Below are 116187 nucleotides of genomic sequence, written 5' to 3' on the forward strand. Positions count from 1 at the left end.
GTTGAGAAGGTTAAATTGCACCGTAAATCCAGACCAATGTCAGTAGGGCTGCACAGGTTTAACCCGAAGCTAATACAATTGTAGATACTTCAACAAAATCGAACGTGAAATAAGGACGGTGTCGATTTTTATTGCAGTTTCACACAGTTTTCATAAAACAGTGATATTAGTGACAAGGAAATCTTTGTTTTGCAAATCGAATGACACTGAATGAGGTTCAGATATAGTCTACATTACAAGTCATTGATTTCCCTACTCATACATTTTGCTTACTATTTTGACGTGAATTGTTATTTATGTTATTACTAATATTATCAAATAAAAGATAAGCTTAAATCTCTTGAATCCGATCTTTTTTCTTTTTTTTGTATCAGCAATAATAACTTTAAGGGGCATAAGGGTTGTACGCTTGCCAAATTATTGTTTACCCAAAAACACTTTTAAAAAATTGTTTTGCGCAGAAGCTGGTGTGAGTTGATGACATCCGGTCAGCTAATTCGCATTTGTTGTCGAGTCCAATATGGCTATTCGGTGAAAACAGGTAAAACCAATTAAAGATGCGATTTTTATACGAAATATTCAATTTTGTTTGTTAGCTCCGATCATTCTGCATACCGTCAACTTGAACATGATAGTTGCTCTTTCATAGGAGTGGAACCATGGCATTTTTAGAGGTAGTTTACGAGAAAAAAATGCTTCTCCACGAGGAACCCTAATGCAGAAAAAAAAAAACAATCGGAAATTTCATATTGTCTTTTCAAATGCAGACGTGGATTGTCATTTGGGGGGAGGTGCAAAGATACGCTATGTCTGGTTTGGTGTGTACGGAGATCTCTTTAGGACCTACGTAATTTAGATCTCTTAGAGACCAAAAGAGATTTTCGAAAGACAAACATAAGATCTTTGAAAGGCTAACAGATATCACTGAAAGACCTTAGGAGACCTCTTAGAGACCAAGACGGATTTTTTGAAAGACCAGTGGAGATCTCGGAAAGACCAAGAGAAATCTTTGAAAGACGTACGAAAAGCTTTGAAAGACTAAGAAAAATGTTTAGAAGACAAAGATCTTTGAAAGACCTATCCGAGAAACCAAGAGAGATGTTTGTAAGACGAATAAAGATCTTGAAAGACCTATCTGAGAAACCAGGAGAAATGTTTAGAAGACAAATAAAGATCTTTGCAAGATCAACTGAGATCTCTGAAAGACCAAGAGAGATTTTCGAAAGACAAGCAAAGAACTTTGAATGGCTAACAGAAATCTCAGAGAAACCTTTGGAGACCTCTTATTGACCAAGACGGATTTTTTGAAAGACCAGTGGAGATCTCGGAAATACCAAGAGAAATCTTTGAAAGACGTACGAAGATCTTTCAAAAACTTAAAGAAAAGTTTGGAAGACAGAGATCTTTGAAAGACTTATGAGAGAAACCAAGATAGATGTTTAGAAGACGAATCAAGATCTCTCCAAGACCAACTGAGATCTCTGAGAGACCAAGAGAGATTAAAAAAAACAAAAAAAACAAAAACAAAGATCTTTGACAGACCAGCAGATCGCTGAGAAATCTTTGGAGACCTCTTATAGAAACCAAAACGGATTATTAGGAGAAGAGTGGAGATCTCTCTAAAAGAAAAAGAGAAATCTGTGAAAGACCTACGGAGAGACCAAGGAAAATCTTTGAAAGACAAAGATCTTTGAGAGGCCAACGGAGATTTAAAGAACCATTATAGAGATCCCTGAGAGACGCAGATTTCTGAGACCAGAGTTAGCAAGCTGAGCAGCAGGAGCAAAGGCAAGGGCATCATCAGTGTTAGACCTGGTTCTCAGAGGACTAGGACCAGGACATGTGGTGCAGTGGCAGGGACATTCGTATGACCAGGATTTGGGAGTTGTAGCCAGTGGAGTGGAGGAATTCTGGCGTTTTGTAAGGTTTTTCCACATTTGGTTGCAATTGTTAGAAGGCATTGTTAATTCGGATGATTTTCAACTGGTTTCGTGCAGCAATCGCCACTGAAGGCAGGACATCAGGGATGAAACTTCACAGAAATGCTAATGTTTGTTTAGAGATCGATGAGAGTTTGATGATAAACCAGTGAGACCGCCGAGGAATCGATTCGAACTAGATTAGAACTTGATGGAGACAAGGGAGGCCATGTCACGATCATGGCCACCTCTGAGAGATCGCTGGAAAGACTGCTTAAAGACCGTGGAGATGTTGCTCTCAACCTAAATTTCACGAGTTAGCTCAGTCGGTGGTATAGCGCGTCTGCCCACGAGCCAAAGGACCTGGGTTCGATTCCCGAGTCCCACTGAGCAATGTTGTATGTAATCATACCGTATCCTCTATCTCGTTAGAGGCAAAACACTCCAGTCTGTCCCTCGGATGGGACATAAAAACGGATATCCCGTGTGTGACAGAGTCACAACTCATGCACGTAAAAGATCCCGCTTCATTATCATCGCAAAGAGCACGGTGTTTCAACCCGGTGAAGTGGTCCCGCCTTACACCCAACTGGACCCCGTGGAAGACTAACTATTGCAGCTGAATATGGGCTAGCTGCATTTAGGCTTCTCAGACGTAAATGAAACAAACAAACAAACAAACAAACAAACAAAACCTCTGGTCTTTCAGTAGTACATGTACTACGTGTGTGTGTAGAAACGTGGTTTTATGATTTATCAAGTCGTGCACCCATCTCAACATGGCAGAACTCCTCGATCGCAGTGGTGCACAAATAGAGTCATACCACGGAATGGTACGTCTAGATTGGACCAGACAATACTACATGTACTTCAAAAGCGGACCAGACAATACTACATGTACGAATGTCTTCAAAAGCGGACCAGATAATAGTACATGTACTTCAAAAGCTCTATGTTCTCCTCATCAAGTTTTCAAGATCTCTCGGCATTTAATGGCATGTATCATCGTGGTCATATCTACAAGTCAAGTGAATATTCTATACGACATTTGTCGATACTCCTATTGACGGATTACAAACACCTGTTGAAGAGCTAAGAGTCGAAAATGTCAGCAACTTTTCATAGCTGCCGGGATTTCAGAGAATGTGGATTTAGCAGAGAAGAAAGAAGAAAGAAAGTAGCAAGATGTAGGGAAAATGAAATTTGTTTCATCTACTCGACGTTGGTAAATTCCATGCAAAAGGTTAATGAGCAAAGAGGTCACTTTTTGCCTCTCTTCTGCTCTTCATAAGAATACCAGGAGTGGTTAGATGCTGTGATAACTATCAGGAAAGTTAATGATGTAAAAAACTTCGGTGAAATGTCACGTCTCTCTTAAAGCGTGAATGGAAGAAAGCGTAGCGGATTCCAACTTGCATTTTTTTCTCTTTTATCCCAAGTTTAAACAACTGGAATCAAAATAAAAAGGAACAAGTGTTTTATTATGATCATTATATGGGTGCGTGTGTGTTTTGTGAAATGTTAGAGGATTTTTTTATTAAAATATATATATCAGTCTGTTTGGAATTAATTTCACACCCACTTCCCACTTCTAGGCCTACACAATGAGACAAACGCCAGAATCACCAATCCTTAGGACTGTATTTCATTTGAGGAATGTTGTATTTTTCTCTATTACGTCTGTGCATTACACTTGTAGCCGAACACCAGACCTGTTGTCCCCCTGATACCCAATGGCGGTTGCTTAAACGCTTTTTTTCTTTTGGTTTGTCTCTCTTTAGTGATTGTATTGATTTTAAAAGCGTCACTCTCAGAACTCTCCTGGATCTTACATCTGACTTTGCATTGTTTTTAAAGATAGCCCTTCCCTTTTGCATTCCTTCCCAAATAATACAGAACATGATATATTCTACCAGAATGACAAGACTATTGTAAATCTATAACATTTATGTGATATTAGAAGGTTGTTAGCCGTTAAAATTCAAATAATGCACCAAACGCTCACCGTAACGTATTCTGTGTACTAGGCACAGCTGCATACATTAATCCTCCTGTGGTTGTAATAATTATATACTTATACTTCATCCAAAAGATATGCGTGTTAAAGCTGTCAGCTAGAAATGAAGAATTCACTAGCTTCTCTTACTTTGTTGTCGATAGCAAATAACAACACACCACTTACATGAACTACACGTGCAACTAAGTGCATCACACAGGTCTGTAAAACTAGACTATAGTAGTTTAGATTTGTAATTTTTTTTTGTAGTACGAAAAAAATATTCAATTCTTAACGGTCAATTTACTAAACAAATAAAGACCCTCTTGAGTTGAAAATTTACAGGAGGTTTCCAAATAATGTTTTCTTCAATATACCTAAGTGTTCTCACCAAGTTTTCAAAAATTTGCATGTAAAAGGGATTGGCTGTCTTTAAGTGTTGTCTACCTGTGTACCCATATTGTTCACACATACAATATTAAGAGGAATCGTGAGAATTTAACCCATTCCTTACGGGAATCTGGTGGCCCGTGTATTAAGTCTAGGGGGATTTCAGTATGGAACAGGTTAACAATAACATTATGAGGTATAAAGAATTAAGCAAAAATACATATCGTTCAGTCAAGAGTAAACAAACTTAGTTGATGCCTGTGAAAATATACGATCAATAATATATGACCAAGCATTTTGTCTGTTTGTGTCCGTCCTGAATTTGAACATTCCAAGAGGGAATGAAACATGCCTTGGTTATTTCCGCTACAGGAGGGAGCTGGGAGTGGGTGGGAGGTCCAAGCATTGACTTCCCTGTATAAAGCACCCCGTGAAATGTCGAATGACAAGTCTTCTTTCTTTCTTTCTTTCTTTCTTTCTTCTTCTTCTTCTGTACCTCTGACGTCGAATACTTTCCAATAAGAGAACATATTGAGAACAGAACAGAAAAAAAAAAAAACTTTACTGAGTTGTACGGCGTTGTTCCGGACGTTTTGACTTGTTACGCTCAGCACCATGATATACTTGGTCACGTGGCAAGCGGAGGGATAATTATCGCAGCGTAAACGTCCCCAGTCTGTTGTTCTGTCATCGTCTGCTTAATTCGAGCGATCGCCCGCTGAATCTGAGCTCTGATCGCCAATCGACACCACCCTTCGGTCACCAGACCTTCCAGCTTTCTGCACCCTGACCTCCGCTAATCAAGCCCAATCACAACCTTCTCAGCCTCCTTCGCTTAATTTCGCTGATTTGAAACACCCTCTATTATCATCGTTTTCAATTATAATCGCCAATTTTTCAGCGCGCCATATTGGTTGTGATTTGCTGCAGCAAAGACAGACCTCCGCAGGTTGTTTTTAGTTTTCCTTCGCACGTGCGTGATTGTGCACATGATATCACTTTTCGTTTATCGTACATTGCTTGGACTGAACATGCGCCCTCATATCATAGGCTTTCGTCATAAGGCCCCCGTTTTGTTATTTCATACTTCTCCATCCTTTTTCTTGACTCTTTTCGCGCTCAGTCGGAGTCGCGTCAGAAAATAAACAGGGAGAAATAGGTAGAAGAAGTATAGCGGAAAAAAAGGAGTTGCACGACAGTTAACTAAGAGGTGCTGACGTATTCGCGCGCGGTAGATCGGGTGCGGGATTACCACAGTCCATGACGGGCAGAAGACGAGAATACGTGCTGCTGATTGAAGTGTTTCATTCATAGTGACTGATTCGATATTGGGCGTGTCACTCACGGGCATCTAGCTTTACGCTCTGCTCTCTCCCAAAATGAATTTAAAATTTACCACAGCCCCCTCCCCCCCCCCCCCCCCCAAAAAAAAAAAAAACAAAAAAAAACCAAAAACACACACACAGAGAAAAAGATAGAAATATAGGATGGGGAAGACGTCATCGGAAGCCATGTTAGAATTATTGATTCGAGTTTACAACTTTAACTTTCTTGATAAAGTTGCCTTTAACTGCGAGCGTAGAAAAAAGAACATATGTACAGGAGAAATTGACATTTCCAATCATTTGTCCCCTTCTTGGCAAAACAACATCGCTGAACTTCGGACGATAACTGCTATACCTCTTGTTGAGTTTTATTCGCTTATCCTTGTCATCTTAGGATCAGTTGTCTGACGACGGTTCATTGTGTACTAATATTTGAATGGCACAAGTTGTTAGTTTGAAGTGAATAGAAATGAACTGTTTTATGTCATATAAATCGTTGTGAAATGTTGATCTAGTTCCAATAAGAATGCTTGTTTTGGTTTGACCAACGTTATTTAGCTTTTATTTCATCACTGTTCATAGAAGCGGAAAACACTCCGGAAACCCTAGAGATTATTTCTACATCAACAAACATAATACTTTCAATGGAATGCCAGTGTAGGAGTTTTTCTTCACAAAACGTCGAAAAATCGTTTAAATGTTTCCATCGAAGTAGTCTTGCTATGGTATTTTCAATGAGTTATGGATCTGCAAAGTTGTACACTCTGTGATAGAATAATTGATCTTAGGTCATATGTTTATCCGATGCGAATAGCATAAAAAAGAAACGATTTGTGATCTGAAAGGGAATAAGAATGGAGAAGTAACAACCTGTGAGGAGGAGCGATGAAACGGAGATAAATCAAAGTTATGCAAAATCAGACTAATCAAACTAATCAAACTAATCTCGATCGGCCCACTGGAAGAATGGTGTGCGTGAGCGAACGCGATGGTCCCTCGCGATCGGCACCGCTCCAGGACCTCTTGCACCCTCTCAGAGGAGACAGAGAGGCCAGTTACGGGCGTTGGAAGAGGTATTGGGGGTCGCCAGCTGAGCGGAGAGCTTGAATAGCGTTGACCAGGACGACGACAGCGGCCGATGCGGCGATGCCCGACGAAGTCGCGTCAATTTTTGGTCTCGTACAGAAAGCTCTCGTTCTCTATCGATCAGTAATGACAGACGTCTGTAGGCAAACGTTACTTTGAATGGTCCAAATCGAACGCATAAAGGCGTCGCCGTCATAAGTCTGATATTGAATAAAATTTTGATAGCCAGATAGAAAAAAGAAATGAGGGAAAAATGAATTTCGTCAGAGTCTCGTCAGCACGAAGTCAAGTGATGGTTATATGTCACTTCTTGAAAAGGACGATTCGATTACTGACATGTCATTGAAAACAATTAAAATAGGAGTTTTATAGCAGGATGCCTACATGTTTCGATGCCGAGAGTCTTGCCCGGTGTCATCACCCTTTGGTCAAGGTGTTCCACTCGATGTCTTTCTTGAGCAAGGTGTGGAAATGTTTAGGTGAAACAGAAAAATGATACTGCCCCTTGAGAAAACTATGGATTATCGATTAAGAAGAACTACGTTGTTTAAGTTTTATTGAAGTGATACATGTGCTAATGACTTTCTCTTGATCACATTTTTGTAAAATGAAAATGACATACTCCTTTCTTGTATTCCGTACTTCTGTGCAGGTTCTACGATCGACACGCACGAGACCAACAAAGACTTGTACTGGTTCTAATCCACGCTGACGGGACCCGCCCCAACCACCTCCCGCTGTCGCCAGATTGCGCAGAGCTACGACTATTCTGTTCAGGCATCCGGGGGAGTCCCCAGCGAACGTGCAAGACGGCCACGCCCAGGTGCTTTAAACGAACGCCAATGTTGCCACGTTCAAGGCTACAAGGCTCCCACTCTCACACTACCATGCCGAACGTGGACAAAACTGTTTTGACATCACTGAATAAAAACGAGATGGCTTATGTAAGGTACTGCGTTGCTTATTGACGCACTCGTGTTTGGTTCTGTGAAGGAGGCGAGGACATTAATTTTGTTTTTGGAGGCAGAACTGGAAGAGTTATTGAGTACAGAGTGGCACATGCATGAAAATGATTTTTCTTCTATGAGAAATGGGATGCTGAGCATTGTGTAGTGCGGAGATGTACAATTCAAAATTTTACGTTCAAAATGTTTTGAGTTGCTTTCTCTTTCCGCGATCACGGAGACAAGCTCGGAGATGTCGTGTGGCCAGGCAAGATGACGGGTATCGCAGACGATGCGTGGGCCGAATCAAGGTCTATGACAAACAAACTTCATAGATGCCGGTCAGTTGCGGGCGTCATTTACTTGAGGGAGGTTCTGTCGACGACAAGAACTCTTCAACATGTATACCTAATAATGTGTAGCGCTCCCGAAAAACACGTCGAGGTGTCTTTGCACGTGAATCAGCTTCAACGTGAACTCAGAAAGGACTTAGTTTACGCGGAGCCTGCCCAGGCACCTTGGGACTGTTCTGGTTATCCTCGTTGCCAGGCAACGAAGTGATGATGCATACCGCTGAAGTTTTCGCCTCCACCTCTCTCTCTCTCTCTCTCTCTCTCGATGAAGATTGTGACGACTGTGAAGTTTTCTAAATATGTTGAGCCAGTTTTATTGGAAATCTACTTCATTCATATCGCTGCCTGACGCTCTTGTGTAAATGGTTGAATTATCCGACTCGAAGGTTCTTTTTTTTCAGGACTTAAAAAACAAAAAACAACACATCGCTTTCAACTAGTCATAACAAAGCGTTTCAAGACATTTGAATCGCCATTTTCTCATCAAATCTGATTTGTTATTCGGTTTTGTGAAGATACAATACAAGCGGTATGAAAAGAGTTACTCTTTCACGTCTGTGTCGTTTATCATACTTTGTTTTTGTCTTGCCTTTTTTCATCCTTTCCCAATTTCTAAGATTCTTGCCAGGTGAGAAAATATCACCGTGTTTAACATTTACGTCCCCATCGCTTATATATTTTACGTCTCGGTCAGGACATTACCCCATTCCTCTTTCCGTCTAGCTGTTGTGCCACGACGACATTTGCGAACATCAAAACTCTTAGTGTAATTGTAGTAACCATAATTATTAGCAGAGGAAATACTCGCAGCTTATATTGGTTCTTGTTCAGTATGCCACCTTGGGAACTGTAATTATTGTAAGCCGCTTTATGAAATGATACACTGTTAAGTAGATTGACTATTCAAAATGTGTCAAAACGTACACATCTTACTTCCGTCGCAAATTTATTTCTTATGACGCCTCTAATCGAAGCACTGCTCGTGTCTTCGTGGATCTGTAAAGTTGTTACAACCAATCGAACAAGAATACACCTGCAAGCTTCTACAGAGATATTGCTTTCATGCTGAAGTTTAAATTTCCCTTGATACATTTTTGTTGTAGTGCTGCGATAGTATGCTTGAAGACAAAAGTTTTCATGGAGAAATTGGAAAATGGATTGGTTTGGGACCTACTAAATCAATTCGATATAGGTTTCTTTTCGGCAAAGAAAATGACTTCTTTTGATCTAAATGCAAGTTGGTTTTTATTGTTTTAAAGACAAACCCACTTTACACAATCATGTTTTAGTTTATGAGGTTTTTTTTTTTATTGTGATCAGTTTGGACAAAATCATGGTTTAGACTTGAATACTTGCCTTAAAATTCCTCAGTTTTCCTGCTAATGCAGGCGCTAATAAAATTCGAATGAAAACGGTCCTGATATCGCACAGTTCTTTCGGATACACTTTATTCTGTGGGAAAAAGTAATGCTTTCTCAAATCTTGAAGATTAGTCACGCGTAAGATCATGCCAAGTTTTCAGGAAGATATTCATGAAAACAATTTATGACCTATGTGGTTTTAAAGTTCAAATGAAAGGGAAATTCCTGACCAGTTATTTTTTTTTCTGAAAAAAAAGAGTGAAATGTTACGAGCAGAATATTCAACGTTTTATCAAAATCGGACAAACATTAGGGAAGTCAGGAAATTGTTATGTTTCGATGATTCTTACAAAACAATTCTTGAACATTCAATATGAATATACAAATAGTGAGGTGATAATGTCATCGCCTCTAAACGTGCCTTTATAGTTTGTGCATAAGCTCTTGAAATCGACAGTTTGCTTTATCTTTGTTTTTGTTTTTTAACGCAATTTTGCCCCAGTCTCCAATCCTAATACGATGAATATATGACTGATCACTATATTGAAGTTATTTGATACTTAGTGAGGTCAATGCATGTCTATGCAGCGGGGATTACAACAATTATAATTATGGAGCGATAATGCAGAGGGCCGCCATTGTAAGCATAGCTTGAAAAGAGGTTAGTCCTTCTTGCGATATACAGCGAAGCTATACAGGGATGAACTTCAAATCAAGCAAAATGTGTTTTGGGAGTTGTCATAGTGATGATCTCTCTCTTAATTAAAAAAAAAATGTGCGAGTAAAATTTGGATTCATCTTTCTTTTGAGAATGAGAGATTTGGGCGGTAGAAGGCTTAACGGTGCACCACGTATTCTTTCTTGGGTATGTATGTCGCCTGAAAAGGGCCTACCCACATACATACCCAAGAAAGAATACGTGGTGCACCTTTAAGCCTTCTACCACCCAACGTTCTATGCCACGGAAGCCTTCAAATATTTCAGAATGAGAGATCTTGTATAAAAGGCTGCAACATTTTGATACAATGTATTGGGGGAGAGCAGCCCCTTTGAATGTTGTCATGGTGGTGTCTTTTAATTTTAGGTTTATCTTTCTTTATTGTAATCCTGTTTCGTAATTATTCACGTGATTGACGGCTTACATACCCACAGTATGTTTTCCTTTTTACGAGTCCTGCAAATTGAAGAGGATTACAAAACCACAATTCCGTCGCCATTTACAACTTATATTCCTCTTTTTTATCTTTTCTGCGAAAAAAAAAGTGCTCAAGTGACATTTCGTACGCTATAAAATTATTCCTTTTATGCTAAATTTTGCTCCTCTTTTCTTTATCTTATGGGATTTAAGATGTGCATCTTTACGTGAAAATGGTATGCGTCTTTAAAGAAGGTCGCATTTCAGTGGCTTATCGCTGAACTCTTCCGTGTCAAAATATACGCGATGTCTTGTTTTGAACATATCTTGTTTTGTAAATGAGTGCATATTATTTTTTGATTTGTATGTGTTCAGAGCAAACCATTTTTGTCTGTGATCTGTTTAACGTGTTTATGTGATGTCTGCAACCCTTCTTACTCTATAGGTCCTTTGCCAATAGCAAGAGGAATATGAAGAGTTGAGAGGCTGACATAACGCACTCGCATTCTGTGAAAGTCAAAAGAGAAATAAGATTCATCGCACTCTATGAAAGCGTGCATGGATCGTTGCTCGGTGCCTGTGTTGTATATTATGTGAAACACAGTACGGTGTAATAAAACGTTTTGAAGCAAAAACAATGACACTGTTTTCGTGTTGTCGTGGTTGTTGTTGTTGTTGATGATGATGATTTAAAGTTTTACTTTCTTTAAAGAGACGATTAGTAGGTGCTGAAAAGGATGTTGAGAGGCGCTTTCAATAGCATCTTCTAGTCCATTGATTAATCAAAACACGGAAGTATGACCTCAGTTTCTGTCGCCATTTAACGTTTTTTTTTTTTTTCGTTCTTTTCACTCTGCAAAGGGATGGTATAATGATTTTGGTTGAGATGGGGATTCAGGTTTAACTTTTTGCGAGGTAATTAGAAACCACTAATATGAAATATTAAAGAGCATATAACGATTCAAAGAGGAATCAAAAGTTTATTTGATGAAAATCCCTGAAAATTGGTTAAGAAATGGCTGAGATATCCAAAAACAAAGAGGTCCTAATAAAAGTCGATGGGTCCCACCTTTTATTAAGGACCGCTTTGTTTTTCCTTGTTTTTCGATCTCCCTCTAAAAAACTGCTCATCTGCTCATCAATATTCTTACTATTATCAGTATATATATATATATATATATATGCACATTTATTCTAATGTGACGTCACAAGAAAGCCCGATTATGCTTTAAGAAAAAAACAATGACAACTCACTTGTTTGCATTATGCATTCTGGGAATACAGAGTACACCTTTGAGGAAAGGCCAACGTGAAATGTTGGAAAATGAAGAAAAAATAAATGCGTTATGTCAAACGGTATAGTCCATGTTTTGTCTTTTCAGAGAAGGCATGTGCTGGAAAGGAATACATTGTTAGATTATCACTGCATTCCAGGCTTTATCCATGAATTAAAAACTGCAGTAGTATCTGCTGATTAGATCTAACATAAAGGCTGACCAAACAATCATCTGATGTTTAGGCAATGAGACTTTTTGAAAGTGCTCACATTTCAACATTATTGCTGTGGCCTTTTTCACCGAAACAGTACATTATCAATAGCAGAATTCTTGCGACTTTTTACTTTAGATTTGACACTAAACTCAGCTGTTTTGCTCATTCCAGGAACAACCAATCATAGCAAGTGAGGTGTATTGTAAAGATAATTTATTAGGCTTTCTTATGATGTCATATTATTTGATGATTTTATGACGGTATAAGAAAAACAGGATATATCACACTTTGATTAATTAATTTTTTTGAAGATATATATATATATATATATATATATATATATATATAGCATTCCCATTAAAGCGAACACGGTTATTACGAAATTTCGATTTTAAAAAAATGAAACCGGTATGAATACCATAGATCGAACGAATATTTCCTTTTCAGTTGTTCAGTTGTTATCATCAGTAAAAATCCACACGTCGACGTGTCCCTGTACTAGTGGCGACGTTAAATTACAAAGAAAAGGGATCGCATAGCTCGTTTAGATTTTTTTTTTCCACGAAATGAAAAACGGCAACAAAGAAAGAACGTCCTCGACAAAAGAAGAAGTCAAAATTGCGTATGACGACGCAAACACAGTTTTCGTCAGCGCGAGGCCGTTCTACTTGTTAATTGCCCCGCTCAAACGGAGAAGTTTGATTTTGCTGCTAGTTTCGCTGTAATTGCTTCTTATAAGAGTGAAAAAGTCCAGGTATACGAGAAGGAAAAAGAAAGAAAGGATGTGTGTGTGTGTGTGTGTGTGTGTGTGTGTGTGTGTGTGTGTTTGTGTGTGTGTGTGTGTGTGTGTTTGAGGGAGGAGAGAGAGGGAGAGAGTAACTACAGCCAACATGACAGAGAGATAGAAAGAATATAAACAAAGAACGAGAAAAAAAAAACTGATTAATATACTCCTGAAAAAAAAATGCAGAGTCCCAAACAAACCAAAAATGAGTCCCCTACAATCTAGTAGATGAGCGCATTCCATACATAGATTGGGGTAACACAGTATGAGCGGAGAAAACGCGCAAATTAAGAGGAAGTCATTGCTATACACAATGGTTGCCCATGCAGGCGGTTTCTCCGAGTGAGAGAGGGCTGAGTGTACCGCATACCGGCGCCATTCCTTAGAATCCTTTCGTTATGGATGTGTTTGTGCATCGGCAGGGTTGACGAGCTCCGTCAGTCAGCAAATCGAGTCGAAGTCGACATGAGGGTGTTTTTTTTTCTTTCTTTAAGCTTCTGAAGATAGAAAGGAGTTGGTGGTTGGTAGTTTGGTAAGCAAGGAGATGCCATAACTTGATGACACAACTCTTGGTATCTGGCTACATCACGGTTTCGTCACAAGTGACGAGTTAAGAGTGTTTGTCTGTATGTCGAACGTCATGATCGAGTGTTTGCTACTTCGCCGCTATCATGAGAGTTTTCAGCGTATTCTGTATGAGCTGCCATTGACTATTTTTCCCAGGGAAGAAACAATTTCCTTCGGGAGTTGCTTCAGGCTTTCCATTTGCAAATTCAATCGTTTCGGTGAGAATTTTGAAAGAGATCAAGTCCGTATTGTTTCACAACATCAAAACGTCATATTATGTCAAGATGTCCTTTTGAACAAGTGGTAGTGACGACACCTGATCCCAAGTGCGGTATCGAGATCATAATCGAGGCGTACAAAAATTGTAGCTGCTAGAGATTTCTAGAGATATCTCTAAGATTTTATGTACATGGTTGTATTGTTACTGATGGTTCCTGCTCCTTTTTTTTTCGGGGGGGGGGGGGTATTTTGCATTTCATATTTGCATGCATTATTGCAATTACTGATGATATTTATAAGAAATGTACTGGGCAACAATAAGTGCTGCGTCATAAGTGCTGCGATGACTACAGCCGTCAGGCCGAGAAAATGGTGATGACGATGATGCTGATAGAAAGGATATGAATGATGGTAATGCTGCTGCCGATGTTTGTGTTTGTGTTTTGTTTTGTTTTGTTTTGTTTTGTGTTTTGCTGAACAACCATAAAAGGATACGTACACGGTACTTCTAGCTGCTTTGTTTCGTTTAATTTGTAACAACTCGCGAGCGTTTGATAAGTTAAGTATAGCTCCGTCAATTTTGCTCGTTGGATGTCAGTTTTGCACGGCAGTCGCCGGTGAAAACGGTTGAGCAGCAATGATGCTTGATGTAATAGTCCTTCCAGCTCACGAAGACTGATGCCCCCATGTCGCCGGGAAGGATGAAGGTAAGGGATCGCTGGTTGTTACTACGGCATTGTAGGTGTCGCAAGCTGTCTCGGCCGGCAATGCGTTTGTCTGATTTAGAGTCCAGGGTCACCGGTTCGAGACCCATTGAGCCGAACTGAGCAATGTTGTTTGCTATCGTGTCGTCTCACCGATAGGGATAAAACCCAAATAATGTTAAACACATTTACGTACGTTTCAGGACAATTACACCCCTCCCCCTCCTCCCACTAAATACCGGTTAGTGATAGGGTTAGAGTAAAAATTAGGTTCAGGTTTAGGGTTATAGGGTTAGGGTTAAGGTTAGGGTCATGATTCGGTTCAGGATTAGGATTAGGGTTAGAGTCAAGGGAAGGGTCTGGGGTAATTGTCAAGGGGTGATTGCAATATACACTCAGCAAAAAAAAAAAAGAAGAAAGAAAGTAAACACTTTTTTTAGGTCATATTTTTCGTAGAAGATTTTGATGAAAATCAATGTATTATATACCATATTAAAGGTAATCTAATTGGCTGTTAAGCTAATTGGCTATTAAGCTAATAGGTTAATCAAAAAGAAAAATTTACGCGTGAGTGAGCATATTCGTTTTTGTCCTCCAAGGCACAAAACTAAAAATGTCAAAAATTGACATATTAAATTTCATTTGCAAATGCCCTTCACGATAACATTGGCAACAAAAGACCAATTTAACGCAATAAGAGACATGAATGAAATAGCAAAAATAAGTTTTCGTTCTCTTTATCTCTGTATAACCTCTAAAAAAAGCAAAGTGGGAAACTAAAGGGGGGAAATAAGAATTTTCTGTCATGTCAAACTTCACATGACATAGGAAATAATAAGCATAAAGATGATGAAATGAGCAGAATTTCTTTATTTATTCCTGTTAACCTAGTGATTTAAAAATTCATGAGAGAAATTCAACAGGCAAACATTATTTAGAATTTCCTAATTTGAAAAAAGTTCAAATTTCTATCAATTTATGTTAATTATTACTTCTTCTCTTATTTCATTTGAAGTTAGATTTGACAAAAGGTTCTTTATTTTCCTCCATTATTTGTAGCCTTCATTGATCATTTTGGCTTTAAAGATATCATAGAGATCAATGGTTTATTTTTGCAACTTGATTCATATTTCGTTTTGTGTGAAATTTGTTGTTTGTTCTTATTGTTCTATGGGATAGCACATACGCATGAATGACAACTTGCTCAGTTTTGCAATTTTTACTTTTGTGCCCTGGAAGAGAAAAACAAAGGTGTTCCCTCATGCGTAAAATTTCCCTTTTTGTTGACCTACCAGGTTGATAGCCAATTAGATTACCTTTGATATGGTATATGATATATTAGCTTTCAGCCAAATTTTCTATGAGAAATCTAAATTTGAAAAAGCGTTTACTTTCTTTTTTTGCTGAGTGTAGATTCTGTTAATCAATCTCAACTGAAGGCAAGTCAAAAGTCTCGCTGAAATGTCTTCGCGAAGAGAAATGTGCAAACGCGGTGATTTTTTATTTTATTAATACCGACATGTGGTTTGCCCCAGGTGATCTGAAATATTGGATTTTATCTTTGATTTGCTTCCTCATTTCAGGTAGGACTTGTTATTTCTGCGCTTTCAGTAAATGATATACCGAAATTGATATGCACATCATTTTACACATAAAGTTGATTAATTGCATAAGGAGATAAATGGTGTAAGGTATATACGAAAATGGCAAACGATAGCTTAAAACTAAAATACATAAATAGACTTAAGCTGATCTTGCAGTACAGAGAAGGGAATGAGATATATATAATGACCAATGTGAAATATGCAGCATACCAGCATTAATCAGGTCCATCGTGTCAATTTAGTGTAGGAGTCTGCCATCTTTAGCAAATGCTAAATATTGGCAGCCTCAGAAAAAAAAAAGAAAACAGACGAAAAGAACCACACACAGATATGGCCAATTTGCCTTTTAAACTTGCATTGTTTACTAACTTAATGAATTCAACGATTTGAAGCTCGCGGGGAAAGAGGGAGGGGAAATATAAGAAGCAACATGAAAGACTAAGTGGGGTGAATTAGGCGCAATTCAAAGTATCATTTGTATAATTTCATTTTTAATGTATATGTGGGACGTATCAGGTAATTTTAGTACGTCCATTAGAGATAAAACAAAAAGAGCAAACCCCTAAGCAATACAAAAACGGAAACTAAAAAACTTACTGAAACTATTTCTGATCAACATTCAATAATTCCTTTCTCTTCGTTTTCATTAAGGAATAATATGTGATACATGTATTTTCACATCAGTTGAAACAAATGTTGCCATTAAACTTTCTGCAAGTACGATCTAGACGCTTTCCGACTTCACTTCCAATGTTTGGTAGTTTGACCAGGAAAAAAAAATCTTGATTCAGCACATTAGTTTCATTACGGCAGTATACTTTGAAGGAGAAATAATTGGCAAAGTAAAATGTTGAGTAAAATGTTCAGTATCTGAATATTTTGCGTTCTTGCTTTTGCCTCATTTTCATCAGACATGCTTTGTTTTTACTTTCCGCGTCTAGAAGGATTCTTGACAAGTTTACGAATGGGGAAAACGTTACATAATCTCAGAATCGTTCGTGAGTGTTTAACGGCTTGATTACAGATGTGTACGCTAAGTCTTGCTAGCTTCATGTCTTGATAATGATAACTCACGCATCATATGATGATAGGTGTATATTTCAATTTCAATTTCAATTTTTTTTTCACATTTCTCGATTAAAAAAAATAGATAAAATATAACAAAATTAAATGAAATACATGATATCCAGCTCGGAAACTTACATAGAATATTGCAAATATATAAAACATATAGTGGTCGATCCATGAAAGTTGGAATCTGAGAATGAAAGCTAACGAAATATGAAGGAACCTACTTAAAAGCGAGCTTGTTGAGCGTAGGTCCCAGATATATTATATCCATCACTTTTCCTTGCTTTCTTTCTTGATGATGGTCCCTCGTTCTACTAAATGGGAAACTAAATAACTCTCACTGATGGACGAGAATGGCTTGTTTGGTTTAATGGTACAAGTATAGACACTATTTCCCCTAACATAGGGATCATACATAAAGGAGAACACTTCGGGAGATACGGCCACCTTAATAAGACATTTCGAACATGGCGTGAGGTTGCGCCGTAAGTTCTGCCTCATCGAATTGCATTCGTGGAGTTATTACGAACATGCACCCTCTCGAGATAAGATGCCCAGAATTCTCGTCCTAATTGGAGATTCGCGAGGGGATGCTCGCGTGTGCCCCACCGCGGCCGCCCCAAGTACCACGTCCATCGCCAGGATCCGGCAGAGGTGGGCTTAGCCCGGCCTCAAAATCCCTACCAACAATAAACGTAGGATTTCACCGGGGTCCTCCCTAAAACACCTCGCAAATCCCAAATCAACCGCGACTAGCTAGTCTCTTTTTATCTCTCCACCTCTCCGTCTATCTCACCAAACTTTTCCGAATGAGAGAGAAAGAGAGAGAGAGAAAAAAAGTCTTCATCGGAGGGAGCCTAGACACTGCTTGTAGCTACAAGAAATAATCACGAGTAATCTGCAGTAATTCAAGATATTAAATGTTGAGAGAGACGCGAAGCGCAGAGCCCCCCTTTCCCTGACGGAATTAATCAGGCGACTCATTGGCGGTCTCGCCCGCCCAACCTTACCCGCTGCTATAAGGCTGAGGACACCCTGTCGCCTGCGTGGTAGCGCGAGAACAGAGTTTTCAATCGGGGTGGATTTACCCGGATTTGTCGAGCAAATCTCCGAGGAGAATAGGAAAACTTTGGTCGTGACCTTGAGACAAGCACGAGGTCATCTGACTACATTAGGGATGATCCTACATGTTTGTCAGTTCTGTGCTAAATGTGGCGTTTTCGTAATTATTTCGATCAGATCTTGGTGTCGCGCGCGTTTCGTGGATAAACAAGACCAAAAAAAAAAAAAAGCATAACGTGCAAACTTCGGCGCTATCACGTGCAGCCAACGCTATCCGTCAAGATTAAAGCTCGCAATTTATGATTACGGGTAGGTTTTGTATACTATACCGCTTTCAGCTTGTCACATAATATCACTTCCATTACTTCTGCGTCGTGAAAACTTATACTTCGACTTACAGCGGCAGATATAACAGGTTAATACCACAAGTTTAGATATTAGTGGCCTTAATTCAAGGATTTGTAACAGCTGCCCATGGGTTTTTTTCCTCCTTATTTATGTGACGTGTGTGTGTGTGTGTGTGTGTGTGTGTGTGTGTGTGTGTGTGTGTGTGTATGTGTGTGTGTATGTTTTCATATTGCACATATTTTGCATTAATTCAGTTATGTATCCCTTGTGGAACATAAACCACCTTAAGTGGCCTCTTTGACCAAGCAAGAAATCTGTTGTGTCTATTTACGAAATCACGTCAAGTTATATTATGCACGTTTTTATCATTAAGGTGTTTATAGTTAAGATCTATTACTTGTATATTTGTTGTTGTCATTATTCTTGCTTATGTCCTTATTAAAGATGTGATAACAACATTAAAAATATTAATCACAGCTTGGGGAGAGAATTCGCATTTACACGACTGCCAAACGACTTACGGTGCCATCCTACAAAGTGTTTGTTGCCATGTTTAAAGGGAATGTACAGTACTGGTTGAGGTGTGGATTTAGCTTTTAACGTTTTGCAAGATATTGAGAAACCACTCTCTATGTGATGTCAAAGAGCATTTTATTCTAAGGGAAATTGAAAGTTTATTTGATGAAAATCGGTTTTGAAATGACTGAGGTATCCAAAAACAAGGTGAAATAAAGAGATCCTAATAAAAGTCGTGCCTGTCGCATTTATTATTATCACTTTTTTTTTATATTTCAGCCATTTAAAAACCAATTTTCATCAAATAAACGTTCAATCCTTCTTGAAAGTACATGCTCTTTCAGATTTCATATTAGAGGTTTCTCATTATCTCACCCAAAAATGTTATAAACCTGAATCCTCATCTTAACCAGTACTGTACAGTCCCTTTAAAGTTGTTGCTGTTGTTGTTGTTGCTTTCTTACCTGTTCGGAGGTCAGGTGCCGCTCCCCCCCCCCCCCCCCCTGCCACCCCCCTCCCCCTTCCCCAACTTGACTTCATGTGCAAGATGAAGAGTTATGGGGAGGCGACAAAAGTTTGTTTCGAAACCTCCGCACGGATGACTTGGCGCATACCTGGTGGCAGTCGAGGTGTGACGCGCACAAGGAGGTCCGAAGTGCGAAACAAAGAGATAGGGGCTGGCTCTACATGGGCGCCGTCTCCATGGAAACGGAGGATTCGGATCATGGGGTAAGTGAAGAGAAAGATGAGGAGGGGGGAGATGGGGAGGGGTGATAGAAGATAAGATGTTGTGAAACGAGTCAGAGAAATGATAAACAGTATGCTTGCCAGAGGAGGGAATGGATCACATTATTAGTCTCATGTCTTCTATTATAGAATGAAACTGAATAACGGATGATAATATGACAAAAATACATTGTAATATCTACTGGAAATGGGAATATGCAGGGAAGATGTATTGAGACAGAATATGATGAGGAAATGCTTCACGTTCAGTGGAAAGATAGAAAGAAATGACACTAAAGATGTACAAGAGAAAATTCGAGATTCCAGAGTACTGTCAAAAACAAAAACAAAGACAAAACAACAACAACAACAACAACAACAACAACAACAACAACACAACAACAGAATAAATTTACAACAGGTTTGAACGAATGATCAAGAAAATGAGTCAGAATTCAGTTAAGATATAATTGGCGATAGACAATGAACAAGCAAATTTAAAGTAAGGAAGTCAGAATTAAGAGCTTTGCAAAAAGCCTTAAAAGAGCAAGAATAGAAAAAAAAATGTGATAATTAACTGTGAAATAGCTGTCAGCTGAAATATTGTGATTTGATAAACTCTGACCGGAAATGAATATGTGATGATTTATCGTTCTATGTATGTGTAAGTTTTCATGTGAAATGAATGGAAATGGAATCGGAAAAAGGGGAAAAAATTGTCTGAGATAGAAATGTTACACAAGATGGAAATTACGCTGATATCAACGGATTATTGGACTTCCAAAAAAAAAGAAGGAAATCGTAAAAGTGGACGTGATGAATGCTACCTCCTTCTGCCTGCTGTTAACAAAGAAAATCTTTTAACGACGGGCACTGACGGGTATATAGACACTGCCTCGATCTGCAACGTGGCAATTTTGGATATTGTGTACTATGCTAGGGGTTTTCTTAGCTAATCGGCACTCAAAACACGCAAGGGGATATCAAGTATTATATTTTGGATTAAAAAAAAAAGTCTTCATCTAGTGATTGGTTGAAAGAGCTTCACGTGATTCTAGGTATTTTCAGATATTTCAGAGTGTTAGCATGTTTGACATTCCATGAAGTACTATTTGCAAAATGACGTCACTCCTCTGACGACATTTTGCAAATAGTATACTATTTGCAAAATGATGTCACAAAGCAATCCGAAAATTGTGCACAGGTATGTACCGTCACTCTGTGAAATTTAACATTTTCTTTAAAAAAAAAATGTGACGCCCAAAAGCAGTTCTTACATTGCGCACTGCTTCGTACCGCCACCCTGTGAAATTAAATAGTTTCTTACAAAACAATTGTGACGTCATAAAGCAGTTCTGACATCGTGCGCTGGGTCCCTTCCAAAGAGATTAAAATCTCTTTGTTCCCTACACAACATAGCATTCATCACACGACTTCTCGCCTCGCATTTTTTCCCATTTCCCCTCCTTTTATTTAAATTTTTAATCCAAAATATAAAACAAATATACTTTGCCTAATTTCGAGTTTCTGGTTAAACATACTACAGGCCTCGGTGCCTCCAAAAGAACTGTTTTTCACTTCGAGGCTGCGCCCTTCAGAGAATAGTTCTTTTGGAGTCACCTCTGGCCATAGTTTTCACCAGAAATTCTCTAGACAAAATATATGCATAATATATAAGTAATGAAGAAACACATAATCATTCCAATGAGGATCATCCACGGACATTTTCAATCTACACTCACATTGATAGTGTGTGCTGTTTCCTCTCAAGAAACAAGATTCTTATTTATATATATAATCTCAATTTGCAAGAAAACGCGTAATCGACGTCATCCAGAAAGAAAAGGGAAGGTCGATCATCCCTCTGATAAGATGCCTATATAATATGCACCTGATGTAACGAAAACTCACACATTTCCAAATGGACAACTACAGAGGCATTCTGGAATTGAGAAAAAAAATGAGTAATAGGGAAATCCTGGAAGAATCTAGGGGGCACTAAACCTGGAGGTGCTTAGACTGTTAGATATGCGGCGTGGTGGGATAAGTCGATTTACGTTCAGTTGAATCCTTACTATGATTACTCCAGCCATTCATGAGGGCTTTAAATGCTTACGCCATAAGTGCCACGGTTCGGTGCTGCGATTTCCTGCTCTCGAATGTTACTAAACTCAATGACGTTTGTTTTTAATTCTTCGGTTTAGTTTTTGTTTTTGTCTAAGTGGCTGATCAAGCATCGGAATTTCTGTGAAAATCTCTAGCGAAGGGCCGGTAACACTGGCAGCCGTCCCTCTTGACGATTGAATGATTGACAGAGAACTGAAAATAACAAGGTCACTTTTTCGATATAGCATATATTCGGTGGAATGGCATTAATGGAAATAGGTTATATTAGCTAGAAAAAAAAAAGAAATACGTATACTTGGTATATTGACAAGTGTAGGAAAATGTTGGAAAGCGTTAAAAATTATAATGTCTGTGATGCTGTTAAGTGCAGTCCTTGTGGAGATATGAATCTAAAAATGAAACATAGGCCTTTGAATCCATGTCTAACATGACGTCACATCGCAAGTATGATATAAGTCGTGAAGGGGCATAGAGATGGGGGGGGGGGGGGGGGATGATCTTGAAAGAGGTACCGTGTTAGGCCAAGCCGGCATAGAACTGTTTCAAGCGCGGGATATCTGTGATGCAATCTACGGCATTTGCAGATTCTGTATAGATTTATAACATTTCTTTTCCTCCCGTAACTGCTACTCTTTTCCCCTCATGGAATAAAACTACAAGGCATAACTATTACATTTGTTTATGGCTTTATTCATTTATCCACATGGTGAACGGACTCCTTGAACACAAGTAAGACTCCAAAATATCATTTACAGATATCGAAATGATCCCTTTTCGTTCTATCTTTTGTCAGATCCTACATCAATTTGTTTCAAACTTTCAACATGTCTCTAATAATTGATTGTATTTATTTATTTATTTATTTATTATTTATTTATTTATTTATTTACTTATTTACTTATTTATTTATTTATTTATTTATTTACTTATTTATTTATTTCACATCTTTAAAAAGGGTGGCCCAAGTCAGCATTGGCTGGTTTTCATCGGGGCCCTTTAAAACACAACACATAAAACATTGCAGAGTTACAGTTACTAGCAAAAAAATAACAACAACAAAAGAAATAGATACATTTCATACAATCACTCTCTGCTGATGGACTTCATGCAGTGAAAATCTGGCGAAGATGGAGAAGTTGGCAAATTTACGTAAGCACTTTTTAAAAAGGCTCGGCTATTAATCCATTAATCAGCGCCATCAACCGTCTGTCACCACAAGCACTGGCTCACGCTAAACAAACTGTTGCAGCCTTCAAACAGATTTGTGTACACCGTGTTAAAGGGATGATACAGTTTTTGGTTGAGATGCGGATTCAGGTGCTAACTTTTGACAAGATAATTAGGAACTATACCTATACGAAATATTAAAGAATAACCAATTCTAGGAGGAATTAAAAATTCATTTGATGAAAATTGAGATATCCAAAATCAAAGCAAAACAAAGGAGACCTAATAAAAGGTGTGCCCCTCCTGTTATTAGAACTCTTTGTTTTTTGGATATCTCAGCCATTTCAAAATCGATTTTCTTGGTGATGGTCCTCGGCCGCTGATCGCCTTTATGATACTAACTCAAAACTGTGAATAATCGTTAATATAATCTACTTCGACGAAAGGCAATTTGCCAGTCGATTGCAATAAAAACAGCGCTAGACGTAAGTTTTCCAGGCAGCGACACTACCACCAGGCACATTAAACTTTCCCGGAAAGCAGTAGATGACAGGTTCGAGTCCCATGGTCCCTTTTTCAGACATGTTTGTGAAAATAACATAGACCAGCAGTTGCGATCTTACAAATTCCATTTGTAGAGGGAGAAAAATTGAAGTAAAATCACACCTCAACGAAGATGACATTTTATCAAATGCTTTGGAGAATACATACATGCGAAATATAACAAAATTTGAATAAAAAATGCGATGCTTAATTCATGTTACAAAATATGTATTTTTCAGCCTTTCAGAAATGAACTAAGTGGAAAGAATTACAGTGATGTTTATTCGAGCCACATCTTCATAATGTTGACAGTTATTTGTCACTGAAGGTGGGTGACATGATCTTTTCTCACTTTACTTTTAACCAGAAGCGTTAGATGATTCAATATTCTAATTCGAGGATACTGTACTATTTTGTTTGGTCCATTCTAAAGGTTTTTTAGTTCTCTCTCTCTCTTTCTTTCCTCACAACTCAAATCTATGTGTGAATGTGTCTAGGACGTGTGCACACAAATACACACACATACTATTGGTTGAAACATACTCATACAATGGTGATATATGAACAGAATTTGTATATACACCGTATATATTTATAATATATATATATATATATATACATATATATATATATATATATATATATACACACACACACACACACACACACATATATATATATATATATATATATATATATATATATATATATATATATATATATATATATATATGGGTGAGAGAAAGGATGAGACGATAGAGGTAGCTTGAATCCTTACAGTTTGATTTTTATTCTCAAGCTTGCGGGCCCTGCCCTTTATCAAGAGATGTGATGTATAATTTACATTTCGGCTGGTTGTAGGCCGGTAATCAGCTGGTAACCGGTTGCGGGGAAACATTTAGTGACGATGGGTGGAGGTAGGCGTGCTGAAGTTAGGTGTGCATGTGCTTAGATAGCAGCTCAGTAAGGCTGTGAGGCTGAAAGCTTGAGGGCCCGAAAGCTTGAGAATAATTAAAGATCAAACTGTGAGGATTCAAGCTACGTCTATCGTCTCATCCTTTCTCTCACCTACACACTACTAAGAGGCGACGGCCCAGGGGTGTAACAACTGAAAACACACCTTTCGCACTCACTATATATATATATATATATATACGCTTGATATCTGTTTATTACACACCGACGCAGAAGATGTAGTATTGGTCAAGTGTTTTTCTGATGTTTGCATTTTTTCCTTAATAAACCATTCTAATAATAATAATGATAAACACAAACAACATACACGTATACACACACAAACAACACATACACATACATAGGCACCTACACAGTATATGCAAGTGATATGTCTTAACAAGTACATTCGTGATTGCCCTTTCTGCATCATAACGTTCTCTTCTGAATCATTTCATTTTTCTTGCTATCACAAAATGGCAACCACAATCACAATTTCGCATGAAAATTCTCATTTGATAAGCTGGACAATGGGTTATGCAAACCAAAGTGCTTCATATGCATATAAGTAGATCATCTTTCAATGGTCTTCCTCCGTGATTTACCTGCGGCAATGTATATAGCATCCGGCAACTCATCCCAATTTCCTTATTTACTCTTTCCTCGAAGTTTACTTCCCGAAGCATCTAATAACATGGTTTCGCTTCAGCTGAGAAGTTTTCATGATTATAAGATTGTGCCATAATACTTTACATACAGCGCTATCACAAACTGAAACGTTTGTTTTCTTTAATGCCATAACACCAGTGAGCATAATGTTCGATTTGCGTCACTCGTTCGGACAAAACGCTTTACAAAACTCTTACAAAGCCTTGTGCAAGACTTGTAGCGAGGTCGTAAATATACTTGTATGGACGTCAATAAGAGTTGCTCATCATGACTTATTATGGTGTTCTTATCAGGGTATAACCTCGTATTGAAGTGTTGACACTCCTCTGAGTGCACAAACAATGTCATTGTACTCCAACATTGTCAGGTACGTCCGTTAGAAGTTTTATCCACTGTCTGTTCGGTTTTAAAACACGGTAACTTAGGTTAACCATGAATACAATCATGAAATAATAACAATAACGACCATAATAATAATGATAATAACAATAATGATAATGATAATAATAATAATGATAATGATAGTAGTAGCAGTAGTAGTAGTAGTAATAATAATAATAATAATGATAATAATAACGATCATCATCATCATCATCATCATCATCATCATCATCATCATCATCATCATCATCATCATCATTATCATCATCATCATCTTCATCCAAGGTAGCCTCTTCAGTGCTGCCACCGCTCTACAAGAGGGCTCTGCCATTATTATTACCCTAGCTTTGCCAGGTGCCCATTTATACACCTGGGTCGAGAGGGACGCCGCAAGTCCAAGGACGTAAGCATTGGGCTGGCTTCGAACTCGGGTCATCCGATTGGGAGTCTTTTATGTCTTATCCACTATTCCACGGCGCCCCCACGAAACTCTTTTATATCTCTTCAAACTCTTTTTGTATATGGGGCTTCCAAAATAAAAATAAAAGCGTGATTCAATGGGTTATGCATTGAGTCAGGTGCGTTGCTATCTCAATATATGTAACTTGATTATTGCTAGACATTCTGAAGCCCCCCCCCCCCCCCGTGAATTAAAAAGAAAAAATGGTGAAGGGGCGTGCGCGAGTCTCCGTTTGAAGTTTTATCCACTGTACCACACAGTGCCCAAAAACTAAGTCTTGTGCGCAAACTTGCTACCACTCCGGGTTCGACTAGGTCAGCGTGAAGGTACGTCTTCAAAGTGATTACTGTCGTCAAGTTTTTGTTTTTCGCCTTAGTTGCATTACTAGAATTGAATGTTCTCGGTCATCAAGACTTGAGCTGTTTATCACATCCGTGATGCTTTGCTTACGAAATGCACGCACGACAATCGCGTTCTATTTCTCTTGACTTGAGATCTGCGTCATTACATGAAGATGTAATCAGAAAAACTTTACTTACATCGTTCAACGCTTATGGGTCTATTTCTCCTTGTTTCTATTTGTCCACTAGCTAGTACTTTGCAGTAAAGGTGGTATGATTGTTAAAGTGGTAAACAGGCTACTCGAAGATGTCTGTCAATCTATCGAAATGTATACTTCACACATCGAACATGTAACGATACTTCTGTTGTTTTTTTTATACCGTCGCGTCGTATTGAAGGTCTCTAGGTCTACTCTCATCTGATAGAACACTAGATTTCTATAATACTTCACCTTATACAGACCTACAGATGACATGTGTACAAGAGTTACATACAAATCTGGTTCCTATATAATCCTGACTATTAGATTTCTAAGAAATCATTTTTTATGAAATGTATATATTTCTTCAACTATTTTTTTAAATAATACTGATACACATTCAGGGCAACATTATATCATTTCCCCGACTTTCTGAAAGAGGTAAGTCAGGTGCTCTTCCAACTATGCTAGAAAAAAAAATATCTTGAATTCTCTATATGATGTTCTTTATATCGTTGACATGCTATGACGTCATGAATTGCTGTACAAGTAGTATTCTTTTCCATCGATGTGGGACATGGGTCTTACCAAAACTGTGAAAAAAAATCACAACTTTAGAACAAATTATCTGACTTTCCTCAAACTTTCACTGTTGTGTACGATTGATATTTTTGTATTTACTCAATCCACTTGAAATTAAATGTTTGGGGGTAAATTTCCCTTTAATGGCTTTCCTTTCGCTCGTTTAAAGGGAAAACCCCTCACCCCCAAAAAAAAAAGAAATAAAAAAGGAAGAAAAGAAAGAAACATCCACAAATTTTCATATAGAACTGGTGATGTATATAAAAGAAATGAGGAGTCGAAGACAATGCACATTGCTTCTTGTCGAAAGGTAAATGACCTTGCGGTTACACAAGAGGTGAAAACTTCCAACGGGCAATAACACGGGCGAGAGGGGAAAGACGAATTGGGGCGGGAAATGATGAACCGTTGTCCCGCAACAAAAATACCGTCGCACCGTCTGCGCTGCGCCCAAGGCGCAGGTACAGCACTTTGGATGTTTAGGGAGGAACTGGAGCGTAGTGGCGGGAAAACACGGGATGTTACGGTGGTGTTAGTCCGATGAAAGTATCTGTTTGACGTAGAGCTATACCCCCCCCCCCTTTTTTTTGTGTGTGTGTGTTCACGTTTTGTACGATACTGTATCGGCAATTCTCCATAGTCGTCAGGGATGCAGAATCTAACGATTTGATAATATTGGTATATCGTTCATAATATAATGCATGGAGTGTGTATATTATATCATGAAGCTTTTTATCATGTTGTTTTTATTTTTATGCCTCCGCCAAGAAGTGTCGCCGGAGGCATTATGTTTTCGGGTTGTCCGTCCGTCCGTCCGTCCTTCCGTGCGTCCGTCCTTCCGTCCGTGCTTCCTTCCGTAATCAATTTTGTGGACAGCGTATCTAAACAAACCATTAGAGGTATCATAATGAAACTTGGCATGTATATGTTTGAGTGGGCGAAATTGTACTAGATCAACTTTTGAGCGCACCTGCTCAAGGTCGAAGATCAAAAGGTCAAGGTCAAATGCTCAAAATTTCACTATTTTCCCTATATCTATGCAATATGCCTGGAGGTATTTTCTTGAAACTTGGTGTATACATGGACTACCAAATGAAGATTCCCGAGAGAGAGTTTTCGGTCATGAAGTCAAAGGTCAAGATTCAAAGGTCAAGTGAAAATGTTAAAATTTCACTTTTTTTCTCCATATCTCACAAATATTTCAAGGTATCTTCATGGAACTTAATATGCATGTACTGATTGGCAGTGATCATGTAGGGAATTTAGGGGGCATGGGTCAAAGGTCAGGGGGTCAAAGGTCAAGGTCAACTCATCAAAATGTCATTATTTCCCTCTTATCTATGCAATGCTTGCAGGATTTTTTTCTTGAAACTTAGTGTATGCATGTATTACTCAATGCAGTTTCTCTTGGAAGTTTCTTGCCAAAAGGTCAAAAGTCAAGTGAAAGTGCTAAATTTCACTTCTTCTTTAAATTTATAAAAGGGTCAAAAGTTGGGTACAAGTCCTCAAATCCCCAAATACCTGCACTCTTTGACAGTATGGCCATATTCATCCAATTAAACCTAGTTCAAGGAAAGTGAACATTCAATGCATTTGTGACAAACCTGTCATTTTAATATTTTGCCAGTTATGTGAAACTGTCATCACACATTGTCAAGACATTGTGCTATAGACCTATTCGGAGAACCATGGATTATGACGGAGGCATACCAGTCGCCAAAGCGACATTTCTAGTTTCTTCAAACTTCTCTTACTACAATCCTGGTCCCTTCCTAACCCATTAACAAGCTATTCATTATTTTTGAGCCGTTACAGACTGATCACAGCTTCAAAAATCACATCTGCACTCATTAGATGTCTCTGCGTTGTACGAAGCTCAGGTGAGCTGTCCAGTTTCAATAACAAATTGAATGTGGGTGGAAAAAACTTGCTAGGGTAGAATTTAAATATGATCGACCGATCGAGTGCCAGCCATTCTGTTCAATATGTGACAATAATTTGCAGTGCGCCACCACGTAATAGTTTCGAAGTCCACTGATTTTGTAATCAGTGATATTCTTTTTGGGTACTAGTAGCTCTTACAAGAGCTGAACTATCTTGGCCAACGTTTGAGAAACTGGGTTCTTGGAACTTAACTGATATGTTTAAAGGGATGGTACAACTTGTATAGTTTCGTTTGAGATGGGGCTGCAGTTTCCAACTTCTTTTTATGGTACATGTATTTTTTTTTAAGATAATGAGAAACCTCTAATGAAATATGAAAGAGCATGTGATTCTAAGAGGAATTCAAAGTTGTTTGATGAAAATTTATAAAATGGCTAAAATATCCAAAACAAAGCGATCCTAATAAAAAGGTGGGACCCACCTTTTTTTACGATTGCTTTGTTTTATTTTGTTTTTGGATATCTAATAAACCATTTTGAAACCAATTTTCATCAGATAAACTTTTAATTTTCTCTTAGAATTGTGTGCTCTCTTTCATTTCATAGAGTGGTTTCCAAGTATCTCACAAAAAGTTAAAAGCTGTATTCTCACCTCAACAAAAATACCAAACCATTTTTATGCCTCCGCCACGAAGTGGTGCCGGAGGCATTATGTTTTCGGGTTGTCCGTCTGTCCGTCCGCATTCGTTTGCGCGATAACTTGAGTAATATTGACTGGACTACTGGAATATTGAACTTGGTCCATGTATAAAGTATGATAGGGCAATTACTTGATTAGATTTTGGGTGAAATCGGCTTGAGGCCAAAGGTCAAAGGTCAAGGTCAAATCATGAAATGTATCTGTTTACGTGATAACTCAAAACTGGATGAAGCAGCTTTCACTAAACTTGGTCCAAGGATGATGTATGATGGGGCAATTAGTTGAGTAGATTTTAGTGACATTGGTACGAGGTCAAAGGTCAAAAGGTCAAGGTCAAATGCTACAAATGTTATTTCCCCCATATCTATGTAATGCCCAAATTCATTTTCTTGAAACTTAGAGCAAACATGTATTCCTGCGTAAAGATTCTCCAGAGAGTTTCATGTCACAAGGTCAAAGGTCAAAAGGTCAAAGGTTGGGTGAAACTGTTATAATCACTTTTCTTGCTAATGGTTCAATGTATCTTCATTGAACTTGGTACATATGCATGTACTGACTGGCAGTAATTATCTAGGGAATTTAGGGTCATGGGTCAATAGTCATGGGTCAAAGGTCAAGGTCAACTCCTCAAAATTTTACTATTTCCCTCACATATACTAGTATATGTAATGCTTGCATTATTAGTTTTAAAACTTAATATATACATGTATTACCTAATGGAGATTCTCCAGGAAATTTCCAGCCAGAAGGTCAAAGGTTAAGGGTCAAAGGCCAGGTTTAAATTTAAAAAAAAAAATCTATTTTGTACTGTAATTACACTCTTTCTTCATACAGCTGTACCTTGAAAATTACTCAATGCATAAACTTATAAAAGGGTTGGTCAGAAGTCAAGTAAAAATCCTCAATTCCCCAATATACGTGTACCTGCACTCTTAGACAATTATAGCAAACCCAGTTCAAGGAAAGTGAAAATTCAAGATATTTCTGACAAACCTGTCATTTCAATATTTTGCCAGTTATGTGAAACTGTCATCACACATTGTGAAGACATTGTACTATACACCTATTGGGAGAATCATGCATTATGGTGGAGGCATCAGTCGCCATAGCGACATTTCTAGTTTTTTTTTTCTAATATATGTATTTCTTCATTCATTGAAACCACATAGAGGGCAACCTCGTTATAACAAGGACCTAAAACCCAAGACAGGTACTTCAAAAAAAGAAAGAAAGAAAAAAAAAAAGGTTTCTTACTATATCAGGGAACGTATAAAGAGTTGTGACCGGCAAAATCACCTTGTTATACGAGAATTCGTTACATAATATTACCTCTCTATCACAAGGCTCTACAAAATAGTAATGATAATAATAATGTTGTTACTGCTACCACCACTACTACTACTACTACTACTATTACTAATTAAATAATAATAGTACTAGTACATAGTAGTAGTAGTAGTAGTGGTGGTGGTAGCAGTTACAACATTATTATCATTACTATTTTAGTAATAATAATATTATCATCATTATTATTATCATTCTTATTCTTATTCTTATTATTATTTTTATTATCATTTTTTTAATTATCATTATTATTATTATCATCATCATCATCATTCTTGGAAACTTCTTCCATCTAAGTGATACTCACGGCACTTTTACGCTATAAGGTTAAGAAAAGAAAGATAGTAAATGTACTCTATCAATGTACTCGGAGGTGATTTCTCCTAAAAGTAATTCCCTGTAGTCGGTATGTGACACACGCTAGTCGGATACCTGCATTCATGCAGACACGTCCATTCAGTATAATAATAGAATGATACACCAGTTTAAATGTTATTCATGTATATATTTTTATTGATATAAACATATTCATCATCTGCATACCAAGTAAATGCACATCTCAACACTGAAAATGAATGCTTGAAGGAATGTTGTGTGTTGTTTCAAAAACAAACAAACAAAAGACTAAATATTCGGCACAAAGCTAGTATAGTAGATGAAACAGCCTCGAATAAGATTTATATTGACATGCACACACACACAAACAACTTATGGGTTCCGGCTTGTGTATTTTCTCACAATCCCACATCCACACCCACACACACACGACTTTGACGGAGGTTTTAGTGTGTTGAAGACAAAATGTGATGGTGTAGCCCAACGTAAAGAAGTGTAGCGTGTGTGTGTGTGTGTGTGTGTGTATGTCAGAAGAATTTACCTTACTCACTTCTGTGATCAACAGTATAGATCATTCAATTTCTAAAAGATATAAGTTCCTTTACAGAGACTGGGTTAGAATGGAAAATTGTGTCACCTACATTTCACAGACACACAGACGCACACACACACAGACACACGCACGCACGCACACAGACACACACACAAACTGATAGGTATCAAGATGTGAATGATATTACACTCTATAGATGGCAAACACAGTTACGGATAGTGTACATGACAATGATCACCTACTAGTATCCAAAGTGGTTCTGAACAGCTCTTCAAACTACAAGTGGAAATGCACTGCGTACTTTAACTTTGTCCTACCGGACTTTCATTTGCAATTACTTACACGCTTTGTTCTTGGGAGTACATGATTAACATAACATAAAAATACATTGACGAGTGGGTGCTACATGAGAAATTACAACATCATAATCCTTGAAAAGATATTACATGCCACCTTTTAAAAATTTCATAGCTACAAAAGACCATGACAAATTAATTACCCTATTAGAACAGACATAGAATATGCATAAGGTGGGGAGGTCGCCTCTACACTCACACATTCCAGCCACTCAAACCTCATAAATAACCTTAGTGTGGGACCTAGTAAGTTTCAGCCGATGACTAATATCTGCCCACAAAGACATTGAATCAAGATTTCACGATATTAGCCAATTAACCCACTACTGCAGGCAATCAGAACTGCCGCATATTCCTCTGTGGAATTACTGATCAAGACACTCTATATGTTACCTCACGACTCACATTCTTTCTTTGTTAGTTCTTCTCATTTCATTGGAGGGAACTTCAAGCCGTCTATACCATGATAGCCATCTCCTAGTCATTGAAGTCCTCCCTTTGTGGTCAAGTAAAATAAATCAAAACAAACAGGTGTACTCATGTAAAGAGAAATAAACGTTGCAATTTGTACACCAGAACGAGAGGAACACACACCCAACATTACTGTCATATCTGAAGAGTTTTATAGCAAAACGAGCTAAATCCATTCTTGTTAAGTTGAGATATACAGTTGTGTATGTGATTAAAGCGGCCAAAAAATACAAAGAAAATTATAAGAAAATCTGGATATTTTCAATCATAACTTCCAGAATATTCCTTGTTATGTTACAAGTGAGGTATTACTGGAAAGGTTTAATTTTGCTCTATCTGATGATGGACTTACTTTATACAGAAATGTTTGAAAATGGCACTTAGACCATTTTGCAATAAAACTCTTCATCTCTATCTGCACCTGAACATAGAATGATACTGAATTTCACAGACATCTTGGGGAAACCATGTCCTTCTGTTCTTGACAATCCACACATCCTGCGCTTCAGTTCGAATATCACAACATTTTCTTCTGTCTTTTGACTGAACGCTTTACGCCGTGTACACAGATCTAAAAGACGAATACACATCATTGGTCAGCAACATAAGCTAAAACACATTTCACTGGCAATGCAGTGGGGAGAAATTTCAGGAATATGAATTAACAATTGCTTGAATTTAACCATGAATATTTGAGATTGAGTAGCACAGGCTTATCATAAATATCATGTCAGAATAATATAAAAAAAAATCAATAGAATAATTCTAACACTAAAGATTGGTATAAACCTCACAATCGATGAAATAACAGATTCTGAACTGTAGATATTTTTCCATCCGGTCCTCTGCAGTGGATGGAATACACTTGCAAAAGGGCTACGCAAACAGACTATTTCACAACAAAAATATATTTCTAAGCATAGAATTGCGTGCACAGCTAAAAATGAGATTAATTGCAAAATCTAAAAACATGCAAATTCACATGCTCATTATGGAATTTCGTTTTATACAGGACACTTCTGTCCCCTTTTTGGTTTCATAAAACAAATATTCACAAACAACACCATGTGATGTTTGAAAAAAAAAATAGAACAAAATTGACAAATTGACATAAAAACAAATACACTGAAACTTTTTCATAGTCACATCATAGTCACATCATATCTTTCGACGCACTCTAATAATTATAAGGTACAATATAATTCTTCTATATCATAAATATATAATCCATATACCTGTAGCTATCATATCCATGTACACATATGTACAAGTTTGAACATAAAACATGTAAAACACAAAGCAACTGACAGTGAATTAATCCTTAATGCTGTGCATGGCTGGGGAAGGGGGGGGGGTGCTTCCCTTAAAATACACATATTTTCCACACCTTGGTTTCTTCTAAAAATTCATTCTTCGATCTTTCTGCAATGTCCAGTCCTCCCCACCATGCCTCGCCCCACCCCAAATTTTATCTACATCACCCACAGGCCTGAGTGTGTGGTCACTCTCCTTAAAAGTAGTACCACATGCTACATAATTTTCATTATAATTACTTTTCTTTTTGCATGTGATAACCATAAGCAAATAGTACTTACACGAACAAAAACAGTCTGTTTGATGAATCACATGCAATGAATAAACACCAATTGCCTAGAATATGATCTATTCATACACTTAATAACGATGCAAATCAATGACTGACGCCTCAAACAACGGATTATACTATTAACACAATCAATTTATGTCACAATGCAAGCAAATTTACCATGCAAAATGGCTACAGCGCCACCTTTTCATCATGATATTTCTCTTTTTATTATTCGACAGACTCTCTGGAATGACTTGCAACATATACAGTAGATAAAACTGCAGCTAATAATGTCTACCTGGGTAGTAATTGACTAATTTTAAATCATAATCATTAAGCCCCAAATGGGCACATATATATATTGAAAAATGGCTACATAGTGGAGACAAATATTACATTGCTAGTACTGGAAAGAGAACTTCATGCTACAGGCATGCTAATCCCTCGGCCATTGCAAGACTGCATTTATACCTAGTGGGTTGGAAATTGTATGACAGTTTTGTGAGTGGTTCAATGCCCGACTGAGAACCCCAGGAATGGAATGATCATGAGAACTAAAGTACTGTTTCTTTTTAAGAAGCAAAATTGGCAATATTCCATCTTGGAGGTAATATGAATTGTAGTTATATTCGTGGGGAGGACAAGTATTTTTTGTTGGTGTACTGTCAAGCTCACAGATACCAGTTGACTTCTGAAATTTGCGAGAATAAAATCAATAAAAGGTATAAGGTGTATGCAGCAGTTGGTGGGAAAAGGGGAATTTCCCCCATACCTCAGTCGTAACAGCACAGTAGGGTTAGTTACCAGCAAGGGTTACTTAATTAATGGAATAAAAGCACATCAGGGGACAATAAAGTTATAAGCTTCTGTAAAAAAAAAAAGGAAAAAAAAGTCATTTCTGTGAGTTTAAGTTTGGTTATTTTTGCCTCTTACTCTATCTTACTCTAAGAGCTGGGCAAATATCAATTGTACAATTCACACAACAAATTTTTAGATCTGCATAAACAAGTGTTACAGGTTTGTAATATATATACAAAATTAACTGACAGTAATTGAATGAAAGTGAGTAGAAAGAATATGAAAGTCATAAAATGTCATTAAACCTGATTACAAATGTACACACTACTTTAGCTACCAAACAAAAGAATGAGACTGTCACCACATCCAAAAAGAAATTGTTAGGATGCTCTTCAGAAACTTTCACAAACTTTGTGTAAACAACACAGGAGGATGAAGGCTCGAAGTGAGGAGTTGTAAATTCACAAGCACTTTAACCTTCGCAGCTTGATTTTTATTAAGCCTAACAATGCATCATGACACTGATTACTCTGCATGAAAATGCTCCTCACCGCTTTACACCTCAAACAAGTACAAATAGATCAGATAAAATATGTCCTTGCATTACAGAATGAGCACATCTGCACAATGCAAAACTCACTATAAAATTTGAATGGCACACAACTTCATGAGACATTTCTCCATTTTTCAGCATCAAATACATAAATATCTAAAGTCATCCCAAAATGCTACCCCCCCCCCCAAAAAAAAAAAAAAAAAAAAAAAAAGAAAGTAGGTTGCTCAAGAAGCAAATGCCCAAAGGACTGGTGGTTGGTGCACTTCATAAGTTGCAGGTCAAAGGTTCCAATCCAGTTCAGCATTCCAATTCCTTGATTCACTATTATAGCATTCATACAAATGCACTTCTCTTTCTAAAGGCTTCTCTAACAAAACATTTCTCTCTTTCAAGTCATATCAGTGATTTCCACTTAAGTCAAAATAGTACACTTCTTGCACACATGCAAACCAAAGTCCACAGTACAAAGAATCTATCAAATGCATTTTATAGTCCTTCAGACAATTCCACACTTCTACACGAGTATGAAGAAAAAAAAAAGTCATTAATACTGAATGTAAACTTGACACATGGCTCAAACATAGATATTACTGCATTTTTAGATATTACTGTTCATGCACAACTATTCAACTTTACAATCAGACTTTCACTAAAAAAAAATCCAAGCTATCAAAATTAACAGTTTTGGCATAGAATAGAAAAAATAAATAAACAAACAACAGCATGCTACTGATTAAATGAAACTGCTATAATAGGCAAGTAGTGTCTGTGAAACAGATTTTGGCAGCCGCAGCTCACACTTTGATGCTTTCGATTTGTCAAAAATGGAATGACACTGAAAAGTACTTTGAACTTTCTGAGACATCACAACATTCTTGAATATGGTTATAGGAGAGAGGAAAAAACAACAACAACCCAACAACCATGAACAAATTGCTCAGCTTTCACAAAGAATATTGCACACCAGGACAGAAAGCATATTGAATTATCATAAATGAATTAGCCTCTAAAACATATCTTGGCAGCTGTATGAAGGCAGGAGTTTTTTTCAGCGAATGTTGACTCCCCTCAGTTGCTTCTATCAACAAAAAGCAAAACAACAGCAGCAGTACAAATCAATCATTTTTCCTGGACAATCAAACATTAATTTTTTTTTGACCAGCTGATGCTGTAAAGAATACAATCGAATAATTTCTTCCAAATTAATAAATGTAAATTTGTTAGAGTTAATGAGGAACTCTAAAGATGGCAAGTATTCTTTAAATCCCGTAGCAGAGAGTTTGCATGGTCCACACAGCAAATCCATACTCTAAAATTTATTCACACAGGAGATAAAAGTGTTGTACGCCATCCTCAATCAACCTGGGGATTAGAGGAAGAGGGATAATCTGATCTAGTACAGAATCACCCACTGTTCCTTTGACTCAAGGATTTTGATTGAAAATGTTTCATACTAGAACTTCAAAGTTAAACTTTTTGATTGGCCTAAAAGCTAGTGATGAAAATTACATAGTGGTTTGACAGTGCAGAAAGAAATAAACAGGCATTGAGCCCGACTTTTTATTTGGCAGATGAAAACATCCTTTCCGAATACATAAAATTGAATATATAAAATCATGATTCTGGCAGCAAATTGAGAAATAAAACTGCCACACACGACAGTGAGCTGAATGCCATAGTCCAAAGAAAGCAAAGTAGTCACACATTCTTCAGAATATAAAAACCCATGAACATTCTTTTTTCCTTACAGCACATACTTATGCGTGAATAAAATGGTTAGATTTCAACATTTCTTCAGCATGGTTCATCTCAAATTGGATCCAAGTCTTCCCTTTACGTTGTTTTTCTTTTCCCCTTCTTAAGAAATTGTATCTAAACAACTAGGCAAAAATCTCTGCACATCATGACTTCCATTGCAACTGGAATACATTTGTACGTCAAACCTGGAGACCTCACAAGTGCAGCTGTTCCACCAAACGCTCAAACTAGCATACACCCGAGTTTCACTGTCTGTATGCGTTATACCGCAGGTACACATCGTCGCTAGGGCGACAAGACCTCGTATCTACAAAATGTAAAATGTTCAGCGGAGCAAAAAAACATGGCGGCCAAAGCACTGTGGCGAATGGGATAGCCTTTCCTTCGACATGCCTTGATGGCTTTATTTTTGGAGTAAGACAGTTGGGATTTGGACGGGACATCACTTAACCCATTATTTGACCATTTATCAAAAAAAGTCATTTTCACCAAAATTGCAGATACAAGGTCTTGTCACCCCAGCGACAATATGTACCTCTCATTTTTTTTTCTTTCCTACATGCCAAGCTATACAGAGGTACTGTTTTCTTTCTCAAGATACTGCTCTTACTGCCTTCTTACAGTTGAGAGCGGGGAGAAAGGGAAGAAAACACCTACAAGACTCGCCTCCTTGAAGGGAGCAGTGACAGCCCCTCTGATAATGAATGATGAGTAACACTGGCTCGATTAGCCCATACTAAAATCTAACATAATGTAAAGTTTTACTTCATGTAACAGATGCGCAATAAAGGGACAAAAATCACACATATTGTATAGTGGCTGCATAACGATGTGATTGGCATAATATATCATTTCTAATAATTCATGCATACAATTGCACATACATGTACATATACATACAGCAGTATCTACACTCTGCCAGTTACACAAGGAGATTTACGCTGTACATTTCATCACCCTTTCATTCCACAGTCTACCTCAATGTGGCACAGGATTACTCTGGGTATGAACATTTTCTATATTCCGTGCTTTTTTCTTTCCACAGTCTGCCACACATTAATGAGCAAATCACTTACAGCTGAATAATTATAACATTTCTTCTTTAATATATCTCTCTCTCTCTAACAAAAACACACAGACACAAACACAGACAGACAGACAGACAGACAAACAGACACACACACACACACATTCACACACTCCACCTTTTTCGTTGTCTCCAATATGTATCTACAAGTGTCTACCTAATATATTTGTCTATTCATATCTTTTTCTTTCTCTCTCTCTCTCCTCATTCTCATTGTTAGCTACATAAAAATGTTGTTGCCACGCTTCATTGTCTCCAAGCACACTGCATCTCTGTGTAGTCCCATACGATGTACGAAAAATATACCGGTACACCGCAAACATCGATGTGCACCTATACAATTGATATCAAATGTCTTTAACTTGTTCACCGCCGAGGACCTTAGTTGTTTCCACTGCTGGGCATGCACAGAAAATTTCCTGGAAGAGTAAGACATGTCTTTATCAGTATATCACGATGTTCCATTTCGCAGAATTTTCCTGTGTACTTTCTCATTCTCTAGCGGTTCTCCCTCTTCCCGTCTCGTCAGACCACCAAATTCCGGCTTTCTTCGCGCTGGAAGTTTAGCAGGGCTTCGTGGAATCTGTCCAGCACCAACTGAGTTTAAAAAAATGGAAGACAGAAGGGTCGATGAAATGTTTGAGCCACCTATGATATTTGTCACTGTATTACCTTAGTGCTCTCTATTATCCCTCTTAACTTTTGGGGACAGCCAGATGAACACTACAAGTAACCACATTGCCTAATAAAGATTTCTGACAAACAGTACATGCATACATACCCTCACAAATATTTCAATGATCTTAAATTTCATCTGTAACATCTCCACAGATTAACTTTTTTTTTTCTACTGCATCTAATTTTAAAAGGAACATTCCAAGAGATATTTTGAAGATATAAAGAAATGATGATAAGACTGCTGAGTGAAAATACTGAGTGCTTTGATGATTGCTATTAACAGGCCACTTAATTTTCGAAACATGATGAAACTTTAGCAAACTCATGTGGTTTTCCATGATGCAAGTTTTTGAAATCCTTTGCACCACTATGTAACCATAACTCTGCTCCCAGGTAACTAAATTCAATCTACTTGTACTATGCTACAAAACTTCATTCTGTCATGTTATTCACTTTGCAGATTTAACTTATTCAAAACTAATCCCCCCCCCAAAAAAAGGCAGCGACTGTGTACAGTGGACATATGAATAAACCAGTGCTTATGTGAAATGGTTAAATTACTACTGTAAAAGTGGAAATTTTTGAGGGAGTAATTTTTTGCGCTCAGCCCAATAAGATGAATTCCACATTTTTATTTTAATTCTGCAAGATCAAAATATGAAAGAGTATACAACCATTCAATGTTTATGAGCGTGATGGTTCCAAACATTCCTGAGCGTGCAAGTTTAACCATTCTATTCAATGACGCAAAGCGGAGTTGAATAGAAGAGTTAAAATTGCACCGAATGTAATATTTGAGCCATCGCACGAATTAAATATAACAAGCAAAATATTTGCATTCTTTTTATTTTTGCATCAGTTTCATGTTGCATGAAATGTGCGGAAATTTCCACTCAGCGAAAATTTCCACTTCAACAGTACTCCATATGTCTCATGTAACCGGGTGTGCTTTCAACCTTACTAATCGCCATGACTACTACCATGATTTTGTGGGATGATTCCAAACATTCTACACTACACAACAACAGGGTCCCTCCCTCTCTGGGAAGATGACAACGAACCAAGCCTTTGCTTACTGTACGCGAGATCTTAAAAATAAAAACAAAATGTTGTGAACGTGATTTATCACTTGGTCTACTCCCACTTCATCTAATAGTCACTGAGTCTCAACACACATGGCCTAATCCTGTTTTGTCTACAACCAATTCGCCTATTGACCATTTAGTCCAACTGCCACTTAGCCTCATTACCAGTTGGTCCACTTCCAGATGGGCTATGCCCATTTCGTCAGATACCCACAGCTTATGAGACAAAATGGAAAAAAATCAAAGGAGTCAAAATTGCAATCAGACCATCTGGTCATTAGACGAAATAATTATTAGCCAAACTGGACATTTGACCAAGTGAGGATTAGACCAAATGGGCATTAGACGAAATTGATAGTAGACCAAATGAGTTTAGCCGTAGTGGTGTTTGTATAAACGAATTGGGAATTACACCATTTGATAGTAGACCAAGTGGCAATAAACCGTTGTGAATACTGATAGCTCACCTTGGCTAATTCTCCGTTCTCACACACCAGCTCTCTCTGCAGCTGTTTGCCGTCGATCTAGGGAACCAGGGACAAAAGATGATTGCAGAGGTATCCGATATTTAAAACTCTTGAATAGATTGATGTTAAATTTCTGGTCTACAACATTTTTCATTTTGCCTCCTAGAATCATGTGAATCACTACTGTAACAATGCGACGGCCGCCAACATTCGTAGTTCAAAATGAGGGAGGTACAATTTGCCCCTATGCGCAAATTAGAGAGTTACATGTACTTGTGTGTGTAACAAGCATCTCAGTTGCCCAAAGTACTTCCCAAATCAGACAGGGTTTCATATTCTCTTGTATGGACATGAAGGGATATTAAAGATTTTTTTTTTTTTGGGGGGGGGGGGGTGGGGGTGGTCCTGTAGAATCAACTAGTTTTGGCAGCTCTGAAATACATATCTTTTCCTTTGTCATTACAACACCTGCATCATTTGAAAGCCTTTAAGATAATTCACCAATTCAAGCTCTTCCTTACAACAGGCTGCTGCATGGAACGAAGTAGCAGAGACACATTTTAGCTACTAATAAAACTTTTAATTCAAACTACTAGTCTCTAGACAGTGAGCCTCATTTTGCATTTGCTGAAAACTATTACACAATGAAAATCTGATCAAGCAGCTATGAGTAAAGAGACAAAATAATATCACAGCTTAAAAGCTGAAATATACTATCTCTCTGTCTTTCCATTTGTATAAAGAAAAATGAGATGTATAGTTATTTTAAGTGCCTCTGGAAACTACTCATGTATGTGTTATCTGTCTGTGTAAACATGCACATTTGTATGAATGTGTGTGACAGTGGCAATAACCTTGATTTTGTCAGAGACCCTTGATCAAAAGTTTTGCAATCAAAGAGAAAATTTTCTCTACAAGACGCTGTGCACCAGCTTCTACTTACCACAGAAGTGAAGATGACCTTGTTCTCTGCCTGCTGGGGTGAGGTTAGGATGTTGATGAAGAGATCCCCCTGCTCCAGGTCCCAACCACCGGACCAGCGACACTTCTCCAGGACTAGTACTCTCCTGTTTGCGCAGGTCAGAAAAAAAAATGGTGAAAATGAATGAGATTTACATGGACGTACTGCAATTTGTCAATCAGTTGCAATAAAAAAAAAAAAAACTTTATGGACGAATTTCATGAATTTGAAGAATGAGATGTGCTTTCAGATCGTCTAGAATAACATTTTGCATTGGTTACCAAAAATATACTGTGTACTGTATACGCCATATATTTCGCGAGTCTAAATTTTTGTGAATCGGGACTTCCCGACAATTTCGCGAGTGGTTAAATTCGCGATCGTGGACTCCTGTACTGAATGGAGAAATGTATACACGTATGTCGCATTCATATCGACATTAGAGTCAATATTTTCGCATGTTTTTGACTTTCGCGAAGAGCAGCTGACTCGCGAAATTCGCGAAAATAAAAACCTTGCGAAATATTTGGCATATACAGTATCTCTCTCTCCTCTTTCTAGTCTTTCTCTCACCCTCTACTGTATACCCCATATATCTAGTGAGCCTAATTTTTCACGAATCAGGACTTCTGGACAATGTCGCGAGTGGTTTAATTCGCGATTGTTGAGTACAGTAGTGAACTGAGAAATGTATGCGTGCATGTCACATAATCATGTCGGGAACAGAGTTAATATTTTTATGTGTTTTTAAATTCACGAAAAGAACCCCACTTGCAAAAATAAAAAACCTTGCGAAATGTTGGGTGTTGACAAAACCAAGGCGAGAAGAAAGGGAGGGCTCACCTCGTGGTTACCATGACGACATCGGGGGTGCTATCCGAGGAGACGGTGACGTGTGCATAGTAGATGTCCGTGTTGTAGATCTCTCTCTTGCGGATGTTGTGGAGGATGCAGTTGCCGACGGACTTGTAAGGGGAGTAGGGGGTCAGTCCCTGCAAGCCAGATGGAGGAACCAACAAATGTGGCAAAAATTCTATCACAGCTTTTCCCCAAAAATACATTGACAGGGAAATCCCCTTTGAAACATACCTAATTTAAGCAGTTCAGACAGCCTTTAGCACACTTTTTGCTGGGGACCTGCCCTTTGGTCAGCTCCACAAACTGAGCTCCTTTTGCTTGCAATTACTACAGGGAGAAGGTCTTGACAGAGGCCATACTTCCTCCCTCTATTTCTTTGCTGTTATGCTGATTGCTGTTTGCACGGACTGTTCGACTATTCTTGGGAGGAGTGAGGAGCTAGTGTGGACACTCAGCTAAACAAAGAAATATTCTCCAGATTGTCTCTTATGCCCAGAGACTAGAGTGGACATGGGGATATCAACAATCTACACAATGAATTCAAAGGATCTTATTAAAGAGTTTTCATTCCTGATCACAGAGTGAAAGGAAGTGAACCCCCCTCCCATCCCCCAGATTTTATCAAAATCTGTACAGCATTGATGTTTTCCTGCAAGTGCCTGCAACAGGCTCCTTTTGCTCCATTTATACTGAACAAAGCTTCCATTTATTCTTCTTGGAGAAGATAGGTCAACACAGTTTACTATCTTCATTAGATAGTAACATATCAACTTATCAGATGTAAGAGACACACATACATGGTGTATGTGGTGTATATATGGTGTACAGCTATTAAAGAAGAGATTGTCTGGCTATGTCTAACAAGACCCACTGATACATACATGTATGTATATTGTAAACTCCTTTGATTGGAACCAGTTATCTGGGTGTAGTTTCGAATCAATGATCTCTACAGGAGGTATCTGGATATCTCATTGCCCTATTCATGCTTAACAAACAAGTGAAGCTGCTGCAACGCAATCCATGGAGATTTGCCCATAGAAACTGTCACCTAGATCATGTCGCAGGCCGAGAACCAGAAGGGCTTTATTGCGGTTTTGGGGTATTGAGATATTGGTATCACATTGTAGAGCTTGATCTCATCTATATTATGGTGTCAATTTTAAATTGTAATTTTCAGTGAAATGTTAAAAATTAAAACCACAAGGGCGCTATTTTACCCTATATCCAGAATAATGCTTATAAATCTACCAACTTTTGATTGAATAAACTTTTAATTTCATGAAAATTGATTGTTTCCTTTTTATTTATGCTCAAATCTTAGAAGGTGATAGTGCCCTTCTGGTCTCTCAGCTGAAGATGTGATGTTGTGAGCTCCATACACAAATATATAATATGATTGAATAAACTTTTAATTTCATGAAAATTGATTGTTTCCTTTTTATTTATGCTCAAATCTTTGAATGTGATAGCGCCCTTCTGGTTTTCAGCAGACGATGTGATGAGGTGAGCTCCGTACACAAATGTATGGGTGATGTGTGTGGTAAGATGGTGGCACAGTGGCTTCAATGAGATTAGCCTATGAGCTATCCAGATACCTCCTACAGAGATCAGTGGTTCACATGCATTTTTTACCTCTTTGGGGTTGATGAATCGCGGGATCCTGAGCCTCCCTACGATGTTCTCCCCGGCGTCGGCTGCCCTCTCGATGCCCTCCAGAACCAGCGTGATGGCGTCCACGGTGCCCCCCAGGGGCTTGGTGACCAGGCCCAGGAGCCCCTTGCCGATGCCCTTGAAGAAACCCTTGACGCCCTCCTCCTGGGCTCCCAGGATGGGGGAGGTGATCACACCCGACAAACCAAGGACGATGCCCTGTGAAATGAGGATAGCATTATCTTTATTTACCCCAGGGTATTCAATTTGGATTTTGAGTCAGGCACTGTCCTTCCCATAGATGCCCTGTCATCATCATCATCATCATTATCATCACTGAATCACTGTCAGGTGCCCTATTCAACCTCTACATTTTAAAATTCTCATTATCATTTCATTCATTTTGTTGATACCTGTTGATACCAAAACAATATCAACAATAATAATTCAATGAATACTATTACTTTCCTTAATACCCAAATAAGGCTGCCCCACCACTATGTGGGGTACTAAGTACATCATGATTATTCACATACATGTACTTGTAAGACTTTCACAAATACACGCCATGCTATGCCTATAGAAATGTCCCCTCCATGGGTTAGCCCATTGTGTGCTGAAGTGCCTAATGACACAGAAAACCTCATAGCATTTTATACAATGTTCTAAAGTCCCTGGCACAGAAAGGGTTAAAGGTCAAGAAAACCTCTGATTAACCCTTGACCTACCATGACAAATCCCTGGCCAGCAGACAGGATGTGAAGAGGGAAGCTGTCCTGGTGACGACTCATCCGTCTCTCACGACTCTGCAAAGGAAGGAGGAGGTGTTTCCGGGTCAAGAGGTCATTCACGGGAGCGAGTGCTGATGGGAATCTCATTTGCTACTAACCATGGGTTTATTGAAGCCTTCATTATAATTTCTTATTCAATCAAGGACTCTTGTAAGATTTACGATAATGCACATTATGATACCAATTACTAACTTATGAATTAGACATGTATACCAATGAACACTTGCCCTCACACAAATCTCAGATATATTCAACAATTTGGCTATGCTATAAACAAAACCACAATAAACACATAAAGTTGAGCAAAACAAAACAAAGACAGTCAGGTACAAATATGCAGAAACTAAAACAATAAAAACAAGGAAAAGTAGAAATTACGCGGTGCGTAATATATGTCCCCGCCGGAAGTAGCATTTTGTAGCAAAATGTGCAATATAGGTCAAAAATCAAGGTCAAAGGTCAAAGAAGTCAAAGGTCAAAATTCTGTGTAAAAGTTTTGAAGCCCTCACCTAGTGCCATCACATAAAGCAAACGGAATCGAAATCGGGTTAGAAATGGCGAAGGAGTAGCATTTTATAGCCAATGTACAATACAGGTCAAAAATCAAGGTCAAAGGTCAAAGAAGTCAAAGGTCAAAATTCTGTGTAAAGTTTTGAAGCCCTCACCTAGTGCCATCACATAAAGCAAACGGAATCGAAATCGGGTTAGAAATGGCGAAGGAGTAGCATTTTGTAGCCAATGTACAATACAGGTCAAAAATCAAGGTCAAAGGTCAAAGAAGTCAAAGGTCAAAATTCTGTGTAGAAGTTTTGAAGCCCTCACCTAGTGCCATCACATAAAGCAAACGGAATCGAAATCGGGTTAGAAATGGCGAAGGAGTAGCATTTTGTAGCAAAATGTACAATATAGGTCAAAAATCAAGGTCAAAGGTCAAAGAAGTCAAAGGTCAAAATTCTGTGTAGAAGTTTTGAAGCCCTCACCTAGTGCCATCACATAAAGCAAACGGAATCGAAATCGGGTTAGAAATGGCGAAGGAGTAGCATTTTGTAGCAAAATGTACAATATAGGTCAAAAATCAAGGTCAAAGGTCAAAGAAGGCAAGCATCAAAATTCTGTGTAGAAGTTTTGAAGCCCTCACCTAGTGCCATCACATAAAGCAAACGGAATCGAAATTGGGTTAGAAATGGCGAAGGAGTAGCATTTTGTAGCAAAATGTACAATATAGGTAAAAAATCAAGGTCAAAGGTCAAAGAAGTCAAAGGTCAAAATTCTGTGTAGAAGTTTTGAAGCCCTCACCTAGTGCCATCATATAAAGCAAACGGAATCGAAATCGGGTTAGAAATGGCGAAGGAGTAGCATTTTGTAGCAAAATGTACAATATAGGTCAAAGGTCAAGGTCAAAGGTCACGACTGAAATTCTGTGTAGAAGTTTCAAAGCTCCCATGTAGTGCTATCATATAAAGCAAACAGAATCAAAATTGGCTCATAAATGACAGAGAAGTAGCAAATTGAAGATTTTGATCACACACGGACGCACACACGGACACACAGACGGACGGACGGACGGACGGACGGACGGACACACACACGTACGGAGCCCGTTTCATAGTCCCCTGCTCGAACTCGTTCGGCGGGGACAAAAATTACAGCTATACAGTAAGTATGGATTTAAAGTCAGGTAGACAAAGGGGGTCAGGGTGGGGTATAATCTACCTTCTGGTATGCCTGGTCAAAGGAGAGCACAGCAAGGGCCTTCCCAAGGGTACCAGAGAAGCTACCAAAAGCATCGGCAACTCCACCTGAAATTTCAAGAAAGTTTGGACTCACAGGTAAAGTAAGGTTTATAAGGCTGTAGGTTGCTTAACACTTTAACAGCTGAACAGTTTAATTGACTGGTAAATCCATCCATCAATGTCATTTTTGTCTTACTCTTCATCATTATTATTCTCAATCTTCATCATTTCCATATTCACTATGATCATCATCATCATCAACAATCATCTTATCATCATCATCATCATCACCATCACCATCACCATCACCATCCCCATCCCCATCAAGATAACCATCACCATCACCATCACTATCACCATCCCCATCAAGATAACCATCACCACTACCATCACCATCACCATCAAGATAACCATCATCATCACCATCACCATCCCCATCAAGATAACCATCATCATCACCATCACCATCCCCATCAAGATAACCATCATCATCATCATCACCATCACCATCACCATCACCATCCCCATCACCATCCCCATCCCCATCAAGATAACCATCACCATCACCATCACTATCACCATCCCCATCAAGATAACCATCACCACTACCATCACCATCACCATCAAGATAACCATCATCATCACCATCACCATCCCCATCAAGATAACCATCACCATCACCATCACCATCACCATCACCATCACCATCACCATCACCATCACCATCATCATCATTACCATCATTATCATCATCACCATCATCATCATTACCATCATTATCATCATCATCATTACATACATGAACATCCCAAACATCAGCCTGTTTCTTTTCTAAGAATGAAAAGGTTACCTATAGTGTGCCCTAGAAGACTCTGGACACCTTTAGCTAGACCCTCAGCAAACTCCCCTGGTCCTTGGATGAGGCCCTGAAATTAAGACAAAAAAGAAGAAAATACAATTCTTCTTTAAAAAAAGAAGATGAATATGTTGAGGAATACAGTGACAAACTGATCTTAATCACAAGACATTCTTTCTATACCTCCTTTATCCTATTTAATAGTTAACACAATCTAAAGCCTGCAAAAATTATAAGCCTGCAACTGTTAGCTTGCACAAGCACATCACTATCCAGAATATATGTGCAGATAATGTCCAGCACTAGTAGCCTTCATTTCTTTATTTTTTCTCACAATGAAAAAACAAACACACATCATGTATATGCGCATGAGATATAGAGACAATCTCAATCGTCAGCACATTTTACACTTTCCTCTCTTGTAAAAACCACTCAAAACGTCAGCAAATCTATGGGTTAGTTGTTGAGAAGTGTTTTAACTATCGGCTGGTCTGAATTACACTGGCACAGTGCAATCTGTGAAAAAAAACAAACCTACGTATACAGTTGAATATCTTTTATAGAAAGATGTAAAATTGGCCAGAAGTGGCTGCTACTACAAATTTTCAGGTATCCACCACCCACCAGATAGGGCTCGTAGAAGAAGTCACTGATGCCCTCCTTGACGTCCCGGTAGAGCCCGTAGGGGTTCCCCAGCACGTCCAGGCCCAGGATGAAGACGTAGGCCTGTTTGATGCCCTGGGAGATGTAGTGGGCTTGGACCTCTGAGATCAGCTGGGCGGTGGTCAGCAGGGCATTTTTCCTCTCAAAGTATGCGAGCCTGAAACAAGATTTTAATTGGGAGCAGTGGAGAAAACATACGAAGATGAAATGGAGAATTGACATTACCCTGTTGAGGATGGGTTGATTTTGCTCTTAGAACATGCATTTCCCATACACACTTGCCCGAGTATGCTTTGGATTAGTCTTCAAAAGGCTAAAGCACATAACAGAAGCCGTGTTGTCATGAATGCCACCACATAATATATGAAATAGGATGAGAACTACTGTATACGCCATGTATTTTAGCGAGTCTAATTTTCCGCAAATCGGGACTTCCCAACAATTTCGCGAGTGGTTAAATTTGCGATTGTGCAGTAGAGTACTGAACGGAGAATGTATGCATGCATGTCACATTCATGACGGGATCACAGTTGATATTTTTGCGTGTTATTAAATTTGCAAATAGCACCCAACTTGCGAAATTCATGAAAATAAAGGCCTCATAAATATTTAGCATAAGGACATCGACATCAGCAATTTTCTCACAGTGATGACAGGCAAAGAAGCAGCCAAGTGCAACAGTGACGACCCAGACTATGAACAAGGCAATCGCCAAATTGTGTCTCGCCCATTCGCGTACAAGGAATTAATATTTTTTATAACTCCCAGAAGTTAATTGACCTGCTTATGACCTTTAACCTTGTGGTGACCTTCAACACCCTAAGGGACATTTACCATCCAAGTTTGGTCACAAACGGACAAAGGGATCAAAAGTAATGAGCCATAATCGAAATGCGCCATAAAAACTTAACATTGGGCCCTAAAAATTTGTTGACCCCTTTCTGTGACCTTTGACCTTGTGATGACCTTTAACTCCCCAAGGGACATCTACCGTCCAAGTTTGGTCACAAACGGACATAGGGATCAAAAGTTATGAGCCACAATCAAAACGCGCCCTAAAAACATAACATTGGGCCCTCAAAGTTTGTTGACCCCTGTCTGTGACCTTTGACCTTGTGACGACCTTCACCTCCCCAAAGGACATCTTCCATCCAAGTTTGGTCACAAACGGACAAAGGGATCAAAAGTTATGAGCCATAAACGAAATGCGCCCTAAAAACTTAACATTGGGCCCTAAAAGTTCATTGACCCCCGTCTGTAACCTTTGACCTTGTGGTTACCTTCAACTTCCCAAGAGACATCTACCATCACCAAAGTTTGATTGCCATTGTAGCAACATGTGCGGAGTTACGTGTGATAAGAGAGTCTTTGGAAGTAAACTTTAATGTATGACCTCAAATGACCTTTGACCTTATCATGTGACCTCTTACGGCACCATAACATGAAGGTACCCCCAGCGCGTCAATCACCCAAGTTTGATTGCCATTGTAGCAACATGTGTTGAGTTACGTGCGATAAGAGAGTCTTGCAAGTAAACTTTAATGCATGACCTCAAATGACCTTTGACCTTATCCTGTGACCTCCAACGGCACCATAACATGAAGGTACCCCCAGTGCATCTATGACCCAAGTTAGGTTGTAATCCAAGCAACTTATGTGAAGTTATTTGTCAAAAGAGAGTCTTGCAGGTAAACTTTAACATAGAAAAGAGAGTCTTGCACATACTCTTTAATATATGACCTCAAATGACCTTTGACATCATCACATGACCTCTGACAACACCATAACATGAAGATACCCCTAGTGCTTCTATCACCCAAGTGTGGCTGCCATTGCTGTAACAGTTGCCAAGTTATGCATCATAAGAGAGTCTTGCAGGTAAACTTTAACATTTGTGACGGACGACGGACGGACGACGGACGGACGACGGATGACGGACGGACGCCATTTGGATCCCTTAGTCTCGCCTTCACCTCCGGTGGGTGAGACAAAAATGAATCATGCTACTTTTACTATCTTCACATGAAGACAAAAAAATCTTACTTGCCCTCCCCACAGTAAATTCCTCCTTGAGTTTATTGTGATAGACAAGGATGTGTGTGTTAAATCAACAAAAGAATGCAGGATTGACTCTCTATCTCATCAGTGGTATATCAATCTGAGAAGGAATGACAAATGGAGCATATAAGAGAAACTCATCCATAAGAAATGTTGCCATGGTGATGGGATGTTGTCGTGGCAAAAGGATGCACTCACTTGAGCTCGACCTCGGTGACCTCCGTGAAGGTGGAGCCGATGCTCTCCACCAGGAGACGGCCGATATCCTGCTGGAATGATGCTGGTTTCTCACTGGCGATGTGAGGCACTCCACTCAGTGACAGGCTCACTATCAACTGCGAGAGAAAGGATCAAGGTACCACTCTTTACCATACGCAAGAACACAGTTCACATACTACTCTGTAAACACAATCATTCACACCGAGACACATCACTACAAAATTCTTGATCAAAGACCAAGTTACCAAGTATGGGGACGATATTGAGGTTTGTTCTATTTTCCTTTAAAAAAAAAGCAAATCAAAATTTTGCGGTGATTTTAATGGATGGAAATCACAAGATGTGTTGAGACTTGAGTAAGAAAGAAAAAATAGGAAATCAGATTTAAATCTACAGAAAATCATGCCTGCAAGTTGTTATCAAAATCTGGAACAAGTATTTTACAATCTAATTCCACTTCACTGATTTCATGCTAGAATGGTATATATTAAGCTCCATTATCTCTGCAAATATCTTGAAATGCCTTTCTGGCATAACCAAAACATCGGTTGTTGCAGCACGTCAATTCATATGAATACCCGTGTAGTGGAATACAAGATGAATAACCTTTGTGACAATATCAAATCTAAGGCAGTTGCATTGGTGTAAGTGTAGCATCCATTATTTTTGTTTCTTTTATGACTGGCAATCTGCATTCCACTATACACAACACTGCTATCCACTGCTCACTGCTAATAAGTAAGTGCTACAGGTATAAATTTTAAATTCACTAATTTTACTTAATATCATAAATATTGTAAAAGCTGTATTTCATGTACCTATATTTTCGTGAAGGAGGAGGTCACAGATATTTTCGCAAGATGTCGTTTTCGTGATTTGGCATTGAGGCTTTTTTAAGTGCACTGATGCCTGTCCATTTATGATATTTTTCGCGTGATGTTAAATTTGCGACCCAACAGTGATTCAATAAGGAAATTCACAAATATAAAACCATAGTTAAAAAAAAAAGAAGCTTTTACAGTATCACAATCAACTTGTATTCACTAGACGCTGACTGCTATAAAGCAATATGGTACAGGGTCTTGGTTTCAGGACTAGATATAGTGTATCACCTAGCCCCATACAGCCATGCACATGCCTGGCATATTTATATCTCTACTGCACACAGGTGGCATATAAAGAGCAGAGATTGTCACTTCTCCTCCACTCCTTCTACCATCCGTCTCTCCCAGAGAGACGCGCTCACCTTGAGTGGTGACAGGTGGAAGTACTCAAAGAAGACTGGGTTGGCGGTGCTGCTCGAGATTGTGTTTGACGTCTCCTTCAGCGAGCTCTGGATGTAGTCCAGGTCCGCCTGCAGAGACACGACCTGCGGTGTGAGAAGAAAGCCATCACTGGTGATGTTACAATTGTAAGTTTCACATACAAATTGGTGCAGTCTTTTGTGAAGCAACAACAGCTATATTACGAAAAGAAATCTATTATCACTGATGATGCTAAGTTTCACACATAACTTTCTAGCGCAAGTTTGACTGCTGTAACACCACCTATGGTGGAAAAGGAAACAGCATAGATGATGTCAATTTGACACATACATATTTTGTTTATAAACATACGGTGGAGGAGGAAATACAACTAATAGCATATTTTTTACACTGAAAGATCGATATTTCATACCAAAGATAGGTGTTGACAGCAGGTATGATATCAAGAGATCTTTTTGTCGCCTTCAAGAACATTCTATTACACTCAAAAGGGACTCTAGCAGGCCTATTATCAACATACATGCTGCAGCTGTGTACTGACACAAAACATTCATAATCCTACCACTCCTTTCTTTGAAGACACCATTTGAGTTTAATATCACATCCTGTCTTCTTCACAGATACCAATGTGTCTATTCTCACAACTTGTCAATTAACCCGTTGAGGATGGACTGATTTTGCTACAACATGCATTTCCCATTGACACACACCTGAGTACACTCGGGACTCGTCCTCAACAAGTTAAGTGGATTACAAAACCTGTACGCATCACCTTATTACAGATACAATGCACGACTTTTCTTGAGAAGAAATATTCCCATTCTGAAGCTTTGTTACCTCATCCTCCTGTTTCCACATGTCGGAGAAGACATCCAGCACCGACATGACGAAGCCGTTGTCGATGTTGACGCTAGCCTCCTGCACCAGGACCTTGAAGTATCTGAAGATAAAGACGAACGAAAGAAGATAATTTAATGTTAATTAATCTTTTTTTAATTAAATATCAATTTAATAATGTCTGTGCTATGGACAGCATTGTGAGTAGCAGGGCATCGTCTGAATGGCCTGTCTGGAAGTATATTTTCATTTTCTTCACTTTGTCAATTTGCTCAATTACAATGCATAAGAGTTAATTGACAAATGGAACCACACCAAAGAGAATAGCCTTTGTTATCTGTAAGCCACATGGCACAAGAAGAAGATTTCACGATTGCGCTTGTGCAGTGTTATCAAACACTATCTCCTATAATTACACTTGACATATCTTTCTTACAGAGCACAGCAAGCTCCTTAACCTGTTGAGGACGAGTCCCGAGTATACTCGGGCAGGTGTCTATGGGAAATGCGTGTTGTAGCAAAATCAGTCCGTCCTCAACGGGTTAAAGTCTGGACAGTAAGTTAAACTATGTATCTACAATACCTGCAATCAGCATTATATTGTTAGATGACATTACAAGAGTAACATCTACATGTACTACCTACGGTAATTGATACATGATTTTAAATGACTTGAATCCATGCTGAGTCTGTATTAGTTCAAGCCAATGAGAGCGGCCAGTGTGCATGGAATGTTGCCATTTCTTGGACTTACTTGATGGTGTCCGTGCCATACTCTGGCATGTGTCTCCTGAGTATGGACATCTCAATAAATGGTCTCGGTCCTGTCTTCTTGAGAACATCCTTGGGCAGAGCATTGACATGGAGGACATTTGCAAAGTAGGCATCAAAGAGCTGGTTGTCAATCTAATGGGGAAAAGAAAACCAGGAGGGCATTTTAAAAAAAATAACCTGCTGAGGACGAGTCCTGAGTATACCCGGGCAAATGTCCATGGGAAACGCGTGTTGAAGGAAAATCAGTCCATCCTCAACGGGTTAAGAATCATGCCAACATGTGCATTCAGTAAATATTTCATAAACTCAAAGTAATTATGAGATGTCCTTAAAGTGGCAAATAAAAAACGAAACAAATCTGCTCTGTTTAAGGGAGTCTTTTATCACTTCATCCAATATCAACAGTGCACTGCACAACTTAATATGAAGATCTCTGCTGCAAAGGTCATTGACTTCGTACAGCATTAGGTCTACAACTGTGCTGTAATCAATGTTTCTTCGATCCCATTCCCCCATCTCTTCCTCTCCTCTCCTCCCTTCATCATCACCATTTCTATGGTAACAGTTACCATGAGCAACCCAACAATGGCATATCCATCATCATTCATCAACCCTGATGATCTCATTACAAATTTCATAATGACCATTAATACAACACTTTTTATCAACCTCAACCAAGATGTCAAATGTATTTGCCATTACTAGAATATGCCTCAAAGAATCATTCCCAACATCACTTTGCTCTAACTGGTCCCCCTAGCATGCACCATCATTGCAACTTTTAATGTAACATCTATCATACACAATCCATCTCATCATTGCCTAGTAGCATCTCAGGTTCAGCATCGCCATGGCGACCCACCTGAATCTTCTGGATCTTGAGATGCACTCCTTGGTGGTGGTCTGACTGCCGGTAGTGGAGCCAGAGGCCCGGGTTGTGGATCCTCCTCAGGGCTCCCTGGACCGGCTTCACAATCGTCTGGGCCGTCAGATCAGCCTGCAATGGTAGACAAACAATCCACACTCCCGATACCAAATTCTGTCAGATAAATTGATCTTTCATAATGCACAATCAACAGGTCTGTACTAAAAGATATTAGCCCAATAAATCAGCTGTCACTGCATGGGCAGGGCAGGACAGCAGCAAACTACAAACACATACACAAGGTAGCAGTTGACCTTTCTGGAGGAAGAAGTATGATGCACATACAATATGTAACAGCTACATGTATGACTTCAGTTTGATGATGACGTCTTCTTGTATAGCACTAGTACACGCCTTGAAAGGGTGCTCATAGTACTTGATCTAGAATGTCTCAACTTCAACTGTTCAGTCACTATAATGTTTGCATCTAACATGAGAATACAGAAGGGAAACTTTTTTTGGACCTTAAATTAACATTGGAGTTTTGTACTGCACTAACCTGAACAGTGCCGTTTTCATCCATGATGACGTCCTCTCCATGTTTCCAGGCATTCTCCAGCACTCCCGTCAGCTCCATGCTAAGAGCCTTCCAACGGTTGGCCTTAGACTCCACCTCCCAGCGGGCCGGGGAGCTGAAGAGACTCACGTAGGCCACCTCCTCATAGGCAGCGTTGACCAGCGACACGTAGATGCCTTGGAGGGAGGCTATGAACTCAAGGCTTGCTGGCTCTGAAACATTTGCCTGTGGTGGATATAGGATAAGAAAAGGAGGATTTACATGAAAATGTGCAATTAAAAAAAAAACCATACACCTGTCTGCTGAATAACTCCAAGTTTCTTCTTGACAATGTGACAACCTTTATTTCCCCAATCGATTTACTCATCACAAAACAACATTAACCCGTTGAGGTTTCATTTTGCTACAACATGGATTTCCCACAGACGCTTGCCCGAGTATACCCGGGACTCGTCCTCAAAGGGTTAATTATTCAAATTCATGCCCAGATGACACAATCATAACAACTGTCACCATCACCACCATCCAAAATACATGGTGACACCATCTAGACATCTGCCATGAGCACCACCACACTACACTGTACATGGTAACAACATCATGACACTTGTCACCACAACCGCCACTACAGGGTGACGCCATGAAGACACCCGTCTGTGTCATCATCACTGTAGGGTGACAGCATTGGGATACCTGTCATTTGACACCATCATGACTTCTGTCATTTGACACCATCACTTTAGAGTGACAACAGCATGGCATCTGCTACTGACACCATAACTACAGGGTAACACCATCATGACACCTGACACCTCTCACTGACACCATCACTATACAGTAACACCATCACTACAGGGTACACCATCATAACACCATCATTACAGGGTGACTAAATATTATAACACCTGTCATTTGACACTATCACTACAGTGTGACACCGTCATGACACCTTTCACTACCATCACCACCACTACCACAAAGCGACACCATGACATCCATTGCCACCACTGCCAACCACAATACGGGTAAGGTTGCCCCCACCTGAGTAGCTGCCCTGGCTATCCGCGAGCTCTGCGTGAAGAGCAGCACCCTCTGGAGTCCTTCCATGAAGGAGACCCAGTAGATGGTCGTCCGCTGCTTCTTGTTCATCAAGGGGTGCTCCAGGATACCATCCGTCTCTGTCACCTCCTCTGAAAGGTCGTCGTCAAAGGGTCGCAAAGGATTGGGATGTTGGAAGGAGGGAAAATGATAATGACAAAAGTTATGTTAGTCTCTCCACTATGCCCAAAAGGTACTGTTTACCACTGGGAGCAGTGGTATAAAACAAGAGACCCGTGGGTCTAGCGCTCACCTGAATATCGCAAGTTCACCTTTCATGCAGTCAGTAATCTAAATTATAAACAGCTCTACCAAAATTTGACCAGGCATTCTCAAGTAGAAGATGAACATGTACAATTAGGGCCCAAATTCGGACCACCCCCCCCCCCCCCCACCCACCCATAGTATCAATTTTAGCTCTATCACTTCTGGTTCTAAAGAAGAACACTTTTTTAAGATTTCTTAATTTGGGGGGGGGGGAGGGGGGGGGGGGGCAGGAGCATGGTGCCCATTTTAACCCATTGAAGACGGTTTGATTTTGCTACAACAGGCATTTCCCATAGACGCTTGCCCGAGTATACTCGGGACTCGTCCTCAACGGGTGAACAAATTGAGATCCTAACCCCCTAGGGATGCTTCATGTACCTACCAAGTTTGGTGAACATCCATCATTTAGGCCCCAATTTGGACCTCCCCACCCCTCCCCCTGCCCACAAGAAGGGCACCCCTGGATCTGCTATCAAACAAACTTGAAACTACAGTCATTAATGTAGTAGCTCATTGACTTACATTGCAGCTCTATCACTTCTGATTCTAGAGAAGATTCTTAAAGATTCCTTAATTTTGGGAGGTTGGGGTCCCTTGGGGCATTCCAGGTGGGACACGGTGCCCATTTGAACAAATTGAGATCCTACACCCCTAGGGATGCTACCTGTCAAGTTTGGTGAAAATGGGTCATGGAGTTCTCAAGAAGAAGATGAAAATGTACAATTAAGGCCCCCATTAAGACCCCTCCCCACCCCCCTCCCCTGGGTCCCAAGGGGTGGGGGTGGCACCCCTGATTCCGCCATGAACAAACTTGAAACTACAGTCATTATTGTACTAACTCACAGTATTAACTTAGCTCTATCACTTTTGGTTCTAGAGAAGAAGATTTTTAAACATACCTTAATTTTGGGGGTTTGGGCCCCCTGGGTGGGGCATGGTGCCCATTTTAACAAATTGAGATCCTAACCCCCTAAGGATGCTACCTGCCAAGTTTGGTGAAAATCGGTCTTGGGGTTTTCAAGAAGAAGATGAAAATGTAAAAAGTTTACGCACGACGCAAGCCGGACGCCGGACGAAGAGCGATCGCAATAGCTCACTTGAGCCTTCGGCTCAGGTGAGCTAAAAATGGTAAATATATTGTTATATTTTCTTTTGGTAGAAGACAGATCCACCCTACTCCACTGAAGTACTGTATACGCTATAATTTTCGCGTACATAAATTTTCGCGAATTGCCGCTGTCACACATTTTCGCGAGTGGTTAAATTTGCGATTGGGGGACCAGAGAAAATATGAAGTGGCAAAGAAAGTGTGAATTTTCAACTTACTAGCAAATAAGAATGATACTAGTTATACACTGCATGAAAAAAACTTACCAAACTCTGCGAACTAGTAAGTTAGGATTCAACATTTTTGAAGTGGTGAAGTCCATCGCGCTAGATTTCTGACGAGTGGTCCCCTTGCGATAATGGATTGGCTCTCTACAGTATTCGTAAGTAGACGTGGACGTGCGTAAACAAGCTTAGCCAGTATGGTCTGTTCGGTAAGCCGTGACATGGTATACCAGTACTGAAATGTTCGTATCATCAAGGCAAGGGATTCATTTTGGAAGGTAATATTTTCGCGTGTTGTTAATTTCGCGAATAGCTCCCGACTCGTGAAATTCGCGAAAATAAAACCTACGCGAAATATATAGCGTATACAGTACCTTGGCAAGATACCGCAAAAACCTGGGCATAATTAAAGGCACTGTGCTCACTTGCATCCTTACCGTCGTCAGTACTGTAGACACTAGCATCATCTCCTTCCACATACAGGCCGTCTCCGGGTAGCGTGCTCCGATGGGCACTCTCACAACTCACTGTCACTTTACCCCAACCATCCTACAACAGACGTAATAAACGGTGTGTGAATAAAGGGTAGGGTGTGCAAATGAGATAGATTTTCCTGAGTCTGGACTTGAGCCTCAAACAGATATTTTTTTTAAAAATTCTTTTTCATGATTTATTAGTCAGTAAAGTTGGCAAGGCTGTCTACATCATTTCAACTATTAGACCATTCTCACACCTTGATAGAAAGAGACAAAGGACAGCAATACAACTTCGGTAGATTTCCTTCATATTCAAATACAGAATACAGCCCTTAAATCAAATTATCAAACAGTAATGATGATAGAGAAATGGTGATTGTCAAAATGGGCTTAAATTTGTAAGATTACCGACTAAAATAGATTTCAATTTAAAGCTTTATGGATTCCATCCGTGCAGAAGATGTAGAGCAATGCCTCATCTACATGTACACTGTACATGATTATGTCCAATTTTCTTGCTTAGTGAAAGTACACGAAAGTTAACATTCCCTTTCTTCTAGTCTGGCTCGAAGGTCACTCTCATAGTTCCAGCTGTTTGATATAACTCTGTTTAATAAAGGGATCACACAATTTTGGTTGAGACCTAATTTCAGGTTTCTAACATTTTTTTGTGAGATAATGAGAAATCTCTTATGAAATATGAAAGAGCATGTACAATGTAATTCAATGAGGAATTGAATGTTTATTTGATAAAAATTGGTTTTTGAAATGGCTGAGATATCCACAAAAGAGCGACTCTAGTAAAGTGTGGGACCCACATTTTACTACGATCGCTTAGTTTTACTTTGTTTTTGGATGTTTCAGTCATTCCAAACCTGATTTTCATCAAATAAACTTTGAATTCCTCTTAAAATGGTATGTTCTGTACTATATCATAAGTGTTTTCTTGGTATCTCGCAAAAAGTTAAATGCCCCATTCTCATCTCCACCAATACTGTACCATCCCTTTAAAGTCAACTGATATCATGGAGGTATACATGTGATTTCCTCTTTAAATGCTGCATGCCACAGAAAAGATCTAGCCTACAAAAAGTAGCAGTAATAGAATATATGAGGAGGAACGATGCCCGGTTGCCCTCACCTGGTCCAGGATGCAATCAAAGCTCTTCTTGTTCCTGTTGTACAGGTTCCACATGAGGCAGCGCTCCGCCGTGGGGTCTTCCCACGTGTACAGCAGGGTCTGGTGGGGCATGAGCAGTAGTCTCCCACCATGGTTTCTATGGAAACGGGAGACGGGGGATGGGCTCAACGATGTATCTCAAACTTAACATAGATAAAACTCCAGGTCATCATTACTGGCAACTTAACTGCGGACAAAATTAACAAACTTTAGGGATGAAGTTTAATGTACAGGTATTACAGGAGCCTCAAGATGACTGTGCAAGAGTTTTTGATTTATTTTCACTCTCGATCTCCTCTAATATATGAATATTATTAAAGACAAATTCATCTTCACGCTGGATTGTTCCCAGCTGTTCATTTGCCAGATATAACACCATTACCAAGATATGTTTTAAATCGGTTGACATTTCATCCCCTTAATGAAGGGAAGGAACATCAGACAAAACATGCCCCTTCTAACCGCTCAACAAACAAACGTTAGTAAGGGCAATACTTAGAGAGGAACTAGTAGACAATGCTAAATGCCATCTTTAGATGATGTCCTTGAAATCTGGCAAATTCCAGTCACAAATCTATTCTGGCCAAAATGGATTTTTTTAAATCAACTTTGTTTGAATTGTGCTGATGTCTTCTTTATCGCTGATATCCACTTACTTTTGGTTGAACCTGAGGTTGACGGTGTCACACAGGTTGTCTAACCTGACTGGTGCATGGCCAGAGGCATACGGTAGGAATGTGACAGTGGTTGGTTCCTGGACTCCGCCTTCCACTTGAACTGTGATACCAGTCTGTCGAGGAATACACATCAAACATGACAGACTTCAATCAAAGCGCAGTACTATATCTACTTCATGATTCCAAAGCTCTTATTGCTATATGCTCCTGACACATTCCAGAAGAAACTCGTCACCATATTCTGAATGGAGTACATGGTTTGCAAACAGATTGTAATGAAAATTTTTTGGTTCCTTTGTATCTAGTCATTCTGAAGTTAGAGAGATTTAGGGAATAAAAAAAAAATGTGTAGTAGACAGGTATTACAAATTTTTAGTTGCTTAATCTTTGACAAAAAACAAGCTAACTATGTTCTCGTTACTATTTTTGAAGTGCACACCGTTTAATGAATCTTAGTGAAATAAAATATAAATATCAACAAAGGCAGCCCACAATAAAAACAGGGAAAAAAGGAATGAGAACACTTTTTTTTAAAAATACACAAAATATGTCAGCTTTAAACTCCAAAGTTCACTGACCCCTCTCTCCATCCTCAGGACTGTGGTATTTGGGGTGTCAATCAGAAAAGGTCGTGAACTCAAATTGTCAGGGGTCGTTGACCTCCTCAGGATCAGTTTCATGGACTCGGATCCAGGCCAGAATGGAAGCAACTGTGTTGGATGATAAGAAAAATAGATGCAAAAGAAGAAAACATTATGATTATCAGTTCATAATTCATCCATATATTTGTATATATTCAAGAGCAATGAACATTAGATCATTACAGTGTATGTGTAACATGAGGAGGTCTGTATATAAAGCAATACTTAGGGAAATGGGCCCCCAGTATACAACATTTACATATAAAGGGATTAGTACTGACAGTTGAGAAGGCACAATAATGTAATATATGAGTTAAAGTGGTAACTGAATTATAGGAAGAAGGTATCAAGAGAACAAGGAAGTTAATCGAACAGCAAAATTGAACATGATTACAGGAGACCTCCGCATGATTTTCAGACTTCTACATTCGAACAACTATAAATTAGTTATACTGAGTACAGAGTTTCAGAGTTTATAGTGATTGGGTTGAGGAATAAGAATGTTTTCAAAATTTACAACAAATTGCAATGGACAAGGATGATAACATGGCAGCCTCACCATAAGAATGCATGAGTTGGGGCTCAAGGAAGCAGAACAAAAGAAGATGGCATGTACATTCTACACAGGTGAACTTGTTATTAAGCAAGTGGCATTGTAATGGAATTACACTGCTACATTTCTGAAACATGTGAGGCTCCTATGTCATCAACACTGTTCAGTGTAATTTGTTTAAGATTTTTCAGAGTACTGTTTCTCTGCTCAAGGACTACAATAAATTCCACAAATCTGTACATGGAACTGTCGATTAATGTACTACATGATGTGAAATTATGAAAATCGTCTAAAATGCCCCTTTAAGGTATATGTGGGCAAATATGAGGTATGTAGTGGCAGACTCGCACCTCTGATGGTTTGATCTGGACCCACACCCCTGCCTTGACCCCGTCCTCTGTGTAGCTCAGGTCCTGGTCAGTCTTGTTGTGGATCAGGAAGTACGGAGTGAGGGTCACCAGCTTGGTGAAGGGTAGGTGGGACATTCGGATGTCCAGCCAGAACTGAAAAAAAAAAGAAAAAAAAAAAGGATTGGAATGCAGTGCGAAGAGGTTGGAGAGGACCAGCATATTTGTAAGTTTACAGTTTGAATACAACAGATAGGAAGGTTATCAGTACCACATGTGTACAAATTAACTTTTAGCTTGTTTCCTGGAATCTTCTAGTAACAGTCAGGCAATTGTGATCAACAACAGGTTTTCTTTGGGAAAGTATTCTCAAAAGCTATGTTTGGAATAAAATAGATTTTAAAAATCTTGAGCAAGACTATCATACTGATGCGGGACTATCATACCCCTGTGAAAGCTGAGAAGCCTGTTCACATACCAAACAGGGCTGGCCGGAAAATACATTTTAAAAAAGGTGCATGACATGTGATAACAATCTGTTCAGAATCTCAAAAATTTGTGGCAATAATGCAGCATTGAATTTTTCTTATTCATTTGAAAAATTTCTTTCAAGATTGATGTAAACAAGATAGGATGTATTAGGCGTGAATATTCACAACTGAATGATATGTGCCTTAAATTTCAAAATAACAACAACAACGAATCATATTTTAATCCCTCCCCTCTGACTTTGGCCAGTCTCTCACCTGGTATGTCCTGTCGTGGTCTTCGTCCTTACAGGTGACCACCCCTGAACTGCCCACTGTGTCCAGAGAGAAGGAGGCTGACCACACTGAGTCAAAGACTCTCAGCTTGGCCTGGACAAGAACGAATCAAATGCACAAAAAAAAGCAATAGAAATAGTCTGAGATTACTCCCAGGCATTCCACTGTCAGGCAACCATTTCCAATCTTTTATCATGTCATGTAATATGATTGTCATCTTTTATCTGTTATCAGAAGTGAATAGTCTCAATACTATTCATCTTCTTAAATAGATCTCCATTGTTTATAACATCTACTTTCTGTTCTCGGACATAAGTTTTGTATCAGCCAGTCATATTGGAAGCTGTTGAGTCATTGGACATTACATATTGTATAATGTCATCATTTGTCATATATATAATTGTTTCTGTATCTTTCAGTTATTTACAGTATCTTTCCATCATCTTTTCTGTGTCATAGATCAAATATCAAGCAATCGTGGAAATCACAACGTTGAAAAGCACAGTGCAACAGATGAAATAGACAATGTTCCTCGAAAACTTATTGCTCTTTTTCTGGCCCAAAGGGACACACCCACCTTTTTCCGTTTGGAGTTGGAGAAAGTGAAGAGAACGGGGTCTCTGAGGGAGTGGGTGCTGAAGATCTTTCTGGAGCGGGATGCCTGAAAAGGGTAAAGGGAACATTTCATTGTCTCTCAAACCATGAGAAAAATATGATGATATGATCTCGCATGCCATTGTAGTCTATTCAGTATTTGAATACCACTATTCTTCCAGAGTACATGTATGCCCTGCCAGGTTTATCACCCCAGCTTGGCAAGAATTCCCATTTTCACATCTGTGTCATGATATGAGGAGGACATTATGGGGAACATATCTGGCCTGAAGGCTTGTGTGCCGGATAGAATTTGGATTTGACATTTTCTCCTTTAAGAGTTTTTGTCCAGCAAACCAAAGTGCTCCCATTCATATCTGGCACCTTTCAACACTAACACAAATGTACAACAAGGACTAATGCTTGTATTTAAACAACTGAATATTTCAAAGTTTATGTGACATCATGATAATCACTTTTGTTGTCCCCCTGAAAGTTGACATGCTAGTTTCTGGGCAAATCCTGGACATGATTTTTCACATTTTTGCAACCTGGTGGCTAAGATGTGAATATTTTGAGAATTAAAACAAAGACAATATAACTTCCAGTTTACGTTCACATGCTCCTCCTCCAGAATGCAAAGAAAATTCACAAAAATAGCAGCAATACACGAAATAAAAACTGTACACACATGTATGTCAAATTTTATGCAAACATTTTCTACAGTCATCTAATTCCTTCCTTGCAGGATGCAAAATTGGTGTCTACATCAACTTTTAGGGTAGAAGAAAACTGACTGGAGGAAATGCATCAACGCAATTTGACAGAAAATGATTACAGACAAAGAATGAATGCGCTCCCTTGTACACTGTACTCACTCTGATTTCAACAGGCAGCTCAGACTTGTTGACAAACCAGTACGGGGAGTAGAGGAAGATGTCCCAGGAGCCCCCCTCGCTGGAGCTGTGGGCCCACAGGGTCAGGTACTTGCGCTGGTCCGAGTGGACCTGCTTGGTCGCCATGACGATGGACTCGGTCGTCTTCATCTCCCTGGAGACCGGGAGATGCCCCTCCCAGTTTGCAGAGAGATACTGCTTGACCTGGAGGCATGGATACACACACACATTTTAACATCGCAACATGATAATTGTCAAAAGACATAAGAAACAACAAAATCCACAAACTTGCAAAGTGCTATTCAACTATAGTGTAGTTCCAAGCATACATGGTTGTACATCTGTTCATTACACAGATATACAATCTCTGCAAAGTAATATTAGATTTAGCAATTACATCTCACAATGAGCTAGCAGAAGACATGAATATCACATTCTTCCTATTGGTTTATGCGTAACTTTTGGCTTACCCCTACAGTATATATCACACATGTAGTTTTGATTTATCAACACAAATTCTGTGCAACTGGTTGACATATTGCCCTACATCGACGTAAGATGTCGATGTAGAGCAATTTGTCAACCAGATGCAACGAAAACATCTTGATGGAAGACTTTCATGAATTTGGATACAAATTCTTGTAATTCTTGTAACTATTTGACCTCTTATTTTTCAAAAAAAAAAAAAAAGGAGGTGAATATTACTTATTACAAACTTTGTATAACAAGATTATCAGGTACATACATTTAGAAGTTTTTTTAAATATATCTGTTTTAAAAAAAATCATTTGAAATGCTTTGTCACTGATAATGAGTCAAATGTTTATTATCATTAGTCCCATTACTGAAGTGAATGATAATAAGTAACATTTACTGGTGGGAAAATACCACTGAAGATTTTCCAGAAGTAATGTTGTTTTAAACATATGACACAAAAACGACCTGTCTCCGTGGAATAAGAAACCATCATTCAGGACATATGATGGTACAAAGTGTGTATGTAAAACCGAAAGAGTTGTAACATATTAGACTTTCTACTAGCTTTAACCTGACCAGAATTCAGCGTTTAGGCTTTACTGGTATCATACTAACAGCAGATTTCAAATACAACTTGGCTTTCCAATGCATAAAGAACTTCATGGTGAACATACAATGTATAGTATATACTGATAATAGAAATATATCTCTTTGTCATCCGCTGGTTCACCATACCTGGATCTTCATACTCTGAGGTTCTGACAAGTCGGTGGAGTAGATAGCCATCTTGTCTCCTTGCAATAGAAACTTGAGTCCCGTTTCCTGTAGGGGGTCAAAGCCACATCATCACACTTTCAGAATTCATAGATATATTGCTGCCTAGTTTGCAGCCCAAATGTAAAGCTTCTTCTACTTCAGGTTTATCTGCACAAGTACAAATATATAATTTCATTTTATCATTTTATTATTTCATATCATTTCATTTCATCCTTACATATGCATATATGGTATAAGACAATCATAGTATTCACATAAGAAAAAAATGCACACACACATACAGGTACAAAATTCAGACCAAATCAACAGTCTGGTTCAAGGGTGCTAATTGGAATGTGAGACTTTCCTGACAGACATATTATTTGTCAGTGAATGAATTCTGAAATGGGTGGTGGGATTTCATAATCATCATTGAGAGAGAGAACACAAATTCACACAGAACTATTTCTTACAATTTCAAGTTCCCCTCAAAAGGCAGAAGCATGATCATCAAACTTTGGTGGCAAACGAGTCGTCTAGTCAATGAATTGAATCATGAAATGGATAACACAATTAATAATTGCTAGAGATCAAGCATGGCACCAAACTTACAATAGATTCAAATGTGTCCTGTTCAACCCGTCAAAGGCAAACTGATTTTGCTATAACATGCATTTTCCCAGAAACACCTGCCTGAGCATACTCGGGACTAGTCTTTAATGGGTTTGGCTTACCTCAAGGGTGTAGACGAGATCATAAGGCAGGTAGTTGTGGAGGGTAACGGGAGGGTAGATGTCCAGAGTGAAGCAGGGGGCGTCCTCCAGTCCTTGGGGTCTTGGAATCTTCTGCTCTTTCCTCTTCACCTAGTGTATTATCAATTTTACAGTGTGATGAGGGGGAGAGAGTATGAAATATTAACATTTTAACCCTTTGGAATTGGGTGCTTTGAGTGCAGATTAGCACAGAAACCCTATAGCATTACGTTGTACACACATCACTGTCCAATGTCCCTGGCATGGAAAGGGTTAACATTCAGTCAGTATACATTACTTCTCTGATGTCACAGCTACATGTATTACCAGCACATAAACCTCAATCATTACTGTGTGCTACTTAATCCGTTGAGGACAGACTGATTTTGCTACAACACGCATTTCCCATAGACACCTACCCGAGTATACTCGGGACTCGTCTTCAACGGGTTAATTTAGTATACAAGTTTACTCGGTTCATATCCCAACTACTTGATAATGTCTATTACCACAATTATTTCTGTATGTAACATTTTTTTAAATTGATATCTCCAATGGTAATTCTGTTTTTTTTTTTGTGTGTGTCACTGTCATTAACATTCTCATAACAATGAACACGAGAGCTCCTTTTGTCAAACAGTGCTCACATAATCATTTACACATGTATGTCTGCACCTTTGAATGTTTCTATAACAGATATATGGCGCTATACAAATGCTGTGGGTCATCATCATCATCATCATCATCATAGCTCTACAAGTCTTCTCATTCTTATGCATTGATGTGTATCTTTTTCACCATTCACACTGATATATTGTGCAGAAAAGTACCAAACAAACATATCAACATGTTCGTGGCAGTTATGGGTGTTTTGGGCGTTTTGGGTACCTTGATGTAGAAAGGTGGGAGGGCGCCCTTCTTATTGGGCGGACAGAGATAGGACATCTCGGCTGGCTCCTGGAGGTCCCTCCACAGGATGGGTTTCTCACTGACTCCATACCTGTGTATGACGGGGTGAAGTCTGAGATCACTTTATTGGTGTGAAGTGGGCATGCAGGCATTGCGTAATGGGCATGACACATGTACAGAGTTGTAACATGGACGCCTTCAGAAGGTGTAGAGGGTATTCGCACCCAAAAATTAACAAGATGAAAAGGTTAAAAGAAGAGTCCCGAGCTGTTTTTGAGCGTACTGAAGGACATTTCTTCCAAATGCAGGCAAGCAACAATATCCGAAGACTGCATCACTTTACTAGGTACAGTAGAAGAAGGATTAAGCGATAATCATAACTTTATTCACATGCTGCTATCCATCGAGTTGAGATTTACACCATCACTTGACAACTTTTTATGATGCTGTGTATACAAGACGATTAACATAACTGAGCATTTAATAAGCAAAAGAAATTTAAACTAAGATATTCATCAAAATTCCAAAATCTAAAAATTTGCTCATGAGAATTTCTGCATAAAGAAATAATAATCAATAACAATTCAGAAAAATCATAGTTAACTGTATGAAATACAGTGGCAACAGCTTTCAGCATTTACAGGACCCATACAACTGTAATTATCACAAACATGCAACCACACATTGACGGTAAGTTTGCTTAAGGAAATTAAAAGCTGAATGGACTGCTGCCACAAAACCAATCAAAACACGTCTCACAGAGATAATTTCAATACAAAGTTTACCTTTCTGGCAGTAGATACAGGACGGCTCATCATGACTGGCACAATCACAGATAATTCCATTACATTACACAAAGACAGTAGTTATCCTCTTAACACTACATGTACCTCCATGCTTCCTTTAACCATAATCTACACTGACATGTCCATCCATAAAAAAGACAAAAAAAAAACAAACCCAACAACAACAACAAAACAACAAACAAACGAAACAGCATAATATTCACACATTAAAATTTTGTACTTGTTTAACAAAAATACAAACAGGAGGGACATACTTGAAAAAAAAAATGTGGTGAGCAGAGATCATGTGTGCCTGACATCTTTGCAAACTCGTGTAACTTACCCCTGGTCCACGGGGCAAGCGTAGATGCCGGCGTGGTAGGCGACGATGACGGGGATGTCCATGACGTCGTCGGGCTGAACCACGCCCAGGCTGGTGAACTCCTCCTCGTCCAGGCCAGGGATGATGGCTCCGTGGAGGGTCTGCAGGTCAAGCTTCTTGTAGAAGAGCTGCAGCGCCACCGGGCAGTGGTTGCTGACCTGCGCCAACCACGGAAGCAACACAAACAACATGTGGTAAGCAACACATACAATGTGCAGTAAGCGACACAAGAGGTGTATGGTAGGCAATACACGAAGCACATCTCAAGCATCACTCTGGATGGCTAAGCACCGCAAGTCAACTTTGAGACTTGAGCTGCGGCTTTTTTTTTTTCAATCTGTTATTACAGATCGATCAGCAGATGCCATCTTACAAATTTCATTTGCTAGAGGGAGACAAATTGAAGAAAATTCACAGCTCAACCTTCATCTCTCTTTGTTTAATATTCTCTAACTTTGAGACTTGTTGTGGCATCACCTTGCCAGTCATATTGTAGCTTTCAGGTTCAAGGGCATGTATCACAATCTAAGTTCAATTTTGTACACTTGCTTTCTCTTTTTACATTATGCTGCACAAAAGGAAAAGGTCACACTGGCAAAACTTCTTGAAGTTTAAAAGTTCTTAAAGTTTTGCCGGCATGACCGCAAACTTCCTGAAGGCTTCTTGTGAAACTTAATACCACTCACATTAGTGGAAATTTCCTGAATCCCTGCAAATCTTCTTAAAGTTTGTGCAGTGGGAACACTTGCAGCTGAAAGTTTACAAAGTTTGTCATGTGACCAGTTCATTTCCTGTTTGCAGTGCCTCCAAAGCATGTGCTCATTGGAATGTACGTGTGTGCATTGTGTACGCAACAATCATTAGCTGTGAGATGGTGCATGGCTACTTTCTTCTTTGTTAGGAATGAGCACCAGTGACCAAAACTTTGAGAACTTAGTGAGAACTAAAACTTCAAGAGGTTTGGCTGGCAGTGTGAACGGACAAATACAATTTTCAAAGAGTTCTCAAAGTTAAACTTTGAGAAGTTCTACCAGTGTGACCGCTGTTACAATGTTGCCCAGCTCACAAAATTACCGCAACACACACAGTCTGATGGACTTTTCCAATTACTGTACCTTCTCAGAAGACTTTAGATATTTGAAAGTATAATACAAGCAAATGAAATATGCTTGGAGTAAGCTGGTAAGCTCTGACATGCAAAAAGTGCACCTCACAGCTCTGTTCTTTAAACAAGTATGTGAATACAATAAACATGCTCAAATGAACTAGCAATGCGCCCCATTATTCTTGTGCCAGTAAAAAAAAATACGCTGAAAAGATATACTGTGTTGAAATATCCATTACTTTGATTGCTTGTTTACAAAGTCATGTACTTCCTGTGGACATTACTAGAAAGCATTACAATGTTAATGAACATGCAACCATAGGAGTGATGTCTGTAGGCCATTCCAAAGGACTTTAATACTAAAAAACAATCACGGTAACAAAGCACATTTCAAGGACTGATCAATAGGCCTACTGATTTCAACTGTTATAAAATATTTATATATTAAAACAAAAAGGGGTAGTATAGTTTTGGTTGACATGGGGATTCAGATTTTAACTTCTTGCAAGCTGATTAGAAACCACTCGTGAAATATTAAAAGCATACAATTCTGACAGGAATTTAAAGTTTATTTGATGAAAATTGGTTTTGAAATGGCTGATATAAAAAAACCCAAAGTAAAACGAAGTGGTCCTAATCAAAGGTGGGTTCCACCTTCTATTAGAACCTCTTTGTTTTTCGATATCACAGCCATTTCAAAACCAATCTTCATCAAATAAACTTTACATTCCTCTTTAATAGAATTGTATGCCCTTTTTTATTTCCTAAAAGGTTTCGCATCATCTCACAAAAAGATTGAAACCTGAAGCCCTATCTCAACCAAACCAGACCATCCCTTTAAATTCCTTTCAGAATTCAAGCTCCTGCACATAATTCAGGAGAGGCCGGGACGTGTTTGGGTACCTGCAGCGGTGACCTCAGCTTGACCTTTTCCATGCCGTGGCTGATGTGAACCTCCCGCACGATGCCGTAAGTCTTGTCCGACTGAAATTTCACAGCAATTACAAACAGTTGTTTATGCACGCGGGGATAGATTTTTCCAACGCAATGCATGGCACATAGATGAAAGCACAGTCAGGAACAAAGTTCTCACACATTTGTAGTTTAGCAAATCTCATCGTTCAAACTGCTTTCCTGAGCATCTGAAGTATTTCTCATAAAAGATATAGCAAAAATAAGTAGACAAAATGTCATATTTCCATATATCCAGAGCAAGGGTATATCTTTATCTCTATCAATCTGTATTTCTTTCTATCTATGTGCAAGTATGTGTGTGATAAACTCATTGATAGCCATTAACATTTTGAGCACACAGTTTCAAAAAGTTAATTTTATCACCTACAGTTAATGTTTTCTTTATGTCACACATGGTTAGCTGGCATATTATCTTTTTTTTTTCCAACTTATTTCCATTTGCGAAATTAGTTCAGTATATTAGCTGTTTAAACACATGTCTTTCTTTATGTCACACATGGTTAGCTGGATTGTTATTTTTATTTTTTTTTCAACTTATTTTCATTTATGAAATTAGTGCTTTGTTTAAACATATGTTTTATACCACAATTGCACACAGAGAATTAGTGGGTGAGAATAATAAACAAATTATTTGTACTCAGTCTGTGTAAATACAATGGACACTTACGTGTTATGAATGTGCATTTCTTAAAGGAAGAATCTACAATGTACTTTTCTAGCTTTACTTCTGAAACCATAATACAATTCAAAACTGTCAAAACAGCATGTCTTCATATGATGGCAATAAACATGAATAATGGATCATATCACTGAGTGTAAAATAGAATACTGACTTATTCCCGAAATAAAATGTTCGAATTGTTATATTAATACCATAATACAGACGGGTTTGATGATAATCGTTATACAAGTACAGAATGTTGTAGTACACATTTGAGTGATGAAATGCTTCCTTTCCACATTTCTTTTACATAAAAAACAAACAAACAGCACCTGTATTTAATAAGACTACTCTTTGCAAAGAAAAAATGGAAAACTAAGCTCTTTTTTCTTCTTTGCTATGCATTGGCAGAAAGTGAAAATCAGAATAGTAGAAATTCTTTTTATCACTATATACTACATGTACACATGTACAAGTGTATGCACAGATTTAGCATCACTATATAAATTGTTATATAATATGACAAGACCACTACTGCTAATTGCAAGTTTCTTCTACATAGAGGTGAAGAACAATGTACTTTAATAGTGCAATATACTCCATGGAATACAAATCCACCAATTCAAGTTATAAACTACAAAAGGAAGAGCAAAGTCAATAATTGAAATGGTAGAAGTTTCATTCCAGTCAGACAATATTTTGAATTTACAGAATTTTGAAGTTTGATGTGTCCTTTTTTGAAAAACAGCTATATCTGTCACAATCATCAATGCAAATTAGACTATGTGCAAATTTCTCTGCACAGTCAATATTCACACAAACAAGTGAATCCTGGACAGTCGCAAAATTTCTTCAATAGGGCCCTAATGCTTCAAACCCTACAATATCCACTTATGGTATAAACGTCAGTTGCCATGGGAACATTTGTACAAATTGCTACTGCCAAACATGTATATTGCAGTTGAAACAAGAGATACTCATAGAAGATTGCATGCATTTTGGAGACTTGCAGGTCAATCAGAATCAGCTCCACAAAAGTGGGCCTCACCTTGATAATAATAGATATACTTCACTTTCAACCATTCTTTACATACTAGTAGGTCTTACATTTTGTGCACAAATGAGTGGCTGAGAAGTTAATTCTTTGTTTCTGTTCTTTTTACATGCTTCATGCTTTCATGCTTTCATGTATCTATCTCTTTCACTTTTTTTCTTGCCTAAAAAACTTGCCTGGGAAGAAGAAGGTGTGAGTGGATAAAGGGAATTCCCCGCAAGAGCCGGGATCAAGTTGGTCAAAGAGCGAAAGCCGTCGACCTACATGTATTTCACATCAGTTCAAACACACAGAAACACAGAGAAAGAGAAAGAGCAATTGCAAAATACATGCATGAAATGATAAAAGGAACAAAATTATTTTATGAATTGTGACATTGTCATAGATAGGTGACTAAATTTCAAAAAAGAAAGTAAGAAAAGAAACAAGTTCTGCCTACTGACAGTTTTAAGGTAATTACAGTTGTATCGAGTGTGTGAACATTTTCATAAATAGGCAAAACAAATATATAACATCAGGCAAACACAATAATGATGTAACTCGTGTAGGTGACAATGTGACAAAGTAGCTGTGACAGAGTAGCTATGTGATGAAATGGTATTATTTTCTCTTTTATCCATACAGCGAATGATGCACATTAAATGATATGGTGCAAAGCGTATTAAGTGTAAGTTAATTCACAATTAATTCATCCTCTATCATTCTGAAACTGCAGCAATGATTGTGATATGTGGTTTGAAGTTACGTATGAATGAAAAGTCAGTCACTAAACATGGAATATAAATAATCCGTAAACACGAGTCACACACAAAAGAGGGTAATCTTTCAGTTATCATGGCCAGTCCTGTGAGTATACTACAGTGATAGTTAGCAATATTTAATTTTCAATTGTAGAAAATTGAACTCATAAGGAAGCGGTGATTGGCAAGGCATTGCGCCATGGGAAAACTGAATGGCATACATGTAATATTACATGATGAATTATCCATCAAACCAGTGCAATTACTTTCAATTGGTGTTGACTCTATTCAGAACATGCACATATCATAAGTTATGCCACCTTTAATGTACAGCTTTATGATAATAGCTGTTGATCATTTTGCAAAAGAAAAATTTAAAAAGAAATTAAAGCTACACAATTATACGTGGCAGCCCTTTTTGAAAGTCTCCCCAGTCCTGCACATTTATATTCATAGAGGCAAATTATAAATAGGAGTATGTTGCTTTTCTTGGCATTGATGATGCAAATTGAAAAACGAAACCAGGAAAAAAAAAAATCACATGTATCCATTTTATAATTGCCATGAGCCAGCAAAGCACATTTTCTTCTATAAACCAAACATTACCTTAGAACCTGAAAATCTGATAATTCAACTAGATGGGTTATCAACAACCACAAAAAAAAGTAGTCATATCATCTAAGACTAAACGGTAATAAATTGTAGTGATGGTTGATGCACTGCTTTCTATTGAATGTTACAGTGGTACTTCGCAACACTACCGTAATAACTTTGTAACAATGGGTGCTATATTGTCTTGTATTCTATTTGAAAATTTTACTTTGTAACCTAGACTGTGAGAAGAAGTTAGAAAGCTGTATAAACTCTGGTGAAGCATGCACAAAACCGTGTGGAAAACAAAAACCTGCAATCCAATCTGACCTCTAGGGTCACCCCATTCTGGTTGATGTCCTGGGCATCAGTCTCCGTCTCAATGCTGGACATGCAAGACACGTGGGACTTGGTCCGGCAGTACTTGGACGGCTTGACCACATCCTCCAGGTCATCCAGACTGGACATACAGGAGACAACGTGAGACAATATTTCAAAAGATTTGTGGCATATTTCTGTTGCAATAAAAACAACTCAACACAAGAATCATTCACTTGGAATGCGTACATTTGTATATATGCAGTGCCTGCTGCCATGTTGAAGGGATCAGAACAATCACAAGCTGTCAGGCAGGAACTTGGTAGTCTAGAGGATATGATGTAATTCTAGTAATCACGTGGTCATGGGTTTGAATCCCACCTGAGTTTGTACGCCTCTGATTTTCATCATGGCTACTGTTGTATTTGCCATCGGTACTCAAAGCATTGAATAATCAGTGTGTATTTTAACCCGTTGAGGACGGACTGATTTTGCTATAACACGCACTTCCCGCAGACACCTGCCCGAGTATTCTTGGGACTCGTCTTCAACGGGTTTAATACATTGATGAAGGACAATTTAAAATTGATGAAATTCTTGTTTTTTAATTGCAACTGATTGACACATTGCCCTACATCGATGTAATTAATTATATCAATGTAGAACAATTTGCCAATCAGTTGCAATGAAGGGCAATTTGTCAATCAGTTGCAGAGTTGGAAATTATTTGAATCATAGATTTTAGGTCAATGCCACCCAATGTTTGCAGTTGACTGTTGAATGAAAATAAAATTCAAATTGGTAGACGTTTCACTAAAAAAGGACATAGAGTATTAAAGCTGAGGGGTTTTAAAGGTTGACATTTTGAAACTTTGATGCTATACTGTCTAACCAGAAATTGTGCGCATGAAACTTCCATGAATTTCAAGAGAGCCAAGATTCGCGAAATGAAAGGGCACGCAATAGTTTTTGTCTACGTAATATATTGAATGCAAGTACAGTGCTGTACACCGTTCAAGTAACACATTCGTCAAGTAACTTGCCTTGTACTGCTGCTGGAACAGTTGGACCTAGCACACGATCAAATATGATTGCTAATGCACGATCAAATATGATTGCTAATGCACTTCCAAATCTAACGTAACTGTAGCAGGCATCAATTTAAAGCAAATGCTCTCTGATACTGTCATATTTCATCTACTCAGTCAAAATGAGTGAGATCAACAGAAATGCATGCAACTGAAATAAAGTTTATACATATTCATGGTCAGAAATTCATGAAAGCTTCAAGCCGCGAAAAAGGCCATCAGCTCCAATTAGCAAGAGTTTCATGCTGCCAATGTTCCTGGTTTTACAGTAACAGTCTCAGGACAGCTTGCTCACCCTTCTGCCTCGTCACAGTCCTCAGTCCCCATGCCGTCAGGAGTGTCCCGACCTTGGGCTTCGGACTTCTCGCCCAGGGGGAGGGGCGGGATGGCCCGACTGGGGGCCACCATTCCACCGTTAATGGGCACCAGACTCAGGCCGACGGCTTCGGCCGTTTCCTGGACATAGAGAAGACAGGTGACAAAATAACTGAATATGATAGTCAAAGGTTCTCCCTTTTGTTGTAGGGTGTGTCATGCCCTATACGGCCACATACAATGTATGTACATACTGTATCTCTTTTCTACAGGCTTCATTCCCTCATTTTAAAGAATTCAACCAAAGAAACCAATTTGATATCTCAATGGGCTCTTCATCTGGCATTCCACCCTCTAAAATGTACATGGCAGGAATCTTCTTTTCTACCACCATCCACTCATTGTCTGGAATTCTAACACACAAACCATACCATTAACATAAAAGTTGGTTCCTGCCCCATTGTGCCACACCCTACACAGATGCAATGTGCTCAAAAGGCATCTGCTTCAATCTACACATTAATCTTTAATGTTCACGCAAAACAGCCCATCACTCACGCTAGGCACATATACTGTACCAACTTCAATCTTATTATGATTCATTTGGGTCATTGATTATGCAATATCCTTCCTTCTTCTTATCCATTTTTTCTCTGTACAGTTAGACCATGGAACAACTCATGTCCAACTTCATAATTTGCACATTAAACAACTACCATCTATCTAATTCCATATGCAAGCAAAATAATGATAATAATAACAAGGAGAAGTAGAAATTACGCGGGGCGTAATATATGTCCCCGCCGGAAGTAGCATTTTGTAGCAAAACGTACAATATAGGTCAAAAATCAAGGTCAAAGGGCAAAGAAATCAAAGGTCAAAATTCTGTGTGGGAGTTTTGAAGCCCTCACCTAGTGCCATCACATAAAGCAAACTGAATCGAAATCGGGTTAGAAATGGCGAAGGAGTAGCATTTTGTAGCCAATGTACAATACAGGTCAAGAATCAAGGTCAAAGGTCAAAGAAGTCAAAGGTCAAAATTCTGTGTAGAAGTTTTAAAGCCCTCACCTAGTGCCATCACATAAAGCAAACGGAATCGAAATCGGGTTAGAAATGGCGAAGGAGTAGCATTTTGTAGCAAAATGTACAATATAGGTCAAAGGTCAAGGTCAAAGATCACAACTGAAATTCTGTGTAGAAGTTTCAAAGCTCCCATGTAGTGCTATCATATAAAGCAAACAGAATCAAAATTGGCTCATAAATGACAGAGAAGTAGCAAATTGAACATTTTGATCACACACGGATGCACACACACACACACATACACACGGACACACACACGTACGGAGCCCGTTTCATAGTCCCCTGCTCGAACTCGTTCGGCGGGGACAAAAATCAAATCAGAGAAATACCAATAAAAGTGTGGTATAATGTGAAAGTGCTCAAAAACTGATAACGCGAATAACATCCTCTCTGACTCTTCAAAGTGAGGGAGGGAATTAAAGACCCAGCATAGATTACTTTGCAGAAGATTTCTTGGCTACTTACAATAAAGGCTGCTGGCACAAGTAGTCTTGCGTTCAGCCCAGTCGTGTTTACGATCTTGGTGGGAGCTTCTTGGACATTCCTCATTATCTGAGAAAGATGCATTGAGAATGATACTCACAAATAAATTAGCTGCAACACGTTTTATACATTTTAATACACAGTGCTATAACCATTAATGCTACGATAGCAAATTCACTGCAGAAACTCAACTACAGCGGATATATCACACATTGAATAAATAACTTCGCAAGAAAGCCTCTTCATTTCTCGGTCAAGCCGTTTAACAAATCAGACCATCTTGCGCTTGCACTACTAATGAAAGTGTCTCCACTTGCGTGCAACTCGTCTACGATTGACTATAATATCACAGGTAAATCATGGCTGTTTTTTTTTTTTTTGTATTTCAGCTGGAAACAAATCTGATTTCCAGGGTATTGGTACACTTTATCATCTTGATATCCATCATCAGTGGAAGACCATGAAGCAGTTAGTGACGGTATTCATCTTTGTTTCAGAAGTCACGCTTGGCATAAAGGGGCCTAAATTCACAATGGTGGTTTTTAACCAAATTCACAGTTTAAATCCAGTCCATGGACTAAAACAAACGAAAAATAAACCAGCGCAATCATATATTCTAGCGCAATCTTACATCGTATCTAGCGCAATCATACAGTGGCGTGCACTCATTTTTTGATGTCTGCTGGCGTACACGATGAGTCACTTGCATTGACGCAATCGAGATTTGCACACATTCACAAAGGACTAGATTTAAACTGCCTTTGTAAATTGTGGCTTAGGTGTTTTATGGAGGCTGATCCTCACCTGCAGCTGGGGTTGTGGGACAGTGCTGAATGCGTCGGTAAGGTCCTTGACCACGCCCAGCGACACTGGGGTCACCGATAACTGCAGCTTGTCCTGTGAACTGATGATGATGTAGTTGGCCATCGTCTCCACGTCCGTGACCTCTGTGTCACTGTCAAGGTCATCTGGGCAAAGGTCACAGGGAAAATAATACTCAGTGTCAAATGACACTCGTACCTGACGCCACTCGACTAATGTGCATGCGCATTCAACTCAAGTTTTTACTCTCACTGACGACATGTGCAAATTCATTTATCACCCTGGTTAGGCTTCCAGGGTAAGGTGTTGGGATTATTCATCAATGATTTAAGGTTTTAGAGACCTGACATGCTGCTCTGGAGCACAAAAAAACCCAAACTCACAGAAAAACAGCCTTTGAGCTCTACAACACATTTGTGCTGCAGAGAACATACGATTCTCAGTAACTTTTCGGTTACTGCCATTTGTCCCGTCTACTGTCCTTTGTTCCATCAAGGCTGAGAGTTGTCATGTCTATTAAACAACATTTTCCGCCTTTTCTTTGAAAAAAATGAAAAAGCCAGTAAAACAATAAATCAGAAGTGTCACTGAACAGATCTCTTGCAAGCTACTTTTGTTTTGTTTTGTTGTTTTTCTTTAACTAATGATCCTTGTGTCAGGTTGTTTTTATTGCAATTGATTGACAAATTATTAACATTAATCTACACAACTGTGAAGTACACGCTGCTATATAGGGGATCATAACCATCATTGAGTGGAAGCTCAGTAGTCTGGTGGATATGACACCTGTCTAGCAATCTGAGACCAGAGGTCTCGAGGTTTGAGTCATACAACCTGAGTACATACAGGCCCACGATTTTATCATGGCCATTAATCAGACATTGAATAATTGGTGTTTATTCATGTCGATGAGGGGCAATTTGTCAAGTCAAGTTGCAATACTTTTCTTTTCTTTGCACCATGCACTGTACTGAATCCTGTTCTACTGCCCTCTACAGTTGACCCACTGCCAGTGGAAGGGGTGTCCTCACCTCTTGGTTCGGAGCTCCCTGCTGAGTATGAATTCCTGGCTGACGATGATATGCCACTGTCTGAGTGACCAGCATTCAACCTGTTCCCCAGTGGTAGCTCCATCCTGCCTCCTCCGTCGCACTCTGTCCGCCCTTTTTGTTCACAAAAACAAAATAAGGAAGTATGACCATCAATGATGACGTCATGCTTAGGAGAAATATACGCCAGTGTATATATTTTGCACACACACAATTCCGCATAATAAAATTTTTCATTTTTGTATCTAAATTTTCTGTTACTTAAAGAACCTGCATTGTATGTTTTTGTGTCAGTAGTGAAATTTTATGTCTTGTACTCTGTGTGAAAACACGTATCATGCTCTTGAATATTCACCTTTTGTGAATAATTGATGAAATTAAAGGAGTACAAAAAAGCAATCTCTGTGTCTTGTAAGTACATTTTCAAGATGTAGCCACTTTTAATATGCAAAATTGATTACTGTAGTACCACTGCAGCAATTCTTTTGAAAATTTTCTTCTCAATTTTCATATTCTATATTTCCAAAAGTTTATAACAATTCATGCAGCGATGCCCTGAGAAAAATTAGAAAGTTGTTAAAGTTTCATGTACGCAAGAAGTTTCTGGTTTTAATAGTATCACACAATTCCTTCTCGGTCCATCTGGTATACATGATGTCATTCCGCCTTTTCCTATTAAAGATTTGGGACCATCTTACCTGCCGCTGCCTCCTCCTCCTCCTCCGAGTCGCTGGTGAAGATGTCCCTGAAGACGTGCTCCACCCTGTCAAAGAATCCACCCTCCGTCTCCTCCTCCTCATTCTCTGACTTGCTCTCCTGAGGAGGGTGCCTCTCCTCGTCCTGAGGGCTGGCGATATCTGGCGATGAATGATTGATTGAAAATTATGTTGCATTCAACAACGGATGCATTTAATGAGACACATGTACCTGTCAGCAGGTGAGGAGAGTACCCTAATACTTCAAGCTTTGCATTTCGTTCCTGGACAAACTTTGCAGCAATGGTATATTACTCAACTGTGAGGTGAAAATATATTGCTGTAGCAGACACAGAATGAAACTGTGTCATGTGAAAGCAGGAAAGTATGACATACACGAAATCAGGAAAGAGAAACAGAAAAATTGTGCTGTGGATCTGAGGAGAAATGGATATCTGTAAAACAGGATAACAACAATGTTGAAAGGAAAGCAGACAGAGGTAAAGTAAATCAGAATAAAAACGAGGGAAATTGTACAAGAACAAAATGAGAGGATATATTTGTTGACATACATCATAAACAATACTTCTCCTCCTCCTCCTCATCATCATCATAATTATCATCATCACTCATCTATCATTACTGTCATCACTGTCATAACCACCACCACCACCATCAACATCCTTTTCATCATCATCATCATCATCATCATCATCATCATCATCATCATTGCCACCATCATCACCATCACCATCACCACCATCATCATCCTTGGTTCACATTGTATGTGATCCCCTGCCTACCACTGCTCAGGAAGCTGCTGCTGTAGTGACCATCCCACTCCAGCTCAGTCTCGCTGTTGGTGTCGCTGTCTGAGTCAGTCTCCGTCACGGGGTAGGACCCTGGGCTGTGGACCAGCTGTATGCCTCCATCCACACTGTCCCTGGGTCCCTCTGGGTTTCTGTCTCCCATGCTGAAGCACTTGATGGGGTGGCTCTCTGCTCTCGTTAACTGTACAGGAAGGGGAAAATGTTACCAAACAAATGAAAAAATGATACAAGTTGATAGTAGATATGACATTTACACCCATACAGCTACGTGCACATTGGTCACATTCTGCTCATCCAAGTCCTCCCCCTAAAAAAAAAACACACACACACACACACACACACACACACACAAAATTAAACTATACTAAAAACCACATCTCACACTACATGTATGTGCAGCATCTTCACACCCATCTTGAAAACAGCAGTTCAATTGTAAGTGTAAGATCCTGCATCTTAGCCCCACATTGTCCTGTCTGTGTACAATGGGTACTATATTGTATATTATCTTAACCCGTTGAAGATGAGTCCCGAGTATACTTGGGCAGGTGTCTATGGGAAATATGTGTTACAGCAAGATCAGTCCGTCCTCAACGGGTTAGCATTTCCAGCTTCCACATCGTGTAAGTCAGACCAACACATAGTTTCTGGGTTAGAAGGGCATTTCAATGCATGTTTTCTTTTCTATAATTGCATCCCACACCTATCTACACAGCTATAAAATGTACAACACCCATATCTTGGATCCAAGCCCTACACAGACATTTCCACGTTAGATGAGTGCCATCATTCACTTCCAGGGTGTCAATGACAACATCACTCAAGGATTGCAACAGGGACTCAAAGAACCACACATTAAGTAGACTTGACTCACCCTGGCTGTGAGTTCCCACAGGCGGTAGTCGCCCTCCTTCTCCATGACTGGTTCCACGACTGGCTCCCATACTGACAGCTTCTCGTTGTAGGAGGACACCCCAAGCTGAAGCTCTGCCTCTGATCGCAACTACCCCCATCACAAGAGCAAGCAAAACACATCAATGCAGATAGAATAACATTCAGAAGGTGTTCTTCTGGAGGCACAGAGTTTTCACTTGGTGGTGACATGTCATTTCAAATTCAGTATAATTAAAGCTTTTTAATACACAACTGCTTTTCGGTCAGAGATGTATATCACTGGATTTCCACCTCTTTCTGTGATAATAGTCATGATCATCATGCCTTTAATTTTGAGTATTCACTTGGAGAAGCAAGATAAAAAGCCAACGCATTGCAGTCTGAGGAACTCAGAGAGTTTAAAAAGTGAAAGTGTAGTTCGTAGACAAGAACTTTCACGTACATTTTCAATTTCAGAAATCTTGGCTCTTGCAAAATTCTCGAAATTAAAATGCATGTGAACATTCCATTCCAGAGTATGTCATTGGAGTCTTCCATTTTAAACTTTAGTGCATTCCTCAGAGGAATCTGATCTTGTCTGATGCACAACACCAATACCACAGGAAGTAAAAAAGAAGAGGAGAGAGAAAAAAAAGAGAGAGTGAGAAAGAGAGAGTGAAAAAAGATACAGTGAGAGAGAGAGAGAAAAAAAAAAGGGCAAAGAACAAGAGCAAAAGATAGATAGGTAGACAGACAGATAGACAGATACAACCTGTAGATAGATAGATAAACAGATAGATACAGTGTAGATAGATAGATAGATAGATAAATAGATAGATAGATAGATAGATAGATAGATAGATAGATAGATAGATAGATAGATACACTTGTAGATAGATACAGTGTAGATAAATAAAAAAAGACAGAAAGAGAGGACACGTCTGACAACACAGCACAAAATATGAAAGTGTTTAAAATCAGAATTCTAACATCCCATTGTTCATGCCTGTATATCAAAGTATGCTAAAAAATGGATTCCAACATGCAGCAAGATATCTGCCAACAGAGTTTCACTGGGTACACGCCGAGTTCCATGATAGACCAGTGTGGCTGACGCAAGAGGTATACTCACGTTGTAGGACCAGTCTATGACGGAGCCCTGGAACCCACAGGTGAGTCTCAGCAGGGCCACGTGGTCCAAGTTCTCCTCCAGCTCCAGGTGGACCTCCAGGCGCGGGACCTGGACCTGGATCTTCTGACGGGGCACTGTGGACGGCTCCGGGGGAGGGGCGAAGTCCACCATGTTCTTCATGCTTCCTGCAGGGTGGTGGTGGGTTGGGGAGGGGGAGTAGGGAAGAGAGAGAGGAGGGGTGTCAGCACTTGTTTTGAGTACTGGTACCATTTTGATTACTACAAGGATCATGCTTCATTCAAGACTACTGTATACGCCATATATTTACATAGTGAGTCTAAATTTTCACGAATTGGGACTTCCCGACAAGTTCGCGAGTGGGTAAATTCACGATTGTGGAGTAGTCCTGAACAGAGAAATGTATGCGTGCACGAGTCAATTGCCAACATGTTGTCACTGTCTTGATTACTGAATACATTTTTTACCTTTCCTCTTGTGGAATCCATGAGAAAAGATGGGTTTGGGTGTCCACATGTCTTCATGTTCATAGTCCTCCAAAAGCTGACGATTACTGGCAGGTTTCTGCATCACAGATTGAAGGGAGAAAAAATGGTTGAAGAATAAATGTAAACAGGTTTACTTGACTGTGCTATCCTTTATAATATTCAATCGGCTTCACTATCGGGGACTACATTCATGTCTTTATTACTATACAGCAATATTTGCACTTCTCTTCACTACTGAAGGATAGTGCTACACAGAATATCCAGCACAATGACCATACTCTTTACACAAAACACAAAATAGATTCAAGGGGGGGGGGGGGAATGTGCAGGTGTTTTAACAGGTGTCTTTGTATTACAAGAAGGACATATGAAACTTGATTAGCAAAACCAGATATGAGTAAGATAACTCTATACTTACTGTCCTAACAACATTTTCATACTGCACTTATGCCATTTATTCATTGTGAAATCCACTTACAAATAATTTTGTTGATTATTGTCATCCAGTTATTCATACAAATTAATATACATTTAATACAAATTCCTACAATGATGCTGTTTTCGGTCTGACTGTGATGTCGCCTGTTCTGTCTGAATTTTACTCTTTTCACTATAAAAGCCAAGCTAAACGTGATGTGGACTTACGCTTCAAGTGAGTTCAAATTGCCCTGAACTATTGTGAAGGGCTCCCCCCCCCCCTTACCTGGGTGACCGACGTGAGAGCTTCGACCACGCCCCTGACGACGTAGGCGACACGGGGCGACACGTGGAGACAGATGTCGGTGACGTCAGCTGTCATCATGTCTCCCTGCTCAGCGTTTGTCACCCTGGTGAAGGTCACAGCACAGGGCTCTAGAACCTGCATGGTGACAATTAAAGGAAGTGTTAACCTTGACCCCCTGAACTTGAATACAGTGCACTCCTGTCATAACGAACATGGTTATAATGAAATTCCAGTAACAACGAAGTAAAAATGCAGGCCGCAACATTATCCACTGCATGCATTTTTATTGTTTATTCGTTTGGTTATAACAAAATATTTCGATATGACGAAAGAAATCTGTCAGTCCCGAGGACTTTGTTACATCAGGAGTCCACTGTACTGGTAAGATAGAATCAAACTACAAAACAATGCTAAATCTCAATACAGACACTGAAACATTGTCAGATCCACAAATGATGGCACAATTAACTACAAGAATAAAATTGGTGGTTAACTTATCAATCTTACAAACCAACAGCAACAAGCAAAATTCTTGAAGATTAAATCATCCTGCAATTAACAGCACAAAATACAAAGCCCAATCTAATAATTCTCAGTCATCTTTTCCTGTTCTTCTAATGGCAACATATTGATAAAAATTAAAGGCCACATTTTGGAGGAGTCTTCTGCAGAATCTGTGAGACTTGGCAGCTTTGCAACTAGTATGCAATGACATCCACCTCCCTCTGAATAGACCTTCTGTGAATACTGATTTTATTAGATGAAAGGGTGTGGACACTGTCAGTGCGTACCTGGTAGGCTGTCTTGAGCGCCTGAGAGTAGACACAGGAGAAGAGCTGCATGCTGGAGAGATTGGCCACAATGTGCTGCTGAGTCTCGGAGCTTTGGTACTCAAAATTACCCACCGTCTTGAGGAGGATGGGGGGGGGGGAGATGGCAAGATAGAAATATGATGGTAAAATGGGAAAACATGCCACTTATTCATCATGCAGTTATTTTAATAGAAGGCACTAGGAAAATATCTAGAAACACTGCTCTGTATTGTTATCTGAGTGTAGGAGATAGCATAATGTCCACTTATCTAAAAGTGAAAAGATGTGCCATATTATGTCTTTCCTAGAAGATTGATGAATTGTCTTCTGGCATCAAAATGTATATGCACCTGTTCAGAGGAGGATCCAGAGGGGAGAAATATAAGGAAAAAAATAGGGGAGGGGGATTGTGCGCCCCCTCTTCTTCAGAATTCCTGGATCTGCCCATGCCTGTTGGTAATACTGTTGATATTAACCAAAGTTGAAAAAATGGGAAAATGGCTACATTAAATTTACATTATGTTCAAGGCAGAACATTCTGAATAAACTTAAAACAGAATTTGAAACGGAGAAGATCTAGAGTTGTACATGAAGGCCAATCAGAAGTGGCAACAGGCACATTACAACACTCATACAAATGGGATGGGGGAGGGAGGGTTGGGCAGAATGAGTCATTACCTGGAATACTAGACACTGGCTGTTCTGACTGGTGGGCTCATCAAATAGCACGACCTCTGGCCTCCGCAGCCGACCTATGACCTGCAGTGACCTTCGAGGGGGTTCTCTGGGAGCTGGTGCTTCTAGGTTCAGACCCTCGGACCGGCTGACGCTCTGACCGACCGGACCTTGGACAGACAGTGTTCTGCAGGGTGGGGGAAAGGAACCAATACATACGGAGCATTTGGTAACTTTCAACATATCAGACAAGTTAAGAAATATTTTATTCTAGTTCTGATTGATATTTTCTGCATTTGTCTCTGCATTTGTTACTCTTTCATACAATCAAAAACACACTCCCCGTCATCTTTCTGTTGCCATTTCAGCTTCTCTGTTGACCGAGTTGAGCAGAAGGATGAAGTGTATTCAGTGAAAGTATGAGGAAAATCTGATCATCCACTTGGATGTTTTGAATACAGCGTGTATCTCAAAGTTTGGGTTAATTCCATGTACTTAGTCCTCTAGATGGGCACTCTGCAATGAATCATGATGTCACAATAGTAGAAACAAATTTCACAAGTCTTAATCTTTCTCAATGTCCACATTGCTCTTACTTTTTTAACGCAACATTCTATTGAAGGGAGCTATTGTTGCCCATGTCTTCTGAGGGCAATAGGTCATTTGCTTTTTCAGTGTTCCAGAAACCCCCCCCCCAAAAAAAAAAACCAAAAAACAAAAAACCTTTGTATTCTAAATGCTATAACATAACAAACTATCATGGAGTTTGCTTAATCCACAGGTATATTTGGGGAAACCTCCCCTTTGAGATCTACTGGTAAGATGGCTGCAAGAATTGTAGCTCCATTTCCCTCAAACTGTTTTATACATTGATACATTTTTGTACTTATTTCAACCAATATTAACTTTCTGACTTTAACATTGAGGCTTCCTCAAAGTACTTGACATAAGAATATTGCATGGTACTTAAAAAAAAAAAATTGAGGGCTGAACAGAGAGCAGTACCTTGATGTCTGCCTGGATGTCTGGCCCACACTCGGACTCAGCGGTGACTCGAGCTTGCTCTGTGTGAGGGCGCTGCTCAGGAAGTTGTAGACAGCGAGAAGATAGTGCACAAATATGTTCACCCTCACACCATCAATGGTGAACTCGACTGGAGAGGAAGCAGATTTTGTGAACAGATACTTGGTTTAAATTACTTCACTTTCACACTGTTTCAATTCATTAGATTACTGAACAATTATAATATAGATATTTACTGAAACACACTATAACGGGTAATCTTTTGTGCTCTCCATCAGTTTTTAATGAATATCTGATATTTTGTAATTATATGAATATGAAGATAATTACTGAGAATACTACATATGCCATATACATTGTATTTTGCAGTGATTTTATTTTCATGTAAATTTCCTCAGTCATGTGATATACACAATGTACAATGCAAGTGAAATTCAAACATCTGCCTCCATTCACACAAATGCGATCAACAAGGTGGAAAATTGCAATTCCCACTTCTTCGAAAAGGATATGCTCTGATCTGTACTACACTGTAAATTGTCACTCCTGCAACGTGGTTCATGATAGGAAATTCAACCACCAACAAACTAGCCTCAAAAGGTTCCCAATTCACACAGTATTAGGTTTGCAAAAAACAAAACAAAACAACAACAACACAAAACAAAAACATGTATGGGATAAAAAGTCTAAGTGTCAAACTTTTTTTCTTTTAATTCACTTATGCTTTATTTCCATCCAACAAGAAGTAATACATAAAAGTATAAATGACAATTCATATTGTTTAACAATGTGTAAGAAGTACAAGTCATAAAGTACAGTACAGAATATACAGTATGTATACAAATAATTGTATAATGAGAAATCAATGCATACTTTACAATGGTGACAAAAAGTAAAAACAGCGATGGAACAGAGTGATCTACTGAAAGTCAGAGCTTGTAAGATGTGGATCACTCGAAAAACAATATGCTAATGTCGTATATATGCAAAATTTACCTTTGTATGGCTTCAACTTACTTGTTTGCATTTGATTGGCATCCTGGGTGAATGTGACCTCAATCATGGGTGTCACCTTCGTTGACGGTGGGCTAGACGGGGTAGTGCGCAGACGAGACTTCTTGCTGCTCTTTAGGATCAACCTACAAATGGAAAATGGTTACAAATTTGGCGTTGAGGATTTCGAAATCCTCCTACCGGTGATGGAAAGGGAAGCGATTGATATAAAACTAGGTCACAAAATAACCGAATTAATTCTTTATGTAGATACAAATTGGCATTTAGGGATTTGGAAGGAAAGGTTCAATTCATTTTGTCTTCCCCTGAAAAAAAAAAGGGGGGGGGGGAAATGACAGAAGGCTAAAAATGTCATGACATCAAGATTTACACACAGTAACCATAGTTTATCTATGCTTTGCATCAACTCAACACTTGAGTAAACTACACGTATCAAACTGTCATAAAAAAGAAAATGTTTCAAGGGTGATATAACAACAACAGTGTACTACATAAAATCAAAGTATCTTGTACGTCTTATGACTGCTTGTCATACTGTAAAACGAGGAATGTTCGCGTGCATTTTAATTTCGCGAATTTCGTGAGTGCCAAAATTCGCGAAATTAAAATGCATGCGAAAGTTCTTACCTACACAATATGCACTGGATGCCTTTGGCAATTCCCAAAAATTTTATGCTGCAAGAAAGCCCGTCAGCTCCAATTCGTGAAATTTTCATGCCGCGAATATATTGTGTTTTACAGTACACTTTGCATTTGGATTTGTATTCCGCATAAGCTACGAAATGGAGATGAACTATGAAAGATGACCAATGACCACACAGAGTGGTCAGTGGCCGGACTCACTGTCTGATGGCCAGGGGACTATTTGGCCGGATGTCCTCGAGCATGACCGTCTGGACGGTTGTCCGCAATTTCATCGCCCCGTTGCTATAGGCAACGGCCAACCCATTCACCTGCTGGAGCCTGAATCGGGAGAGGCCATTGCGAGGGTCGCGGGACGAGACCCCCTTCCCATTCCTCTGCTGCACAACAATAAAAAGAGATCCAAGATAACAATTCTCAGAGCTATGCAAGAATAGTGACAACACAAGCAAGATTTTCAACTCAGCTTCGTCTCAATATAATGTACACTACCTGTACTGAGACACATCCACTCTAAAATAGCAGATTATTTCACACGGTAATGCGTCCACATACAGTGTTACATTTATGTATCTACATACTGGTAATTTTGGGTGTCTTGGGTGAATGTAGATCAGCTTTACCTTTGTCTCACACAAACTGCTTGATCCACAAAGTCTCACGCAGACTTCAAACCATCTCCACACTGACAATTCATTTCATATCCAAATAGAGATGGAGGGGCTCTGCAGTTATGTACTTGCATTGTTTGCTTGTTTGTTTGTTTGTTTACAACTTCCACCTCCAATGAGTTGTTACCAACAACTCTTACCCCCCCCCCCCTCCCTCTTTTGATGGGGTGCAAGTGCTTTAACGTGTTGAGAATGAGCTTGCAATAACACACACTTCCCATAGACACCTGCCCGAGTATACTCAGGGGGGCATTTCATGAAGCATTCTGTCGGACAAAGTTGTCGGACAAATTTACTCTCAGCCAATCAGATGAAAGGATTTCAGTAGCTTGTAACAGTTTGTCAGAAAAATATCCAACCAAAATGCTTCATGAAATGCCCCCCTGGTCTTGTCTTCAACAGGTTAGTGGAACCCTTAAAAGGCTTACCAGTCTCTGTTCGTTGGTGTACAACTCCAGCTCTGCTCCCTCCATGACGAACTGAACGTAGACAGTCTTCCTGGCTGCAGGGGCACTACTGGGCTGGTGGGCTGGGGGCGCCGACTCCACGGGTGGGGATTCTGAGGCAGTATGGGGTGAGTGGACTTCAGCCTCGGTGGTGACAGGGGTCTCTAAAATAGGGGTGGGAGGAATGCAGTGGATGGGTGAGTAATGATACATTCATCAAGACAAAGCAAACAAACAAACAGACAATATCATGGCTCAAAGAAATGTTGATGAACAGGAAACAAAAATAGCAAACAAACAAAAGAGAATATCTCCTCAATATGTGCTTGTATGTAGAACTTATTCAATCAGTTTTCACACATTTCAAAATTGTGAGTAGTCTACTGTTCTAAACCACAGTCTTGAGGAACATTGTAGATTGTCTTGTCGCATTAACTACACTTTAGTACTATATCGACTAGTTACTCAAACATTCCAGACCTCTTCTTGGACTTCAAAATGTGAATTGGGTCAAATTTTGAATTATCATTTACACTATGAGGATGCTAAAGAAGCAATTCATGCTTAAAGCAAGCATCCATAGGATTGGCAGCTTTACATCCTCTTCAAAGGACTACTAGGTAATAAGGATTAAGTGCCTTGCCTAGAGGTACAACCACAGCTCTTTGGGGACTTGAACCAGTGACCTCAAAATTGATGGTGCATGGTTTTATCCACTGTACCAAAAAAATAATTAAAAACAAAAACATGTTTGTTTGTTTGTTTGTTTGTTTTTTCATCACATTAACCTGCTGAGGAAGGGCCAACTTTGCTGCAACACACATTTCCCTTAGATACCTGGCCTAGTATACTCACGACTCGTCTTCAATGGGTTAATATTATCAATATTAGCATCAGATGCACCTCTGCCGGTTTAAGCTTGTACAAGTTGTACCTCTTGGGTGTGGCAGTACGAGAAAGAGAAAAAGAGGAATCACCTTCTGGAAGTGTCTCTGTTACAACTCTAGAGGGCGCCATCAGGTTCTCGCTCAGTGTGGAGAGAATGGTGATGATGTCCTGTTCGCCAATGTTCACCTGTTTGTTTGTTTTTTGTTTTTTGGAGGACACAATGTTTTAACCTTTTGTACACAATCTAAACATGCATGTGTAATGAGAAAACTTTGAAGGAAACTTCTAAAATGTACAACATGCAAGCTCTATGCACTACAGATTACAAGTGGGTACCTATAAAAGACTGTCCACATCTGATACAACTGAGCAGGGAATCTACTGTATATGGCATTGCTCCATGATGAACTAAATGACAGTCCAAAAGCTACAAATCACAAGAATTGAGACGTTCGTATTGTACAGAGAATACCTTTGAGAGGTGGAAATTCACAGAGCAACTGACCGCACACACATTCAGGCACACTGTAATGCTTTCAATATACAGTATATGTATGTGTGAGAGAATAGAGAACAGGAGAATTTGAGGGATAGAAGTATGTATTAAAGATGACTACATATGAACTACCAAGGGCAGGCTTCTATCAAAATTTGGATGAAACATCCGTCTGTAAGAGATGTCAAGCAGATGATTAATACTGTATCTTTGAAGATCATGTGATGGTACTAATTCAAGTTAAGGTCAAAAAATTAAAAGCATCATCCACACTGTAACATGACACTCATATTCCCATTTAACCGTCATACTATAAAACGGTAGCTTTGATGTTGGTAACAGTGGCGACGGTAATTTTACCAGTGACTGGAGAGAGAGGTTTGGCAGGCATCATATTACTGAAATTGCTTCATCAGAGCTTCCAATGACGGAATATGTAATATCTACGCGAATGGTAATTACAACGATGAGTCACAAATGAAACACATAATGATGAACAAGCATTTGGAATCCGTATGCCCTTGAATCAAAAGTAACACTCAACTGCATGTTGAAACACTCTGATTGCTTGTTGATTTTTTTTTAATGACAAAACGGACAATTTCCAGCAAGCAACTGAGTGTGCAATTTCAATGGCACAGACAGTTATTTCAGAATCTGCACAAAATGTAATGATAAACATACTGACATTTTACCTGATCAGTATTGCAACTTGGCCACATGTGTCTGATTCTGCTCAAATTTGTACTCAAAACTACTCCATTACTTAGGTAATTACTTCAACTTCAATTTCAACCATTAAAACAGACCTGCTTTATACAGGGTTGCCTTCTCTAACTTCTAATTTGTCATGATGTTTATAGTTTTTCATTTGTTAGTTAACTTTGTTTTTAGCTGGGGGTGATTTGAGGGGTTAAATTTGCTTCGAATGGAAGAGAAAAACGTAAGAATGGATAGAGAGTGAACCTGAACGATTTCCAGGTTTGCCGTGACCCTGAGCGGATTCACCGCCGCCACGTTGGGGTTGACTGGCCGGCTGAGGTCAACGCGGAGTTCCACGGGTTCGACGATGAGTCGGTAGGAGCCGATGGTCTGATTGGCTTGTATGACAGCTCTGCAAACAACAACAAACAAAATAAGACAGAAAGAAAAAATAATTATTTACATCATACATGCATAGCACTTCAAGTAACCACAAAATTTAATACTAAATTCAAAATTTGATTTTGATACTACAAACATTTATGCATAACATCCTTATGACAGAGAACTAATGAAGTTCTTTATTAGAAAAATCCAAAACAGCAAAATGAACAAAATTGTTGATATCAATTTGGGTGAATGCTAAGCTTGCATCAAGAATTATAATCTACTGTTTGATCCCCTCACATTTATCCTGACATTTCACATTTTTTTTAAATTTGGTTTTTAACGATTGGGTAAGCACAATATTAAAGGTAAAATGGCTACATTCAACCCTCCTAAAACTTGTAAAATCAATTCAGTTCATTAAAAAAAATTGACATTAGATGTTGGTACCAACAAGTAACAGCGCATGATGCGTAAACATAAGAGGGAGTCATTGTGCTGTGGTTGAGTGGGCACTCCTTAAAGTGAAGCAAGAAAAGCTAAAATGTACTATTAATATGGCATAACGGGGTCGATGGATGGCTACTCATAATAAACCAATAACTCACAAAGGGATGCTTTCATTGATCAGTACAAAACATACCTGGAGATCTGGACTGAAGTCAGTCTGGTGGTGATGTACATCATGAGTGGGGCGGTGACGGTGGCCCGCCCATCCGGCGACTCCACCCCGCCCTCTGTGTCGAAGGAGCTGATGATGGAGAGGTTGCCGAGATGCGCCACCAGGGCATGGGCGGAGGTGGGCGTCTCTGGCACCAGCAGGATGGGGGAGCGGATCTTAATGTCGAGGCCCACTTTTACCCCCTTCTGCTGTATGTCATCCACCTGGGGGGAGGGTCGATCAAAGCGTGTGCACACTATGTTACCCACTGATAATCAACCATGAAACATGCACTGGGTGGAATACAACTGTGTATACAGAAACGAGATCTCTTCAAGGTGCAAAGAGTCTAATAAAAGTGAAGCAAGATGCAGAAGTACAATATGTGTTCATGCTTGAAGAGTCTGCTACATGGAGGAGACAGACAAAGTTTTCAGTGTGAATCGACAAACCTTGTCCGTGCCTAGCCTCTTTTCCTCAACCTGAAACAAGGACATTCATTATGACAATATTATGATATACTTATTGAGGATACATATGAAATACAGTAATCAATGTTGTAGATTGATGACAGTCAAGGCAACCACTCGATAATCTTAGATATTAAATATGTTTAATAGAATAATCATCTCGATGTACTTGTTACAGTGACCTGCAACAATAGACTGTGTTATGAGGAATCAACTGAATCTACAGAAATGTATAAGGTAACAATTTGATGATATAACAATATCAATGAATATTATATTCATAGGTGAAGGTTATTTTTCATTAAAAACTGTCAATATTCTAATTCAAAAACAAAAAAATACAAGAGACCCGCGGGTCTAGCGCTCACCTGAGTATCGCAAGTTCACCTTTCACGCAGTCACTAATCTAAATTAAAATTTGACCAGGCATTCTCAAGTAGAAGATGAAAATGTACAATAAGGGCCCAATTTTTTAAAGATTCCTTAATTTGGGGGGATTGGGGCCCCCTGGGGCCCCCTGGGGCCCTCTGGGTGGGGCATGGTGCCCATTTTGATAAATTGAGATCCTGACCCCCTAGGGATGCTACCTGCCAAGTTTGACAAAAATCCATCATGAGGTTTTCAGGAAGAAGATGAAAATGTACAATTCAGGCCCCCATTTGGACCCTTCCAACCACCCCCCCCCCCCCCTACCCAAGAGGGGCACCCCTGGATCTCCTATGAACAAACTTCAAACTACAGTCATTAATGTACTCACTCATAATATTATCTCAGCTCTATAACTTCTGATTCTAGAGAAGATTTATAAAGATTCCTTCATTTGGGGGGTTTGGGACCCCTGGGGGCCCCCTGGGTTGGGCATGGTGCCCATTTTAACAAATTGAGATCCTAACCCCCTAGGGATGCTACCTGCCAAGTTTGGTGAAAATGGGTCATGGGGTTTTCAAGAATAAGATAAAAATGTACAATTTAGGCCCCATTAGGACCCCTCCTCACCCCCTCCCCTGGGTCCCAAGGGGGGCACCCCTGATTCTGCCATGAACAAACTTGAAACTACAGTCATCAATGTACTAACTCATAGTATTAACTTAGCTCTATCACTTCTGGTTCTAGAGAAGAAGATTTTTGCGGATTCCTTAATTTTGGGGGGTTTGGGCCCCCTGGGGGCCCCCTAGGTGGGGCATAGTGCCCATTTTAACAAATTGAGTTCCTAACCCCCTAGGGATGCTACCTGCCAAGTTTGGTGAAAATGGGTCATGGGGTTCTCAAGAAGAAGATGAAAATGTACAATTTAGGCCCCATTAGAACCCTTCCCCACCCCCCTCCCCTGGGTCCCAAGGGGGGCACCCCTGATTCTGCCATGAACAAACTTGAAACTACAGTCATCAATGTACTAACTCATAGTATTAACTTAGCTCTATCACTTCTGGTTCTAGAGAAGAAGATTTTTACAGATTCCTTAATTTTGGGGGGTTTGGGCCCCCCTGGGGGCCCCCTGGGTGGGGCATGGTGCCCATTTTAACAAATTGAGTTCCTAACCCCCTAGGGATGCTACCTGCCAAGTTTGATGAAAATCGGTCTTGGGGTTTTCAAGAAGAAGATGAAAATGTAAAAAGTTTACGCACGACGCACGACGGACGACGCACGACGGACGACGGACGACGGACGACGGACGACGGACGACGGACGCCGGACGAAGGGCGATCGCAATAGCTCACTTGAGCCTTTGGCTCAGGTGAGCTAAAAAGCAAACAATAAGCCAAGCAGTTTTCAGGAAATAAGTACTGTGTGCTACCATATTTGGTGATGAAACTGTATCCACCTGTTGATTTTTAAAGTTCTACAATGTATATACTTGTCAGATACATATCTACATATAAATAGATTTATGTACACATTTTTTTTTTCTTTTTGTACACAGCCTTGGATAAAATCACATTGGAAGAATGAAGTACCAGCTCAAACCTTGGCTGAATACAAGTTAATTGTAGAGTCAAGTTTATAGACAATAATTACAGTTTGACTATAAAACTCAATTCATTCATAGCAACAGAGTTTACATGTGTGAGATATACTGCCTGCTGCAACATACAGTACATTGTATCTTTCTTCACAACTACAAACATTTCAAGTAGAGATTAACTGGCATAGGGCCAAAAAAATTCACAGCGCTGACATGGCACGAGCTTAAAGGACAAGTTCACCTTCATAAACATAAGGATTGAGAGAATGTAGCAATATTAGTAGAACACATCATTGAAAGTTTGAGGAAAATCGGACAATCCGTTCAAAAGTTATGAATTTTTGAAGTTTTTGTGCAGTAACCGCTGGATGAGAAGACTACTGCAGTGTGTGAATAACTTAGATGTCACATGCGTACAACAATATAAGGAAAATATAAAGAGAATTTCACAAAATTTCATCTTATGAAAAAAAGTTCACATTCCCCCGACTCGTTACCGACAAATGTTATGGGTAATATTATTCCCCCTGCCTTTAGAAAGAGCCAAGTCAAGTGCTCTTTTATTATGTGAAAAAAAGTGAAAATATGTTGAATTTTCTTTATATTTTCTTTATACTGTTGTACGCATATGACTCACAAGCTGTAGTAGTCTCCTCATCCAGCGGTTCAAACACAAAAATTTTAAAAATTCATAACTTTTGCATCGATTGTCCAATTTTCCTCAAACTTTCACTGATGTGTTCTACTAACATTGTTGCATTCTCTCAATCCTTATGTTTATGAAGGTGAACTTGTCCTTTAAGGCCTATTGGTTTGAACACTCACGGTTTTGACGGCCATGTTGGAGGCCTCTTTGGCCGTTTCTATGGCACCTTGGTTGATGAAAGGCTCAAAGAAAGACTGCATAAGGATGAATATGAAAAGAGAAAAAAAAGAAGGAAAGTTGTAATGAATCAGAGCAGGAATGTCTTTACTTTACAAAATATTGATCTTTCAAACTTTTCCCATCCTTTTAAAACTTTAAGCACTACCAGATTAATGTACAATGTAATATCCAGTATTGCAATTTAAATCATTGGTGACAACACCATGTTACCTGCTGTTTGAACATGCATACTGTATGTGATACTCGTCTGAATGCAATCATGTCCTAATGAAGGGTAAGGCGTACCACTGTTAAATGAGTGCCATGAACTATGCCATAATGAAGGGCCCAACTTAAACTGTTTCCTTCACTGACATATCGGCAAGTAAAAACATCAATTTTTAAATTTTTACTTGCCCAAAGAAAAAAGTACTTGGCAAAAAAACCCCAACCCCCCCCCCCCCAAAAAAAAAACAACAACAAAAAAAAAAAACAACCAACACCAATGCATTTATTGACTCATGACATGTGACTATTGGCATGTGGATCGTATAGCCGGAAGTCACACCTTGCATACATGGTAAATTTGACACGATATTAAAGGCATAATTCACCATTTGCAGATGAAACAAAAACCCAGCACTAGTGCTTTAAAATAGTTCTAAAATGTGAGTTAGGAATAGAAACAACCACTGTAAAAATTTGTATCTGTATAATCAATGTTAAGTATTGTTAAATACACAAAATGTGAACAATAGGTATAATAAAAATGTTTCCAGACTAAACCATCTACAGTTATGGTTTTATGAGAAAAATATTGATATCTCCTTATATTTTAGGCTTTATTGCAAAAATTTGATATGGTAGGATGTTTTGTGATACAACAGACCTACACATATGCATCAAATGTGATATCTTGAATAGTTTTTAAATCACTGTTACCAAAGGTAAACAGGACCTTTAACCTCCACAGAGCCAGAGGAACTGCACTGACTGAAAGAGATCTTCACATTGTAATCATGCTATGATGGCCAGTTTCTGCAAACTATCCACAACTTGAATATAAAGGTTTGGCACATACCACTAGCTCCTTGATGTAGGGTCCTAGCAGCACCACCTGTATACTGCCTAGTCTCAGTTTCAGACTGTAGTCCAGCGGGACGTGGGTGGGGCCCGTGGAGGCCCCAGTGTCTGGTGGGATGATGGTGGGGATGGGCTGGCGTGGGGGCTGCTTGAACTGAACTATCTGTTACGGCGAGAAAACAACAGCAGCAAGTATGGTTCAGTTTGGTGTAATCCAATGTGTTCATAAGATGTGCTACATTTGTTAACTTGAGTGTACTGTAATGTGTTCACCTGGTGTATATTTGTGTTGACTAGGTGTTATGTGTTGAAATGATGTTCTACACATGTTGTGTGCTATATGTGTTAACTTGGTGTTCTTCATATGCAAACTCTGATGGCATTCTGCCCTCTGTTGCCTCCAAGATATGCTCGTTCCTGCACAAATGTAATACAAAGTACACCTACATGTAGTTGCAGTATTAAAATGAAAGTGTTGGGAAACAAAATAATGAAATACTTGGCCCACTTGTGATCTCTGATGCCCTTCAACACCACAAAACCTTTTTACATTTGCTGCAAGGAGTCTATTCAAATCTCAAAAATGGTGAACAAGACTCTCTTTTAGAGTTTCCAATTCTTTGAACAGGCTGCAACCTGTACAACATAAAAAAACTGGTCTGCAATATGAAGTAAACCCATTTACCAGTTTTGATAGGAATTATAGAAAAGCAAACTCTTCCAGAAAATAATCAAACAAAACAATGACCAGGCTTTAATAAACAATTTACACCTACCAGAAAATTAATCTGTACAACTTTTTGTGGATTTTATTAGGTAAGGTCTCATTTTCTTTTTTGTATGTACGGTACTAAAAAATGGGCAAATGATGCCGACCTTCGTGGTTCGCTCCAGGTGACCCGCAACAGTCAGCAAACAATATCAACCAGGCACTTTGTGGCATACACTTGAATGAATGAATTTGGTATTCGGGATAGGGAAAAACTAAAGATTTTGCCTGGCTCACCCTAACATCAATGGCTGTCTGGTCCTGGAGGCAGATGATCTTGGGATAGACAGAATCAGTGACGGCATCCTCAAAGGAGAAGTCTTGCAACCTGGAGAGAGAGAAAAAAAAGATGTCCACACACAGGCAAGGAGAATCACTAGTCTTTCTTTATAGCCTCATATGCGTAGTAATCAAGTCTACCAGCAGTGTATGTTTAACAAATTCCACCATTACTGATACATTGCACATGAAATATACTTGTCATTCTTTCATGGTTGGCAAATCACGTAAGTTTCATACCCCCAAAATGCTCTCAGCTCCAATTCACAAAATCCTTACAGTATAACCAGGTGAAACTGGTGGTCAAGGTAACCTTCTGATGGGGTTTCCCAGGCAGGTAAATACTTTCTTGGATTACCTAGCTTTCAGTGTCATCCTAGTGTCCTTGTCGATGACCGCGAACTGCAGCCCCCTGATGTAGACGTTGCCCAGGGACTCGAAGACATCGGTGAGGGTGACGCACAGGTACTCCATGGTAGCCTCGGCGTGGAACCTGATCACACCCCTTACCGGAGCCTTGGGGGGTACTGGCAGAGTGGCGGCGGCTGTATTGATGGATTATCATCAAAGAAAGTTTCTGGTAATGTTGAGAACTCTTCATAAATTGAATGCATTTCATTCTTACCGTATTTCATTTTTATTCCACAGCGAAGCTCTCTCGACATGAATGCCAAGTGAGGCAGCAATGGCACTTTGATTTCTTGCAGACATGCCCTTTATTTTTTGTTGTCATACAGAACAGCTAGTTCCTTTTTTTATTCAGCAAACAATCATATACATGAAAGTTTCGTTTATGGGCATGTTCAGTCTTAGTTAAGAATTCCCTTTCTTTCTTTACTATGGCACTCAATGGGTTATGGTATACAATTTGTGGGTTTTTCTATTTTTTGCGAATTTTGCGAGTCAGGTACTAGTTGCAAATTCAACAACATGCTAAAATGACTCTAATCTCGACATGACTGTGACATGTATGCGTTCATTTCTCCATTCATTACTGTACTTGACAACTGCACATTTAACCCTTTGAGGACGAGTCCCGAGTATACTCGGGCAGGTGTCTACAATGTATGGGAAATGTGTGTTGTAGAAAAATCAGTCCATCCTCAATGGGTTAAGCACACACAAAATTGTCTGGATGTCCTGATTCGCGAAAAAATAGACCTAGTCTCACCAAATGTGCAACGCACACAGTCAATACAGTTAAAGATGAAAAATACATATTATCTTCATTCTATTCTTTATCTTTATGAAGTGTACACTTTGTATCATTTCGTACATTGAGTATTATAATTTTTCCTCTATCAATTAGTTTGTTTTGGCTCATTTGACTCACATGGCTGAGGCTGTGTGGGTGGTTTAGAGGGCGTCTCTGACGACGGTGTCATCCCAACTTTCTCCGCTAGGGAAATGGAGCTAAGACTAGCCAGGCCATAGAGGGAGAGAAGGGTGGGGTGCAGGTGAGGGGACAGATAGAATGAGAATGAATGAAAACATTTCCCCTCGTTTGGGCAAAAATTTATCATCAACTCCACATCTGACCATCATCCACACATACATTGTACATTTCATGTTGCGTAAGAATTAATGTCTAAACTATAATCTATAAAATACACATGACACATTAATGATCTTTGAGATTTTGTCTGTTGTATTTTTAGTATATTTGTGGACTAAAGTGAATGGCATTGGAACAGGCAGGGCTCTCAAATCACAGAGGGCTACATGTACATTTGCAGACAATATGATTGAGAATACGATGTACAATGTATGCCGCTGTTTCAATGACTTTATAAACAGACAGTTCCATTTTGTGTGTCTACACAACATGATATGTTATATATCTCCTGACATCACTCTACATTTCTCTTGAACTTGGTTCTACAAGGGACATGTATGTAACCATGATTCAGACAAGAATTTATGAGAAGACGAGACCTCCATACCTTGTGATCATGTCCGTTAGGGTTTTCTGTAGGAAGAGAATGGCGGTGCGGTGGAACATGACATTGAGGGCGGTAAAGTGGACCACCACGGCCTGCTCAGTGGATCCATAGTAACCACCGAAGTCTGGGCACTTCTCATCAACCTGTGATAAAAGGGACATTGATTCCAGTTAGAATACTGTCAGAACAGTGACAGGTTGAACATGGTTAAAACTGCCCAACATACACCACAGATCTCATCCAGGAAACTTCACACGTACTGGCTTATTTGATTCAATCTGCACCTTCTGCAATTTTACATTCTCAGTATCATATTTTACATTCTCATTATCATAATCACTGTAATTACATGTCCACAAAACTCTAACAACAAAACAAACTTCATAACGTCAAGACTGTGAAATATCAGAAGATCAAAAGTAGATATGAAGAAACCTGAATCACTATCTAACTTCTTAAAATGGGAAATTCTTGGTTATGATGTTTTAAGTGTGCCATGACAAAAATCACACTAACCAATTTTCTTATGTGCAAGCCTTAGAAAGCATATTAAGGAGAAGGAAAAGAGGACAGTGAGATGTCAACTTTAATGTTAGATTCTGAGAGTAATGCTGCATTTACACCATGTTCCCGGCAGCCACGGCAGCAAGGTTTCAGGCCACCGTGGACAAAGCAGCATGGACGTGAGACGACGCAGTGAGATGGGATAGGCAAACGTGACAGGCCATGATTGCCGTGGATGCTGTATCAGATGTTTTTTAACTGTCAAAAATGTTACCATGGCAGTCCGAGTGCGGAGGAACCTTGTACGCTGTAATTAAATGGAGTGAACCCAACAAAACACGACAACATGTACTAGGCCGTAACAAAACTTAGAGGCGGTCCGTAGCAGGACGCGATGGAAAATATTGATAGTCTAGCCTGACCAGACGTTGTGAGAACAGCGTCTGATAGCTATATGTTCACCAGGACGAGGACTGGAACAAACAAGACTAGAATACGAAGAGGGGAAAACAGGAGAATGTCTCATCTACCCACGGGTGTACTACGTTTCGGGCAAATGGGGCTGCCGGGAACATGGGGCAAACGCAGCATTATACAGACCTTTCTGTACAAAATTGAGATGAGTTCGGTGGTTGCCATGGAACTGATGAGGTGGAGATAGGTGCCATCTGGACCTGAAGAGATGAGGAAAGATTAAAACTGTTGTAAGAGAGCAAAGCCTATATCCTTCTTTCCAGTTTCAGCTCCTTATGTAGTTCAATTTGTTTAGGTTTTTAGACTGTCCCAAATTACCATTGACCTGTACCCATGTACTCTATTTCTTTCTCACCACTCTCATTCCTTTCACATCCATGTTTACAGTTCTCACCCCAGCTCACTGCCACCTCCATCCGGTTTGTTTTCATTGCTAGTCTTGAATAGTGAATTGGGTTCTTTCATTATAGTTGGTCTCTTCCATTCCTGTTACTCCTATTGGTCCTCTTTGTTTATTCAAATATGTAGATATGCAAATACAATTTATGCAAATCATGTTTGTTGAGTTTTGCAGAGGGCAAGTCAGCCTGCAATAACCCAGTGCTCCTCAGGACATGAAGCGTGCAGGACTCATGTTTACAGTCTGCGTCCCTGAACCTGTAGCTATCTGTATACACTGTCATTTGGGTGACTAGTACAGCCATACGCTGTAGCTGTAACTTCAATGCACTTCGGTGTGAAGTTCCACGTCAGTATGTTTTGTCTCCTGAACTAATTCACATACAATGTTTGCCTCACCTTTCTTCTCTTTGTTTTCACCCTTTTGATGATGTATGGTGAGAGAGTCAGTAATTTTTTTTTTTTTTTTTTTTTTTTTTTTTGACTGCTTGGGCTTGGGATTATCATTGTTTCATTATTTTCATTTTCACCACACATTTTTAAATAGACTGGAACACTTCTGTTCGAAGATTACTGCATGACGACGATTAAGGATTCACATACGTTGTACTGTATGATGTGAAAATTCAACAAAATACAATTTGTCTTCTCACAGAACTCCTACAACAAATCTGTAACTCTAAATATTAACCCGTTATTAATCATACAGGCACATCATGATTAACTACATTACTGATACTATTTAAACACCTACTATGTGCCTGAAATATACATTGTAACTCCCCAAAACGGAACAACGCAATTAAACATACATATGCTAAATACAGCATTATATATTTCTCACCGATATGGAACTTGTCAATGACTTGAATACCCCTTAGTCCCATATGTACAGCTAGGCCGTAGGTGCTGACAGCAACGTCCACGCACACAGAGTCTATCCGTAGGCTCAGGTATTCAGATTCACCAGACTCTGTCGGGGAAGGAGGAACTGGACTGGTACTCCTGTCCCCCGACGTCTTCAGAACTGGCAGAACGGATTCGGAAGGCTTGGAAATGGACACCACCACCTAATCCCGGAGTAAAATATGAATGTGCAAAGAGCAAGTTGCATCAGGGAGCCATCAATATTCATTCTTGCATTTCTTCGCTGCATGTGGACACTTAACAGCTGTATATAAACCTGGCAGGCATTACTTGTGGAATAATCATTTCCGTACTATCATAAATGAATCAACATCCCTAGATATTTAGGATATCTCATCCTGAAATATTTGTATTGTAGCAATGTACAGTAACCACTCATAAAGTACATGTACATAATAATGAGAACTAATTCATATAGCTCATAATAATCATCCACAATAATTCTCTATGTACTTTATACATAGAGAATTATTGTGGATGATTATTATGAGCTATAAAGCTCTGTTGCCATACAGTATGTATGAGTTTTAACAGGCATGGTGGAAAGGAGATGCCGTGATGATGACCTGAATAGAGTGCATATTAGAGTGTGATGGTGAACCAGCTCTGTGATGTAGAATAGACAGAGATCATGCATTGTGCTTTGAAGCACATCACAAGTACTTGTATCTTAATAAACACGACACGTTTTTAACAGGTAACCAGTAAAAAGTACCATGTAAGCTAATTGACTTGATTCACAATCGAGAACCAGATTGATGGAACAAAAGGGAAGTGTTATGACTATATAGGAGAAAAGTAATTTCCCCCTTGGTGACGAAAACAATGCACCAGTGTAAAGGGAGCCAATATTGGGGCAACCCGAACAAACCAGCACCAGGAAAATATACCGCAGAAAAAAAGTACTCAAGTACATATACAAGTGTACAAGTTTGTGTGTCTAACAAAGAAAGTTAATCCATGTGTGACAAGGCACTTCACTGCTTAGCTTGCCAAGTCTTTTCATCTGCATTCAGGAATGCATCCAAACTTGTCCTACTTATTGTACAGCTGTAGCTGAAGATTTGATTGCAATGATCCCACTCAAGTGTAGCAATGTGCCTCAGCTTCCAAAATGACCGTGGTGACAAAATAAGGCATGCAGAGAATACTGCAAAAGTAAGCTCAATTCATGGACAATTAGTTTTCAGACATCTTTTTCAGCCCCCATCAGCAAAGAATCCTTACAACCTGAGTGCCAATCAGCAGACAAAGCACAGCAAAAAGGTTAAGAGGTGTCTCACCTCCCTGATGACGAATCGTAGGAGCGTGCTGGTCTTGTTGGTGGGGGAGTCGTTGTCGTCAAACTTGGGCACGGTGGAGGACGCCGCCCACTGCTGGATCTCCTCGTCGGAGTGGTCGGAAGCCGTGTAGTACACGTCACCTGACATGACAGCAATGACATCGTTTTACATCATTAAACAAAAATACAGACAAAAGAAAAATGACTTAAATACATCTTGGGATTGGACTGGCTGCTGGTGAACAAGGGCATGGTGGTGTGATGAGCACATGATGCAGTATTTACATATTGTACATACACGTACTTCACTTTCAATGATGATGTAATATCTAGGGAAAAGCAGTTTGTAGTTACATTTGACAAAGTGACATAAAATTTACTGTGAAAATGTTCATCAAAATTAACTACATGTACTTTCAAAAGAGAATCTGAAGTGGGCTGCGGGTGTATTCAATGATTTGATTTTGTATCAACTGCAGAAAATTAACAAAAGTGCAAGGCTATAAAGACCAATCGTTACTTATGTCTAAAATGCCTCAATGCTTCCAGTTGATACCCTTTGCTTATTATTGCTAGTTGCATGGCACAGACCACAAAAGGTTAGCACTTTTCGCACATTGCCCTGTGTGTGGGGCAGATCATTTCTCAATGCTAGGAACCTACTCTTTGTGAGGAGTGAAGTGGTATCTTCTTGGTGTGAGTTGTGATTCTCTCACACACAGGACCTCCATTATAATGTGTCATTTGTGGGACAAATGAACACCAATGTTTATAACAGATACATTTTAATGGTCCCAGATGATGACAATGATGAACCAGATAAGGATGATGCATTCTACAGTTCCTACAGTTTGCATGTGTACCTTTAAGAGGGGCCGGGGGTGTGGGAGGTTTGACCGGCTTGCTGTCCACCTCGTCCACATTGGTCACTCTCCTGGACGTGATGCTGGTCCCTGCCACCCTGGTCCTGCGGCTGCGAAGCATCAGTCTCTTGGCTTGGCGCAGGGCAGTGGTGGACATCTCCGACTTTACCTCTTTTAGGTTCTGACGGAAAGAAATCAAACCATTGGCAGAAGAGTAAATATTGCAGCTCTAACACACTGTACAGCTTGGCAAACTGCACACCCCAAAATAAGACATTTATACACATGAAGATAAAACATTAAATGCAAGTTTTTATGCAAATGATTTCAGTGTGTTATCTCCAGACTTGTAAAGCAGCATTTTCTTTGCACCTAGAAGAAGAAAACAATGAATTGATTTGACTGTGCTTCATATGTAACAAAATTCTCCCACTATTTCCTTTTCCTCTTTTTTTTTTTCTTGCTTGACCATTCTGTATCAATATTCACACATTCCTGAAGTGCATTCTTCTTCTTCTTCTGTTCATTCTGCATCCTTCAGTCCTGAAGATTACTGCAGATGACTGTGTGTGTGTGTGTGTGTGTGTGTGTGTGTGCATAAATTGCAATGGGCGTTCCTACGGTGAAGTGCCTGGAAGAAGGGTGCGTAGTTTACATGGTGCAAGTAAAAAAACCTATTCCCACACTCTAGTTTACATCCTCCGCTAGGTGGCAACGGAAGGCTTCTACCATGCCTGGATGAAGGGTGCATAGTTTACATGGTGCAAGTAAAAAAACCTATTCCCACACTCTAGTTTACATCCTCCGCTAGGTGGCAATGGAAGGCTTCCACCGTGGGGAGAAGTACAGCCTCTTGCGATAGGCTGTTCCATTCCTTTGTAAATGTTTGCCACACAACTATTGCAGATTCACTCACCTGCTTCCTTCTCCCTGCTCTGCTTGCAAAGGGTATTTAATAGCTCGAATTAGATGATATGAATATTCATGTTTTACACAGCTCGAGTTCCGCTGAGTCTCTTGCCCAAGGTTCACCAAGAACAATGCAGCAATGGTGGCATATATGGAGACAACCTTGAGGGAGCACGACCTACATGCACTAGCTTAATATCTTCACTTAATCACGCACACTGGTTAACACCATGGTGGCTACATTTCAGAACTTGCTGTGATGATGATGTGCAAAGGAACGAAAAAAATATTTAGACATACACAAGTTTGGAAAATTATGGTGTCAGCATCAAGGTGTCTTTGAAAAAATATTCAAAACTACATGTATGAACTCAAATAAATTACTCACTGAATGGTGCTTTCTAACACCAACATGTACGTATGCCCATGGGAACATTTGAGAACCATAAATCATGTCACTTTGATACTGCACACTTTTTAGAAGCATTCAGTGATCACCTTCATTCCCAGTCTTTTCATAGCCTCCTTTTCTCCTTTTATCAGAGACACAGAATCGAGCATGTAGGACCATGCACCTCAGAAACTAGAAACACTGTTGACAATGCATTAAAAAGGCACTAGCAATTAGCTTTTGTAGCAAGGAGAGCTATTACCCCCATTTGATGGCCAGATCAAAATTCCGGCCAGCTCAAAATTCTGACCAGCTTCTGCTGGTAACATGACATCTAAACCGCTGCTCAACTGGTCAAAACGGCACAGAGTTCACTCACCACAGAAGGCAAGTTGACTCGGTATGGAATGTTGTCTGAAGGAGTTTGCATGTCTGGAAGCGGGAGATTCTTGGCAAACTGAAAAAAAAGAAAAGAAAATTAACAGAAATAAACTCATAGTATTATGATTAGAATCCTTTGTACTACTCATATTTAAAAGATATCTGCACTTATGTTCATTGTACAATGTATCTGGGCAATAGGTGAAAAACGGGCATGTTTAACAATTTCATGGACATCTGTTATTAAAAAACAAATACACATTAATTGCGCATTGGGAACATGTGAGATAATCCAAGGTTTGTATAAATCTGATTTCATTGAGCATTTTTAAAACACATTGTAATGTCAAAGAAAAGGAGGAAAAGTTTGCAGATACAAGATATTGATTAGCAATGTATTTGAACACATACAGAGTGATTTCAATTTATCAGGTGATGTAACAAAAATCATATGCATCATCATTATCATGCCAACTGCCCTATGAGAAGAACAATAGCAATAAAGTTAACATTACATCTGCACTCTACATGTTGAGACATATTTCTAAAATCAAAGCTCAAGATCTGTGCTGTGAAGTTCTAAGATTTAGTTACAAACATCACTGGAAAAATAATCTTCTTCATGGTGGCTACTCTCACCTTGACAAGAGCTTGAATCTTGGAATCTGAGATTGCCAACTTTAGTGACGGTAGTACTGCTTCAATCTTGTGCCTGGCAAATTAACATACATCGCACCGTTGAAATGAAAAACGTCATAGCATAGAAATGGGAAAAGGTCAAGTGTGTGATGGTACAAGATTTTACACAAAGTGGAAATATAAGACACTCTCGACTATTTTTCATAAAGAGGCAAAGCAGAGTTGAACAGATCAGATTACTGAAATGAATTCAAATTTCATATGAATCTTTTGACAAGTTATGGTTGTTACTGATGAGCACACAGCTTGCCTAAAGTGTGCCTGACAGAGTAACACAACCAAAACATGGAAACCGCAATCCAAGCATGGCAAAATACTGAGTTAGAATGGAAGAACTGAATTAACACAAAGCCATCAATTAATTTTGGTCATGTTACTTCATTTCTTTTTCATTCATTTAATCTTCCGTTTTTGCACTGACTTTGGGATCGATGACCTACATTTTCCCCAAACCAGAAATTGACTTTAAATCTTAAATCTTTAAATCTTACATTGTACACCACATATACGTGTATGTGTATCATAATTTTTTTTTTCCGTCAGCGAGAAAAATTCAATTGTGTGAAAATGTCTAATATTCTTATGATGCTGGAATGACCCACTGCAACTGAACAGAATCTGGTGGGAACCAAATTTGCAAAGTTTATCACACAGGAAACTGGTCACAAAGTACTAACCCGTTGAGGATGCAATGGTTTGATTTTGCTACAACATGCATTTCCAATAGACACTTGCCCGAGTATACTTGGGACTTGTCCTCAACGGGTTAAAGGTACAGTTTACCGTTTGGAGCAGTGATTTGAAAAATGTTCAAGATATGACATTTGATGCATATGTGTCGGTCAGTTGTATCACAAAACATCCTACCACGTAAAAATTTCACAATAAAGCCTAATATATAAGGAGATACAACGTATCACTATTTTTCTCACTAAACCATAACTGTAGACGATTTAGTTTGGAAACATTTTTACTATAACTATTGTTCGCATTTTGTATATTTAACAATGCTTAACATTAATCATACTGATTCAAATTTTTACACCGGTTGTTTCTATCTCTAACTTACATTTTAGAACTATTTTGAAGCATTAAAGCTGGATTTTTGTTTCATCTGCAAATGGTATACTAAATAATGCCTTTAAGGATTGTTGCTATGCGGAGGCACACTGGACTCACTGTGGAAGTTCCTTGTAGTCTGGCTTGGCACTGATGAATGTGTTGACTTGTAGACCCAGGCTGGGGAGGAGGTGATACTTGGACTCTCGTGCTAGGAGGGCCTCTCGCCAATCAGCACCTTAATCAAATTGTACAAATGAATGATTGAAAAGGCAAAAGTAATTGAATATAAATGTGAAACAAGAGACCCGCGGGTCACGCACTCACCTGAGTATCGCAATTTCACCTTCCATGCATTCTTGCACACTCTTACCTGAGAACATTGGAAACTTACAGTGTAGGTCTGCATATGGATCTCCCCTCAACTCCGGGGGGGGGGGGGGGGGGGGGGGGGGGGGGGCAGGCAGCCCTGGATTTGCAATGAACAAACTTGGAACTAAAGTCATCAATGTACAAACTCATGGTATTAACTTTGCTTTATAATTTCTGGTTCTAGAGCAGAAGATTTTAAATATTCCTTAATGTGGGGGGGGGGGGCTGGGACCCCTAGGGGCCCCTCAAGAGGGACATGGTGCCCATTTGAAGGAATTGAGATTCTATCCCCATAGGGATGCTACCTGCTAAGTTTGGTCAAAATTCATCATGAGGTTTTCAAGAAGATAAACATGTACAATTCAGGCTCCATTACAACTGTAGGACTTCTCCCCATCCCTCTCCTGGGTCCCAAGGGGGGGGGGGGGGGGCACCCCTGATTCCGCCAACCCCATGAACAAACTTGAAACTACAGTCATCAATGTACTAACTCATAGTATCATCTAAGCCCTATCACTTCTGGTTCTAGAGAAGATTTTTAAAGGTTCCTTAATTTTAGGGGGTTTTGGCCCCCTCATGGTGCCCATTTGAACAAATTGAGATACTGTCCCCCTAGGGATGCTACCTACCAAGTTTGGTGAAAATCAGACATGGCGATCGCAAAGTGAAGATGAAAATGTACAATTTAGGCCCCATTAGGACCCCTCCCCACCCCCCTCCACTGGGTCCCAAGGGGGGCACCCCTGATTCCCCCATGAACAAACTTGAAACTACAGTTATCAATGTACTTACTCATAGTATCAATTAAGCCCTATCACTTCTGGTTCTAGAGAAGAAGATTTTTAAAGATTCCTTAATTTTAGTGTGTTTGGGCCCCCCTGGGGCCCCCCAGGTGGGCCATGGTGCCCATTTGAACAAATTGAGATCCTATCCCCCTAGGGATGCTACCTGCCAAGTTTGGTGAAAATCGGTCATGGGGTTCTCAAGAAGAAGATGAAAATGTAAAAAGTTTACGCACGACGGACGACGGACGACGCACGACGCACGACGGACGACGCACGACGGACGCCGGATGAAGAGCGATCGCAATAGCTCACTTGAGCCTTCGGCTCAGGTGAGCTAATAAAATCATGTCAGAGAGAAAGGAGCAAACTGCATCTTTGTTTTAAAGAAGCTGGGATCAAGTAAACTTTTATGATATGTCAAATCATTTGGTATTCATTAAGTCTTTACCTAAAACCAAATTAATGCTATCCATTTCAGGTGCTAGTCAGGAGTTCCATGGAACTTTCCAAGCCCTGAACTGGCAACCCAGCAACACCGGCAACAGGTGGAAATGAAGAGAAAGCATTGACTAACCTGGTTCCACGAGTAAAACTTGGATGTCGTTGATGCGGATGACAAACTTGTCGTAGAGCCTGGCCTCTATCTCGGTGGGAGTGGCATCCTGGACAGACAGACAGAGAGACAGACAGAGAGACAGACAGACAGACAGACAGACAGACAGACAGACAGACAGACAGACAGACAGACAGACAGACAGACAGACATGGAGGGGGGAGAGAAAAAAATGTAGGTGAACAGCTTACCCTTCTGTTTTGGCATTATTTCACTAAGTTTCTGTCTACCACATATCTCTGTTATTGTGGATTGTAATTCATTTTAAATAGGTGCAGAGTCTACTATTGAGAATTCATATGTCCAGATGATTGAACATGAAGCAATAGAAACAGATAATTATCTACAACACAGTAGCATTAAATCATGCTCCATATTAACATAGCATCAATACTGAGTTGATTGACAGTAATGACTCAAGAGTTACTATGTATATTGAGATGATTCAAATTTACGTTCAAGAGCAATTTCTTGACTAATGTCTAAATGTGTTTTATTACTCAGATTCATGTGTGGTCCAAACAAGTCAAGAAGAACTTATTCTAGTTTGATCAAAGAATATTTTGGTCACATATGTTTGTTTGGACACTCAAAGTCATGTGTGGTTGTGTCAAAGACATGATTTCATTCAGTAATTTTCATTCCTACCCACAACCATCACAAAAAACTTACTCTCATCTGATCCACTTTTCACTGGTTTCTGAAAAGGAAAGATGGCTCATTAATGTCACTGCAACCCAACGTGCTACACATAATTCCATCTTCTTTCGTAGGTCTCTGCAATTATGCTCTACAAATCCTGTTAAAATCTGTGGAGTTAGCCCGAACTAAGCCGGGCTATTTACGTAAATGACATGGTTAAACACCAATCAGCAAAGGACTAGGCACCTCTAGGGCAGTAGTGTCCTTCTGCAGCTCACTGTTAACCCTGAGACTGCCGAGATCCAGGATGAGGAGGTGTCCCCCGAGGTCCAGCAGTCCGTGTTCCGGGATGATGATGTTTGGCGACTTCACGTCAAAATCCACTTGGATAGTCTGGAATAAAGTGGACATGAATGGATGTTCAATTGAATACAGCAAGTTGAATGCTGGAAAGAGGTGGTGGAGATGGTGTACATGTATCACATTAACAATCACCGAAGGTTATAGATGCACAGCAAACTGAAAAACACTCAACATGAATAAGAATTATTGGAGGAGAGATCTTTATCTTCAAATTTCATCCCTAGCTTCACTACAATGACTGAATATAAATATGTTGTCAGGTTAAAAATGATGATCCCAAATTGGGAAAATGATGATTTCAAAGTGGGAAAATTGTGCATAAAAATCATGCTACTTTAAATTTTGATATAAAGAAAACACATACTTTCTTATTTTTGACAAAGGAAACTCATACTGAACAGGTGGCAGCACTGTATATGAAAGGGATACATCTTCACATTTAATATTGAATGCTTGTCATCAGGTACTAATTGAAACAGATGATAGCGTTACAATACACATGACTATTGGAACCTGGACCAATCAACTTCCTACAGAGCACCTACATGTATTCATGCACCAAGGTTGAGAAAAGTTATGTGGAAAACAATATTCTAGCTACGATGTATAGGACACAAGTGTTGTGGTAAGACTTGAACCTTGGACCTTCAGATTAAAAGCACTAGGCCAAAACAATCCACCTTCTAGAGGGTCAACCATCATCCATGGCCCTCTGTCTCCTCACCTTGTGGTGTTCAATTGCATAGAGAAGACTGTTTTGTGAAACTTTGGCCAGCTCCTGTATTCCGGCATATGCAGCCGATTTTAGCCCTGGGATGTCTAGGTTGGGCACCTTGAAGAACGCTATCAACTCTGACACTGCATGCTGGAGGATGAGGATCACAGCAATCACATGATTTCATTACAGTACGTCAAATGATGAATAAAAACAGAAACATACCATCATTGTTAAAGGACAAGTTCACCTTCATAAACATAAGGATTGAGAGAATGTAGCAATATTAGTAGAACACATCATTGAAAGTTTGAGGAAAATCAGACAATCCGTTCAAAAGTTATGAATTTTTGAAGTTTTTGTGCAGTACCCGCTGGATGAGAAGACTACTGCAGTGTATGAATAACTTAGATGTCACATGCGTACAACAATATAAGGAAAATATAAAGAGAATTTCACAAAATTCCATCTTTTGAAAAAAGTACACATTCCCCCGACTCGTTACCGACAAATGTTATGGGTAATATTATTCCCCCTGCCTTTAGAAAGAGGCAAGTCAACTGCTCTTTTATTATGCAAAAAAAGTGAAAATATGTTGAATTTTCTTTTACATTTTCTTTATACTGTTGTACGCATATGACTCACAAGCTGTAGTAGTCTCCTCATCCAGTGGTTCCAACACAAAAATTTAAAAAATTCATAACTTCTGCATCGATTGTCCAATTTTCCTCAAACTTTCACTGATGTGTTCTACTAATATTGTTGCATTTTCTCAATCCTTATGTTTATGAAGGTGAACTTGTCCTTTAATATTCATTACAACAACTATGACGATAGGGATCCTCATAAAATGATTGGCTGAGAGGTATCATGTGAGCAGTCTTTTACTGTGCCTCAAATTTGGACTATTGATTTCAAAGGCTCAACTTTACTTTTTACAAGGCATTATTATTATACTACAAGTAATTACCATTACTAACGACCACTAGTCTGTGCTTAGCTGCACTGCCTGAAGTGTGTGTTTTACAAATGCATGGCAATTGTTTGTGTGTGTATTTGGTTATTACTTGTAGTTTGGAGCTAATGCTGTCCTGGGAATCTTGCAAAAATGGCCGTCACAGAAATGATGTCATGTCATCATTTTACAAAACAAATAATGCACATTTCTTGGTCTGGTGTGAGTACAACTATCCACCCTACATGATTTTTTAACAGTCAAAAACACACAATGTGTGTTCCAAATGTTCTAAAGTTACAACCCAGTGGATAATTCTCACAAACAATCGGTGTAATGTGCATTATTGTATACCATGAACAGACTTTTCATTGACAGCTATTGAAGACAGATGAAAGAATGTGGACTTAAAAGACACATCTCAAGTACCTCAAACTCAAACTCAAACTTTACAGAAACCCAGAGGGCTTGAAAAGGAGGATCTACTACCTACATTGTAAAAGAAGCCATTTTCATACCTGGTTGTAGACGATGTCAATGGGCTCTGAGGTGATGGCTATAGCCAGGTCAGCGGGCACAGTGAGGGGACTGGTCTCAAAGTCGATGCTGAAGACCTGCGACGTCATCGACGTGTCCGGGTGGAGCTTCTCGGAGGAGACGAGGGGGACCAGCTCCTTGTTGGGTACGGCTCCCTCCACCCTCATGGCATCCGTGGATAGCATGACACTGGTGGAAGACAGGGCAATAAAGTTAAGGATACACAAACCCCTCAAAACTATACTAAGTCTATTAGTTGTAACTGCGGATGTTCTAGTCATCATATTCTATGGGTTTTGTTGTTCTTGTTGTTGTTCTATACATATTTTACAGGGCTCTTTTTACTTTGTCGTTTTGTTGTTTTGTTTGTTTGTTTGTTTTTTACTATTCATGGCATAGTGCAGATGAAAAGGAACAGAAGTCATAAAAAGTATCATAATATTAGGCAATGAATCATGAATTTATAGCATCTGTGGAAGAAATATGGTACACAAAACTAAGATCATCAAAGAAGAGGAACAGCGACTGGCTGAATCTGACTGAATATGACGATGTTCAATGAACTAATCAAGTGCACACCAACTATCGACATAGCGTAGGCAAGGGGGAGTTTCTCCAGCTGAACCATCATTGTTGTTTGACTTTAATTATAGCGTAGAATGTCAAATCTTATTCTACAGGCCAATTCATACAATGTACTTGGCAGGCTTGATGTTGGGTTAACATTTTATGAGGCACCTTATAGTCACTGGGCCTACCATCAAGTGACTATACAGGTACAATACCCACAATCAACTTTACTGAGGTATAACAAGTTGTATACAGTGAGATGAATTCTATTTATGGACCACAATGTACTGTTGAATACTGGACACCACTGATGACCTACAGTGCCCAGTATATAAAGTGCAAGGGGGGTAAACCCTGAAAGAGTGAATGGATTGCTATTCTAAGGGTCACCTTGTACTCACACAATAGCAATATGAAATGGTGGAGGTATGACAAAAAAGACTGCAAACATAAATACTGCTAGTTGATAGGCCACCCTGTACTTACTGGACAGCACTGTTGACCGGCCTGAGCTGTAAGCCAGCCTGGACATTCTGCAGCAGGCCTCGGAGGATGGTCCCGTTCCTGGTCTTGAGGGATACAGTGCACCGGTCAAGGAGGAAGCTCACTCTGGTCCTCACATACTGAAAAGATCAGATCCAAATACAGACCCCAATTCCAATACCAATTACGTAAAAACATTCACAGTACATTGACTTCATTTCCACAAAGTTCGCACTATTTTTGGCCAGTGCGAATTTTAAAATCCATAAGAATACAGTGTATATGCAGGAATTTTTGTGCAAATTTTTGAAAAGGTTGAATCATGCAAATCGTCAGCTGATAATACTACTATTAACGTATTTAAGAATGTGTTTGTGTGTTTGTGTCCTAGCATTCATTTGAGCATGTGCTTTAATATTGAGTGTATTGAGCTTTCTGTACTGGCAGATATTCAAATGGATCGTTTTGTGCATATTCAAGTTAAAGGCATGCATTAGTCACAGAGTACTGCCACTGATACCCACAGGATGTATTGTACAGATAATGACTTCTACTGCCAGAAGCATACAGAAAATTCTAACCTCAGGGTATTACATACAAACTGTACCCTCCCTTGGAGATCATAATTTAACCTGTTTAAGACAAGTTGATTTTACTTTAACACACATTTTCCACAGACACTTGCCAGAGTACACTTGGGACTAGTCTTGAATGGGTTAAAGTTACCTGTACGGGAACGGGCTCTGCATCAACATTACTGCCCTCACTGTATCCAATTCCTGCATAGACTTTAGCCTTTTCTTCCTCAGTCAGTAGGGACCACATGTCTATGATGTCACAAATAACACAAAACGGATCATTTCACAATGCATTGCTGCCTTTACCATGGATAAGTGAGGACATACACAATCACTACTAACAACAGTCAATTCATTCCAGCTTGAAATACTAAAATGCAGCGTCTCGGATTCGATTAGTACAATTACATATAATGTATTTACAATAATATCAAGTATGAATTGTAAAAAACAAAAAGGACTTTTGCAGTACCATCTCAATTCCTGTAATTAATCAAACGTAATAAAACATCCTTCATGTGTAAGGTTTTGAGGATTAAAGGGACTGTACAGTACTGGTTGAGGTAAGGGATTCATGTTTTGAACATTTCTAAGTGAGATAATGAGAAACCTCTTATGAAATATGAAAGAGCATGTAATTTTAAGAAGGATTCAACGTTTATTTGATAAAAATTGGTTTTGAAATGGCTAAGATATCCAAAAAAGTGATAATAATAAAAGGCGACATGCCCCAACTTTATTATGATGTCTTTGTTTCACCTTGTTTTTGGATATCTCAGCCATTTCAAAACTGATTTTTGTCAAATAAACTTTTGATACCCTTTAGAATTGCATGCTCTTTAACATCTCATAGAGTGGTTCCTGAATATCTCGCAAAATGTTAAAAGCTAAATCCTCACCTCGACCAGAACTGTACACACCCTTTAAAACTGTGGTTTATGACCCCAAAAGTTGGAGTTTACCTGAAGTGATAAAGGCAAATGTAGTTATCTGCCCACAATGTCATGCAGAGGCAATAGTCAATCAAACAGGAGTCAAGTGTCATAAGGAGTCAAGCTGCAGATTAAAGAGTCATTCAGCTAAAGAGTCAAGAGTCATTGCCAGTTAATCAAGCACAAGAGTCAAGAGTCATTAAGAGTCAACAAACTTGGGAGAGTCCAGTGTCATCAACAGTCAATTGAACAGGAGTCATGTGTCATGAAGAGCCAATCACGCTGCAAATTTTAGATTCGAGTGTCATTCAGATAGAGTAAAGAGTTATTTACACTAAATCAAGTGGGAGAGTCAGGAGTCATTTTTAGAGTCAACAAACTTGGGAGAGTCCAGTGTCATCAAGTCAATCAAACAGGAGTCATGTGTCATGAAGAGTCAATCAAGCTGCATGCTGCAGATTCAAGTGTCATTAAGCTAGCGGAAAGAGTCATTAACATTTAATCAGGTGGGAGAGTCAAGAGTCACTTTTAAAGTCAACATACTTGGGAGAGTCAAGTGTCAGTAACAATCAATCAAACTTGAAAGTCAAATGGAAGAAACTTGCCTTCTTGATCATCCTCCTCATCGTCCTCCTCGTCGTCTTCATCCCACCCAAAGAGACGGGAAAGCCAGCTGGACTCCTGCTTTTTCTTCTCCCTTCTAGCTCTGTCTCTCTCTGGTTTCTCTTTGATAAACTGGAAACATATTTTGAAATAAATACATCATTTCAATACTGCAATCTTTTCCTTCAGGTGATCACAAAGCAATAAGCTGACACTAAATGTTTGTCTGTTTTTCATTATTTAGCGTGACAATTTGACATTTTCCATGGCTTCTTTTTACCTACAAAAAGTTTGTATGACCTCCGCAAACCATTCAAGGTGTCCATACCCAGAAAGTGACATGCATGATTATATACAAAACAGAAATGATAATCATCATCATGAATGCATGCTTGTGCATCCATAAATATCTACCACATGTATGGTACAGTATTATTATAGCTGATACCTAGCAGCCACTGGCTTTAACTTGTTGAGGACAGACTGATTTTGCAATAACATGCATTTCCCATATGTTAGACACCTGCCCGAATATTCTCAGGGCTCGTCTTCAATGGGTTAAAATACAAAACATCAGGAAACAATTCCTAGAACATGCCGTCCAATGTCTTCCCGACTTCAAACATTCTCCCTCTTGCAATTCTTTTACAAATCTGATTTGATTCTATATTTTGATTTGATCATAGATATCTTGTAATGACGTGTAAGGATGTTTGTGCATCAAAAAACAAATTGAGAACATCTCTTCACCTCTGTCTTAGCCCTCTCCCTGCCGACGATGATGTTTGTGAGATCCAGCCGGTCTTCCAGTGCCCTCAGTTTGCGGTCCATGGCCGCGGTGTCCTGCTTCTGCTCCTGCAGGACCAGCTTCTGCTTGTACTTCTGCCAGTATGTGTTGTAGATCTCCAGGTGGGCCTCGATGCGTCGCCGCGACCACGGACGGATGTGCTCTTCCAAGATGGCTGTGTACGCATAGTGCCACCTACAAAAATGTATGGCGGTGGTGGGGAGTGGGGTGGGGTGAGGTGGGGGTGATATGGTAAATCATTTATCCCTCTATGCATTTCAAAATGTGTGGTGAATGTGCCATCACAAATCACTTAGTTCTATAAAACTATGTGGTTACAGTAAACAAACCCCCCAAAAAAAACTTAAAAGAAAACAAAACAAAATTGAGTACGAGCATGGGATTTAAAGGGATGGTATACATAGTTTTGGTAGAGATGGGGATTCAGGCTTACACCTTTTTTTTTGGTGAGATGATGAGAAACCTCTTTGTCAACTTAAAATATTCTAAAAGGACTCCAAAGTTTATTTGATGATAATTGGCATTGATATGGCTGAGATATACAACAAAGAGATAATACTAAAAGGAGGGACCCACCTTTTATTAGGATTGCTTTGTTTTACTCTGTTTTTGGATATCTCAGCCATTTCAAAACCTATTTTCATCAAATAAACCTTGAATTCCTCTTAAAACTGTATGTTCTTTAACATTTCATAGAGTGGTTTCTAGGTACATTATGTACACATATGTATCTTGAAAAAAGTTAAAAGCTGAATCCTCTCCTCAACCAATACTATACCATCCCTTTAATGCTTTTCTCATTCATGCATACTGCAGAGTTGGAATAGGC

General features: G+C 39.3%; 2 protein-coding genes across 2 annotated transcripts in view; one reads left to right on the forward strand and one right to left on the reverse strand.

Annotated features, from left to right (window-relative positions):
• Window positions 1-7431, forward strand: part of LOC139730295 (transcription cofactor vestigial-like protein 3) — a 24148-nt gene extending 16717 nt beyond the window's left edge. The window contains exon 4 of the mRNA XM_071641175.1: window positions 7369-7431. Coding sequence (XP_071497276.1) covers window positions 7369-7418 — 50 coding nt within the window. The 3' untranslated portion in view covers window positions 7419-7431. The remainder of the gene's footprint in view (window positions 1-7368) is intronic.
• Window positions 7432-38980: 31549 nt separating this feature from the next.
• Window positions 38981-113262, reverse strand: LOC139730911 (intermembrane lipid transfer protein VPS13A-like). The gene is made up of 69 exons (XM_071641794.1): window positions 113164-113262; window positions 112441-112577; window positions 111366-111573; window positions 109902-110042; window positions 109061-109207; window positions 108134-108221; window positions 106523-106640; window positions 105284-105356; window positions 104643-104720; window positions 102964-103144; window positions 102102-102241; window positions 100736-100961; window positions 99619-99692; window positions 98515-98657; window positions 97905-97990; window positions 96930-97116; window positions 96530-96620; window positions 95522-95686; window positions 94401-94475; window positions 91125-91366; window positions 90359-90506; window positions 88986-89082; window positions 87991-88172; window positions 87093-87271; window positions 86253-86374; window positions 85218-85365; window positions 84216-84399; window positions 83517-83633; window positions 82705-82860; window positions 81981-82077; window positions 81496-81680; window positions 80365-80493; window positions 79464-79671; window positions 78664-78822; window positions 77948-78079; window positions 76899-77062; window positions 76077-76163; window positions 74509-74669; window positions 73138-73267; window positions 71653-71736; window positions 69690-69770; window positions 67643-67839; window positions 66494-66626; window positions 65588-65716; window positions 64833-64919; window positions 63603-63824; window positions 62708-62791; window positions 62113-62223; window positions 61370-61522; window positions 60404-60535; window positions 59805-59938; window positions 59110-59245; window positions 57930-58041; window positions 55837-55985; window positions 54778-55020; window positions 54216-54350; window positions 53334-53485; window positions 52580-52682; window positions 51724-51846; window positions 50457-50593; window positions 48162-48357; window positions 47532-47607; window positions 46662-46747; window positions 44886-44963; window positions 44140-44376; window positions 42490-42638; window positions 41629-41752; window positions 40686-40742; window positions 38981-39052 (listed from the first exon to the last, which is right to left on the reverse strand). Exons 1-69 carry the CDS (start codon window positions 113260-113262, stop codon window positions 38981-38983), a joined length of 9396 nt encoding a protein of 3131 aa, XP_071497895.1.
• Between the last annotated feature and the right edge of the window lie 2925 nt (window positions 113263-116187).

The sequence above is a fragment of the Diadema antillarum genome, unplaced genomic scaffold, assembly GCF_040938485.1.
Source record: "Diadema antillarum isolate AM-2024a unplaced genomic scaffold, OU_Dant_1.0 scf00000022, whole genome shotgun sequence".
NCBI classification, from domain to species: Eukaryota; Metazoa; Echinodermata; class Echinoidea; order Diadematoida; family Diadematidae; genus Diadema; species Diadema antillarum.

Bases quoted from the DNA above. Each gene is read 5' to 3' on its own strand.
- LOC139730911 (XM_071641794.1), bottom strand. From the start codon at position 113,262: ATGTGGTCCCTACTGACTGAGGAAGAAAAGGCTAAAGTCTATGCAGGA. The intron at 87,272-87,990 runs GTAAGCCTTTTA...ATTGTTGTGCAG, and splicing joins ACACCAACGAACAGAGACTG to CAGAGGAATGGGAAGGGGGT. The intron at 41,753-42,489 runs GTGAGCCCTCCC...CTGCGCAAACAG, and splicing joins GTCGTCATGGTAACCACGAG to GAGAGTACTAGTCCTGGAGA.